Below are 143,622 nucleotides of genomic sequence, written 5' to 3'. Positions count from 1 at the left end.
TTGCCAGCGCAGCTTTGCCATTTCCTGCTTCAGTTACTCTAACTTGGTATTCCTTTGGGAACTAGCCCTCCTTCCCCACTTTCTTTCTTGGTTGGACTGCCCCTCAGGGTGCCCCATCCTCCCAGGCCAAGGGAGGGCCACGGGACCCAGGGAGGCTGCTCCGGTGCTCTCTTGGAACGTGATTCCTGAATCAAAAGACATGAAGACAGAAAACAGCACAGGCGCATCCCCCAAGCAGTACCTTCAAGAGATTGACCCTGGTTTCTACTATTTCAGAGAGCCAGTTATTTAGCCTTTTTCTTCAATTACACCTCATAGTGTGCTAATACTTTTATTTTCTGAACTTTCTAGAGTCTGTTTCTGTTGCCTGTATCCAAGAAAACCCTTACTTGCACAGGGTTCAGTAGTGAATGTGAGTGCTTTACTCTTAAAAGTTTTTAATCCTAAAAGTCAGAACTGTTTTTCCTGGCCCAACTCCCCACAACCCCAGAACCTAAATCCTTTCTCTTCCATTTCCTCCCAGAGTTTCCTGGGCCAGGGTGGAAAAGGGCTCTTGTCAATGTGCTAAGCTTTACCTTGAGGGATGAGTGAGGACACCCTTTAAATTACCTATAAAACCCTTTGATTCACTCAGCAGAGGTTGCCATGGGCAATTTGCTAAGCTTATTGATTATTTTCTGTTTAAATTAAAGTTTGATGTCCTGGAACAGGCTGTGCAGTGCATGGAGTTAATGGAAAAGTTGAGATCCAGGGGAGAGACACTCACTGGGGAAATGGAGGGTATTCAAGGGGAAAACAGGGAGTCTATGAAGAGGAGATTGTCAGCGCCAAGTTGTAGTAAATATGATGGCAATAAAAAAGATAGAGAATGGAATTCTTTTATAGAGAAGGGCAGCTTCCTGGACATTTAAAGCCTCAGGGAGACAGTAGGAGAAAATGTATTCATTCCACAAATTTTTGTCGCATGCCTGTTATATGCCAGGCATTGTGCTGGGCACTAGGGAGAAATAGTGTAGAAGGTATGATCCTTGCCTTTACTTTAAATCAGTGGTTCTCAAAGTGTGGCCCCTGCCACAGCAAAATCCCCATTGACTGGGAATGTGTTAGACATACAGCTTCTCAGGCCCCACCCTAGACCTACTGAGTCAGAAACTGGAAGTGGGGCTCAGTCCTTTCCAGTGGAATCAGACACATGCTACAGTTTCAGAACCACTGCTCTAGATCCTTAGGCTTCTGCCAACCCAGGAGCTCAGTTTATGTCTGTGTTATTATTGCCAACATCTATTGAGCATTTATCATTGCCAGGTATTGCACTAAGCATGACATGTGGGTTATTTCCTTTCATCCTCACATCAACCCTTTTCATAGGTGAAACAGAGGCACACTGGAAGAAAGTGGAGTAGGTTAGAATTCAAATGCAAGAGCTTAACCCCCTTGCTCTACTGTCTCAAAAACGCCAAGCTCCCGAAAGAAAATGACTCATTCTGCCCTGGTCAGTGTTGATCTTCAGATAGAGACAGAACCATGGTTTCCCCCAGATGAGCTATATTGTGCAGTTGGATTTTAGATGCTGGAGGAAGAAGTCAAATAAGGGCAGCAAGTGTGCAATGGACTTGGAAGGAGGAAGAAGAGATGTTGGGCTATAAGGGAAGCCAAGCCAACAACTCCACATGCATAGCTATCCTTATCTTAGGGGAGACTCGAATTCAAAATCACCATGCACTGATCAGGTATGAGAAAATATTGTCAATTCAGTAAATCACAGACAAAACACTTCACATCGTGATGCCTAAATTCAAGCCCTTTAACTCTTCCACTAATAGTGTGTATTAGTTTCCTATTGCTGCTGTAACAAAATCAGTATTAGTTTCATATTGTTGTTATGACAAATTACCATAAACTTAGTGGTTTAAAAAATATGAATTTATTCTCGTAAAGTTATGGAGGTCAGAAATCTAAAAATCAAGGTGTTGTCAGGCCTGTGTTCATTCTGGAGGCTTCAGGGTAGGCTCTGTTTCCAGTTTCTGGAGGCTGCTTGCAATCCTTGGCTTATAGCCCCTTCCTCCATCTTCTCTCCTGTCTGACCTCTGCTGCTATTCTTACATCTTCTAAGACTTTGAGCCTCCCTCTTGTAAGATCTCTTGTGGCTCTATTAGGCCCACTTAGATTATCCAGGATAATCTTCTCATCTCCATATCTTAACTTAATTACATCAGCAAAGTCATTTTGTCATCTAAGGCAACATATTCACCTATTCTTGGAATTAGGATATGAACATCTGGGGGGAGGGAGGTACTGCCTATCACACTTTGTAACCTTGAGAAAATTCGCTGTGGTTTTTTTTCCTGAAAGCTTCCAATTCTCCCCAAAATGGGAGGTATAATTATTCTTGGTTTACTATTATAGGGCTATAATAGAAATGAGTGTGTGTGTGTCATTTCAATCACAGATGCAAATATTATTTATTATTGCCTCAATTTTCTCACCTGACAAATAAGGATAAGAGTGATGTTTCTTCTTTATTCAGTTAAAAATATGTATTGCTTACTTACCCTGAGCCAAGTTGTATTTGTGTTGCCTTGGAAAGGACTTGACATAGTGTCTGCCCTGAAAAAGCAACACTCAGTAAAAGGTAGTTGCAGTAGTTGTATAAGTTAGTTCAGTTTTAGGGCCTTAAATATGTGTCAGCAATAGATAGAGATGAGGCCAATTCTCTTGAGTAGCCAACTATTTGATGACTCATATCATGGTGCAATGTTTAGAAAGGAGGCAATAAGCTCAAGTCCCAAGATGCCCTGGTGATCATGAACTTAAGAATCTGCCCCTGAGCTGAGGGTCACAGGAGCCTCCACAGTCCCCTTAGTAGGTGACAGGGTTAGGACTGCATGTGCCCACCAGAGGCTGTTATTGTCACTCCCCTGGGTCTGCATTTGTTGGTGATCAGAGGAACAAAAAGCAGCAGTGGGTCCATCAGAAGAGAGACATTAAAGTTGATTAAGTGAGTGGGCCAATTAGCGTCTGGCTTCATGCAGTGTGGAGTTAATTAGCCTCTACAAAACAACAACAGCTGCTTTAATGGTGGAGCAGGAGGCCCAGCAGAGAGGAGCCATGGGAAGAGAAGTGATAAGGCTGGTGCTTAATAACTTGGCTGCAGTGGGCCCTGCCCCACTAAAAATGTAGAACAAAGCCCTGGGCCAACTTCCCTGCATGGTTCCAGACAGTGCATGGGGCGGAGCACCAGACCCTTCCAGTGTCCTCCCCTTAGGGGGAAGCCAAACTCAGACCTCAGACTTGAGTTTCTTTTTGAGACTGTTTAGCACAACTTAGTCTGCATCCTTACAAAAATCACTACTCTACACATTTCATCTTGATCCTGAACTTCATAATCCACATTGTTTCCTAATGGTGATATTTTTTCCTTATTACAAAAGTAATACATATTTATTGGGGAACATTTGGAAAGTATAAAAAATATATAGAGGGGGGAAAATAGCCCCTTCACCTTGAAATAGATTCATTCATTAACCACTTATTGTTCACCTCCTAAATGCCAATGCTGTTCAAGGTGTTCAAAGAATGCATCAGTTTTGGATTTTCTCCATGCAAATAAATATGCTGTTTTATAAATTGGACATACTCTGCATGGTCTTTAATAACCTACTGTTTTTTAGCAATATGTCATGAGCATTTCCCCCATCTCATTAAATATATTTTTAAACTACTCAGCCTCTATGGTTCCACTAATTAAGCTATGTTTTAGTTGTCCATTTATTTATGCCTCCTGCTTCCTCTTCTAACAAAGTTCTTAGGGCAGAGACATTTATTTTTTTTACCACTGTATCCCCCATGCCCAGATTAGAGCCAGGCATGTGGGAGGCACTCATTAAAAATGTGATGAATGAATGAGTAAGCACGTGAGGGAACAGCTTCAACCAGTCCCTTCCATGGGCCACTGAGGTCGCTTTGACTTCTTTGGCATTGTAAAAAAGGCTACCACTTAAGATTGGGTTCAACTCTAAGTGTCAGAAAATGGCCCAAAGCTGTGGCTTAAATAAGATAGAAGTTCACTTCTGTTTTGCAAAACTTCAGAAAGTTACTCCAGGGCTGGTATGGCGTGTCGCTGTCCATGAACATGGACTCCATTTCCAAAGTCACCTCATTTTGCAGTAGGGCTGCTAAAGCTCCAACCCGATTCCAGCCAAAAGCAAGGAAAGGAAGGAAAGGGGGCGTGCACTCTTTCTTTAAGGGCCCTTTCTGGAAGTTCCTTAAATCACTTCTGCTTGGTTCTCCTTAGTCAGAATTTGGTCACGTGACCATATCTAACTATAAGGGAGCCTGGGAAATATGATCTTAATCATGCAGCTCATATTTGGGGCTACTGTTAATGAGAAAGAAAGGGAAGAAAATTGGGGGACTGTTAGTTGGTATGGCTCTTGGACTTCTGCATTGACCCCATCCTCTCAAGTTAGCTCTTCCCTAACCTGACCCTTAGTTTTCTAAATGGGGATCTGGATGTCTGTCAGGTGAGCCTAGTTTCGTGGCCTGAGGCCCAGGATCAGTGCACTGGGAGGGTTTCTGAGCCTTCACCTCCCTGCTGTCAACTTCATCTCACCAGTTGACATAGTCATCACCAAAGATTGACTCAATAAAGATGCCCATTTCCCGGAGGATGTTTTTTAAATTAGTGCAAAGAGGAAGTTGCAGCTGTGAGGACGGGAATCAGGAATTTCTGAAATGCAATGATTATTAGTAACAATCAATCAAACGGCTTTGTAGGACAAGGGAGAGAAAGGCAGCCCTCAAGGATGCTGTGTGAGACGGGGATGATGGGCTGCCCGTAACAGGAGGCAGTGAGGCTCAGCCCCGATGTGGCCAAGCCCCGGAGACAGTGAAGGACTTTGTAACAAGGTTTTACTGCTTGCAGTAAAAATCCTGCCAAAACGCATTCAGGAACGTGCGGGGAGACGTGTATTCATTATTATGCCCCTAGCAGCTATCACAGGAAACCATCTGGGCTCAGATGGCCTATAAATTTGCAACTTGCAGGTGGGTGGGCTACAGGGAATCGACAAAGCGGGAAGTCAAGGCGTGAAGTGGATCTGGCAGGTTCCACGCACAGGGCTAGCTTAGAGAGTCGCCATTCCTGGCAGTGACTTTTCTTTGTAATTTTTTTTTTTATTGTGAAATATATCACACAAGAAAAGTGCACAAAACATAAATGTGCACTTTAACAAATGATCATAAAGTGAATACATATGCAACCTACACCCAAGTCAAGAAATAGGACTTTGCCAGCTCCCAGAAGCCTCCCAGGTGCCCGTTCCTAAACACGAAGATCATGATCCTGACTCTATTGAGTATAATTTCCTTGTCTCACTTTACTGTTTTGTCATTTAAGTATTTACCCCCAAATGGTATAATTTACTTTGTAATTTTTTAAAAATATATCTTTATTGATTCCAGAGAGAGGAAGGGAGAGGGAGAGAGAGAGAGAGAAACATCAATGATGAAAGTCACCATTGATCGGCTGCCTCCTGCACGCCCCTGACCGGGGATCGAGCTCGCAACCTGGGCATGTGCCCTGACCAGGAATCGAACCGTGATCTCCTGGATCCTAGGTCGATGCTCAACCACTGAGCCATGCCTGGCCGGGCTACTTTGTCAATTTTTAAACTTTGTACTGTTGTACAGAATCAGACAGTCTACAGTCTTTCTTGTGTGGATTTGTTTTGTTGGCTCAACGTCATCTTTTTAATATTTATCCAGATTGTGTAAGATTCTAGTTTGTTCATTTTTGTTCCTGAATATTATCCCACTTACCTACTTTACTGCTTTTGGACATTTTATGCTTCCTGGGCATTTGGGTTGTTTTCAGGTTGAGGCTATTACAGATGATGCTGTTACGAACATTCTCATCCATAGATCCCAGTGCACATATATACGAGTTTCTCCACAGCTGTGATTCTCAAACTTCAATGTGTATGAAAATAGTCTAGAGCTTGTTAAAACGTGGATTCCTGGCTGTCCCCCTAAAGATTCTGATTCAGTAAGTCTTGGGTGGTGCCCACATACTTTCATTTCCAACAGATTATTAGGCGATAATGAGGCTGCTGATCCCTGAGACACCCCTTTGGTAGCACTGGAGAGCAGCGGTTGGCAAACTATGGCCCACACGCCAAACCTGGCCTACAATCTGCTTTTCCATGGTCCATAAGCTAACAATGTTTTTTAAATGGCTAAAAAATGCAAGAAAAAAAATTCATGACACATGAAAATTATATGAAATTCAAATGTCAGCATCTAGGCATAAAGTTTTATTGTCACACAGCCATGCTGATTTCCTTAAATATCATCTGTTAACACTTTAATGCTCAGGAAAGCTGAGTAGCTGTAACAGAGACCATTTTACTTTTTTGGTCTTTTACAGAATAAGTCTGTTCCTACCTGGTCTAGAATATATGCTGTTGTGTGGAATTATTGTGTTATAGAGAATGCACTGTAAGACCTTTACCAGAAAATGCCAATGTCTAAGGTGGCTGTACCACTTCACATTCCCATCAGCAGTGGATGGAAGTTCCTGTTGCTCCACATTCTTACCAACACTTTGTTTTGTCAGATTTTAAATTTTAACCAGTGCAGTGGTATCACATTGTGCAGTGGTATCACAGTGTGGTTTCAGTTTGGATTTCCTGATTATTAATAGACATTAAGCACATTTTCAAGTGTTTATTGGCTGTTTGGATTTCTATTTTAGGAAATACCCGTTCAAATTTTGGGCCCCTTTGGGGTTGTCTGTCCTCTGTCCTTTTCTTTACACGTTCTGGACACAATTGATGTGTGTTGTAAATATCTTCCCCTACTCTGGGGCTTGCCTTGTCATGATGAGGTTATTAAACAAACAGAAGTTTTTAATTTTAACATAGTCAAACTTATCAAACTTTTTTATGTGTTAAACCTTCCCCTACCTTGAGATCATGAAGATACTGTCTTGTATTATCTTTTTAAAACTTTATTATTTTACTTTTCACATTTAGGTCTTAATTTACCTGGAACTGACTTTTTGTGCATGGTCTGAGGTAGGGGTCTAATTCCATTTAAAGGATACTTAATTTTTCCAAATCACTTATTGAAATGCCACCATTTCCCCACTGTTCTTTGGGGTTGCTTTTGTCATCAAGCAAATATCCGTGTATATATGGGCCTGTTTCTGGGCTCTCTGTTCTATTTTACTGGCCTGTTTGTCTATCCTTGTGCTAATACCACACACACTTAATTACTATAGCTTTATATGTGTTGAAATCTGGTAGAAGGAGGTCTTTCAACTTTGTTCTTCTCTTCAACAGTGTTTCAGCTATTTTTGGCCTGGATGTTTTCCCCCCTTTAATTTATTCACAAAAAACATGAAGTTGATAGTAAAAATTCACTACTGACTGGTAGCAGGGCCAATGAAGACAACCTCTTTGAAAAGCAATTTGGTAAAGCTCTGATTATTAAACCCTTCTCTCCCTTCCTCCCTGCAAAAAAAGGATATACACTTTAACCCACTAATTTTATTCCCAGAAATCTATCTTAAAGAAATAAAAATTCAAAACAGGGGGAAAGTTTCGATTCAACAACCTTCAGGCTCAGTGTCAGATCTACAAGCTGGAGGTACAATAATGAGGGTGCCTACTCCTACCTTCCAGAAGCTTCAGGGAGACAGCCATATGAATGGGTCATTGCAATCCAGTGTGGCAAATGCTCAGACAGAGGTATGTACAAGCACTGTGTTGAAAACAAATGTCAGGCAACGGAGGAATGGGTAAGTAAATTATGGTACATCCAAATGATGGAATATTGTAGTTATTAAAATAAAGACTGTAGCCTGGCTGAGTGGCTCAGTTGGTTGGAGCATAGTCCTATACGCCAAAAGGTTAGGGGTTTGATTCCCAGTCAGGGCACATACCTAGGTTGCAGGCTTGATGCCCTGTCAGGGAGAGTACCAGAGGCAACTGATGGATATTTCTCTCTCCCTTCCTCTCTCTCTAAAATCAATAAAAAACATATCCTAGGGTATGTTAAATAAATAAAACAAAGACTGTAGCAACATGGATAAATGATTTTAATACAATGCTAAGTGAAAAAAATCATGCAATGTTGCAAAGGAAATATAATCATACCTGTGGGAAAGATAGATGCACTGGAAAAATAATGGGAGGAATATGTTATAAGGATAATAGTAGTTTATGACTGGGGTGATTTTTTTCCTTTTTTTAATTTTCTAAACCTTCAGCAATGTGGCTATATAAACTTAGAGTAAAAATATAAGTAAAAAAGCCACTTCCTATTATAAACTCACTTCTTTTTTTAGTACCTGGCCTGTGCGGGGCAGTATGCTAAATGCTTCACATGTGTGATCTCATGTAAACCTCCGAGCCTTACAGGATGGGTGGTTTTAGTTTATTACCTCCTCATGAATAAGAGGAGGAGGCAGGTGAAGGAACTTGCCCCAAGTCACACGGTGAGAGGCGGAGCTGCCAGTCTGTGGTCTTAGTCACGGGCCCAGTCTGCCTCCACTCGCTAAAGAACTGTGGCATCTTTCAGAGGGAAACGGGTTCAAGGCTGATTCAGGTGCGATTCTGCCTACAAGATAGTAGGTCATTAGCCTCTAGACCCCTCCGGCCCAATGGTTCTGATTTTCAACCCCATGTCACACTAACTAGCTAGGTGATCTTAGTGACCGAATCCTGCTGAGCCCCAGCTTGTTCTGTCAATGGCAATAAACGGAGCCCACCTCATAGGTTGTTGGGTTGATTAATGAGATAATATATATCCCAAGTCCTACAAAAGGGAGGCATTTGTTAATTTATTTCCCTCCACCCAAGGACACAGGAAACTTTAAAAAGCCCCAGCCTTTTCCTGTCACTTGGCCTCTGGTTATTGTCCTGGGTGTAATGGAGTGGAAAACTCTATACATGGCTCCCTCTGACAGTGAATTTCTAATCTCAGAAAACTTAATGGTTTTTGTCAACCTGATTGTCCAGTGAGAGCGGATTAGGGGAATGACTTCCTTGTCACTGGAAAGTTGACTTGCTTCACAGCGGTTTTCCTGCTGCTGGTGGGAGGCATGATCGATACAACACAGACCTAAATACTTACCTGTGGTTTTGGAGCTGAGGACAAAGGTTGGGAGTTCCATTTAAGTGCTTCAGCCGTTTCCAAGTAGACCCAGGCGTGATGTGCATTAAGCGGTTTAGGCTGGTGACCCAGAGCTCTGCAGTCTGAGGGGCAAAGAAATCAAGCAGTTGCTTTCTCCTGACCAGCGATGCGGAGGCCCCTCTGGCCCAAGCTGACTTTGTCCCCTCTGCTCCAGTTTTCCTGTCTGGGAAAGGAAGGCCCATTAGTTGCTGTCTGGACTGGGCAGGGAGGACGGCCTTGCTTTTTTCTGTATCAGGACTTCCCAGACAGAATGCACTGAGGCACAAATGGACAGTGACTACTAATGGAAACTTGGTTCCAAATCCCCCTCCTCACTGCCAGCCTGCCACCCAGGGCATCTTTTGCCCAGGCTACACCCTGTGGCAGATGGAACTGAGACAGACCTCAGCAGGGAGCATTCGCCAGAACTGTCACCTAGTGCACCTCCTGACCTGTCCAGGGAAGCCCTCTAATCCTAGAGGGCAAAGCAATGCTCTATTTTATCTGAGGCACTTAAAATATGTTACTTCCTCAGGATGTCATCTCTGACTTTTCGGACTAGGTAGGTCTCCTGTACTTTTCCTTCATGATACTCATTCTCATTAAAAAGAAATCAATAGCTATATCCATTAGAATGTAAGCTCCATGAAGGCAAGGACGTTTGCCTGCTGTGTTCATTGCTGGTCCCCATTTCGTGTTTACACACATTTTTGGCACATAGTAGGTACTCAGTAAATATTTGTTGAATGCATTAATGAATAAATCTGTATAACTCCTTTTTTCTGACCTGCCTCCTTCTTTGACTAGACACTCTGTGAGAGAAGGAACTGTGTCTGTCTTATTTACCCAATACCCTTAGTACCCAGAGCAGAACCTGGCACATAGTAGGTGCTCAATAAACATTGAAGGCATAATAAAGTACTTAAAATGTTTTACATTGAATTAATGATATTACTCTTTTTAAAAATGTATTGATTTTAAGAGAGAGAGAGATCGATTTGTTCCACTTATTTATGCATTCACTGGTGGCTTCTTGTATGTGCCCTGACTGGGGATCAAACCTCCAACCTTGGTGTATCGGGACAACGCTCCAACCAACTGAGCTACTTGGCCAAGGCCTAATGAAATTACCTTTAATCATTTAACTTAAAAACTGCAATACAGTTATTTTAGAAAAAGAGTAAAGGAAAAGACACATATTTTATTAATATCACCACGATTATACAGCTGCTTTAATTATTTTGATGCTCTTCTTTTCACAGTTTTTCACCTGTGTCTTTTACACACTATTTTAATCAGGCTATTTTAAGCACACACATCAACTGTCCAGGTGGCAGGGAGTTTTATGAATTTAAGAGCAGGAAGGGAGGCCTGAATGTGCAATGTGTTTCTTATTGTTATAGTTAATTGTTCGTCCTACAATGGGATTGATAGCATCATGGGAACTTCTAGTGAGAAACATTGCTCCCTGAAGGCCCGTTCCTGGGGTCAAGGCAAATCTGGAAAAAATTTGCAGGTTAGAAATAATCCACAGGAAAATGCTTTATTTTTATATTCTCAAATCAGGGAACTTTGCCATGGCTGCTGCTAAAGGTAAAGCGGTTGATTATGTACATTGCAGTGGGCTGTGTGGCTCAAGGTTCATCTCTCGCCTTTTTTAATTTGAATCATCATGTGGGAAATCAACCCAGTTTCTATCTTTCAGCCCCTGGCGATACAGTGCCAACAAGTGACTGCTACTGTAATTATAGAAGGGAGGAAACCACTGTATACTTTAAAAAACAAAAGAAATCAAAACCCTGCTCTGTTATATTCAAAATATGTTTCTAAACATTTTGAGGGAAAAGGTACTACTCCCTGTAAGAGGCCATCTGTAATAGCAGAAAATTCATAGTTTACAAGGAGGAAAAGTCATGCAAATTTCTCATTGATAAATAAGGCAGGCGGGAAATTGAGTGATCTAGTGCTGGGGGAACACTTCTGGCGTTGATACAGACTCTGTGTTGACTGGAGGAAAGAGACATGTATATCTTGACCATGATCTTTTGCTTTTTTCTGTTTCTGACCTGGAATAGACAGGAATCAGGGGTGGGGAGAGAGGATTATCTAAGATTAATAAAGCAGCACTCCTTCAGGAGATGGTTCAGTGGAAAGGCAGAGGAGCTGGGTGCTAGATCTACCCCTGCCCCCACCTTAGTGTGGGAATCGGGTCACCTGTCTGGAAGTTAGGAATGACGAGGGCCACAGGCCATCTGCATAGAACTGTCCGAGATCAAATAAAACATTGGCTGTGGATGCACTTTGAAAAGAGTATAGGCAAATGTTTTTAATTTTATTTTTCAATTGCAGTTTACATTCAATATTATTTTGTATCAGTTTTGGGTGTTAGATACAGTTGTTAGACAACCGTATAGGCAAATGCTTTAAAATGAGCAATAAGACTTAATGCTGCAGGAGAAAGCTGTGCTATTGAAAAGCCCTGGTGAGGAACTTCAATATCCAAGCTCCAGCAGCAGTTCTGAGCAAGCTGAGAACCCAGAACTTTTGCATATTAGAGGCACGAAGAGAGAAAGAGAGTGCATTTTCTTAAGCATACAAAGGATTGCCAAAGTTAAGAGGTACTTGATAATAGTTGAGCTTAATGGGAAAGAACATCTATGTCTGTTTCTATTTCTTTAAATTTTCCTTTCTGTGATATTGATGTATTTGTGAGACAAAGATGGCAAAAGAAGACATCTATTTATGCAAAAATCCTAAGAAAGTTAGATTTCTAAGGCTAAATCCATGAGTTTTATCTCATTTCTCCCCAGATGATTACAACTGAAACTGCTAGAGCTGACCAACAATATATTTCCTTTGACACACTCCATTTCTTTTTACCTTATTGAGTTCACTTAGCCATTCAACAAACAGGTATCCCCTTGAATGTACAAAGAGGAAATAATTAGCTTCTCTAAGGCAGGTCTTACAGTCCCAAATCTATTGGGCATTGCAAAGATCCGAAAGAAGAAACTAAAGAAAAATTGCAAGATCCTAGTGCCATTCAGAATTCAGAAAAGAAACACCACAAGCAGTAGCAGGGACTTATGGCTACATGTTTTCCTCCCCTTCCTGGGCACATAGACTACATTCCCCAGTGCCCCTTGCACTTCGCCATGGCCACATGACTGAATTCTAGTCAACGGACTGAGAAGTTCTATGTGTCAATCTTTCAAGCCTGGCCCATAAAAGAAACCCACACAGTGCTCCTCCCACACAATGCTTCTTTTCCCCCTCATCCAGCTGAGAGGAAAATATATATGGAATAATATATATGGGAAATAAACTGTAGCCACTATGTCTAAAATGGTGGCAACCTATTGAACTCCTTCAGTGACAGATAGAGACACGAAAGCAGGATATAAGAGAACGTTGGGCTCTTTAGTAGAATTCCTACCTGTGGATCTCACTTTTGGCTTCTCTTACTTTTCTGCTTTCTGATCTCTGTTACCATCCATGTCCTACACACGGTCTGCCTACTACTTGGTTATTATATGCCTAAATTGGGTTTTGTTTACACTTCCTTAGACTCAAGTTCTCAAGAGAGGAAGTTCCATCTGTTTGGTCTTACATGTTTCTGGTTCCTGCCTGCCCCTTCTCCAGCCTCAGTCCCACTGGCTCACACGACCAGCCCTGCTCTGCAGTTGAGTCATCTCTGAAATTTATCACCCTTATGGGCTCATAGGATGTGAGGACTGGGGATTCCACAGTCTAGAGAAAGACAATTAAGTGTCCCTGGGCTTCCTTGGGCCAGGGGAACAGTCTCTAGAATTGTGCTAGAGCTCTGACCTTGTGACCATTCTCTGGCCTTGTAATGTGGGAGATTTCAGATGGGAAGGCTGGTGCTGTTTGTAGATCTGAAAATGAAGTCACTTTTAATGCAGATTATCTGTAGCTAATTAGGGTACAGGCCTGAAAACAGCTCATAGACAGAAAACATTCTGAGTCCTGAGCCAGTGGGAAGAAACCAGTATAGTGGGTTCCCCAAAAGTCCATCATCAGAGCTATCCACATGGGCAGGGCCTCCAACATTGATCTCAGGGAAATTGGGGATCCTTTGTTGCTAGTTTCCTATAAAAAACATCCTAAAGAAACTTTCTGATCTCAGGAAAAAGGAAAAAATTGTTTTTTTATTTGGAAACTAATGAAAACACCTATAAAGATAATGATAATAGCTGATATGTATTGAGTCATTTCTATGTTCCAGGTATTGTTAGGAACCCTTTAAATATTTCACCATGTTGAATCTTTACAACACCTCCATGAGATGGAGGCATGGAAAGGTAAAATAATATGTCCATGGTTACACAACTAGTAAGTGTCAAGAACTAGAGTCCAAACACAGCTAGCCTGACACTAGGCGCTGTGATCTTAACCTCTGCCTCATAGTGCTTAGTTTTAGAAGAGGCTGGGTTGTATGCAGGGCTTACACAGAGCTGGTGGAAAGTCTCAGGTGGAAAATGCCACACCAAAGCAGAAGCATCACCAGGAGCAGGTACAGATTCTCGGGCTGGACCCAACGTAGAGATCAGGCTCATTCATATCACAAGTGGGCAGAAAGCCAGGCCAGGAACACGAATGCTCAGAATCAGGTTGCCATGTCAGAATAACAAGCACTGGAGGCCTGAAGCTGGGCGGGCCGGGCAGGCCGGGAGGAGAGAAAGGTGATCTGCCAGGAGGCAATCGACCTGGCTCCTCACAGGCGGTGTTTCCTTCGTCCTGTGTGTTTCTTGGCTCACAGTTCAACCCCTTTGTACTTGTAGAATCTGGACCTCAAAGCATTAAGCAGAGAAGTTAGAAAGGGGGGCAGAGGGAGGTCAACTGGAGCTAAGAGACCACATCAAAGTATTTTCTGGGCTGAGCACCCCCAATGGGCCCACATGGTGCCTGGGGGACTCACCAGGAGATCTAACACGTGTGCAGAAGTGAGAGAAAATGGGAAACAAGAAAATGAGCATTTGAAGGAGGGCAAGGACAGAAAAAGAGAAAACCGAGGTGATTGTGGTAAGAGTCAGAGATTTGAGCTTTGGCAATTACTGCCCTTGCCCCTCAGTGCTGGGCCCAAGAAACCTGTGTGTGGGGGGGTACACGGGAGAACAGGCTGTGCCAGACAACCTGGGCTTCCTTTCCCCCATTTGTCCACTCTTTTTAGTGAGTTTTGAGTACAAAATATCTCTCCCTAGGCAGGAAGAGCTTCAGTAATAAGATGCCCGGACACATAACATAAGATGGTTATGACACTCAAGCCTCTTGCAGAAAGAAAATATTTTTTATGTCATCATAAAACTGCCCAGCTCACCTAGGCCTGCTGTGAAAGTGCTGGCTCTAAAGACAGAAGGGAGATCAGAGCATCCGACCTGAAGCTTAGGCAGAAGGCAAAGTCTGGGATACGTGCCCCCTCCCAGCCAGAGTCAGACTGGCCTATCTGCCCTGCCCAAGCCAGCAGGAAGCAACACAACATTAGGGAGGAAAAGGAGAGGACAAGTTGGGGGTAGGCTGGGGGTGGCTCTGGCCTGTCCCAGCTCTGTCCGGAGGAATGAAGCCCAAGAAAGGCTCCCTGGGAGGTGGGAGAAGTGAGTGGGGGGAGGGCATGCATCATGTGTGGCTGCCCAGAAGCCTCTGCTTAATGGAACACCTTGTCCTAGCTCCTACCTAAGGTAAGCAAATGCATGTCTACCGGGCTGGGTCCAAAGAGCATGCCCTCAAATGAGAGGCACCCCCATGTCTGGGCTCTGGAGACAGGAAGACCTCTGTCCAAATGTCGCTCTGCCGTTTCTGGCTGAGTCACCTTGGATGACTGCCCATCTCTTAGGCTCTGTTCGCTCATCCGGAAGTTAGGAAAAATAGTGCCCATCTAGCAGTGCTCTGAGGCTCAGAGGAGGTGAATGCAAAGCACCACCTGCAAAGCTCAAAGCATTGTATCTAAAAATATTATTGCACGATTGTCCCACCCAGGGCCTTCATGATGGTGTTCAAGAAATGTATCCTTTGAGAGATGCAGATTTCTCACACAGGTCCTGGAGACACAGAGATAAATAAGGGCACACAGTGAGCAGGGGAGACAGGGCTCATAAACACCTGATGAGAAAGTGCCTCATAGCACGAATGTACAGCTTTTCGACTGTCAGAAGAAAAGTGTCCACCTAGGAGATCTGGGTAGTCAACATCTGATCTGGGCCTTGAAGCGTGACCAGGATTTTATTGGGTGGGCAGTTATTGGTAGAGGAAGGACACTTATTTTAGGAAGAGAGAATGGCATGAACAAAAAGTGTGGTTGTTGGATACAACCCCGAATATTGGTAACACTGTGCATGGTCTGAAGGTCCAGAGAGTATGGTCCGTGATGAGGAGTGGAAGAGGGGGGTGGACAGGTAAGTTGGCCAAGACCCAGAAGTGGCTAATGTAACTGAAAGTGACCTTATAAAGCAGTGCTATCCAAGACGACTCTGTAATGACGGAAATGTTCTACACTTGCACTGTCTACTACGGTAGCCACTGGCAGCGTGTGGCTAATTGAGCACCTAACATGAGGCTACTATGACTAAGGGACAAAATATTTTGTTTTATTTAATTTTGATTAATTTAAATGCAAATCTAAATAGCTACATGTAACAAGTGGCTACTATATTGGATAGCACAAACATCAAAATGATACTAATTTCAAGTGTGGAGAGAGAGCCCTTAAGGCCCTCACCTTGCAGTCCCATCCTCACTCATGAAATGGGAGCCCCCACGCAGGCCATTGTTGCTGTTGTGTAGTCAAGTGGGTGAGTTGGGCTGAACTACAACATATCTCCTGCCTGCAAGCTGTGCACCCTGACGTGGCTGTGTCTGCTTAGAGGAAAGAGCAGCTTTTTCTAATTCTTACTAAGGTGTCATATAGACTGGCAGCAGCTCTGCGACCTCTAAAGGTTTTGCCCTCAGTGGTGCCCGCAGGTCGTCAGGTTTCCTCTCTGCTCCTGCTTCCCAGAGCCGCAGGGCCACGTGAGCACACCTGGGGCATGGCCCAGGTAGAGAATGCGGGGTGCTGGCTGGTACTGAGCCCTGCTCCCACGAGGTGTGGAGGCCGGGTCCTCAGTTTGGCTGTCAGTGTAAGGTTCTGTTCTTCAGTCCTAGCTGTCCACAGCAGGTCTCCTGGCCTGAACTTGGGAGGAGGTCATAGGAGGTTCCCACTTTGGCCAAAGGTTGAAAGGACGGTCATTATTCAGCTTAACCAGCAATAAAGCATATTTTATAGTTTAATTCCCACTGGGTTTCCTGGTCTGTTTCTCAGTTATGTCTAATACAATACAAAAGAGAAGAGAAGGAAAGGTCAGCTATTACGTTCCTTCAGAAACCCCTTGCCTCCCAACGCAAAGGACATGGACACACTTTCTAGTCCTGAATGCAAAACAGTGACATATTGTTGAGCCAACAGACCCATACATGACATACATTCTAAAACAGGCACAGACTTTCAGTGTAGAAGAGAATATTGAATTCTAAAATCTCATTGTAAGATGAGGAAATTTGGGTCCCAGAGAAGTTTAATGACATGTTCAAAGCCACACAGACGTCAGCGGCAGACATCAGAGACTGGATCCCAATTCCTTGACCTAATCCAGTCGAAATCATAAAAATCAGAGGTTGCAAACTGGTGAACATTGGTTAAAGTCAGACTGCCGAATTTATTTTTTTAACATGCCCAGCGTTGGCCCATGCAGGGTTTAAAAGAGATTTTGGAATGATTTTTCTATACTTAAAAACCAGAAGAATTCACCTGGAAATCCTGATTAGCTATCATTTCTGGCAGGAAGGGCCAGAAGCAAAGCAGTGCCTGATCCTGTCTCAAAGAGCAGGAAAGAGGAAAAATGAGAGATGTGGACCATCTCTCATTTGTGATCACCCAAAACCATCAACCTGGATCCCAAAGTAATAACAGTTGCTTTTAAAACATCTGGTTTGCAACTCACGATTGCTTATTATAAGGCCTTAGAGCTTTAACTTGTAGAAGTTTAAACAAAATGTAGATCATAGAGATCATTTGGTTGAGCCAATTCATTTTATAGATGAGCCTCATTGGGTCCCCAGCCACACAAACCTGCAGATAAATTCAGGGCCACAGAGGTGGTAACCAGCCAGAATTTGATTGGCTCCCCTAGTTCCTGCTTTGTGGGGGCTGCAGACCCATCACGCTCCTCTGTAAAAATAGTTTTGGGAGCAAATCCTTAAGAATGTTTCTTGTGGACTTGCATGTATTGAGGGCCCTGATTTCTGCACCAAATGCATTGATGTACAACTCAGACATACAGGCATTCAATGAATGAATGAATGTGTGAGTGAGTCAGGGAATAACCTCAAAATTGGGTGCAGCTTCCTTCTACATGTTACTGTTTTCAGTATATAATCTTTTCAATTGATGGATCTTGAGAAAATATTAATATTTATGTCAGTTATAATCTATTTTATAAGTAGATGCAAGGTCACCCTGATTTGGAGAACTAAATCAGAGCAGTGGTGTACGATTTTTCTGGATGTTTGCTGTAGTCTCATAAAAATATTAATATTTTTATTGCCCCCAAGTAAAAACAAAACAAATCTTAACTTCACTAGGCAGAAACTCAGAAAAAAAGGGGGGGGGGGCTGCTGCCCAAAGCCAAGGCAACTGAAAATGGCCCTTTGAGCACCACCTTCTGAAGCCACCAGGGCCTTCTTTCTCACCGCCAAGCGGGGGACCCCAATGCCTGGTGTCTTGCCATCCACAGATACTTCAGTGAAAAGCCTTTGAGTCAATTTTCACTCCCTCTCTTATTATAGCTCTCTTGTTCTAGGACTCCACTGGGGGCCCCAGAGCTGTCCTCAGAGACACATCTGCTCTCCATCCACTGTTAGCCATTGTCCTTGAATGAGACAAATGTCCCTCAACTTTGCCTCTCCTTGGGACAAGTCATCTTCTGAGAGCAGCTTGGTCTTGCATTGGTCCTCCAGGCTGGAGGACCGATGTCCCAGCATGTCGAGACCCAGCTTAGGCCACCTTGTCTGTTACATAACGGTGGTAACATTGGAAAGAAAGAGTCAAGTGCTGTGCTCTTTGCTGCTGTCTAGTAGAGAAGTGGGGGGCCTTGTTTGGCATTTGCTGGGGTCCACTTGACAGGCGGACATCACTGGTCATGGTGACTGCTCTGAAATGGGGTCTATGATTTTGAGGGCCTTTGGCAATTGAAAGTGTGTTCTCCATAAACATCAACAGGCTGGGGCAGAAATCTCCACAATGAAACCCTTTTTTAATATTTAAAAAATAAGTCTCAGGATGATCTTTGGGACAAAAGGGCAATAAATTACAACTTACTATGTATATCTTTTTAAATCCTCACAACAGCATGGAGGTGGAGAGAGAAAGCAGCTTGCCTGAGTAAGAGAGCCAGAATTCAAAATCAGGTTTTTCTAACGACAAAGCTAGTGTCCTTCCCTTAGTGTTGCCCCTCTGGAGAAACTGGATTTTTTTTCTTTCTTTAAAGCACCCTAAGTCACACAGTTATCACTGGGATCTCATAAAACACCACATCCCCACCAGTCTGAGCCTCTGAACAGCACACATACAATTAACCCGGAAAAACTACTGTTTGAACCGCCCTGGCAGAGAGCAGAGCTTCAGAACCCCAAAGCAATAGTCATGGCAAATGCCATCTGATTGCCCAGCCCAAGCTTGGCCTAAAACCCTTCTGCAGGGTGTCACTCTAAAGATAACCCAAAAGGTCTCAGAGCTTCCTGGTTGTTAAAACAACTACAGTAGCAGGAATTGAGGCCTAAAGATCAGGGGGTAGAAATGAGGAAGGAAATGGCATGTTAAATAACTATTTTCCCCAACTTGCCCTGTTCTTTCTAGATATAGCTCCAACTTGCATAGTTACAGAGGGCTAATCTGGTTGATCAAACACTGAAAGTTTTCTATTGATTTCAAGGCTGTTCAAATCTCTATGTACTTTGAAGTCTGGGGTGCAGTAGAATTCCTGGGAGATTTTATGCTTCTACCTCTGTGAGGCTGGTTTGACACAGGTACCCCGTCAGGAGGCCTTTCCCAAGCCGCTGTGTGAACTGTCCGAGGCCTGCCGTAAAAGAAGTGTCAGTGTAGTTCGCTGCCCTTCCAAAGATCTGATCTTAATACCCTGCTTTCATTTTGCCCCTTTCTGGTTGCATCAAATCTGTTGCCTCTTTGGTTCTTTCTTCCTCTCCCCAGCCACACTATTCTACTTCAGATCAAAGGAGTTCCCCACATCCCCACGTCCCCACGTCTAAGTTTGCTCCCAGGAGGGCAAAGCAGGGATAACTTCCCTCCTCCTTTCCCAGGTACACAGGGCACTACTTAGCTGATGACAGTCTCCATCCCCAAGAGCCTTCGACTTCAAGCTCTCGAGTTGCAGTCGGAGAAAGGGTTTAGTTTGATGTGGTTGTGGCAGTCATCGCCGCATCTTCATACTCGGAGCCCCAAACCACGCTCCCGCCCATCACCCTCACTTTCCATTTCTCCGGGAATCTTTCATCTCTCTACCACGAACCTCACAGCCTTAGCCAAGGCTGAGACTGGGGCCGGAGGGCGGTACATTTCCTTTCCTGGTTGAAATACCGACGGCTGTGGCTAAGCCATTCCAGTTTGGGCTCATTACAGAGAACAAGAGAAAGAGAAAGCAAGAGTGAGTGGGGCTGGAAAGACTGTTGTTACATGGTTTCCCTTAAGCCCCAGAAATAGAAAGCCAGACTTCCGACTGGCACAGTCCCTATGCAAACCACTAGACCACACTGCCAGATAAGAAAAATGGTCGATTGTGTCATACTTCCTTCATCAGCTCCTGTTTCTGAAAATGACCCTGAATTTCAGAGAGCCTTGCCATGATCCTGAGATTTAGAGAAGATGAAAGAAGGAGAACGGGGGATCAGACATGTCTCTTTTCTGGTATAAATTTATTTTCAACCACAGAAATAAAGGAAAGAAAAGATTATGAAAGACTAATTATGAGCTAGCTTTATTATTTGCATATGCAAGAGAAAGAAATGAACTGGACATCTACGGGCATTGAGAAGGGGAATCCGCTAGCTAAAGAATGTGTCCTGGGCCTTTTCAAGTCACGTGTGTCCATTTATTGAGTACCTACTATGTGCATATTCAAAGAAGATACAACACCTACTTATCTGAACTAGATTCAGACTCACCTAGATTCCAACTTCGCTGCTCTGCGCCACCTCCACCAGGGAAATGATTTTGCTTCCCTCTCGCAGAGCAGCCTCGGCAGGCGCCTGTGATGTCAGCCGCTGCAGGAAGAGTGATGGCTGGGGTGTTGACAAGCTCCTAATTGGAAGGTAGGAGGTGCCGCCAGAGATCAGCTCTAAAAGATATCTTTGGACCAGGGTGGGCTGCTAATGCTTGGAAGAGACTCAGGGGTGAGGTCTGGTGAGCTGTCACCCTCGGATAAGGCCTGGCCCAGCAGACAAACAGCGCAGGCAGGGGGAGGCAGCTGACAGACAGGCCCACATGGGGACCCAGCCGTTTCAGGAGAGGGACGCAGTAGCATGCACACCAGGACTTCAGGAGTCAGTGAGCTCGCTATGATGTGGAATATAAGGAACGGAGAGCCCAGGATGGCCCCAAAGCCCAGGATCAAAGAGGCAGGGCCAGGGGAGCAGCTGATTAGAGCCTTGTGGTGAAGACAAGGGAAAGGAGAGACGGGAGTCGATTTTATTCAGTCAATAAAGAACAAACTGCTTATGAGTGACTTCTGTACACCTATAAGTGTTCCAGGCCCTGAGGGGTTCAAAAGAAGAACCAACTTAGAATTTAACATCTAATTAGGAGGTGATCAAATCCATACAGTGAAATTATTGCTGGGCAAGACAATATTGGCACTTGTGCAAGCTCTTTCCTTGAAGTATCTCATTTAATCCATTTCACAACCCTACACGGTGGGTGCCGTGGTTCCTGTTTTAGAAATGAGGGTGCTGAGGTTCTGAGAGCTGCGTACCTTTTCTAAGTGTGTCCAGCTAGTAAGAGGCCCCACCGGGATTCAAACCCAGGTCTATGTGGGCCTCTGAGCTTGCTGTACAGCCTGCAGCAGGGGGAAAGTTGTAAATACTCACTGGCTGATGGTGCAGGAGAGAAGTTAAAAGGGAGGAGCCGTGGGAGGGAGAGGGAGCTAGAGTGAACAGGGTCAAAGATGGCTCTTGGAATTGGAGGGTCCGCTGGGGCTCATTCAAGGCCGTGGGTCTGGAATCTTCTCCACTTTCTGAGCCAGAGCATGAGGATCTGAGTGAGGAGTTGAGCCACCTAGCCTTGCTGTCCGGCGCCACACAGAGGCCCTCCCCCATCCGCCTAGGGCATGTGTGGTAGGAGTGAGCGAAGGCCCCACTCCATCAGATAGACAACCAGGCCGCACCAGGCCCGGCCCCACCCGAACCATGGGTTTGCAACACCCTCAAAAACAGCAGCTGGCCTTGAGCAGAAGTGAGAAGGAAACACCTCCTCAGCCCTAGGTCGTGGAGTGGGCTTTGCTGTCCACAAGGACCTGTGGGTGCCCAGAGCAGAGACAGGAGGTGGCAGAGGCACTAGGAGCTGGGGTGCCGGGGCCTCCTGAGAAGCCACACGTGGGAAGCAGGGCAGTTAGCTGGGAAGGGGCAGAGGAGCGGCAGCCCCATCCGACTGGAGCAGCCACCGGTTACATCATCTGCTGGCGAGTAGGCTTGACCACCCCCCACGAATGGACAGTTGCGGGGGGAGCTCTTTCTTCTTCTTCAAGGAGCCAGAAAAAGTGGTAATTAGGTTTGTCTTGTAAAATAAAGCTATTCTGAAGCTTCCCCCATGGTGTTCTGGGCACTCTGAACAGTGAGGAGGGAAGAGTGGCTCTTCATAGGCCGTGGCTTGGAGAGGCCCCTTGGTGAGTCAGGAGCTCACTGTGTGAGCTGGGTGGTGGCTAATGTCTTGGGAACTTCTAATTTACCCATTAAATTTGTTCCTCTACGTCAGCCACAAAGGGAAACCATTCTGTTATTTTGATCCTCAAACAGACTAGTGTTTACCATGATCTCACCAACAAGTCCGTGTGTGTGTGTGTGTGTGTGTGTCTTGCACAATGACCTTATAAAGAGGTGGGACCCTTGCTAGCATTTTTACACACATCCCAATTCTGAATTGAGGGCAGGGACTGTAATGCAGTGCTTCTCCCTTGTCTCCTGCCGACAAGTCTTGCCCAGTCATTCAGGGTTCCCCCTGCCCTTGCCCATCCCTCTGCCCCACACCTCCTTTCCTCAACCCTTCACAGATGTTGAAATTCTCCCAATAGTAGTCCACCTCCTGCCTCGCCCACCCCCATCCAACCCAAATGCAACTCCAGTCGCATCTTTCCTTGCTTAAAAGTCTTCAAAGGACTAATGGGTCATTAACTCTATATTCTCTGAGGCTGACATTCAAAGCCTTCTCCAATACGATGCTGCATTTACTTCTGCCACCCACATCTACTGCCCTCCCAGGAATATCGGACACTTGTAGAGAAAGAGTTGGGTGCAATGTGTCACTCCCAGCAGAATGACGGACGAGCCTAACTGCACTCCCATGACTAACTGATTACAGCGGGCCCTTACCCCGGGTTCCCCGGCCACCCAGTATGCCCCAGCCATGGAGGAAGGCATACCTGTCGATTACTGGCTCCCCCCTCCCCCCAAGCTACCAGGGGCTCCATGGTAATGGGCCTGCTCTTAAGGCTACAAAATGGCATATGAGTTTCCTTTTACTGCTCTTATCTCTCTTGATGTCTGCCCCTATGGAACCCTCAGCCATAATAAAATGGCTTCATTTTACCTTTATTGGCTCTTACAGGAGATCCAGGCTCCAAGTCATGGACTCCCACAGCTGCCTGCCTGCCGCAGACTCCCCCAACCTCCCATCTCCCTAGCCTTTTTCAGTCTGAGCTCAATCCACAAAGGATTGGCGCCCAGACTGAGGACAGATGCTTAGCTGGGACCTGCCAACCATAGACGGAACAGCAAAATTCCTAATATTATGTTTCCACCAGCCTGGAGAACAGGTATCACCATCCCCTAAAATGTCCCTTATAACAACTTATGATGGATTTACAGCTGGCTAATTTTGGACCCTTTTACGGGGAAGTATTGGCACTTGGACTGACACCTACCACCATGTGGATCTTGGAGAAAGCAAAAGAGATCCTGGTCCCCAACACCAGTATTCTAAAATAGCATTCCTGAAGCTGTCTGTTCCCCACCACATGATGCTGAAGCATTATGGCTATGGGATACAGGTGCCCCGAGCATTATAAACGGGCAGCCCTGAATGCTATCACAGAGCCTAAAATCCTGAAAATGTTATTGCACAACCTTTAGGTTATCACTGGTTGGTTATGGCCTCAGTCTGGGACACAGTCTTCCTACTCAATGCGAGGACACCTGGCAATATGGCACCCACAGTGTCATCTCTGTGTACAGGCCAGGCATATCACACATCCTGAGCAGCCATCTGGAAAAACATGAAAGAATGTGGTCCTGCACTCTTAGTGAACCCCACAGGCTTCCTTTCCCATAGTTACAATGCCTAATTCACTGCCCAACGCATAGCTGATGTGCCCTCCAGCACTCCTTCTACCTTGTACACCTTGATGACAGCCTTCGCAATGTTGACTGATGCCTCCATGACCTGGATCTGGCTCAAGAGATACACTAGCCCAGGGAGCCAATCACCTTATTACAGGTAACCACAGCCCAGACAACCACCACATCTCAGAGGATGGCCACCCACATGGTTACTCACATCATTTACCAAGGTGCTCCCTGCCAGAGCATAGGGGGATCCCCCACTCAGCATGTACCACACACTCAAAACAAGTGAACACCAGACAGACCAAAGTTATAACTCCTCCCCATCCTCTCCTGTGGGCACAATAAGCCCTGTTCCCACTGTGGCTAAAACTTGCCCTCCTGGACCTCCCAAAGCAAGCCTACCACTTAAGGCTATCCCGGCTCATCTGTATGGTTACGTGGTCAAGGCCACATCCCAATGACTGGACCTCACACAATGTTGGATGTGCTCTGCCCCCATGAGCAAGCCACCCCCTTATTCACACAATGCTGGGTGACACCAAGCTCATGAAAAGGGCCCACAAAACCACTGGTCTAGACCCTTAGGTCTTGCCCTGTCTTATCCGGAACCAGATGGACAGGATATTGATTGATGTTCTCAAGGTGGTCCCTGGCCCATGAGTCCAGATCATGCATCTACCCAAATGTACATGCCTAGGTTTGTGTCATAACATGACATGACATATGGCCCTCCGCTGGCCCAGATATTAAAGGAACACGAGCAATCAGAAACCCCAGAGGAAACCTAGTCTACCTGTGCCACTCCCCTACATAACTCCCTCCTGACACCCCAACTCCCTAAACTCACCTGCACACTCTACTAACTCTGACAATCTCTGTAACATTTTTCCAACTGCCCCATGATCAGACTCTGCTGGGCACAGTCCCCAAGGACAGGTGATAGGGTTATTTTCCTACCCATTGCTCCAAGGACAGGTGATAGGGTTATTTTCCTACCCATTGCTCTCTATATAAGAATGTCACTAGGGGCTGGAGAAGTGAGACTAAGGGCTCACAATATTATTATACAAGGAAAAGAGCAGATGTAGCAGAGGAAATGTCCAAGGGCCTGTAGGAACCTTGTGACATAAACAGCGCTAGCACTTGAGGCTTCCACTGTGGGCAAAACTCCCCAACTAACTGTTGGCTGGGGTGGTGGTGGAGCAGATAACAGACCAGCTCCAGGTGATCTGCTAGCTGCCCAGGAGTACGAGCCCTCAAGGGAACTTCCTGCCGTACATGGGTAAAGAATACAGGCAAAGTAGTCCAAATAGTCCAACAGATCTGCCACCAAACCCAAACCAAATTTCACATGACGTGCTCTGTACTCCCTAGGAACTGGATATCCCTGGCAGCCCGGGTGACCTTGTTCCAGGGCCCTCTGCCAACAAGTGTACTTTATGTACTGAACTGACTATGTAAAATCGATACAGCTTACAGACAAGTATAATAACAAGAGTCTTGGCATGGTGAACCAACCTCAGGAGGTGAATTTTGGAGAAATTGAGTTGGGTGCAAAAATGAGCTCCCAGCAAAATGACTTTTGGCCAGACTGTTGATACCCACCAGGGCAGAAACCATCAGACACCCAACCCCATTACTTCTGGGGCTGGGGCTGACCCACTATGTATACCTAGCAGGTCACATGCAAGGTGACCCACCCTGCCCCTTTTTAAATTTCCGTTCCCACCTTGCCCCCACGGGAACAAAGCACCTGAAATTAACCTGCCTCCTCAGACACCTCCAGCATCTGTCAACAGGAAGGCTCCTGTTCTATATCTAGGTCTCCAGGACCAGGCTCTCTCTCCCTGCAGATGTGAGAGAGCCCTCTTGTCTGTGGGCTCCTTGCCCCAGGACCCCCCTCACTGTGCCAATGCCTGAATCAATAATAAACCTTTGAGTTACTTGTGATTGTGGCTCAGATATGATGCATTTAGCACACTGGATGCCAAGTTGGACCATAGCAATATTCTAGTGAAAGGAAATATGAATCTGTCATCCCATCACTATCCCAGAACTGCACCTCCAACTGCTGACCCCACACCCGATCCTCACTCAAGGCATTTCCTGCCAGTCATACCTACTCTGTTTACTGGGTTGGTTAGCAGAACCTGCTTTGAAATCACTGGCTTTTAATCCCTACTCAGTCCTTAGCAGCTCTGTGACTTGGAGCAAGTTCTTTAGCTTTTCTGTGACTCAGTTTCCTCATCACATTACTTACTTTATTGGGGTGTTATAAGGACAAACAAAGAGAAACCATTCTAGGTAAAGCTCATAGTACAAGCCTGACACAAAGGCAGTTCCCAGGTAGTCGCTCATCAAGGGCAACTCAACTCCTACTTCCTCCAGAAAGCCTTCCCCACCCAGTCCCACTCCAGTTCCTCCTAAGTCCAATCTGATTGCGTTTTTAGTTGGCACCTTGCTGTCGGTCATGTGTTTGGTCTCCATTGCACACGTGTTCACTTTGACTTCCCAAATAAGAGATAAAGGTCCTTGAAGGAAGGCACTTCATTGCACCCGGCTCTCCTACTGACTTGCTGTGTCACCTTGCACTTAATTTTCTTGGGATTGAGTTTCTTTCTCTGGTATGGCGAATACATGACAAGTGTGACCACATGTCCCCATTGCATAGCGTTGGGAGATGCTGGTATTCAATAATGATTCTGTTCTTCTTAGAACTTGGGCTCAGACTCAGAATCCTTCTTAACCCAGTGCTTTGGACAATGTCTACTAATTTATTCAATAAACATATATTAAGTACTTTAATAGGTACAGCCCTCATTTAGTATTCTAGGGATTAAACTTTGGGCATCTTGTCCCTGCACTTATGGAACTTGTCACTAAGGGGGAGCAATATGATGAGCAAATACATAAAAAAGAAAATATCAGGTGGTGATAAATACAATGATGAAAACAATCGTGGTGTGTTAGTGCCTAGAGAGGAGGCTACTTTAGATTGGGTGTCCAGGGAAAGACGTTTTGATGTGCTGGAAATTTTGATCTGGTAGATTTGGCATGGGCCTAAGAATATGTGTTGTTAACAAGCAAATGCAGGAAATTTGGGAAATATTGACGGATGTGGAGTCAGAAAACCTAGGCTCAAATCCCATTTCCTACACTGACAGAGTTGAGTGACCCTCGGCAAATTATTGAACTTCTCTAACAGCCAGTTTCCTTATCTGTAAAATTGGAATACTACTGCTACTGATCTCAGAAGGTTGTTATTAGGATTAAATAAGACAAAACATATAAAATGCCTGGCACATGGGATGTGCTTAATAAAAGGTGGCTATTATTTACAACAATCGGTTCACCCATTCCAAACTATAGTCTTTTGTCTGAATTACTCAGAAGACAAATCCAACAAATGAATTGATTTTTGCCTAATGAAACTGTTTCTTTTGAAAAATAAATTCACAAAAGACCTTCTTGTGAGCAAGAATGCCATAGTCCAATGAATGAGTGTCCTGTGGCTCTCGTTGAGGCAGGTTTAAGATTTGAAATAACTTTGGCTGAGTTTCCTCTCCTATCAAATGAAAGCCTGCCTCCTTGCCCTAACTTGGAGGGGATGTGTGAGGGAGGTGATTTCTGAGACCCGAAAGAATGTGAGATTTGCAAAGTGTGAGACACAAACAGAACACTCGCCTTCTCAGGCCAGCCAGAGCATCCAACTGAAGGGCCACAGCAGCAGCGATAAGGACTTTCCTGATACACCGGCCCTGAACATTTGGAGAAGTGGGCCAGTCCTTCACATTTATAAACTAAACTGGTACATAGCAGAGAGAAGAAAAAAAAAAGCTGGGCAGGAAGCAGCCTTTTCAACCAGTGAAGAAACCGTTAGAATCCATCCCTTTGCCCTGATGCCAAAGCTCCGCCTGCCCCACCCAGCCACACTATCAAGGACCCTCACGCTACCAGAGAGCCCTGGGGCTACTTGTCCCTAGTTTATCAAGGACCTGTGGAAACATTTCTCTAACTGAAGATAAAGAACTTTTTTTCTCTCTCTTTCTCTCTATTCTACTTCAGCTCCCACCAGAGAGTTCCTCTCATTTTCTTTCAGTAACAACAGCTCTGAAAAGAAGATATTTTTCATCCTGGACTTGAAGTAACTGGTGGAGAGGCAGGTAAGATGAGTTTATTCATTCATGTGTTCATTTGTTCATTCCTTTAACAAATATTGATTGACTACTTACTATGTGCTAGATACTGAGAGTGCAGGAGCTTGCAGTCTTTGGGGGAGCCAGATAGCACTTAACAATCACAAAATGTAGAATTACCCATTGTGATCCAACCTGGGAGTGAGATCTTATGATGGTGGGTCCTAGTCTAGTCACGGGAGTCAGGGGGACTTCCCTGAAGAAGTAGTATTGGAGCTGAGAGAGTGTGGTTAATACTTCACTGGATTTCGCGCTGCTAGTCCTGTTTCTAATACCAAGTCACGATCACTCGACCCTTGTGAAGGTTAGGCTGGGAATGACTTATTGGAGTGATAGAGGAGCAGGCATAAACCTGCCAGGACCTCCTTCAAGATTCAGTTCGCTTTGCAAAAGTTGCCAGATAAAAGATATTTCCAGATGGAGGGCCACGCAGGAAATACAAATGGAATATTTTTTTAATAGCTCTTCCTTTGCAAGATATGACCCCAGGCAGCCTTCTGCAATACGATGTGAAGCAGCCTTGCCTGAATGTGTGAGAGGAGCTGAGCTGGCCCCGGGGCCTTTGGAAAGGGGCTGTGGCCCGAAAGGGCATTAAAGATGCTCCGCTTACAAGAGACCCTCCTTCCTGCATCACGCCCCCAAACGGAACCTGTGCCTGCTACGCTCTAACTCCCAACTCTCAGAGGAGGGGGCAGATAGGTATCTATAAGAGCATGGAGTTCCTTTAAGGATGTGACTTTACATAATAACAAACTGCCCCCTTTTTCCCTGTCCTTGGAGCCAAGTGACCCCCCCAAAGAGGTCACCTGGAAGTTAGGGACCAGCCCTGCTCACAAAGGCCTAAGTGAGCAAGGATTGCCATTAGGGGACCTGAGAACGGAGCTTACAGGACTGGCTTCCCCATGAACTGGGGTTGTTAAAATGGGTGGAAAGATGAACCTGAGAAGGTTGTGAGCTCCCTGGAACGACAGGTAAAATTCTGCATGTTGGCACAGATGTGTACCTAAGGAAGGGTCTCCCACTTTCACCAGGTGTGTTTTTTTTTATTATGGTAAAATACATATAACATAAAACTTGCCATTGTCCCCAGTCCCAAGTCCAGTCGCGTTAAACACATTGACATTGTTCTGCAACCATCACCGCCATCCATCTCCAGAACTTAAAAAAAAAATCCCTCATTTACTTAATTTTTAAATTTTTCAGTTACTGTTGGCATTCAATATTATATTAGTTTCGGGTATAGTATAGTGATTAGACATTTAAATATCTCCAGGAAGTTTTTTATTCTCCCAAACTAAAACACTGTGCCCCTGTGCCCACTGAACAAGAACTCCCTCCCCCAACCCCCAGGCCCTGGCAGCCACCATTCTGCTCGCTGTCTCTAGGAAGCTGACTACTTTAGTGACCTCATATGAGTGGAATTATACAGTCTTTGTCTTCTTGTGACTGGTTTATTTCACTTTGTATAATGTTTTTAAGGTCCATCCATGTTGTAGCAGGCTTAGGAATTTCCTTCCTTTTTTAAGGTGAAATAATATTCTATTGTACGCATATACCACTTTTTAAAAAATCCATTCATCTGTTCATGGATGCTTGGGTGGCTTCCATCTTTTGGCGATTGTGAATAGTGCTGCTATGAACACGTGTGTGCAAATATCTGTTCGAGTCCCTGCTTTTAACTTTTGGGTATATTCCCCAAATTGAAATTGCTGGGTCATATTTTTAATTTTTGAGGAACCTACATACTATGTTCTGTGTAATCGCACCATGTTACATTTCCACCAGCATGCATAAGGGTTCCAGTTTCTCCACATCTCCTCCAGCACTTATTTCTGTTTTTGTTTTTTTTAATAATAGCCATCTTCTTATGGGTATGAAGTGATATCTCATTGTGATTTTGTTCTGCATTTTGCTAATGATTAGTGATGTTGAATTTCTTTCTATGTGCTTATTGGCCATTTGTAGATCTTCTTTGGAGAAATGTCTATTCAAGTTCTTTGTCATTGTTTAATTGAGTTGTTTGGTTTTTCTTTTGTTGAATTGTAGGAGATCTCTATATATTCTGGATATTAACCTCTTATCAGGTGTATGGTTTGCAAATACTTTCTCCCATTCCATGGGTTGCTTTTTCACTCTGTTGATAATGTCCTTTGATATAGAAACGTTTTTAACTTTGATGTAATCTGATTTACCTATTTTTCTGCCTGTACTTTTGGTGCCATGTTTACAAAACCATTGCTAAATCCAATGTCATGTAGATTTCACTCTATGTTTTCTACTGAGAGTTTGTATAACTTTAGTTACCAGGTTTTTAAGAGATCTGTGACTGACAATGCATGGGCCACCCTCAGTATTTGAAGCCTTTAATTCAAAAGGAATTACTGAGTATCTCCAGACTTATATCAGTACAGTAAATGATTGTCACTTACTGAGCACTTTCTATGTGCCAGGCACTGTGCTCTGCCTGCTGCATACATTATCTCAGTTACTCCTCCGAACCTTATATTTATCATTGTCTCTATTTTATCGTTGCAAGCACTGAAGCTCCGAGATCTGCCTAAGATTAATTACCCAGATAGTACATTGTGAAGCAGAGACTTGAAATCAGGTTTATTTATCTCTAAAGACTCTATTCTTAACCAGTCTACTATTTTAGCACCAAAGTTTTGAAACACAGACAACGCAGACATCCCAGATAGAGAGAACAGGATAAGACAATGCATCGACATGGGCACTAGCAGGGTGTTTGAGATCAAGGTGGGGCAAGTAGCCCAGCTGGATGGAAGGTTTCAGGCTCTAGGGGTGAGGGGTATAAAGCTGAATCGATGGAGTGGGCAGGATCACAGGGCGCCTTTAATGGAAGCACAGGAAGTTTGGTCTTAATCTGCCAGAAAGACAGGACCACATATGGAGCTGCAGCTCTAACCTTCCAGTCCCCCTGTCCCCTTTATAAATTTGAGAACATTGAGGTTAAGCAAATTGCCGATGGCCACAGGCAATAGGGAGCCATTGCAAGTTCTTGAGCGGAGTGGTGACAGTGAAGAAAATGATATCCCAGATAGGCTAGCTTGGCAATAAGATACATGAGGGGCAGCTTAAGAGAAGCAGAAAAAAGCACACAGCTCTTTCTCTGTTTTTTGCTGAAGGGTATTTCTAGGGAGCATCATAGACAAGATTCCTTCCCGCAGAGGTTTGAAGCTTAAGAAAGTAAGTGTCAGTAGGAGGGTCAGAATTGCCTTCCCCACAAGGCTCAGTCCACTCAGTTAGGATACAAGTGCCAGAAAAGAGCTTCCCCAGAAGCAGCCTACCCCTTCTTCCAATGGAAGGCCTGTCTGCTGTGCAGTGTCTTGGACCAGAGACCCCCAACTCTGAAGAGCCAGTGGCCAGGACAGGCTCCCAATGCCATCTCTCTTTGTCACCTTTCTGAGCATGAGGCTGGACCAAGTGTCTGTAAGCCTAACCCACCTTACCGTGGGAGTCACAGAGCAGGTAAGATCAGGCAAGAGTCCCCCAGGTAAGGCGGCTGAGCTCACTCTGCTTGGGCTGAGCCCTTGTTGCAGTAGAATTCCATTTTCTACCCATGTCCAGCCGAGAAAGGCCTGCCCTGGTTGACTGCCCTCCGCTGAGGTTCTCTGCTTAATTAATTCTAATAATAGCTGCCATCCACTGTGCACTGTGCTAAGCATTTGATATGCACGATCTCATTTTATTCCTACAACCCTGTGATGAAGATATAATTATCCCCATTTTACACGTGACAGAACTGAGGCTCAGAGTAGTCAAATAATTTGCCTAAAACCACGTAGCTAAAAGAGCCAGAACTAAAGCATAAGCCTGTCTATTTCCAAAGCCTGTGCCTTTACCCCTATGATTGACTATGTTCTACAAACTGGTTCACTGCAGCCATGTTTCCTTGTGGGCACAGGGGCCCTACGGTGGAGAGTCAAGCTTCAAAGAGTGGCCTCATTGTTTCTTGACACCCACTGCTCCTGAATGTTCCTAGGAGCCAAGAACCTGATGTTTTTTCCAAACAAAACTCTTGGGCCCAAATCTGAATGATATCTGAGCCCTTATCTTCTCTCAAAAGTGATGCTTAAGAAAGACAAGGGCTCTTCCAGGTACTTCATAACTTTTACTCAGAGAACGTAGTGGCTTTGGCCAAGGGGAGCAGGGCTGTCATGTGTTCATTCATTCATTCATTCATTCATTCATTCATTCAATGAGTTTTTCTCCAAAGCCTACTGCATGCTAGGCACATTCTAGGTGCTAAAGACACAACTGGAAACAAGTAATAAAGAAGTTCTAGCCTCATGGAGTTTATATTCTAGCCAAGAAGAAACACTAAACAAACACACAAAAAACAACAAATACATGTGTAGTAAAGTGGAGGTAATGATGATGCTAGGAAGAAAAATAAAGCAGGATAAAGGACTTTAAAAAGCTCTTATGAGGATAAAACATTTGAAAGGAGACCTGAATGAAGTATGTGGGAGCCATAGAATGATCTAGAGGAATAGCATCTCAAATAGAGGAATGAGCAAGTGTAAAAGGCCTCCGATAGGAGTTGTTCTTGATTTGTTTTCATAAATAGAAAACAAGGCCACTGTGGTTCAAGTGGAGAGAATGAGGGGGTTGTGGTGGAGGAAAGTAGTAGGGGCCAGAAAGGAGGAGGCCACAGTAAGGAGCTTGGGTTTCAAATGTGCTGTTCCAGGGTCCGAGGATCTGCGGCGTGTCACTCAGGTGGGGCTGTGTCTGGGGAGCTAAAGAGAGGAGACAGTTTGCAGGAGCAAAGAGCACAAGGGCAGCTCAGTGAGTCAGCTCAGCTCTGACTCCCCTTGAACACAGAGCATCAAACAAGTTCAGGGTCCGGTGCCCGAGAGAGATGGGGGAGGGTTTGCTGGTGGCAAAGATGGAAGAAGGAGCTGTTGACTCTGTTTCATTTGCCTTGCCCATCACAGGGTGTCTGAATTATCAATGAGTGTGCAAGTATTTTAAAACCGGACTCTCTCTGTACATGCAAAATCTCCCACAGAAGCTTACTGTGTGCCAGTCTCCTTTGAAACACCTTATTTGTTTCCTTTGACAGAAACTTAATAACAGCTCTATGGGATAGGTACTCTGACTGTGCCCACTTTACAGATGCAGAAGCTAAAGTTCAGAGAGGCTGAGCAACACGTCTAAGGTAAACAAGCACGGAGCTGCTGTGGTTGGAGTAGGGGCCGGTGAAGCCTGCATGGGAGGCCCTTCAGAGAACCAAGGAGCAAGCTGCGAAATCCCATTTCTGAGGCCCCTCCACTAGGACATGCTATGAACTTAACTCTGCCAAGACTTCGCTGTGAAATTGCGCCATTTGGGTCAGCTACTTCAGCGCTTGATTTTGCCTCTTAGTTGTAAAAGGTGATCTAGGAGTTACTAGAAGGAGGGAATTCAGATGAATAAAATCAGGGATGCGACGGAAGCAGGCAAGGTGGTTAGGGGGAAGCAACGAGCTGTCAGCAGCCTCGTGAGGACCGACGGGCACGATCAGCATTCCCGGGTGAAAACTGCGGGCTTGCCAGGCCAAGGCCGGCTGACATAGTCAGCGCCCTGCAGCTCTTTCCGAAGCACCTCTGTCTCAATGTGCTTTGGCATAAGATTGTTGCTTCCTTGTGCAGCGGAGATTCTTTCTAAAAGATGGGGTAATAACAACAGTATCATCTCTGAGCATCTGCTATGCGCCATCACTGCGCAAATCATTTTTACACACATTGTCCTACTGAATCCTCTCAAAATTCCTGTGAAGTGAGCCAGCATCCCAGTGGCCTCGCCCTGGTTTTGGTCCTGCTGAACATTATGATTGCTTTCATGAACAGATAGAGAAACTGAGATTCAGAGAGGTAAAGTCACTTCCCCCAAATCACACAGCCATAAACAGGTGAGCTGCATCTGTCTGACACCTATGCTCATTTTCCTAAACTCAGTTGATAGGGATTTTTTTTTTTTTAGGGTTTTTTTTGGGGGGGAGGGGAGCTCTTTCCTGCTGTATAGGAAACCTGATTTATGTATCAGTAAGGTTATTAATAGGTCAAACATTCTGTGAAAATGTTTCCATCAATCGGCCCCGAAATATTCTGAAATAAGTTTGGAGGCCACGTGCCTGTGACAATTGAGGAGTTTAAGAATTTTGCACGGGAACTGAAGCCATATCAAAACAAATCTTTATTTTTGTTCTTATGTGTGAGTGTCACAACCATCAGGCATGTGAGGCAACTTGGCTTCTAATGGTTGGAAAAAATAAAAGAAGTAAATTGTCATTCTTGGCATTTTCCCAATGACATTTGCATTTTTATTTCTATTAGAAGTCCATTTTCGCAGAGAAATGTAGCCTTAGTCACTTGAAACTGCTCTTCCCTAGAAATAATTGTAAATGTAATAAGCAAAAAGAGTAGAAAATGCCAACAGGAAAGAAGTGATCCACCTGGGGTCAGATTCATCATGCAGACTGATTTGGTTTCCTTCTGACATTCACATTCAAGAAGGAAAACTTGGAAATTTTCTAAATTTTAGGGTATTTAAAATTTGCAAGGAGTGAGGGAAGGGGGAGAAGGAATTGAACTGCAATCCCACTGGGTAGGCATCAAGCGCGGATTTCCCAAACTCTAAAGAACCATTTTACATGTTCAAATCGCTCATAGCTACTGAGCCCCTCTTCTGCGTAAGGTATAAGGTTGCTATGGAAAGATACAATAAGGTCATGATTGCTTTAAAATTATTCATAATAAAAACACATTTTGAGACTTGATTCTAAATGTTAAACTTAAATTTGAGCAATTCAATTGCCCGTTGAATAGAAATGAAATCCCACCGGTCGGCAGTTATTTCTTCCAACCACTGTGTGTGAAATTGAAATCTTAAGATACCATTTCAAATATTCGCTTTCTCTAAGGAAGTTCTCCCCAAAGAGTTGTGAAAGATAAGAAACTGACCCAAAGTCACAGGCAGTAATCACTTTTTTTACACACTCGGGTCAAAACAGAAGCATATTATTCAAAGGAAACTTTATGCTCCAAAGTTGGCCATTCAGAGGTCACCTCCTGGAACCCAAGGATATGTTTATTTTAACAACTAACCTGAGCCCCATGCAAAATAGTAGCAAGGAAGTCAGCAACTTATCAGATTTAATAAAAGTGAGCAGTTGTAAGCATATCATCTAGTCACCAAGCTAGTGAATATTAAAATGGAAAATGCTTATGTTTTGTTCAGCAGCAATAAGAGGTGGGGTAAAGGGATGCTGCTGTGTTTGCTTTTTAAAAATAGAAAATTATTTTTAATTTGGGTGGGAAATTCTTATTCAAATTTAATTTCAGACTTTATCTACTTATTTATTTTTGACATATAATTGACATAATTATATTAGTTTCAGGTGTACAACATGATTCAATGTTTGTGTGTATTGTGAAATGATCACCACAAAATTAATGTGTCATTATACATAGTTACAGATTTTTCTTCTTATGATGAGGATTTTTAAGATCTACTCTCTTAGCAATTTTCACATACCCAATACAGTATTATTAATTATAGTCATCACATTAATTATAGTATATCACATACCCAGGACTTATTTATTTTATAGCTGGAAGTTGGTACCTTTTGACCCCTCACCCACTTTGTTCAGACGCACCACCACCACCCACTGGCAACCACAAGTCTGTTCTCTATATCTATGAGTTAGGCTTTTTTGTTTTTGTTTTTAAGACTCCACATGTAAGTGAGATCATACAGTATTTGCTTTCCTCTGTCTGACTTATTTCACTTAGCATAATGCTCTCAAGTTCTATCCATGTTGTCACAAACGGCAGGATTTCCTTCTTTTTTTATAGCTGACTAATATTTTCTTTTCTTTTTTAAAATATGTCTTTATTCACTTCAGAGAGAGGAAGGGAGAGGGAGAGGGAGATAGAAACATCAATGATGAGAGAGTCATCGATTGGCTGCCTCCTGCATGCCCCCCTCTGGGGACCGAGCCCGCAACCCAGGGATGTGCCCTGACCAGGAATCGAACCGTGATCTCCTGCATCCTGGGTCGATGCTCAATAGGTGAGCCACCCCCGGCCAGGTTGACTAATATTTTCTTTATCCATTCATCTATTGATGGACATTTACGTTGTTTCCACATCTTGGCTATTGTAAATAAGGCTGCAATGAACATAGGGGTGTGTATATCTTTTTGACTTGCTGTTGTTTCCTTCGGACAAATATCCAGAAGTGGAATTGCTGGATTAAATTCTCCCAATGATGTCTTTGCTATAACATAGCAGCTGCCATTTATGAGCACTTAATATATACCAAGTGCTTCCACGCATTTAATCTCATATCTGTTATTCCTCCCAGCCCACTACAAGTCTATGTGCCACACTTTGCATGCATTCGCTCATTTAATCCTCACGACAACTCATGCAATAGCTCTGGCACCCCCGTTTCATAGATGAGGTGACTGGGAGTTGCAATTCCTGCATGAGCCCAGGATCATACAGGTGGGAAATGATGGGTTGGAATGCTGGCAGTCTGACTGCAGGGCCAGGGCCCAGTACTGCCACCTCAGATTAGGGAACTTTCCCAGGCCGTGCTAGCTGTTAAATAAGAGCCTAAATTAAACCCAGGCAATCCAACTCCAAAGTCTTGGCATTTTACCACCACACTGACTGGTTCTAAGGATGCAAACTGCCAAGCACAACCTATATGTTTATTTTCACTTCTGATTGTAGAGTGGTAGATTACATGTTTATCAGAGAATATGGGCTTGTCTAAAAATTCTAGGGGTTTTCTTTTTAAAGACAAGGGCCTAAAAAGAAGATTAAAAGATAAGAGTCTGATCAGGAGAATGTCTTTTTATGTACAAAGGCCCTGACTTGGACCCGAAGCTGCTCTTAAGGCTTCCTTTCACACACTCACACACAGGGGCAGATTTTAATTCTACCCATCGGGGGCCCAAGCTTTGGACAGGCACACAATAGGGAATTCTGGTTATACTTGTGAAAAGTCAGTGAGGATTTCACTCTCAGTAGGGAAATTGAAGCATCCAGAGAGATTCACTTCCGACTTCTATCGCATTTCAAGGCGAACTCATCCAGGCCCTTCAGTACCATCTTTATTATTATTATTATTATTTGTTAATCTTCACCTGAGGATATTTTTTCCATTGCTTTTCAGAGAGAATGGAAGGGAGGGAGGAGGAGAGAAAGAAACATTGACATGAGAGAGCCACATCCATTCATTGGTTCCCTCCCAAATGGGGCAGGGAGCTAACCAGCAACCAAGGTACATGCCCTTGACCCAGGAATGGAACCAGGGACCCTTGCAGTGCCCAGGCCGATGCTCTAACCACTGAGCCACACCGGCCAGGGCTTCAGTGTCATCTTTAAAATGGCAGTAAAAGGTCTATCCCCATGATCCAGACTGTTCACTAAAAAACCTACAGAGTCTGAAAGTACTTGGTAGTTTCCTCTTTACAAGGCTCGTGACTGGCATCACGCACAAATAGGCCTTTCATAATAATTTCTGAATGTGATCATTTTCAAGGAACTGTGATGAGGCCCAAGGGACCCAACGTTTTTCTGTCCAGAAGGGCAGACTGTTAGCCTCCTCCTTTCCCCTTTCTGAATTTCCTCCCTCTTCCTAGAATTTGCCCTTGGGGTTCGAGGGGAAACCTGGACTCCAAAATCAAGTCTGGCGTTTTCCGCTTTCCCTGACCCAGGGCAAAACAGTCTCCTGATCATCGCTCTCGATCTTTGGAAAGGCACTTGAGCTTTACTGGCACTTGACAGGGGGGCCAGTTTAACCGCAGGAGTCCGATTTTGAAAGATGCTGAGGGAGGGAATTCGGCCGCCAGCAGATGGAGAGGAGAGGAGACTAGACCAGCGCGGTCCCTCCCCGCCACCCTCCCCGAGGGGTTAGCTGCCCTCGCCGGCGCGGGCGCTCCCTGCCCGAGCGGTCCCCGCGCGCACAGCTCCAGTCGCCTCTCCCGAGCGCGGACGCCGTCGCGAGCTCGCAGCCCGCGGAGCCCCGCGACCCCGGCCCCCCCCGCGCGCCGCCCCCGCGGACCTGGGACCTCGAACCCCGCACGGGCGCGAAAGACACTCGGAACGCTGGCCTTCCTGTAGGTGCTTATTTCACATTCTGGTCTTTCCTTTCTTCCTGGAGCAGCCCGCTGGTTACTTTCAGCCTCAGTTAAGCAAAAGGGAGCGAGCGTCGGGGAAGCCCTGGGAACGATTAGAGGCCACCCAGCTGCCTCTCCAAGGAGAGCTGCTCGCCGAGCGCGCTCCCCGGCCCCGTCCCGGCGCCGGCCCCTTTAAGAAGCCAAGTCCGTCCTGCTGCCGCTGCTGCTGTTTGTATTGCAAATCCTCAGGAGCCCCATTTAAAAAAAAAGGGAAGAAAAAACCGGTGTGGGGGGGTACCGGGCAGCTGTCTCTTTAAATGTGATTTCCTTCTATTGTATTTGAATCGTGATCAGGAAAAGGAAATGAAACCAGAGACAGAGGGAAGCTGAGCGAAAATAGACCTTCCCGAGAGAGGAGGGAGCCCGGGGAGAGCGGCGCGGTCCCCTCCCCGCCCCCAGGCCGCCGCCCCCTCCCCGCGCTCGGCCGCGAGCCGCGCGCCGCGGCCCCGGGGGAAGGTGCGCGGGGCTCGGGCGGCGCGGAGCGGCCGAGGCGCGCGAGCTGAGCCGGACCGGGCGGCGGCGGCGGGACCGGGATGGAAGGTTAAGTCCTGAGCAGCAGCTGCTGCAGCCGCCCGGGGCCAGGCTGCGCGCCCCGGTCCCCGCCTCGGCCGCGGCGCGCCGGCAGCGCGGTGATTCGCTCTCTCTCTTTGGCGTTTGAAGGGAGCGCGGTGACTGTCCTTGAGCGCGGAGGGGCGAGCTCGCCGCCGGAGCGCCCGAGCAAGAAGCGGCGCAAGAGCGGCGGCGCCCGAACACCCGAGGGGGTCCGAGCCCCGGCAGCCGGCCAGCCCCGAGCCACAAAGGGAGCGCCCCCGCCGCCTGGCACGCCACCTCCCTCCCCAATGTCCTCGGCCATCGAGAGGAAGAGCCTGGACCCGTCCGAGTAAGTGCAGCGCCCCTGCCACCCACGGCGTCCGCGGCCTCGGGCCCCGGGGCGGCGGGGTGGCGCGGGCGGGCGGCCGGCGGGGGAGCTCCAGGTGCGCGCCCGCAGCGTGCCCTTGGCTCCCTCCGCCTCGCTCGCGGTGACCTGGGGGCACTGGGTGGCGCGCGGTAGGGAGAGGGGTCAGCCTGGCGCCCGTGCGGGCCCCGCGGCTCCCTGGGACGCTGCCCAAAGCCACCGCCGGCCAGAAAGTTTACGCGGAGCGGGCGCGGGGCAGCTCGGAGGCGCGCAGGTGCAGCCCCCGGAGCGTTTAGGGCTCGATTCTGCTCCCTCCTCCCTTCTCTCCTTCTCGGTCCCCTCTCTCTTTGTCCATTTGGCCCTGGAAAGGGGGACATCCTAGTGGAGGGTTCCCGAGCCCCCGACGGCCCCCGTCCCGCTCGCAGCCGCCAGCAGAGCCAGGGCCCGGCGGGTGAGGGGGCGCTCTGCCCTCAGGGACTTCAGGGCAGCAAAATCCGGAGTTAATCTGGATACAGGTACCACCACTCTCCCCTCGGGCTCCTCCGATGGGGGCCTGTGGAAGTTAATATACATTTTGTGTATAGGTGGATTTTTCTGGGGATCAGAGTCTCATAGGTTTTATTACTGTCTCAGGGGCTTGGGGTCAGGGGGCTGGAGCTGTAATGAGCATCTGCCACGTTTGTTCTCTGAGCCTCTTACTGGTTGGAAGTGTCTCCCTGTCCCCCAGCCGATGCACCTCCAGTCCATTCCTTAGTGTTAGCATGGGGAGAAGGGGTTGTTTAAAATACCATTTTCCCCCTCAGCGCAAATGCCCTTTTAAGATTCATTAGCTGTCTGGTTTTGAGAATTTTTATCCCTTTGAAGTCCCCCATCTAATCCTTTGAAGGGATTTGTTCCACAGACCAAAGGAGCTGGTTAATGACTTGTCCATTTGTGCTTTTAAGAGGTATTTGTTTTGTTTTGTTTTCTTTCCTTTCCCTGCTTTAAAAGAATTGTGCTTTCCTGATTGAAGTCTCCCCTTCCCCCCCGATTTCAGCCTTCTGCGGTGTTTATATACCTGGGTTTTACCCTCGGTTACCGATGTAAAAGCTCAGCATGTTCTCATAAAACACAGGAAGTTCCATGATCCAGTGAGAATGTAAACATCACTATTCAGTCTTTAAGGTTCAGGCACCAGTTCTGTACGGAGCCAGGTTTGTTCTAACAAAAACCCAGCTTCCTTACATTTTCAGGAGAAAAATAACGTGTGTGTGTGTGTGTGTGTGTGTGTGTGTGTGTGTATGCAGACACTGGTTTTAAAGGGTGGTTTGCTAACTATTTTTTTTGCAGACCTAGAATTATAATTTAGCTCTGAGTTTTCAGAGCCTGGACAAGACCAAAGAAATACAATAAGAGTGAATTGGATGAATTGGTGCCTAATGCCTTTTCGATCAGCTGAACTTAGTCACTAATCCTTTTATTAGAAGATAAATCTGGAGGTATCTGCTCCCTGAAGGAAGTTTGCTCTTTTCAAAGTTTGTGCTTTTTCACTGAGATTAGGAAATTGAAACATCCTAACCTCATAACGCAGCAGGCACCGACTGAAGGATGCTCACCTGCTCCATCCTGTGCCCACTAAAGATAGGCTCTGATGGAAGATGGACCAACTAGTTGGGGAGTTACTGCAGCACACTTATTTTAACCCCTCGCTGTCTCTTGAAAATTGTCATGCAGTTATCCCAGATGAAGTGTCTTCAGGTATAATATTCACATAGGTTTTAGGGGATTATAAAATATTGATTTGAAGGTGAATCGCACTCCGTTATTGGCTTGGAACATCCACCAAAGATAATGTGATATTGTCATTAATTATAGAAAGATAGATAAAGCCAGTATCTTACCCTGTCCTTTCCTTTCTCAGGCCATCACAGTAGCTGTTTTTTTTAATATCTGTACGTCGGACCACTCTCCTACCAGATGCTTCACTGGGTACTTACTCAAAGCCAAGTTGGGTCAGTGTGATCAGCATCTCCAAATTACAGATAAAAATTTGCTTAGGCATATGCCAATGAAACATTTAGACAGAAAGATGGCCAGAATTTGTGAACAGAGAGGTTTTCTCTACCATGCAGTTGGTGGCCTCAGCACCTCTCTGTGAGTAACAAGAGCAGTTCACTTTAATTCTAGGCAGTTTTGCACCAGCTAAGTGCAAATTCTCTTTCAGTTGGTTGGTAGCATCAGAGCATCCAGTGGTGTGGAGGTTGCCTCAGTGTGGAAAGAGAAGAGATGCAATTCTGAGTTGATGCACATGAAAAGACTGGGGATATTATTTTTTCAGAAGGGAGAATGGAAGTCCTTATGTCTAACCTGTGGAAACAAAAGCAAGTTAGGCTTCAGTGAACCCTTAAAACTATTTTAACATCTTGGGTTTTTAAAAGAAAACTGGCTTGGGTTTCACATTTCCTTGTTCTGAAAGGAGATAATCTCATGAAGGATCCTTAAATTCAACCTACAAAGGGTGGGCTTGGTTTTAGTTTTCCCACATAGTCACAGGGAGGTATGCACTTTACAGTCACCTGAAGCTGTCAGAGTATGTCACTAACACTGATTACCTGAGCCTCATTGTCCCTAAGTGTAATGGGTGCTAAGCTCTGGGGGCACAGGCCAATCAAGACACAAGGTCACCTGGTAAGTTAGTGCCAGCTAGAAATAGGAGGCACAGATCTATACCCTCAAGGTACCCAGGGAGGAAATTCCCTTTGGGAATTTCATAGTTGGAAGCAGGTTCTTTTTTTTTTTTGTTCTTTTTTTAACAGATAATAGATATTTTTAAAATAGATTTGTGCTTCAGTAAGGCTCAAAGAACACTTGTTAATTGTTGCAAATCAACAGGTATTGTCCCATTTGGTGCTAGAATCATTTCTTCTACTCTTAATTTTCTTTTGGCAAATAATTTATTTTAAAATGTAAAAACAAAAATATTCCGATTCATGTTAGGCAAAGTCAGAAGCTGTATGATGTTGTAATGAAAGAACACATACTGCAGGTTTGCTTTTAACAAGTGCCTCGATGGAGATGTCAGTCTAATTGCCTTCCATTCCCTTGAAAATAATTGTCGCCTCCCCCCATTTTCTTTCCTAAATCAACTTTATCCAAATCAGTTTTGCTGTTGTAAAAAATTTCACATGCAGGCAGGTCTCTTTGATGTCCTTTATAAGTTTAACAATGGCCTTTAACACCTGGGATTTTTCTCCAAGGATTCATTAGGTAAGAAAGATAGGATAAGGGATGTCTGTCAAAATAATAAAATAAAATAAAATAAAATAAAATAAAATAATAATATAAAATAAAATAAAATAAAGAAACTTCCTATTATATCCTGATGAAATTTTTATCTTGGAAAGAGGAAGCAAAATAATTTTGGTCACTTTCCTCTCTCTCCCGCGTTCTGCTTTTGTGCAGCTGGGAGGGGCTTGAGGTAGGATGGCAGGTGGTTTCCACAGGGAATTTGCAGGTCTTTAGCTCTCTAGATAGTCAGCTGTTCCGGCAGCAAGCAACTGTTTAGCCCAAATCCCTCCTCTGGGGCTCAGCGGGTGCTGGGTCCTGTATGGAAGGAGGGCAAGGAGAAGTGTGGAGCTAGAGGAGAGCAGGAGGGGAGAGAGGGAGGGAGAAGGGAGACCAGAGGTGTAGGAGGCGCTGGGCTGTCAGCGCTGTATCCCCCACAGTTGCCTCGGGTACCTCTTGGCGCCCTGCGTTTATTTCTTAAAGGATCTAGGATGTAAAGTCCAGCCCTCTCCAGTCCTAACCCAAGGCTGGCAGGGCCTCTTTACAGTCCAGCCTGGGGGTGCACTGTCCTGTCCTTTCTCTTTATGTCACCTACAGACACCTGAGTGAGGTTCTCTGTTTGTCGGCCCAGAGCGATTCCCGAGCGAGGTGCTTGTCTCACCCAAATGAGGTTGTCCCTAATGCATGGCCTTCTTTCCAGGGAGCCCGTGGATGAGGTGCTGCAGATCCCCCCGTCCCTGCTGACATGCGGAGGCTGCCAGCAGAACATCGGGGACCGCTACTTCCTGAAGGCTATCGACCAGTACTGGCACGAGGACTGCCTGAGCTGTGACCTCTGTGGGTGCCGCCTGGGCGAGGTGGGGCGGCGCCTCTACTACAAGCTGGGCCGGAAGCTCTGCCGGAGGGACTATCTCAGGTACCCCCTCGCCACCCTCTTGGGGCCCTCAGCAGGGAGGCCGGCGCCCAGAGACACCCGAGTCTGGGGCGATCTCCAGGCTCCTGCTACCTGCCAGAATGAGGTCAGGCTGCAGAGGCCGGCTCAGAGGCCCCACGCAGAGAAGCAGTTGGCATTTCTTCCTGTTTGAGAAGCATGTTTTCCTACATTCCTACGGGGTAAAAGACTAATAGTTTAAAGGCAAGAGAATGATAAACACAAAATTCAGAATACTTTGTAAGTTTGAGGGCAGCCTCTTAGGAGCTCATTTAATGCTTCAAAGCATACCTATAGGTTATAAATATTCTTTTGTATGACTCCAATGTGATGTGAGGGGAAACTTAAAAATAGAAAGCATGCTCCTGCCATGGCGCTCCAAGAATTTGACTGTCACTGTGGGGAGGCCCTGAAGTCAGTTATAGGTTGGAGCCCTGGCACCATTGCTTTCTAGCTCTGTGACCTGGGGCAAGCTACTTAACTTTTCTAAGCCTCGATTTCCGTATCTGTGAAATGGAGGTAATAGTAACACCAACTTCCAAGGAGGAGGTGAGGGTTAGATGGGGTAATACACACGTAAGGTGCCTGACTTGGTGCACGAATATCAAATAGATGTTAGCTGCTCTGTAATGGACCCTGCTGACACGATCACTAAGGCTGCTCCTGTCCAAAGGACAGAGGGATGGGAGAATGGAAGGACAAATAGGAACCGCACAGTACTCAGGCACTGAGGACCTCTCCAAGTGCTCCAGGTCATGCATACTATTGGCCATGTGAATCTTCCAGCACTCAATGAATGCCTTTGCCCGGAATGTTCTAGCATTTCCCATTTCATATTAGCTGCTGTGGAGGTAATTCTGTGCCCTCTACTGTCAGATCTGCTCAACTGTGTAGCTGTCAGTTTTTTGCCACCTTCCTGTGGCAGAGGTCCGTGGAGCATGCAGCCCTAATGCATGAGGGCCACCCAACCCTGCGAAGCTTGTTTAGACTCCAGTGCCCTTGGCTACCAGGCCAGCTCTTCCTCCCCAACCCAACTCCGAGCATTTTACATTAAAAAATAAATAAATTCAGGCAATTCCATAGTGAAGGAAGCTTATCTGCTTATTGACTGATAGAATAAGCTTTTGGCCCCCTAAATTCCCTGATAAAGTCCTTGCAAATTTGGTGGTTTGGAGAAAATAAGTGGGTTTTTAACTATCATGATTATCATTTTGGTCAATTTCTTGTAAGTTACAAAAGAAAATAGGACTGAGATAAATAGAGACCTGATTTTGCTCGCTACCCGTTTGCCAAGTCAATGCAGAAAGCAGACGGGCAAGTGATTCCCGTTGGGCCCCCTGACTACATCCCTGTCAAATCAATTGAATCTTATTAAGCGAAGTGCAGATAGAGTAAGGTCAGAGGAGCCTGGGCTTCTCCCTATCTCTGCGGTTTTATATAACATTCAAGGATAAACCCGGTGCTGCCTGAGCTTGTTAATCTTTTCCATTTTAAAAAAGGAGAGAAAGAAATAGTCTGGGAGAACCCAATGCTAATTAACTTGTGTCTTGGTGACATGAAATAATTCCTCTCCTGCTACATTCCTGGGCAACATGTTAATTAGCTCCGTTAGTACAGGCAGTTCCAGCCCTCCTTTAAAATTTATATTATTGTTAGTAAATGGGCAGGAGAAAGCTTAAGATGTGACACCTCTTGACAAAGGAGAAAAATCTTTTTTTTTTTTTTTGCTTCAGGGATGGTCCTTTAGTCATGGACTTGTTTGCATACATTTGTAAGGCATCTGTCAGTGTCTTAAGAAGGTCCCGTTGAGGACTGACTAAATGGGTCCTGTGATGGGGCTCAGTGCTTCTTCCACTGGAGTAACTTCTCCCGAGCATCTCCAATGGCTGAGTCGCCAGTTGCAGTCTTTTTCAGACATTTAGCCTCAAATATTCATGAGATGCCGTGCAGAGGCCAAACCCTAGTGTCGTGTGTTTGGGAACCTAACAGTACCTGTTAATGTGAGTGCTAGCCCAGATCTCCACAGCCCCTTTTTACCAATTTTTGTGTGCAAGGCACCTACCACCCCCAGTGGTTTCAGTTTCCACAGCCAGCACCTGCATCTGTTAGAGCCAGAAGCATGGCCACTCTCCCCAGACCCTCCCAGCACCTTAACCAATGACCCGCTCGGCAGGAGCACCAAAGCTCAGCACCCTTGCCAGGAGCCAGGGCGACCTGGAGACATAACTTACACCCCAGAGTCCCCTTGCCGGCAGGCCAAAGCCCCCTGCCCAGGGACTCTGCCCGAGATGCAGCTTTGCTTGCCTTCCTTGGCTCCTGCCCAGCATTCCTTGCCACTAACCCATTTCCCAGGAACATATCCTCAGTGACTCCTCATGTCAGGCTCTGCTCCTGGGATATCCAGCCTAAGGCACCAATTCTCAGTGCCAGTGGTGAATTCACATTAGATGTCAAGTCCTAATTTATTTTTACTATGAGCAGAATCTCAGAATGAGCTGGAAGGGACCGCAGAGGCCTTCTTTCCCTGTACCCTTGCTGACCACCTTAAGACATAGAAGCCAGGAGAGGAGTCATGCGCTCCGGGGCACCTGGGTTGTTAGAGGTCATGCTAACTAGACCTGAACTTGTCTCCCAAATATTACTCCTTCGTTCTTCTCTTCATTAGCTGCCTGATGTGTATTGTAATTTACCCCCGACTTCCCTTTAATAAACGCTCTCCTTCCTTAAGGGTCACACACCCCAGGCAGTTGGCTTCATTTCACGTACACTGTTTTGTGAGTCGTTTATCCTTGCTCAGGCCCAAACGCAACTTACTGAACAGTCAGGAAACCAGAACTGTCTTTCCACTCTGCGATCTCCAAGTTGGCGGTCTCCTACTGCTCCACCATCTGCTTCGTTGGGATAAAATGTTCTCCCCCACTAATGAGTTTGTTCCCAGGTGGTGCCTTGAAAACGCTCAGGGCTCTTCAAATAGAAAGCGGGATTCAGAGGGAAATGAGCTGGCCCTGACTCCAACAAGCAGCTCTCTACCCCTAGATCACGTCTTCTTGATCCCATTAATTTTGCCCAAATGTTTCAAAACTTGTCAACTGCCCTTATCTCCCCTACCACCTCTCAGAATTTACCAATGGATTCTCTGTTATGAAGTTAATAAGAACTTCCAGTAAGAACTAGCATTTACCTAAACTTGTCCTAAAGGTCTTATGGGAAAGGGACCTGCTAATGTGCCATGTTATCAGACACGTGTGAAAATGACTTCCTGTTGCAAGACTGGCGCAGTTGGGAGGACTCGAGATGTGTTAAGACACAGCCAGCGTTGGCTTAGCCCTTGGCTCTTGGTGCTTTGACGTACTCCCTCTGTTCCTTGTAACAGCAGAGTGATGCAGATGCTATGCTCACTGCTATTTCACAAGCTCACAGGAATCAGAGGTCTTCCCAGCGTCACTTAGGTACTCGGGCTAGTCCTGGACCGAACCTGGGTCTTCTCATTTCAGTACTTGTGATATGCCACTCTTGCAGGCTGATTCTCAAACTTCCAGAATCACCTGGAAGTGCTCCTTAACACACAGAATGCTGGGCTTCCCCCAAGAGTGTCTCAATCAGGGGAACCTGAGCATTTGCATTACTGACAAGTTCCCAGGTGACGCAAATGCTGGTGGTCCCAGGACCACACTTTGAGAACCACTGCACTAGGCTCCACTGCGTGGATCTCCCTCACTGACACTGAATATTGCTTAAAATATTCAGTGACTGATCTACTGAAATATTCATTGACTGATATACTGAGACTTAGGAGAATCTTGATTTCAGTGTTAGAAGAGAAATTTCTCCAAAGATTCATGGCAGTGGGGCAGTGAGGACCTTGAATTAAGCAGTGTTACTTGTCCTCCAGATCTCTGAGGCGTGATTAACTGCACCACGTGCTTCCTGTCCAACTCCCTCTGTCTCCTAGAAGCTGGAGGCCGAGTGTACAGTCATGTGGAGGTGGCCTTGGTAGCTTATGGAGGAATTCAAGACCCACCCTCCCCATGAGTGGAATCAGTGGCTATTGACTTGATAGAATTTGGGAGCCTCTGAAAGATGCCCATTTCATTACATTCTTGGTTAAACTCCCTCTCAGAGGACCCCCAGGGGTTAACTCCAACTTCTCTTCTAAATGGAAGTCCCCCTGGAAGGGGACACACTATACATGCCTAACCTCTTAACTTAGATCACTTCAACCGAGTCTTTTCCACAGAGGAGGGGCCAGGGGCAGCCTAGAGGCCCGGGGAGTGGTGCTGCAGGCAAGGAGAGAGCTCAGAAAAGGGACCACTTGTGCCAGATTACAGGTTCACCCCAGAGCACCCTCTTCCTTGCAGCAAAGACTAGACTAGTCGGCCATCTGTCTGAGCCCAACTCCTCCTTGCTTCCTGACGTCTTGGGAACTCAGCCTACTTTTCAAGCGCTTTTTTCCAGTGTGTCTGCCACTGTCGTCTTAGTTTTTCTTTCCTTCCCCTCCCCCACCCCCAGGCTTTTTGGCCAAGATGGTCTCTGCGCCTCCTGTGACAAGCGGATCCGTGCCTATGAGATGACGATGCGGGTGAAAGACAAAGTGTATCACCTGGAATGTTTCAAATGTGCCGCCTGTCAGAAGCATTTCTGTGTGGGCGACAGGTACCTCCTCATCAACTCCGACATAGTGTGCGAACAGGACATCTACGAGTGGACTAAGATCAATGGGATGATCTAAGTCTCTTTGGGGAGGTGTTTCACCGAAGTCGCTGTCTCCATGGGGTCTTCACTTTTAGGCACTTTGGGGATTTGAGGGTGGGATGAGGCATTTCTTAGGGGACCATAGACCCTAACTGGGCACAAGACACAGCATCCAAGTGACATAATACAAAGAATGATACCTAAATGACCAGCCTTTAGGGAGAACTTATGGACAGTGGCCACAGCCTACCCATAATAACTGACATGAGTAGTGAAGGAAAGGAGCATTTGGGGAGGGGACAGCATTTGTGCCATGATCATGATGGAACTTCATATCTACAGATGGGGAGTTGTGGAAAGACGTGTTAGGACTTTGACCCTTGAAAACTAGAGATGTGCAATTGATTTCTTTACTTCCTGGCTTTTATGACAACCCTGTTCCAATCACTGTCCCCCACACAAGGGAAGGACAGAGAGGAGAGTGGCCATCCTTTGTTTCTTGGCTACCTTCCCAAGGCCTTAAGCTTTGGACCCAAGGGACACTGCATGGAGACACATTTCAGTTGAGAATGGGAACTGCAACTTTTCACCAAACAATTATTTAAAGCAACACTGATGAGTCGCTGTTTTTAGATACGTTAGTTTTGAGGTGAGGAGTTCCACAGATTGTTTCTATACAAATGTAAATCTAAAAAAAAAAAAAAAAAAGGTTGTTCAACTATTTTATTATCTTAGATTATATCAAAGTATTTGTTGTGTGTAGTTTAAAAAAACCACCTCTGCAGACAATAAAAATGACAGACTAAAATGCAGTGTTGTTTATTTGATAATGACTTACAATTTGGGATGGCAGGGAAATGGCTTTTTATATATTGTAAAGGCAAAGTAAATAAGCAGTTTACTTTTAGGTCAAATAAAAACTTCCGTTTATTGCTGGGGTTTATACGAGGCAGGCACATTTCTATATTACTAGCAATTATATAACAGGTCGTCATGTAGCTCAGAGGAATGTAGAATAATTAAATTGTTATTGTAAAACACACGTTTCGCTTCAGCATTGTATAGAGTGAATGGAAGGCAAGATCATTGCCTTTGGGAAACCTGTAACCTAGAAAGGACACAAATACATAAAACAGATTCCCTTTGGGAGAGAACGTAATTACCTAGTTTGAAATGTGGCAAAGATGCTGAGCTTGACACTTCGATTTTCCAAGACGTGTGTCTCAAGGTATTTTATGACAAGTGGTTAAGAGGACCTTACTTTGAGGATTTAAAGCAGGCGGCTTCCGTGGCCTGTTTGCCTGTCACCCTTTCCAGGACGCGGTGAGCTGGCCCTGAGCGCCACCTGCTGGCCGTAACCTCTCTAGACTCTGCCAATGAAAGACTAACCTAGATGGATATACTTGTCAATTGTTGAATAAAAATTGGCAAGGCCCAAGAAGTCTTAATATGTTTCATTATTAAGACATCAGAAACATGCATCTATTTAAGGTTGGTTTGTTTCCTCCTTCTAGAGGAGAAATAGTTAAGTGATAACTTTCTTGGTTTGTGAAAGTGGTTGGGAAATCTGGCTGCTTAAAGTGGCCTATCTAAAACAAATTGAATTATATTGCATTTCAACTCAGGTGGCGGTAGGGTGCTGCCAGTGAGGGGATGGTCTAAATCAACAAAGGGGATATGGTTCTCGAATCCGTATCCCTGAACAGTATCATCATCACTTATTAAAAATGAAGACTTGTGGGCTCCACTCCAGTCAGATTGAATCAGAAACTTTGGGGATGGGGTCCAGCAATCTGTTTTAATGAGTCCTAAAGATGGTTCTAACTCATGCTCAAGTTTGAGAATGGCTGTTCTCACCCATTCCCCCCCCCACTCCCCCCCCCCCCCCAGGCAGATCATGCGCTCTAAGTTGTGAATAGTTAATATTGGACACAAATGTTAAGCACTGAGTAACTTTTCCACATGTAGACCAACACTGCCTACCCATGGTCCCTAATTTTTCACATAATTTTGTCACTCAGTTAAGAGTTGTCTTCTTCCAGATCAATTACAATTCAATCCACTATTTTAATCACGCTAACATGATAATGACAACAGTAATAGATTTTAGCTATATACTATATTTTGAGCAGTATTAACTGAAAATAGAAGTGATTCTTGTTTTGGAAATGTAAACTTCATTCTTAATCCCCATGGCCATACAACACACATAAGATTAAAGAACTGAGCCAATACCTTTGCCATCTCAATAAAGGAACAATTAACGTTGTCCATTTGTCAATGGCATCATCTTGCAGAATTGTAAATACACAGAGTAGCAAGTTATCCCAAATATCTAACCCACAACTGACTTGAGAGGAAGGACACATATAAATAGGCTTTCTGGAGGCGGGGGCTTCCTAGGGGACCAGATCCCTGAATCTACCCTGGTGATCCTTGCCTGAGCGTGTGACATATGTGCCCTAGACCTGGAGTCAGGAGAACCAGGCGCCTGCTCCCTTCCCTGTCCCATGGCTTAATTCAGCAGTTTGCTGGGACATTTTGCTCCCTCTCACGTCAGTAATGTCTTACATCCAGACCAGCTTCCTTTTATTGCTGTCTCTAATATGACCACTGCTTCTCAGGGAATCTTAAAATTCCACAAAGTTAAGATAGAGCAGTGGCTAGGAGCTTTATCATCTGAAGACTTGGAATTGAATTGCAGTGACATGACTGTTTTGCTTAACAAACATTTATATAACACCATGTGCCAGGCACTCTTCTAGGTGCTTTACAAATATTAACTCCTTTAATCCACATAACAGCCCTATGTGCAGTTTCTACTTATTGTAACCCATATTTTCCTGTTGGGGAAACTGAAGCACAGACAGGTTTAGTAACTTGCCTAAGGCTCGACAGCTAATAAATGACAGGGGTCGGCTGTAACTGGAGGCCCTCACTTTGTGCTCTGCAGCTCTCTTCGGATTCACCAACCCGAACCTCAGGTTTATCATCTGCAAAATAAAAATTAATACCTTTATCCCCAGGTTATTTGAAAATATTTGAGTTTAGTCTAACAAGAAACATAACCAAAGCACAATAATACAGGATTAACACCATAATAATGATGAGAAGAAAGTGCTATGGAAACACAGATAGGGGAATAATTTAATTGGCCCAAGGGCGGCTATCTGGAGTAAAGAGGAAATGACATTTGAAATGACCCGGGATCAGGAAGAAGGTGACACTGGCAAGGGCAAAAAATCAGAGACCTTGACCTTTCAGAGCAAGGTGTCAGGTGAGCACAGGGTTTTCATGGTGGTGGTAGTGCTGGTGCTGGTGCTGGTGCTGGCGCTGAGCTTTGGCTGCGAGGGGCTGGGCCCAATGAGCAAGTAAATGGGAAGATGAGTTTTCCACAAATCTCAATCAAAACCCAGGAATCTCTGAGGGGCAGAGGGAGGAAGCAATGGGGATCAAAGATGGGCCTGGAACATCTTTTTGTGCTAGAAAGTATAGAACTGTTCCAAAGAATAACATAGGCATGGCACAAGGTCAAAGAAGTCAGCTTGGAGGGGCTATCAATGGCCAAACCTGGAACAATTTGACTACCAAAATAATTAAGAACAATAACAGTTAAAAACCACTTGGCGGGGATAAGAATTTGTAAGTTAATACCAGTGACAAGTGAATGGAGAGAAGGGAGGGCTCTTGTTTACAGCAGAATCCTGAGTTCCAACTGGTAAATGTGAAGAGAGTGTGGGAGCTGGAAAATCATTTCGCAGCTATCATAGTAAGATGACAGAATCCAGCAAGAACCATCAATAGCTGCTAAACTTCAAGAGAGAAAGAGCCGGATATTGGATGTTCTTAAAGTGCCTTCTGGTGCCTTCCCATATGTTGCTTATTAGCTGCAAGGGGGGAAAGCAGTCATTACACAGTGGAGAACTGATAACACCTTGAGCAGGTGGTCAGTGGGGGCAGATGGACACTGTGTGCCTCCAGATGTGATACCCTGCCAAGGACACAGCATCACTGTCTCTCCTGTTTTGGCTGAGAATGCATAACCTGAATCTAACTATGAGATAAATTATCAGACCAACTCAAAATGGTGAACTTTGTACTTAAAATGGCTGGGAGTGGGCTCTGTTCTTCAAAAATATCAACATCGTAAAAGACAAAGACAGGCTGTGGGAATGTTCCAGATTAAAGAAGGCCAAGGAGACCCAACCACTAAGTCCAATACCTGGCTCTATGCTGGATCCAGGGCTGGAGGGGGGGAATTGCTCTGAAGGACATCACTGGGCCCATTGATAAAACTGGAATGTGAATGGATAGATTAGTTCGAAGTACTGCACAAATGGTCAACCTAGTGAGGCTGGTAACTAATACAGTGGTTCTGTGAGGCAGGATCCCCATCACTAGAAAATACACACTGACATATTTATGAGCAAAAGGTATACAAGTTATTCTCAAATGAGTGAGAAAAATTTTTGTGTGTGGGTGTGTTTGTGTATGTGTAGAGAGAGAGAATCAATGCTAAAGCAAATGCAGTAAAAATGTGTGTTTTTAAAAAATATGTCTTTATTGATTTCAGGGAGAGGAAGGAAGAGGGGGAGAGAGAGAGAAACAGAGTTGTCATTGATCAGCTGCCTCCTGCACGCCCCCGACTGGGGATTGAACCCGCAACCCAGGCACGTGCCCTGACCGGGAATGGAACCCCCATCTCCTGGATCCTAGGCCGATGCTCAGCCGCTGAGCGATGCCCGGCCAGGCTGCAGTAAAAATGTTAACAGGAGAATCTAGGTGAAGGGTATACAGATGTACTATTTTTATTATTGCAGCTTTTCTATACGTTTAAAACTATTTTCAAATAAAAAGTTTTTTAAAAATTCAGGAATTTGGACTTTTTCTTCTTTTTAAAAAAATTTTTTTAAATTGATGAGAGAGGAAGGGAGAGGGAAAGAGAGAAACATTGATGAGAGAAACATCGATTGGCTGCCTCTGGCATACTCCCTACTGGGGACAGAGCCCACAACCCCAGCATATGTCCCCACCAGAAATCCAACTGGTGACTTCTCAGTGTATGGGACAAATGCTCAACCGACTGAGCCACACTGTCCAGGGCTGCACTTTGTCTTGTTTTGAGTTTTCGGTTCAATTAGGAGAAGAGCAAGGAGATAGAGAGAAAATACAGTTTAGAATTCCGTAATCTACTACTCGTTTGTCATCATTTCAATGTACTTTGACCTTAGAAATGAAGGTCATGTGTCTCAAGCAAGCAATTCCCCCAAATACACAGGCACATAATCTGAATAATGTGTTTAGGAGGATTCGTTAAGTGCCAACTTCTGAAGCAGGTTATTTCTCAACCTTATCAAATGAGCTTCCTGCAAATTCTGCATTTCCTTTGTAATTAGGATCAAGATATAATCATCTGGCTCTGAAATTCGGGTATCATAGAGCCAGGAATCTAAGCTATAAGGTTTTATGTTTTATACCTAGATCTAAGAGTTGAATTAAAAGATGTTTCAAAGTGCTAAAGTCATTTCCGTTCTCTACCAGTGGCTGTGTATAAATTCTCCCAGAAAAATCATCATTTCTCTGAGTTAATAGAATCTTTGAAGCTAAATCAAGTCAATTTCCATTGTCACATTGTGAAGCTTTTGAACTGAGCTCACTGAATTATCCTATTTGATGGCCACCTCGAGGATGGCTTTGTGGTGATCCTAAGAAAGCCCCCTGCAGCAGCTTCTGTGTCCCAGCCTTTCCACCCCCCTACCCCATTCATTCTCATTACTTAATGAGCAGCTCAAGGCAAATGGGCCCCTTAGATATATAATAGGAAAAACAGATAGGAAGGCAATGTAATGTGATAGAAAGAACACTAAAATGGAAATGGAAATCCGATTTGGCCACTAATTAGGGGTGTCTTTAAGCACACCTGAGTTTCCTTATTTGCACAGAATTCAAATCCTAATATAACTGATGAAAATAAAATGTCCAAAGCATTTGCCAACCTGGAATTCTTTCATTGCACTTAATGTTACTTGAGAAAATGAGAGGGATGTAATGTAGAAGAGTAGTGTTTAGAGACAAATGGGCTTGGGTCCAGTTCTAGTCAGTCTTTTCATCTATAAAATGGGAATAATAATACTTACATTAGCACAGACTCACACATATATGGTCAACTGTTTTTTGATAAGATGCCAAGGTGATTCAATCAGTAACTCAAATGTTTCTGAAATAGTTGGAAATCTATATGCAAAAAGGAGATAAATCTCAACTCTTGACACCATACAGAAAAATTAACTCAAAATGAATCGTAGACCTAAATGTAACACATGTAAAAAAAGATGTAAATGGAATCACTTTTAAATGGAGATGGAGCTGCCATCCCAGAGGAACTGCCTTGCACGTCTTAATGGCTCAAACTTTGGAATGTTAAAACAGGGCAAAATAGCCTGGGGACTGGGCCTAAAGCAACGTTGTGTCCCCAAGAGCAGTTTGCAAGCGTAACAATAAAGCAAGTATTATGACTATAGGACTGATGAGTACTGGATTCACTGCGTCAGCTTATCTGACTAATAAAAATGCCTTTCTTCCGTTGACGTAATTATTCCCTTTCCTGCTCTCATAAATACACCTTGCCTTTGTCTCCTAATCGGAACAGTATTTGGGTTTTTGCCTGAATGAAGAGGTGCTTCTGAATAACTATTTTTTTAAAGCTCAAATTAATTCTCATTGCTTTTCACTTTGGCCTTTTATTTTTAGGTTAACACACACACAACTATAAAACTTCTATAAGGAAACACAAGAGAAAATCTTGCAATCTTGTGATAGGTAATGATTTCTTAGATGAAATCAGCACAATATAAACAGCACAAATTACAATTTTTTAAAAAAAAATTGATCAAGTGAACTTTATCAAAATTTAAAAATTTTGTCTTCCAAAGAAACCAGTAAGAAAATGAAAAGGCAAAGTACAGACTAGAAGAAAATATTTGCAAAACATGTATCTGATAAAGGACTTGTATCCTGAACATATAAATAACTCCTACAATTCAGTAATAGAAGACAACTCAACTAAAATGCATAAAAGACTTGAATAGACACTTTGCACTAAAGAAGATATGCACATGAAAGACTCCTCAGCAATAAAAGAAAAAATACACCTACTGATATGCAGCATGAATGGATCTCAAAAGCATTGCATATATTGTATGATTCCATTCATACAAAGTTCTAAAAAAGGGAAATTATAGTGACAAAATCAAAACAGATTAGTGGTTTCCAGGAGCTGGGGATGGGGTGGGTGGGCAGGGAGTATAGATTCACCACGGAAGGCACGAGGGAGCCTTTGGTGATGATGTGAATGTTCTATATCATGGCCGCGCCAGTGGTTACATGAGTGCACATTGTTAACTTGTTGAACACTTAAAATAGGTGAACTTAATCATATGTAAATTATACCTCAATAAAGCCTAGTCTTAAAAACTGAACATGGTCTCTCATTGAACAAAGCTAGAAATATCTGAATAGTTTTCTGTGCCCTTTGACTATACACAATAGCTGTGTAACACTGGCCAGTTTAATGAACATCTCTGGATCTTGGTTTCTTTAGGTACAATGTAGAGGAAATAATGGAATATTATAGGTTGTTATGAGGACCAAATTAAATAATGTATGTAAAGTAGTTTAAACAGTGCCTGACGTGGAATTCAATCACCAGCTCAGAAACACTTTCTAAGCCCCCTGTCTTTGTTCTGACTCACTCAACAGCCCTCTGTCATGGCTTGGCTTCCTGGGTGGTTTTCCTACAGGGAGAGTGGGCCCTAAGAATGTCCAGTGCCCTAGGTAATTTTATTTTTAAATGTCAAAATTGCATTCTGGATTTTAGTTTAGTCTTATATGAGTTTGGTTAGTATGAGTTGCCCCCACCCCATATCCCATCACCTCTAGGACCCTGATAGGATCATATGTCTGACTTGCAAGGCCAAGGACCCTATTTCCTAGTGTGAACGAAGGAGCCCACTCAGTAAGTGGATGTCCCCGGCACCACTTTGGGACCATAATGCTCCAGTGGTAACTCAAGATGATGGCAATAAATGCCAAAGGGGAGATGACTTATACTATAATATCCAGTCTTTAAAAATAATTTTGGATACAAGAAGTATAGTTTACCTTGTTTGGGGGTGAGACAGGGTGATGGAGGGAGGGAGTGAAGGAGAGAGGGAGACACTAACGAAATATGATTTCATTTTCTTGGAATAGGCATAACTCTGGATTATCCTATGTGGCTATTCTGGTTTATAAATGATATTCTCTTTTTTTGTTGTTCCATGAGGAATTCCAGACCTTGACCTAAAATAGACATTTTGGTTGAACTCATTCCCAGTAAGAGCATGTAGAAAAGAAACAATAAATTATCTTCTAGTGCTTCCTAATTATTTCTGTATCCTAGCACGTGCAGAATAGAAAGAGGCAGTAATGTGGCCCAACAGCCTTTCCAGGGTGTTGAGAATATAGACCTAACTCCGACCCTTCCTAAGCACACCCTGGTTCCCGGCACATCAATGGCTCTGCCCCAGGAGCCGTAGCTGCAAGTGGAGCAGTTGCTAAAGAGGAAGGAGTAGCGGTCTAAATGCTGGCCAGTGCAATTCTAACTCTGCAGCAAGAGACCTCAGTAAGTCAATCGGAACTACTCAGTACGGACCCATGCACACACTCCTGGACAATTTTCTTGAAAATGAACCAATACCACTGCTGGATTTATCTTTGCTCCTTGGGTATTGGCTTAATGTCTTTGTTTTACCCTAAATTCATAAATCCAGGAGAAAGGCTGGCTTTGCAGATGTATTGCTGATGAATTTTTATTTATTCATTACCCCTTTTTGACTGTCCAATGTATTTCTGTAGCAGAAACAAAATATATTTAAAATAATTTCTTAAAATTGTAAAATTGGAATAATTTCTACCTACCTACTTCAGGGAGTTATCGTGAAAAAAAATAATTCAAATAATACAGGTCACACAGTAAATGTTATGTAAATGGTGGCAATTATTATTTACATGTTCGCATTCTGAGAATAATTCCTAGATTAATAAAGAGCCAAAATGTTAAATTTGCCAAATTCACCTTAAAGGAGTGTGATTTTTGTAGGAAATGTAGAGTCAAGATACTTGGGAACTTAGTCAATGCTGCTAGAAGTATATATTATCGAAGGAGGTAACAGAATCAGAGAATTGGCCACCTGGAGGGAAAGACCAACACTTTCTTTTTCTCGCTGGAGAAAAGGAGATGCAGAGAAAGAAAGACAATAGCAAACCTGTAATCATGACCGGTAGCTCGCAGTCCCTGTCCAGGGTTCTCCAGATCACTATGCTGTGGATAAAGGACTTATTTTTTATAAAGTGCTTCCGAAAAGCTAAACACTCTACAAACAGGAGATAGCGTGAGCACTATATTTGAGTAAATAAAGTCTGAATCTACTTATCTGTTCTCCTAATGGAAATGACAACAAGCAAAATGCCTTGTGATTTGGAAGATAAGAGGACCCAGCTCACCCGATCTCCTGTGATTGCTGATGGAATCCTCCCGGCTATTATACCTGGGGAAAACGGTAACGTGCTCAGCCAACAAAGACAAATTTAAAAGCAGCAGCAGCAAGTGAAGCTCTACCTCGCAATGGCCCGCGATATTCAAATGTGCTCCCCTGAGCTGTGTCTAACGTCAGCATCATTTTTTTAAAGAGACATATCCGTTTCAGTCAAGGTTTTTATTTCACTTTCCCCATTCCTTACTGCCTGGACTAGGGCATAAAAAAATAAAAAGAATTACCAGCTACATTACTTTTTAATTGAATGCCCTTGAGTCAGGACCACAGCAACGAGGCGAGGCAGAGATTTCAGGGAGGGGGGCAATAGAGAAGGGTGGTGAGTGCAACGCCTCGTGCCCCTGCCGGTTGCAGCAGCCCCTCTGCCAGCGCTCTCTCAAGGCAGTGCCCTGCTTCCCATTGTTATTGTATCTCGGCGTCAAATTATTTGAATTCCAGACACATCGACAGCACACTGAAGGGCCCCTGCCAATTTCTGCAGCTCGCTTGGAGAAGAGCATCGGGAAGCATTACTCATTTATATGGCTCCCAGGCTCCTGCTGTAAATTCCGCGTGCAGGGCTGCCTCCAGGTGCGGCCCTGCAGCCTCGCTCTCTGATCCCGTAACCCTTTACCGCCAACTCCTTCCCATGAACACGCGCAACAAATCCGCGGCTGGTGTCCCGCCTCTTTGAGCTTCTGTGCGTGCAGATGGAGGCCGGGCTGCCAGAGCCAACCTGGAGACGGAGCCAGCGATTTTGCTGCGGTCAGGCCTGGGGCTGAGAGCCCCGAAGCGCAGCACGCAGCCCCCCCAACATTCTCGTGCAGGTGAAGCCTGGTGGCAATGCGCATCTGTCCCACAACATAATGGCCCACCTCCTGGTGATAATGGCCCACCTCCTGGTGGGTGTGAGGGAGCCATGAGCAAGGGAGTTTTTGAAGATTTTTTTTTTAATGACCTAGGAAAAAAATCTCACAACATACATGGAAAAAAAAAAGTTGTCTAATCTCAAATCTTATATATGTTTTATCTATGCACGTGGGCTTATATACACATACATATTTAACTAGAAGTAAATACGTTAAAGTGAACAGTGATTATTTTATCTTTTTCTATACTTTGTAAAAACTAACAGGTGTCACTTTTATACTCAGGAAAATAAATGCTGTTTATTAAGAAAATTTTCATCAAGGGTGTTCTTTAAAGAAAAAGACTACTTTCAAAAGGTTCAGTACACAGCCAGCCCATAAAGCCCCCATTCTGAAAGTAAGGGGTTCCTGCCCCCTGCCTCCTGCTTAGAGAGGCTGCCACAGGGGGTTCTCCAAGCACAAGTCCGGGGTCCAGTGAGGAGTTTTGTCCGGCAGGACCAACAGTGACCACACCCGTCCAGAAAGGGAGAGCGAGCTCGCAACATCGATTTGTCGGTCCACTTACTGACACCTTCCTCGGTTGATTCTTGCACGTAGCCTGAGGGGATCACGCCCACAGCCTTGGCGGACCCGGGTGGTGCTCTAACCAGCTGAGGACTCGGCCAGGGCGATGCTCCCCTTTGAGTTGATCCACACAGAGAAAGTAGCAAGGGCAGAAAAGGAAAGGAGGGACAGAAAGAGTCGCTTTAAGGGCTCCATGTGGACTGCTGAGGAAGGAATACAGACTTGATAGCTGGAGCTGCCTTAGGCCCTGGACAAGCTTTTGATTCCAGAACTCTATGCCATACAGATCCATAATTTCTATTTTTCCTATGAGGTCTTGGTGGTTGTCTTCCTGGGTACCTGGGAGACAGACCCACGGCCAAGAATTCTGTTTTCCTTAGTACCCCGGGTATCCTCATAACAATCTATTTGGGGCCAGATAACACTTTAATCCTTCTAGTCACACGAGGTAGGAATTTCAGGCTATCAAAACCCTGAAAACAGGCCAATAGGCTCCACAGGTCATTTTATTCCTTATTAAGTACACTACCCAAACCAAGGCTACCACCAGCCCATGTGGCATTTTATACAAAGTTGAAAAAGCTACCCTTTCCTCAAGTTACCAAAAAAGTTATATTACTTATTTCTCAATAATAACAATTACTAAAAAAAAATCAGCAATTCTATATAAATTATATAAGTAAATGATTCATAATAAAATAATGGAAAATTCAAATGTTTAATTATATCAGGAACTCAAGTCACTAATACTTTGCTGTAAGATCTTGCCTTGAAAGAAATAATTCTTTTGATAGTTGTAAGGCTCCTTTTTTACTAGCTCATATGTTGTAGGAAGGATCACCAGACTAGTCATCTTTCCTGTGGCACTGTGGACTTTGCATTGGTTCTAACATATTTAATTTTGAGAGGCTACATTTTTCACTGATAATGATACTGGCAAAATTAATTGTACCTTGAAAGTTTCTAAATTATTTGAAAATGGATCTGGTCAATTATTGTCATAAAAACATTGCAAAATTTTGGTGGGAGAATACTAGATTTTAAAAAGACAACTTTAGGTTTTTAGTTCTTCATACATTGATGAATGAGGCATAGAATTCTTTAATAGGCTCAATCCATCCATTTCAATTATACATTTGTACCCAGCTTTGGTACTTCATATTGATAGTAATGCTTCAGATCCCATGAGCTAGCTGGACCTTGCTACTCCACGCACCCAGCAAGAGCTTGCCAGGAATACAGAACCTCAAATCTCACCTCACAATTACAGAGTCAGAATCTGCATTTTTGTAAGATCCCTAGGAGCTTATACTCACACATGGAAATTTGAGAAATACTGATCTAGGGTGCTGGAAAGGCCATGATATCTGTCAGCAAAATAAACCTTTCCTTTAAAGATAATGCAGAAGAAATAGAAATAGATTTTAGATAGTAAGTGGATTGATTGTGGAAATAACATTTGAAACGAATCTTCCTCCCCCTTCTGGTATTTTCACATTGGAGAAGTTGGGGTCGATGTCAAGAAGTTGTGATGTGTTTATCAGCAATAAAATCTTTTTGTAATTATCATAAATTCATCTTTCTTGAAAGGTTTTCTTAGCCCATTCTATGCTTTCAAGGGAATAATATTCACTGACTTTTGGTTCCCATCTAATTTTGCTTATCCCATTAACTTTACCTTCACTCCAAATTAGTCCTGAACAATGCATTTTAAAGATAGTATTTCAAAAGGACGTATACTCTCGACTTGTGTTTTCGAACCTATGTTTGTGTTCATATCATCAGCATGCACTGCATACTCCCTCTAATTAAGTTTTAGTAGCAAGACGGCATCTACTCAATTTTCCCATCTCAGATTCAACAATGATTTAAAATTTTATGTTCCATAAATGCATTTTCAATATACCCCACCACTTGGTTAAAGCAAAAAAAGTAGTTATATAATTTCTTAGATGCTATAAAAATTCAGTGCTGTCACAATAGATGTTTGCTGCATTGCTCATTACCGAATGTAAAGAAGATGCAAAAGAAAAATATAAAAGGCCCTAGAATTGTTTTTGAGGATCCTATGTAGCAATCCCTTATGTTCTCCACACATGCTTGTGGTATTGCTGTATCCAATTTTTCTTTAGATTCAATTTTTGTAGTAGTCTCTGAAAATACATATACACTTTCTTTTGTCTTGTCTTCTGGCCATCCCAAATATTCACATCTGAAATGTTTACTTTTTTTGGAAATCCACAAATCTAATAACATCATCTGCTCCAAATGGCTTATACCAGGGGTTGAATCTAAAATAATCAAATAATATTTGCATTTCCTATCTTTTTCAAAAGTTGTTCATTCATTGCATCTGCTATAACTTTAATTATATGATTTTACATTGCATGCCTTAAAATGTGTAACATTATCTGTTAATGGGTGTGCCATTATGTTATCCAATTTTGTATAATTTCTGCCAAAGGAAGACAATATTCATCATTATACTCATAGTTCTTTGGATAAACCTTTCCCTTAGATGTTGCCTGGCCAAAAGCTAGGCGTGTATAATACATGCTCCAATGTTGTTTCTCATTTCATAGCATCTTTGTTGCCAGCATCTCTCACAATGCATATTCTCAAATCATATTTCAACTTTGACTTTTTAACACTATTGTCAAAATGCATTTCACCTTCTTTTTATTAGTAATATGTGACACACACTGCCAATTTTTGCTCACATTTTCAGTTGATATTTTTTTCCTCCCTGAAGAATTTACAATATAGATAAAACACAGAAATTATTAAGGTACATTAATGTGGGAGTTTCAATCATTAGTAAGAATTTATGAACAAATAATTTCTGAAAACTTCCTGCCTGTACGGATGGTAGTTGAATTTGATGAAATATGATGAAAATAAATGTAATGAAAAATTGAATTTGTTATGTAAAATAGACAAACTTCAACTAGAGTGTTATTAATATTCAAATTCTAATAAATTCAAATTATATAACCAGGTACCTGAATATATCCAGTTTAATGTGGGTTGTTTTTTTTCCCTTCCACTTTTTCTTAATATTTACCAGTCATGCTTGGCATAAATATTGGTGGTAAATTCCCATCCTAGTCCAACAGTCTTTGCACCCCCTCCCCACTCCATCTTCTCAAAAAAAAAGTGTTTAGTGATCTAAATTATTCTTTTTCATTTTCTTCTCTGTTTTTTTATTCTGAAATTAATTTTAAAAACATTTTCATATTATCTAAGCAAAACCCCAACAATTAGTATTTTATTTTAGAACTTACATGTATTAGCATACAAAGTACATAATTAACTAGCTTCTAAATATTGTGTTAATATTCTTACTAACAGAATATCTGTAACAACAAGCAATTGCTATTATGTAATTACCAGATCATTAAAAGGTACTCTCTAATTTATGTGCATATAATGTATTTCGTGGGTTATTTGTGCATATGCAGCTTGATGGTGATTTGTACAAACATGAAAGTTGTAGGTTTGCAGGGAAAGTCGGCAGCCCCTTTTGAGGACAGCCAATAAACAGCAGGTGACGTGATGCAACATGAAACGTTAAATTAGCCGGGGCACTAACAACAGTGGGGATTTAAAAAAAAATTTAAATCCTCACCTATCATCATATCAATTAGAAAAGCAGTTTCTTGTTTAGAAGCAGAAATCTCTTTAGATGACGTTGCATCTGTCATTGGCTTTGATGAATAACCGCCTTCGTGATAAACAATAACAATAAACATGCAAACGTTTTGGGGATAATCCCGGTGCCTTAGATGAGGGGGTGGGTGCAGTGCCCAAGGGAAGTCATCAGCTCCAGCGATTCCTCTGTAACCCCCGGGAGTCAGCTGGTGACCCGCAGCTATCTGCAGGGCACGTGTGTGCCTCTTAAAAACCATGGTCAGGTTTTAGGTTATTAGAGGCCGCATTTAAAACTAAGGGGAAGGGCAGGGAGGCCATGTCCCGGTCAGGCACCGAGGGCTGGCCGGTGGGCAGAGGGCAGCTGGAATGAGGCCGCTGTGGAGTCTGAGGACGGGGCTGTGAGTAAGTTTGGCCGAGATCAGCTCTGCGCCTACCCTCACCCCCAGGAGCATGACCGGAGGTGGCTGGAGAAAGCCTCCCCACCTGATGCCCCAGTTCATGACCTTGAACCTCAAGGAGGCCACAGGGCGCTTGGGTGCCGTGTGGCCCACGAACTCTCCCCCTTGCAGATGTCTCTGACCTCACACCTCCCGAGAGCATCCAGAGCCCCCTGTGCTCCCTGGTCTGTGTGGGAAAGGCCCGTCTCTGCCCAGGGGAGCGAGGTCTGCACACCAGCCCTGAGGCAGGCGGAGCTGTGCCTCGGGCCTCGGCTCCTCCACCCCGAGGGAACCGAGGGCTGGGCCCGGTACCTGCGCTGACCACTCTGCTGCCCAGCCCCCAGGGGTCAACTAAACAAGCAGATTCTCCGTGGTTTGGCGGTAGCTCCTCTGACACTAATCCCTTACTTAACATGCTCTTGGGAGGGAAGGTATTTCGAATACAGGTTCCATTGACACTGCATTTTTCTCTGAATGTAGAAGGTTATGGAAACCATGACAACCACCCTTCATGAGGACCCCGGTGATGCTGTGCCCTCCCGTCTCTCAGTCTGAATCGGACAAGGCTCAGAAGTGCAGATGGCTCTGAAGGCCCCCTGGCTGCCTCTCACCTGGGAGGGGTGAGGTGACCTGGGAGGACCCGTGGGACACTCACAGTGATGCTACTTGTCCTGGAACATGTTTGTCCCCCCCTGGCCTCAAGCACCACCTCTGCTTAGCACCAAAAAGCATCATGATGTCATTGAACAGGACAACTCCTCTGAGCCTCGGTGCCAGGCCTGGTACTGTCCGGGGCACAGAGCACAGAGGTCTAACCCGGCTTCAGTCTCTCCCTACCCCAGGGCCATGGTCCTTTGCTTCACAAGCCTGTTCTTGAACCAATAATTATATAGGGAGCTTGAAAAAATTAGAAAAAACTTCGGAAGCCTTCTTTTCTACTAGCATGGTAGCTCTGTAACTATCTGAACAGCTCCAGGAAGCAGGTAGGCGTCTTCTCCTTAGACGACAGGAGAGGTGGCCTTCTTTGGTGGTGAATATTTGTTTTTTAAAACCACAAATCTCAGCGTTGACTCTGGCAGGTTGAGTGTCCACAAGAACAAAAAGGCCTTTAGATGACATGAGAGTCCCTTCAAGTTGAAGAATGAAGTGTGTCCACTGAGTCCCCCAGGGGAGGTGACGGGCGGGGACGAGGCTGGAGTTGGCTTCCTCTGACGGGGAGGCCAACCGGGTACCTTCTTTGCTGGGAGTGGGCCGTCAGATTCCCCTGCTACCTGGGTGCTTGGCAGCCCTGGGAAACCCCGAGTCCCTGGCCCCGAGCCACAGCTGGGCCTGGGTGGGGAGGGCTCGAGAAGCAACAACGTGCAGGACTGTGGCCTGAATTGGTTCCTGAGAGACAGGAAACAGTGCGGGGTGAACAGAGTCACCTCAACAGTCACTTCTGAAGGTGCTGGGAGGAAAGGGCTGGAAGGGGTGAGGGAGACCCGAGATTTTTCTGGGTGAGGTCTCTGGCCCTGTCGGCTTGGCCTTGTCCTGGGCCTTCCCGGCCAATTCCCTCCTTTTAGGGACTGTCACCAGGGGCCCTTGCGCTGCTTACCCAAAGCTCCCAGAGCCCTAGGAAACGAGGTAGGTGGCTTCCCAGGATACTGTGAGCACTGAGGGGGAGACCGGAGCCCACTCTGCAAACCCCTGGCCTGCCCCTCACTCAGGCCACGTGGCCTGGAGTTTCCACGAGGATGGTAACCAGCCTTCGATTCTAATCCGAAACTGCTGCCTCCTCAAGCTGCTCAAGTAAGACGATGATGGGGCCGAGGAATTCAGGGTGAACGTGGGGGTGCAGGTGGGAGCGGGAAGGGGTGAGCGGCAGGTCCATGTTCCCCTCCCACGCTCTGAAAGGACTTCCACGCCTTTTCGTCGCTCCTCGCACCTCCAACGGCCCTGTCCCTCCCTCTCAGCTGCTGCAGGGCTTCCCGCTTAACCGAGAAGACAGAGAAACTACCCCTGACTTGATTCCTTTTAAGCACGGGGCCCTCCCCACTTTCTGGTCAAGGGCGTCCCTCCCGCAGCTGACCGCTGTCCACCTGCGGCATTTCCTTTTCCCTCTCCGTGAGATCACTTTTCAACAAAAGAAGTCCCCTGAGAGTGAACTGTTAAAAGTTGACTCTACTGAGGTACAGCTTGGATATAAAATGCACCCCTTGTGAGCGTAAAGTGAGACGAGTGTGGACAAGTGTTTACACCCTGGGTCACCAAGCGCCGCTCGTGTTCCCGCGTGGGCACAGCCCCGCCGCTCACGCATTCGCCTGCTGAGGTTTCGACGGGGCTGTTTCTGCCTGTTGGCTATTATGAGTAAAAAGCTCAGTGAACATTCAAGTAGAAGTCTCTTTGTGGACGTATGTGATCATTATTTCTCTCGGGTAAATATCTACAGGTGAAATAGCTGGGCCATAGGATAATCTATGTTTTAGTTTTACGAGAAACTTCCAAACTGTTTTCCAAAGTGGTTGTACCAGTTTACATTTCCCTAGTGGTCTGTGAAAGTGCCAGACCCTGCAGTTAGTATGGTCAGGATTTTTTCCCCCCTAACTGTGGCCATTTTGTGTGTGTGTGTGTGTGTGTGTGTGTGTGTGTGTACAGAGGTGTGTTCATTTTAGTTGTAACTTGCTTTTCTCTGATGACGATGTTGAGCATCTTGTCGTGTACTTGTTGGCTACTCATACATTTTCTTTTGTGAAGGATATGTCATCATTTTCTTATTGTATTTGTTTTCTACATATCACCAGAGATTTGTCCGATTAAATAAAGTACATTTACTGTCTCAGTTTCTGGAACCTTCTGCTGAGAGTCTCAGAGGCTGTGTGCAATCAAGGCGTGGGCCAGGGCTGCAGTCTCACCTGGGCCAGGTCGTCCACGCACACGCGATTGCTGGCAGAAGTCATTTCCCTGCAGCTGTAGATCTCCCGGCGGTTTGCTTCAAGGCCGACCAGAGAGCTTCGGTGCTGCTTTTGGAGCCTCTTTTAGAAGGCTCACCTGATTATGTTAGACCCACTCAGGAAAATATCCCTTTTGATTGACTCAAAGTTAACTAATCAGGAATCTTAATTACATCTACCAATCCCTTCCTATAATGTAACGTAACCTAATCACAGAGTGACATCCATAATATTCACAGGTCCCAGCCACACTCAAGGGGAGGTAATTATACAAGGGCATGGGTCATCTTAGAATTCTCACTCTACACATTTTTAATTAGTTAGTTTGTCTCCTTCATATTATATATTTTATAAACTCCCAATACAAGTCCTATGCCAGATGTGTGTTGCAAATGTTTTCTCCCGTCTTCTTTTGGAAGTTTTATAGTTTTACACTTAGTTCTGTGATTCGTTTTAAGCCAACCTCTGTGTATGATGTGAGCTATAAGTTGAAATTCACTTATTTTCTTTTTTCCAAATGGATATGCTATTTGACCAGCACTATCTCCTGAAAACACCATCCTTTCCCCAGTTCTCATGGGACTTTAATTGAAAACCAATAGCTCATATACATATACATAATATGCATATATTATTCCACTGATGCCTATTAAATCCACACATACTTAAAGCTACTTCATTATGGCATATCTATATTGTCTTAAAATCAGGCAGATTACATTCTTCAGCTTTGTTCTTTCTGAAAAAAATTTTTGGCTATTTTATGACCTTTGAATTTCCATATAAATTTTAGCATCAGCTTGTCAACTTCAAAAACAAAAATAAACCTGCTGGGCTCTGTGAGTGCACCTGCTGGTTATTACGGCGGCGGCCCAGAGCGCACAAAGGATGTTGGTGTCAGCAAAGACTTAAACCTGCCTAACTCTTACCAAAACCGATCCTTTACTGGAGTGGCTCCCTCGTGCTTGACAGTTCTGGTGTTCCCATCTCCTACTGCTGTCCATGGTCCAGCGTGAGAAAACAGCTTACCCTCTGGGCACTTCTTTAGGTAAAAGGGTTAGTGATTCCTAAAAGCCTTTACAGTTTTCAGGATTTAATAATGTTTCCCATTAGTGGTTCTCAACTCTGTACCCGAGAAACTTAAAAGACTAGCAACGCCTGTGCCTCATTCCCAGGGATATAAGATGCAATTGAGGTGGAGACTGCAAGCCAATTTTATAAAATCAGGCACCTGTGATTTTATAAAAGTCCATCAGATGATTCTAATGTGCAGACAGGATTGGGAACCGGAGATCGTTGTTTGGGAGGGGAGCCCACTCATTTACAAGGACCTGGTCCTGCTCAGCCAGCCAAAGCTGCGGTCTCGTGCTGCCCTCTGGTGGTCAGGTTGCTCACTACAGGCAGGTTCACATCTAAGTGTTTCAACCTGGGGCTGGAACATTTAATTAAGGAAGAGCTATGAGGAAGGATAGAAGGGGAGGGAGGAGAAAGGGAAGACCTGGCCTCCCCATGACCCAGGGGTACAGGCTCACAGGCATTTCCCTCCCCACCTTCCCCTGCAACAAATGAAATGACTTGGGGCAGTCACATATCTGCATTAAGTGTGAAAAATCTCCCCTTAAGTCCACAGGCTAAACCCTGTAAGGGGAATTCAGGAAGAAAAGGGCTTAGGGGGGCTCCTGAGACAGCAAAGCCAAGCGGGAGACTTGAGGTGATGAGATCATCCATATAAAGGGCCGGGGAATGAGTCTCAGTGTTAGTTTTGTTTACAGGTCACTGTGAACTTTGCGCAAGATCCTTTCTCTGAGCCCTGGAGATCACCTCCCACCTCCCAGCACTATTCCGACACCAGGGTGTTTGTGGGAAGAATATTCTGTCAAGGTCCTGGGACTGGAACAGGCTGCAGACTGTCCAAACTCCAGGCCCATCAGATAGGGGCCAGGGCTTCTCAAACCTGGTTGCGAGTGTGAAAAAACGAGGGAATTTTCAAATACAAAATTTTTAAAGTATCACTTTATCATCACCATGCATAATATATTATTTACAAGAAAAATGTAAAAATTAAGGTTACCTATTTTTCAGAAGATACTAAAACGTTAAATGACTTGTCTGAGATCACACTTTTTCCTGTTACAGCAAAAACTAACATTTGGATCTTCTGATGCCGAGTCAGGTGTTATGTTCATTCATCCCCTGTCTGAGTGTGAAACATAATGACTCTGCTTAGGGAACAAGAACAAAGACACGTCAGAAAACAAAGCGCATAAGGGCAGGGACCGTGTCTGTTTGTTGGAGACCATAAAATCATGTATTTACTAGCACTCAGTAAATAGTTGTTGAATGATTTGCAACAGGTTACAATTCAATAAATACCTGCTGAGTGGCCTACCATTAATTAGGCAGTATATGGGGCACATTTACATCATTACCTTCATTTTATACTATTCTACTATCATCATCATTTTCATTATGATCAGAGTTGTACACAGTTAACACATAAGGTAAAGATAGAAGTCTTTACCCTGGCCAGGGAGCTCAGTTGGTTAGAGCATCATCGCGATAAGCCAAGGTTGCCAGTTCAATCCCCGGTCAGGGCACATACACGAATCAACCAATGAATCCATAAACAAGTGGAACAACAAATCGATGTTTTTGTCTTTCTCTCTTCCTGTCTCCAAAATCAATTTTTAAAAAGATAGAGTTCATAATTTTCTCTCATTTGGGACTGAGGAAAAGGAAGGGTGGTAGAAATGGGTGGGCAGTATTTCTTGGGACCTATACAAAGAAAGGTTCGAGGGAGACATAACTTGAAAATTGGCCATTTTGGGGATTACAAACAATTGTCTTTTTGGTGAAATGTATTTTCAGAGGATAAATACTGATCCCTGAATTTTCCCCAGCTGATGCAATTCCCAGAGGAATGCCATTACTGCAGGAGAGAAGTAAAGGAACTCTGTGGTCCATGGTATTTCCACGGCTAGCTTTTAAGTCTCCCCCAGGAGTCGGTGCTGATCAATCAGTTCCCTTTTTCTCTCTCCCTTTTTGCACTGAACAATCTAGAGATATGTGAGCCTCGGAATAAGTGATTTGGAAGACATGAAAAAGAATGGCAGTTATGTCTGAGGAGCGATACTGAAGCTACCTGATCAGCATCCTTTAGAGGTAGCCTTTTAAATGAAAATGGTCCTTCACTGTAGCTCAGGCCTGTCCTAGGAATGAAATATAGACAAAACTCCTGCCATGTAAGTCTCTTGATTTAGAGTTAAATTTGATTTTTACTGTTGAAGCCCTCTATCTGCTAAAACCTTAAGTGAAAGAGAATGTAATAGGGATCAAGACAGCACTGGGTTGCAGTTCTGGCCCCACCCTTTACTGCTTCTTGGAGCAGACCCTGGCTCAGGGTGAATGCTAGGTAAATGCTAGCAATTATCATCACCACTGTTCTCTCCACATCACCGCTGTGGTGGTGGTTCCAAGCCTCCTGCTTGGTCTTTGGCGATTTTCCCTGTATCCCTGTGGATCTGCAAAGATCTCAACTGCTTCTCCCTAGGTGGAAAAGAAGTCATTTCTGAACTTCTGCACCTCAGCATTGAACTTCTAATACAGATTCTAAAGTACCTGCTTGGTCTCTTCCAGTCTAGTCAGATTACCAAGAATGATTTTCAGGTTTATCTTCTAAGACAAATGTAAAATGTTTTTCCCCCCCAAAAAAGTAAGTCAACAGCATGGGAGACTTAAGACTAATACTAATACAATACTAATAAATACTATTACTAAAAATACAATACTCATAAATCAACATGTGCGTTGGAGTTAAGGGTAAGAGACAGGCAGAGGGAGAAAGATGAATATATCTGAATGTTGGACACCAACAAAGGCTGAGCTGATACTGGCTGCAGTGGGGACTCCAGCAAAGACCACCTTTCCTGAGGAATATCCCTCAGGTACTGAGTCTAAGCCTATTGACCATTTTGGGGACGTCTTTGAAAGTTATCAACCCTCTCCACAAAGAAACGTTCACATACACACTAAATTTTGAATCAATACTAGTGGTTGATCCTTGAGGGCAATAATTGGACCTTATTTGATTCCCTGAACCCCATTTTAAGAAAGCCTTGTCTAAGACTAGCCCTTACCTTTGGAAATAAGAAGACAAAAGTAGGCATTCGGTCTCCTTGGAGAGAAGAGGAAAGCAAGGAGACCCCTGGCCTACCAAGAGATAAGACCAAACCCTGTGGAGGTGAGGACAGGTGTAATAGAAAGGTCGGGGAAGCCAGATGTCCCCTGGGGAAGGAGGAAGTTATAATGCCACAAGGGGAAACTGGAGCTGTCAAGAGCTGCAGAACCTCCTGAATGTGGGATTACTGCATAATCAAGGGTTTCCTCACCCTTTTCTTGGTAAGAGGAACAAAATTACTTCAATGACTCAATTTAGTCAAGTTTTAGGAGTCCAGGTCATTCTCGGGCCTGCTCCTGGCCCATTGTTTATAGAAGTCACCAACAGGGGTCGCTATGAGTGTATTCAACGCGGATGTTCCAGGACCCAAGATCAAGATCAGGCATAGCAATTACACAGATTGACACAAGAACAGACTATGCACTGCGCTAATAGCCATGTAAGCTCTGGTCTCCTGCACATTCATGAAACCTGGAGCCTCCTCTTGCGGGAGGGCGGGGAGGGATCAGGGGCTAAATCTCAGACCTAGTCCTGCTTCCTGCTGGTTCAGTCTCTAATCCTCCTAGAGCCTGTCCAGGACAATAAGCCTGTGTCAGGGTTTTTGCAAAATCCACATCAGGTTTTTCTATCGACCCACGAGACTAGCTTGACTGCTAGTCTGACGGCTGCTGTAACACATCTCTTCTACCACCGCTGCATGTCCACCCTCTTTGGCTTCAGTCGCCTCTCTTCCTTTTGCTGGCCATGAGCAGCCTCGCTAGCACGTTTTTCCTTCTGTAGCGAATCCACATCTTTTTCAAATGGCCCACTGACTTTGGGGTGTCAGAGTCCCTGCAGCCCCTCCACTTCCCTCCTGGATCCCAGAGCAGACCCCCAACTCCGAGGCCACCTCGCTAAGCCCTTCCTGAGACCTGACACAACCCCTAAGAAATGTTCCCACCCCTTAGGTGGCCCAGCTTAAAATGACCACTTCTAAAAATGAGACGCAAAGTGGACATGTGCTTTTGAGGTTGGAACCGTCCTGCAGCAGAGCAAGGACACACGCCCTACTAGGGCCACCGCACACAGAGTTCACCGGGACACCTGGGAGCAGGGGAGGCAGGACCGTCTCCCCAGCCCCCACCTCAGGACACAGCGGGTGTGGACAGGCGAGGCAGACACACACACACAAAGTCCCTCATTTGCAGATTATCTCTTGCAAATATTTTCTCCCATTATATGGGTTGCTTTTTCACTGTTTTGATAAGGCCCATTAAAACATAAAAGTTTTTAATTTCGATGAAGTCCAGTTTACCTACCTTTTCTTTTGTTGCTCATGGTTTTAATGACACACCTAAGAATCCATTGTGAAGGTCATGAAGATTTACCTGTATGTTTTCTTCCAACAGTCCAATGGTTTTAGCTCTAAAATTTAGACATTTTGAGTTAACCCTGTACACAGTGCGACATTAGCAGCCAACTTCATTCCTTTGCATGTGACTAGCCAGTTGTTCCCAGCACGATTTCTTGGAAATATTATTCTCTCCTCATCCTTGTTGAAAATCTATTGACCTAAGTGAATGGGTTGGTTTCTAGACTCCCGATCTTATTTCATTGATCCGTATAATTCTCCTTACGCTGCCTACCTCGCTTTTGTATCAAAGTCACACTTCCTCTGGCGTCTCCCAGCCCATGACCTCCTCAGGAGGGTATTAGTGTACGCCAGTCCTGTGGGTGTCTGGACTTCTCCAACGGACAGCTTTGGCTCAAGTCGTAACTGTCGCCTTCTCTTTTCCCAGCATCAGAACTGCATCAGGGTCTGAAGGCTCTCTTTGTCTACTCTCTCTCCTTCCCTTTTATGCCTCACAAGCCCCATTCCCACCACCAGGATGTCTCTCGCCAATCTAATCCTCTCTTGGCATTTGTTTCTTGGATGATCCTAACTGACACATTGTGTAAAGGTCTGTTGCCATCAATCTCAGAGCTCTATGTCCTGCAGCCAAGAATAACACCTGAAGTTTAGCCAGTTGTTTAGCATGTCTAGTGCTGTGGCATTCCATGGGATTTGGCCATCACAGAAGCGAGCTATTTCCTAGTGGACTCAGGTTTAACAGTAGGTGGGTCTGTTCCTGAAGTTGGCTAAGGTATCAGGAGCCAGGCGTGGGCCCTGGCTGCAGGTACCATTTCTATTCTGCTACAAAACTTTCTGCGTGTTTCAGTTCAGACAGATCAGGACCCAATGCAAGGCAGGAATGGCAGGTGACATTCTCTTTTCCCAGAATGGGCTTGTTTCAGGCTTGGCCACAGAAGGAAGTCCTTAAAGGTTTGGCTGAGTAGAGCCTCACTTCCAAAGTCTCCAATCTGCTGTGAGACTGAACACTGCCATCGGTAACTCCACGGGCCTGAAGTAGACGGGAGGCTCCAGGACGAGGTTTGTCTTACTGATGGCTGGACTGCTTCCAAGCCCTCTGCCCACAGATGCCCTCTCCTTGAATGTGGGCACTTGTCTGGTGTACAGAGCTTGTGGTAAAATACCTATGTCTGAAGAGTGTTGTTTCCAAAATAGGGCAATCAAAGTTTAGGTCTCCATTCCTACCTCTAGCTGGTAGCTGCGCAGGAAGCCCCCAAGAAGGTCCCGTGAGTGGCTGAATAATTTCTTCTCTCTTTTACAGCTTTATTGAGGCACAATAGATTTACAAAAATAGCCCATATTTAATGTATACATTTTGATGAGTTTAAACATACATAAACTCTCATGATACCATCACCATAATCAAGGTAGGAACATATCCATCACCTCTCAAAGTCTCCAAGCCCATGGTCCATCTTTGGCCAACTTTTCCAAGATGGGACACAATGGAACGCATGCAGTACGCTCGGAGCTGTGTCATCAACGCAGAGGAATGTCTGTCCCCAAACAGCGGTTCTCACTGTGTTAGCATTAGTTCAGTCACAGATCATGTACTGCTGGGGAATGCGCCACAGCCCCGCTTGCCTGGGTGAAGGCAAACGACATCAGCCAGGGTCCTCTAAGCACGCAGACAAAACTTTCAAAGTGACATAACTAAGCAGAATTCGATGAGGACATTACTTACACAGGTATGAGCAGGGTGAGGGAACCAATGAGAATGGTGAGATGCCCAGGGATTATCCACCCCACCCCCACCCCACCCCCACTCCCTCAAAATAGCATTAGCCCGTCCATACCTGCACACCAACTGTCACTAGTTCAGCATGCTCATGTCTGTCACATACTACAGGAACAACAGTGGACAAACTGACCTGTTTAATCCTCCAAAGGACACAAACACGGTGGCTTCCCCAGCCCTACACGCTGCTGAATTGGGGGATGGCGCCTGGCCTGTATCACATCTGCCGAGACACTTTCTCTGCACTGGCAGAGACATTGTTTCACTGATGCAATTTTGGCATCTTTCCATTCACTTGAGAAGTCACCAAAGGGGACACTTTAAATGTATCCAATTGATGGGGCTAGTAGAAGGTTCATATCAATTTCACAGGCTGCAAGAAAACAAAAAGCATGTTTCAAACAAAACGACAGATATTTGTTTAGCAAACTGAGGAGTATTTAAAGTCTCGTCTAAGGGACGAGCAGGGGACTAACTCTAGGAACTGTATGAATGACTAGGAGCTGTACCTTTAAGTCCCCTGTCCTTTGCAGGCTTCTCATTAGCCGTGGGTTTGTCGGTGTGTTTGCTGCACAGGAGCAGCTGAATCCGTCCCAGAGTTTTGCACCCGCCCATCCGGCTGACTGCCATTCTGAGCTGCAGTGGCAGCCCCTAATCTTCACACACCCCTGTAATTTTATCTTTCTCCCTGCTTTGGGCCACAAAGCACAAGCTTCCCCCTGGATTTTCCTCGGCTCCACAGAGGCAGGCCTCCTTTCGACCAATCACCAGGCAGCCTTTTGGCCCAGGGTTTTTCTTTTGGGTGACGCTCTTGTTTGGGGGAGTTCTGCCCTGGTCGTCCAGCCCCCTCATCTCCTGGGCTCCCAGATGCCCAGGCTGCCTCAGCACGACCAGGAGATCTGACACCAGGGCTTGCATTGTCCAGTCCCGGCGACCCTGCGACACAACAGGATCCCCCTGAGAATCTCCCAAGAATGCCTCCTGCTCTTGGGAGGCCCAATTGGATCATTTCCGAAAACAGTATGAGACAAAGTGGAGTGTGACTTTCATGCAGCTACCAGCACCACCAATGCCATTAGGTATAAATACAAAATGTGAGAAGTGTGCCTGGGCTGGGCAGAGAACTGGCTACATCCCAGAGAGAGCTCAATAGAGAGGGCCCCTAAATGATGGCCTTTACTTACGGGTGGGGCACAGCTAAGTAACCATTTAGCAGGAGCCTCTAGAGCTCAGTATCTGGCGACAGCCTGTCCTGCCTCCCAGCAAACTCAGGTCTGCTAGGGCAGCTAGTTGCTAAATCATGAAAATGAGGGAGAAAATGAGACATATGGATTTGTCTCTCCCCCAACCCGTTACCCATATATCTCTCACCTCTAAAACAGTAATTGTATCAAAGCAGAAACTGTACTGTGTTCCTCTTGATCTCTTACAACCCCTGGCCCAGGCCCTTGTGTGGGATCAGACATGAATAAATGTCTGAGGGATTTACCGCAGCAGCTGATAGCAACCTTGAAGCCCATGAAGCTATGATATGATGACCTAGAGGTAGAGCACTGTGCACTAAGCGCTCTTAGCCATATTCCAAGGTGACACAGGGGTTCTAAAGAGAACATGTGAGTATATTTATTTCTTAGGCATTATCCATCTCTATTTTTGAGAGAAACCTTTTTTTTTTTTTAAAAAAAAGCCACATAAGAACTCGTCTTTCAGAAACTTGTGCTTTTCTCGTCTACTGTAGGAATATTAATAGCAAGCAAATACTATTTTAATGAAATCCTTCTATGCCCTTTGGAGACTAGCTTCCATAAGAATTAGCAGACTCAGAGGGACTATTTCTCCCACCCAGGCACAGACACTCTGGAGCCCTCGCCCTCAACCTTGGCCCAGAAGACCCAAATAGTTAAGTCCTGGCTCCCTCTTCCTACCACTTTTCCAGCCATTATTGGCGATATGGAGGTGGGGTAGTGGTCATAGGAAACCACAGCCCAGAAAAGGGCTTTCCTAGGTCCTGCTCAACTGTATTACTCCTTCAGCCTCCCCTACTTGTTTCATACCTTGTTGGGGAGGAAAATGGAGCCTGGGTTGAGATCACCTCCCCAGGGAGGCATGGGCTGTTGCAGAAGGGGCTGGCAACAGATGGCACTTGCCAAGGTGGGAAGAGGCAGAGACTGGCAGCCTAGGAAAGAGGGGCCAGGGAGGATGGCAGGAGCTCTGAGTCCAGCCACATGGGAGAAGCAAATCTTTCACCTGAGTGTCCCTTCTGGCCTTTGGGGGTGGGTGGGGGTTAACCATTTAAAAAGATAAAAACGTGTTTAGGTGCACATTTTTTCTTTTGGCCTTAGGCTCCAATATGGTTTGCATAGAACTGTGGGATCCTGGGTTATTTATTTTATTTTATTTTATTTTATTTATTTTATTAGGATTCTGGTACTTTGTTCATTATGGCTTTTTAATCATTAGTTTTGATTTTTAAAAATACTGCATTAAAATATTATTTATCTTGATTATTGTGGGGGGTTGGCAACTTTTCTCCGTCCCCCCTTAAATTTTGTGTCCCAGTTAAGTGCCTCTCTCGCTCATCTTAATCCTGACCTGACAGTATCATACTTTCAGTTTTCTCATTAGGTCATAACTGAACAAGTCCAAAGGAAAGGAAATTGCAATAGGATAGCAGAAGCAAATGCAGTGTACTTGAAACTCCTACCAGCTTTTGGGTTTAAAACAGAGTAGCCCATGTGAGGGAGAAGTGGAGACAAACGTGAATTAGGAGCACATGCCTTTAAAATATATATGTGTGTGTGTGTTTCCCCTGTAAACAGAAATGACTGCCTTCATCCATTCAACCTGAATTTAAACTTCCTACTGGTTGAATGCCATGCTAGGTCGTGGGGTTACAATGATGCGAAAGACTGAGAGTTAAGTCTGGTGAGAGAGACAAGCAGGGAACTGACCGAAATCCAATTCCACAAATATTTTAAATATGTGAATAAGTAGTTTGAAAGTACAAAGATGTAAGCAGAGGGGTTTGTGTTTGGTTTTCACTGGGAGTGTCTTATTTGTTATTCGTGGGGTTTTAATTTATGGAGATGACTGAGTGCTGACATGGCAAAGCCCCAGCGACTGAAAGACTTGTACCACTTACATTCCCCCCGAGAGGGGGCACAACATGCCACCAGGGCCAGGCGGGGCCACAGCAGAAGCATCAGGTCTGGTCAGGAGGCAGCGCAGGAGCAAGGGGAGAGTTCAGGCCAGAGCCTGCGCTGGGGTCTCCACTGGGAAGGCAGGGCAGAGCAGTCAGCTCAGCACGGGCCTGTTTGAACAATAAACGGTGGGGTTGGGGTGTAGGGGTGCTCTCTAGTTGCCCAGTGCCTGGCCTGGGACGATTGCAAACAGGGGAAATGTTAGCTTGGTGTGTGAGCCTTAGGTAAAGGGGTGGTTGCTTGTGCATGAGAGGAGCACTCCCAGTAAGCCGCTCACCACCTTTAGGAATTCGCTAGCCCTGGGAGGGCAGGCTGTTCCCAGGCAGCACCACTTTTAGGATGCCAGAATCATAAGACACAGAAAATAAACACGGTTAATACTGGCGGGGCACGGAGGGGCTATTAGTGTCGCACAGACATAAAGCATTACTGGTGTGGGGACGGGGAAACGGAGTGGGGAGGGTGGGGGGTCATTTCACTTTTCCAAATATTGGGAGGAAACTTTCTCCAGGATATGGACAACTTTGGAAAACTCAGTGACGCATGTACGTAGAGGCTTGAAAAATTAAAAATTTAAAAAAGTCAAAATTATTGACTATCTCGCTTCATTAGCACCCACGAGCCACCCTGGGGAGCGGCCGCCGGCGGAGTGGGGCCCCAGGGAAGCAGGGGCCTCACGGGGGTCCCCAGGGCACCCGGCTGCCTCGGGAACAGCCAAGAAAAAGAACTCGGGTGAGACGCGCGCCGCGCTCTCCGGCTCACAGGCCGCGACCTCGCCCCGCGCCGCATCCCCCCCGCCCTCGCGGCGCCGAGAGCAGACCTGGGCAAAAAGCAACACAAGCCCATTTGCTACAGACTGTGCTTTGCCCTAATCGGTGGAAAAAGAGCCGTGGCGACTAAGCGACCGCGGCTGACCTCAGATTCAGATTCAGATCCTGGGCGCCTTTTTACTTGGGGCTGAAATGGCGCCTTCGCCCGTCGCGCGCCCCGTGTGGGAGGGGGCCCCGCCGGCGCCTCCGGCTGCTCCCCAACTCTGCTCCTGCTCAGCGGACGTGGCTCGGAGCCGCCTAGCTCTGTGCAAGGGACCCGCGGGGAGAGGGAGGTGGAGGCGGGAGCACGAAGGGTTTCTAGGTCAGAAAACGAAGAGAGGCAATGGGTTTGGAGGCCAAGGGCGGAGAAGATGGAGCGTGAGATTTGGGGGGAGGCTTCGAGGATACCGGGTGTAAAATGTCTCATGAGGGACTGGAGGCTGAAGATTTTGTAACAAAGACTGAAAGAGGCCCGGGCGGGGCAAGTTTAGGGACCGGAACGGGAGGCGCTCCGGCGATCTTGGGGGTCGCACGTGGACACCCAGCGGAGATCACGCGTCGCGACGGAGCTGAGGAGTCGAGACGCAGAGCGCTCCTGCTGCGCAGGCGCAAGGGCGGCGGGCGGAGCCTTTCCGGGAGCCGCCCCTCGGCCCGCCCTGTGGGCGGGGTTGGTCCGGCGGTTACATAATAACCTGTGCAAGTCGCTATGGAGCGGCTCCGGTGCCGGCGGAGGGGGCGGGGCTTAGCCGGGCCCTGGGCGGGGCCACGGCCTGCACCGGGCCAGGCAAGATGGCGGCCGTGGAGCCCGAGTCTGCGCCTCTGACCCTAGAATCGCTGCCCACCGACCCCCTGCTCCTGATCTTGTCCTTCTTGGACTACCGGGACCTAATCAAGTAATGGGACGACGCGTATGGCAGGGGTGGGGTCACGGGAGCGGGAGGAGGCGGTGAGGCAGGAGGGACCGAGGCCCGGCTCGCCGACTGGCCCCGGACCCCCGCGAGAACCAGAAGGTGATGCCGGGGCCGCCCTCCTGCAGAGCCACCCGGGGGCCGGGGCGAGACGGGGGCGGTAAGGGCCCTGCCTTGAGGTTTTCGGTCCAGGACCCAGGCCCGGGAGCAACGGCAGCCCTCTCCCCCAGGCCTCGGTGAGGCTCGTTTCCGGGGGGGAGGAGGTACTGCTTCCCTGGGCCGCCCCGACGACCCCCGCACCCCACACCCACCGGTCCCCACCCGAGGGGGCCCGGCCCCGGCCGCCTTGGAAAGCCCCTTTCTGGCCCGAGCGCTCTTCTCTGCCTGGGCTCCGGGCCTGCGGAGCCGAGCACCGGAGTAGGCAGGTAGGGCGCCGCCGGAGAGCAGCCGGGCGACCCCCTGACCCCCGGGTGCGACTTCCGCGGCACCGTGATATCTGGCAGCGCCGCGCTAGGACTCACATGCTGGAAAATTGTTTTGCTTTCAGCCTTCCTCCTCACGGTTGCATGTTGCATTTTGTGTTTTGGTACTGACTTCCGTTGGTGCGATACAGGTGACCGCTTTCTCTCCTGTATGCTTTGGGTTGCCCAGATTACCAGCATCTGTTCCAAAAATAAACACCGGTTGCTGGTCAGGGTGGTTAAATGTCCAGTTCCTTCAGCGCTTGAGACTGGGATGGAAGAAATGGCGCTGTTTACACCCTTGACAGCTGGTGGCATGGCTCTTTCTTGTGCCACCACATATATTGAAGAGGAGGTGAAGTCGCCCTCTTAAGGATGGGTAGGCAAGATTCGTTTTGTTTTGTTTTGTTTTGTTTTGTTTGGATTAACTATTGGATTCTAGCTATCTGGTGATTGTGCGCTGTGTTATCAGGGATCCTTTTAGAAATGCAGCCTTTTTGGAGTTACTGGTAGCTGTTGGTTGGTCTAGCAGAGTGGTGACAGAGGGGTAACTCCAGTTTCTGGTTGCTCCCTATATTAGTACCTGCAACACTTAATTTTTCCTGAAAGTAAATTTTTGGCTACTCAGGCTTGTACCAAAGCAGAGAGAGAGAAAGTTTATCTTTTCTTTGAGAAAGGCTGTTCCAGCTGCAGACTGTTTTCATCTGAAATATTCTGTTGCTATAGCCTTTTAAAAATCTAACACAAACACACACCCTTATGATCTATGGACTACATTGCTGCCAGGGTGATCTTTCTAAGACAGATCTTGCTGTCATTCTCCTTAAAAACTTATGATGCTTTTCGTTTGCAGACTATAACCTAAATTTCTGGAAGCATGTAAGGCTCTTATCGTTTGGCACAATGCGCTCTAGCCAAATCAGATTTTTGCCAACATACTACATGTTTGTGGGTGTTTTTTTTTAATTCTGTGGCTTAAGCTCTTGACCTTGCCTGAAATGCTTTGTCCCCCTCTTCTCATCCTGGCAAGATGAAATTTCTTTAAGACCCCCTCACTTGATTCCTCCCTCTAACTTATTCTCTGCTTATTTGCCATGCCAGATGGATTGTGCACTTCTTAAACGTAAAGACTCCCCTGTTTATCTTTGTAGTCATAATTTATTCACAGATTTTTTTTTGACTGCCTGCTGTGTGCCAGTCTGTTAAATGTCTTGGATACAATACTGAACAAGACAGATAAGGCCCCTCTCATGAACTTTACTGTCTAGTGGGAAAGATGGAAAACAAGTCCATAATACAAGAGATAGTATGTGCTATGAAGGAAATAAGTCAATTGCTCTGTTAAGGAATGAGGGAGAGGCAGTTCAAATTGGAAGGAGCTGCCATATATGAAGGACGCCACAGAGCAGTCCTAGCAGAGGGAACAGTGTAGTGTGTTCAGAAGCTGAGTAGACAATAACATGACCTGTTGGAGGAGCTGGAAGACTGGTTTTGCAGGAGATAGGGAGTGACTCAGGCAGAGTGGCTTGAGAAGAGATGGCTGAGATCATGCAGGACCTTGTGAACCAAGGTGAGAAGATCAGATTTTATTTTAAATGCTTTAGATAGTAATCAAAGTTTTAAACAGATGTGACATGATCCCTCCATAAATGTTTATGAACGTAAACTGAGTTGAATACTGTATTAGGGTTCTTGAGAGAAAAAGAATGTCTGTGTATGTGTGCGTATAATTTATCATAAGGTATTGGCTCATGCATTATGGAGGCAGAGAAGTCCTACTATCTACCATCTGCAAGCCAGAGACTCAAGAAAGCTGGCGGTATAATTCTAAGGCCAGAGAGCTGGAGAGCTGATGGTGTAGATTCCAGTCTGGGTCTGAAAGCCTGGGTCTGAAAGCCTGAGAACCAGGAATGCCAAGGATGAAGAAGATCCCTGGCTCAACTCAGGTAGTCAGGCAGAGAGCAGCTCTAACCTTACTCTGCCTTTTTGTTCTAGTCAAACCCACAATGGATTGGCTGATGTCCACGCACATTGGGGAAGGCCATCTGGCTTACTTAGTCTATCAATTCAAATGCTAATCTTCTCCAGGAATATCCCCACAGACACATCCAGAAATAATGTTTAACCGGCTATCTGGGCATCCCTTGGCCCAGGCAAGCTGACACATAAAATTAACCATTACAAATACCATTGAATTTTATCTACTGAAAAGTTTCCAGTTACTGCAGCTTCTTTGCTGCACTATACAGTCCAACTTTGCCAAGCGTCCTGCTCATTGCTGAGCTCTGAAGTTTTTGGAACATACTTGCTGAACTGGAGTGGGTTGGACTGGACTCGTCCATTAGGGTCATTGTGTAATATCAGCTGCATAGTTTGAATCTCTCTCTCCGTTCCAGGGTGATTTATTGTGTACCTATCTTTCTTAACCCTCACTGTGCATCAGAATTACATGTGGCACTTTTTAAACATACACATGCCTTAGTTAAAGATCTTGCCCCAAGCCAGCTGAGTCAGAATCTCTAGAATAGTAGCTCTCATCCTTGCTGTGCATCGAGATCACCTTTGGTGCTTAGTTCAGAGATTCTTTTATGCTGTTTAACTCTCGGGATGGAGGAGGGAGAAGGACCGAGAAAAGGACTCTGAGTTACAAAACTGGAGGGAACAACGCATTTGCAGATGTTAGTTTGGGCATCTTGCGAACTTGGCAGAAAAGAGTGAGGATGAATTTTGTGTAAAATCTGAAAATTGAACAAAAGTTTTTAGCATGCCCCACTCATGGCCTTGACAAACCCCATGTGATTTAAGATTCCCTTTATTGATTAGCCATTGCCCAAGTGAGCTCTTTGAATACTACTTTCTATATTAATCTGTGATTCTTCTGAAAAGATAGAAATACATTTTCCTAATCTTAGGTTCATTCTTTTTGCAAATTAAATATGTAGTGTAGGATTTGCAGGATAGAAACACTATCGCATTAGAATACAATATAGCCCTGGCCTGTGTGCCTCAGTTGGTTGAACATTGTCCTGTGCACCAAAAAGTCGCCAGTTCGATTCCCAGTCAGGGCACATGCAGGTTTGATCCCCTGTTGGGGTGTGTATGAGAGGCAACCGATCGATGTTTCTCTCTCATATCAATGTTTCTCTCTCTCTCGCTCTTCCTCTACCTTCCTCTCTCTTTAAAATCAATACAAACTTTTTTTTTTTTAAAAGAATACAATATAGAATAAGAAAATTATTTGTTTCTAAACATTTTATGTTTTCGAGCAGCTGATACTAACTTGAATAGCTGTGGATATTGAAATAGAATTGTTATGACTGACACTTTTTATAGATGGACTCTCCAGTAGTTGGTATAATTAAAAAGTGGTTTTGGCTGCAATATTTATTTCTTTTAAGAAAAGTTAGAACAAAACAAACAAAAGCCCTGTGTATTTAAAATAAAATGTCTAACAGATCTTAAAGAGAATACACTATGTACACCTGAATAGTATTTCTCCTTGTATGCAGAAATGATTATTGTCACAATGATAAGTGTAGGAAGGCTCTTTGATTTGAAATTAACTCCAATGATGTATATGTTTCATAGATTTTCATATGAAAATTATAATTGTAGAGGTTTGGGGGTTTGTGAACTCAAATAGTTAAGATTTCAGTACTTAAAAGATAATTGTACTAGATAACACATTAAAGAGATTTTGAAAATATTGTTTTGCAATTATAAGGGTAGAAAATGGAAAATAAGAAAAACAAAAGGAATAGAACAAAACTTAACATTGAATATTTTCATCTTGATTTTTAAATTGTTTTCTTATTTTTTTTTACTAACCGTGAATCCGGTTACTGTCAGTTGTTGCTACGTCAGTCGAAGACTTAGCCAGCTATCAAGTCATGATCCTCTGTGGAGAAGACATTGCAAAAAATATTGGCTCATATCTGAGTGAGTATTTGGGAAATATGTAGTCTTGAAATTTGGCTCTGGGCTTTCATAACACTGGTCTGTCCTGATTTTTCACTCTAACCCTTACCTCTTTGTCTCCTTTGGTGGCTCTTCTTGCCAGTAAATGTTGGTGTTCTCCCAGCCTTGATCCTTGGCCCCCTGCTCTTTTCCCTCAGTGACAGTTTATAGTGACTGTGACAGTTTATAGTGACTACTGTGTGCTGCTAACTCCCAACCCTGAATGTTCATCCCTGACATTCCCACTGAGCTTTAGACTTGTTTGGATAACTGCCTGCTGGACCTTTCCTTTGGATGACCCACAAGAGTTCACTGAGTTCAGTAAATGTTAATAAGTTTGACAGAATAAAAGTGTAATAACAGAAGGAAGGAGTTGGGAAAAGTGAAAGACAGGATAGGATTGCTAATATCTTTTTCTGAGATTGACGGGAGTCAGGTAGTGACTGAAACTGTAAAGCAAGAAGTAGAGGTTTAAGTGTATTATTGAAAGTTCCAAGCTCCTCAATAGAACTAAAACTTCATAACAGCATCAAACATTGGGAGGAGGAAGAATGCGGAAGAGAGAATTTTAAATCCAGCTATATCCCAATCTTTTACTTTAGGGTATCAGTAGATGAATGTGAAATTGATAAATCAAGAACCAGAGGCATAAACATTTAGAATTACAGAGATGACTAAAGTTCCTTTGAGAGGTTGGGCTTATAAGTTCTTTGGTACTTTTTTGGTTTTGATAAATAGGTATATATATAATTTACATTAATAAAAAGGTACTTTTTTCTTCCACCCACCCCAAAAAAATAAACACCCTGAATTGTTCTTTTCTCCATCTTTGAACCTGATAATCCTACATTCCTAGTCTTCATGGTGGTACTGTCCCATCCACCTAGGCCTCTAAGCCAAAAGCAGGAATCATCCCACAGCTCTCCTTTCTCTGCTTCTCCTTCCCTCCTCCCTCCCTCCATTTATTCAGTTACTAAGCCTTTCTGATTTTAGCCTCTCTATTTCTTGAATCTTTCTACTCATTTCATCTAGCTATCAGTTTTAGTTCATTTCATCACCTCTTACCAGGACTACTGCAAAACCCTCCTAACTCATCTCTAAGCCTCTAGTTTACACCCCTCCCACACCATAGCCACAATTCTGCTCTTTGAACTACCCAGTTAAAACCCTTCAGTGCCCTTCATTTCCATGTTAGTATGTTACCTTACGACCCTTTGTGTGTGCCTTATCTTGTATCACTTCTGACTTATATCATTCTTTCTCCCTCATAAGCCTATGCATTTTTGAGGGCAAAAAGTGGGCCCTCTTTTTAATGTCCTCAAGTGGCAAAGAGGACATTCAGTACTAGTATTTGTGGAATTGTACCAAATCTAAATGTTGAATTGTGATTACTGTGATGCTGTATGATTCTCTGGCTAATCAAATGTAGATAAATTAAATTAATATCATATCATTGGACTCTAAATGTTTTCTAAAATAGAACAACTACAGTTGACCCTTGAACAATGGGTTTGAACTACACGGGTCCACTTATACAGCGATTTTTTTCAATAACTCTTGTAAATTAATTTTCTCTTCCTTATGATTTTCTTTTTCCTAGCTTACTTTATTGTAAGAATACAGTATATAATACATATAACATATAAAATATATGCTAATCAACTATTTATGTTACCAGTAAGGCTTCCAGTCAGCGGTAGCTATTAGTAAACTTTGGGGGAGTCAGCAGTTATACTCATATTTTCTTTTAGCATTTGTACTGATTTTAAAGAGAAAAGAAGAGAGAGGGAGAAACATCAATCAGCTGCCTCCTATACACCCCCTACTGGGGATAGAGCATGAAATACGAGCATGTGCCCTGACCAGGAATCAAGCCAACAACCTTTTGGTGCACCGGCATGATGCCCAACCAACTGAGCCACTCGAGCCAGGGCTCTACTTGGATTTTTGTCTGGAGTGGAGGTCGGAGAAGTCCCCACCCCTAACCCCTGCATTGTTCAAGGGTCACCTGTACATACGTATTTTAAATTTTGTAATTGGTATGATTTTAGAAGCAAGTTGAGATTCACACCCCATGTACCCTTCACATGTTTTATTAAGATTAGAAAATTTAGGAAAAAAGTAAGTAGAAAATAAGTGATTCATAATCCCACCATGCCAGCAATAACGCCTGTTGTTAATTTTTTTGGTGTCACTATTTGCTACCTAGTTTTCATTTGTAGCTAAAATAAATGAAAAGGAAGGAAAAAGTAATCACAAATTTCTAATAAAGTATGTTTGTAAGTGTCTAAAATGCATGCTAATTTCAAAGAATTTTAATCTCATTTTTGTTATCTGTTTAGGGAAGAGAAAGCACAGAAGAATCAGTGCTGGAAATCTCTCTTCATTGATACTTACTCTGACGTAGGAAGATACATCGACCATTATGCTGCTATTAAAAAGGCCTGGGATGACCTCAAGAAATATTTGGAACCCAGATGTCCTCGGATGGTTTTGTCTCTGAAAGGTATTGGGAGTGCAAAGGTCCCGCTTCCCCATTTTAGTTACTATAGTATAAATAGGTTAAATAACTTCAGGTCTCTCTCATCTATGCTAGTCTGTTCTAACCCAACATTGTCTGTAATTCACCATTCACTTTTGGCCAAGGAAATAGAAAGTCTATATTGCTTAAAGAACCCTTGCTCTAGTGCCTGCCCTACTTTTGCCTACCTCAGGAGCCACATGATTACTTATTAGAAGGGAAAGCTGAGCTCTGTTTATTCTTGTATTTGTTTTATATAAACAAACTAGTAATACAAAGAGCTTGAGGATAACTGTTGTGATTGCTTTTAAAATATTTTTTAATTGAAAAACTGCCTGCTGTATCAACCCTTTCCTATTTTCAGTAAAGTATGACAGTCTAGTGTTTGAAAAGACAAAACAATAAAGACCTTGGTCTTTAAGAGTATAAGAGCAGCATAATAAAGAAAACTTTCATCCCTATTTTGAGATTTACAGAATAGTGAAAACTAAGATTTGAACTGAGGCCTGTTTGACCTGCAGCTAGAGTTTGCTGATTCCTGATTTATACCAGTCCCCTCATTTTACAGGTGAAGGGGCAGGCTCCGAGAGTTTAGGTGACTTATGCAAGTTCACGTAACTAGTGAGTGAGAGAGAACTCTAACCTAGGTTTCTTGGCTCCTAGTAACCTTTTCACTGTCTCCTCATACAAGCAGGCTCGGGGGCAAGGGAAGTAAATGAATGTTTATTGCCAGTAAAACATTTTATTAAGCACAAGAAGCTTATTTAATCCTCACTGTAATCCTCTCACATGGGTGGCATTATATCCCATTCCACAGTCGAGGAAACAGAATTAAAGAGATGAGGTAACTTGCAGAGTCGGTCAGTAAGTGGGAGAGCTGAGGACTCACCTGGCCTGACTCCCACATTCTGTTGCAGTAGGAAGCCTCTCTAAACCTTGATTTCACTGTTTTGTAAGCATATATTTCTTTATATTTCTCTTTTGCCATATTTGTTTGTTTGTTTTTTGGCTTTTGGCTTTTTTTCTTTTTTTTTCTCTCTTGCTGCCTCTTCTTTAAGAAATTCTGTTTCTTAATGTTGTATGTTAAATACTCGATGTGTAGCTCTATTAGTTTCTTTCCTCATCTAACTTCTGTTTCAGGCAGTTATTCAGCTTTTTTTGTACTAAACTTTTTAAAATAAAGTTTTTATTTTGGAGTAATTTTAAATTACAGGGAAGCTGCAACATTTTACCCAGTTTCACTTTCCCATAATGTATTGCTTTGTGGGACATTTGTCAAAACTAAAGTCTTCATAGGCACATTATTATTAACTAAACTCCAGACTTTATTCAGATTTCACCAGCTCTTCCATTAATGCCCTTTCAATTTCTGTATCCAGTCCAGAATACCACACGCATTTAGCTGTTATGTCTCCTTCGTGTCCTCCGGTCTCTGGCAGTTTCTCAGTCTTTCCTCGACTTTCATGACCTTAACACTTTAAAGGAGTACTGGTGTGGTATTTTGTAGAATGCCCCTTGAACTGGCTGTGTTTGAAGTATTGCTCATTACAAACTGGAGAAGTGGGTTTTCAGAAAGATTACCACAGAGATATGGTGCACCTCTCATCCCTTATCTGTGGGTATGTGACATCCACATGCTGTCACTAGTGATGTCAACTAACCTACCAAAATGTGCGCAGGTCATAATTGTACAACTCAGTGAATTATCGTAGTGTGAACACAGCCATTGTAGCAGCTCCAACTCCAGAAGTAGGATAATAATCTGTACCTAGGACCCTCCCTCTTTCTCAGGGGTAACCACTCTCCTGGTGGCTAATACCACTGAGTAGTTTTCTCTCTTTTTGAATTTTATATAACTTGTATGATACATATATTTTGTGTGACTTATTTCCTTTTTTGTGCAAGATTCAACTGTGTCATCTCTAATAGTAGTTTGTTAATTTTTGTTGGGTGTAGTACTCCATTATATGAGTAGACCACAATTTATATGTTTATTCTACTGTTGATGGATATTTGGGTTATTTTCAGTTTTTGGCTATTACAAATAATGTAGTGTAAAAGAATTGTAATTAATACAAATGTAAATCATTATTGATGTACGTATGAGCATATTTCTATCAGGTAAATACCTAGGATTGAGTTTGCTGGGTTGTAGTGTGTACTTATATTGAACTTCAAAAGATACTATTAATTTTTCAAAGTGGTTCTACCACTTTACATTCCTTTAATGTTGTTAATGTTGTCATTCTTTGTATTTTAGCCTTTCTAATGGGTGTATAGTGGTGGTTTTAATTTACATTTCCTTGAGCATGTACACTAAAAACAGTTTTATTTGTAGCTTTCCAATTCTTACATGTCATTTATTTCTTTTCTTGCCTTATTGTACTGGCTAGGACCTTATTAAACTGGCTAGGGCCTTCATACAGTGTTGGAGCAATGCGATGATAGTAAGCATCCTTATCATTCTGCAGTTTCAACATTTCTCCTTTAAAGATGATGTTCACTGTAGGTTTTTGTATATGTTCTTTATTAGATTGAAGAAAGTTCCTTCTGATAGTAGTTTATGAAGAGGATTTTTTTGTTTTCGTGTTTTGGATAATAGAAATTTTTTTTTTTTTAAATACATCTTTATTGATTTCAGAGAGAGGAAGGGAGAGGGAGAGAGAGGGATAGAAACATCAATGATGAGAGAGTCATTGATCGACTGCGAGCCCGCAACCCGGGCATGTGCCCTGACTGGGAATCGAACCCTGATCGCCTGGATCCTAGGTTGACACTCAACTGCTGAGCCATGCCCGGCCGGGCAAAATTTTTTTTTTAATCCTCACCTGAGGATATTTTTTCCATTGCTTTTCAGAGAGAGTGGAAGGGGGAGAGAGAGAGAAACATAGATGTGAGAGAGACATATCAATTGGTTGCCTCCTGCACGCTCCCCAACAGGGGCCGGGGATCAAGCCTGCAATCGAGGTACATGCCCTTGGCCAGTTGAACCCGGCACCCTTCGGTGCATAGGCTGACACTCTTAACCACTGAGCCAAACCGGCTAGGGCTAGATAATTGAATTTTTATCAAATGTCCTCCAGCCTTTGTGATTATCATATGATTTCTCTACTTCATCCTGTTAATGTGCCAAATTACATTGATCAATTTTCTGGATATTAAACCATACAATTCCTCAAATAAATTTACTTTGGTTGTAATGTATTATCCTTTTTATATGTTGTTAGATTTGATTGGCTAGTATTTGATTGGGTTTTTACATCTATGTTCTTGGGAGAGTTTGGCCTGTAATTTTCCTTTCTTACAATGTTCTTGTCAGGTTTTGGTATCAAGATGATACTGGCTTTCTCAAACTAGTTGGGAAGTGTTACCTCTCTTTCTGTTCCCTGAAAGAGTTTATGTAAGCTTGATTTTATTTCTTGATTAAATGATTAGTAGAATGAACCAATGAAGCCATTCAATCCTGGAGCATTCATTGTGGGGAGGCTTTAAACTAAGGAATCAATTTCTGCATAGGACTATTCAGATTTTCTACTTATTTTCAAAACAGTTTTGATAAGTTGTGTTTTTCTAGGATTGTCCACTGTATTTACATTTCCTAGTTTATTGTCATAAAGTTTTTCTTAATGTCCTCTTTGTAATGCTTGTTGGATTTGTAGTGATTTCACCTTCCCATTTTTGGAACTATTTGTGCTTTCTCTCCGTTACTCTTGATCAGTTTTGCTAGGTAGGGGCTAATCAATTTTAATAGTCTTTTCAAAGAACTGGCATTTGCCTTTGCCAGTCCTCTCTATATTCACTTCTTATTTCTTATTTTATTAATTTTTCTGATTTCTTCGAGTTTATTGTCACTTTTTTCCTGGTTTGAAAGGATTGCTTAGATCATAAGTATTCAGTTTTTCTTACTTTTTTAAAATGCCTTTAGGACTCTAAATTTTCCTGGAAACATAGCTTTAGCTTCATCCCATAAGTTTTAATATGTTATATTTTCATTAACATACAGTTCAAAATATTTTCTAATTTCTTCTTTGACCTATGGGTTAAATAGAAATAGATGGCTCGATTTCCAAACAATTGGGGCTTTTTTAGTAATCTTTTTTATATAATTTATATTTTAATTCCACTGTGATTAGAGAATGTACTCTATGAGTTTAGTCATTTGAAATTTGCTGTGATTTTTTTTCTCCAGTCCAGCATATAATCTATCTTGGTAAATGTTCTATGTACACTTGAAAAGAATGTACATTCTGCCATTGTTGGATTCAATATGATACATATGTGTACTACCACATATATAATTAGGCAAAAATAGTTAATCTTATATTCTTGCTAATTTGGGGGGCTACTAGTTATTAGTTATGAAAAGTATGTTAAAATTTCTGTCTGTGGTAGGCATAAATCTGAGATAGTTCCCAAGATTCCCATACTCCTGTACATACCTGGTAAATAATAGTCTCCCCTTGAGTGTGAGTGGACTGTGGATATAATTGATTTCAGTCCTGTGGATAGGTCATGTTATATGACAAAGATGAAGGGGGTTTGCAGATGTAATTGAAGTCCCAAATTAGTTGATTTGAGGAAATTATCCTCAATGGTCCTCACCTAATCAGATAAGTCCTAACAGGAACTGGGCCCTTCCAGAAGTCAAAGAGATTTTTTTTAATATATGTTTTTATTGATTTCAGAGAGAGGAAGGGAGAGGGACAGAGAGTTAGAAACATCAATTGTGAGAATCATTGATCGGCTGCCTCCTGCACGCCCTGTACTGGGAATCGAGGCGGCAACCCAGTCGTGTACCATGACCAAGAATCTAACTGTGACCTCCTGGTTCATGGGTCAAAGTTCAACCACTGAGCCACATTGGGCGGGGGAGATTTGAAGCATGGGTATCTCTCCTGTTCTTGAGTAAGCAAACTAGTATGTTGTGGGGAGGCCAGGCGATAGGGAATGGCAAGTGGCTTCTAGGAGCTGAGGGCCTCAGCTGCAGCAGCAAGGAACTGAATTCTGCCAACAACCGGTGAGCTTTGACGAGGACCCCAAGCATAAGATGCATAAGATGAGCAGCAGCCCAGGTTGACACCATGATTTCAGCCTTGTGGGACTTGAGCTGAGGATCCAATTCACTCATGCCCAGATTTAACCTATAAAAACTGTGAAATAATAAAGGAGTGTTTTAAGCTGCTAATATTGTGGCAATAGAAAACTAATACACCCACTATGATTATAGATGTATCTTTTTCCATTTTAGTCTTTTATTTTAAAAATTACGTTTTGAAGCTGTGTTATTAGGTACACAAAATTAGAATTATACTATCTGTGTAGTGAATTTAACCTTTTTGAAAAAAGTCCTCCATTATCTCTAAAATGCTATTTGCCTTAAATTCTGTTTTGTGTGATTTTAGTGGAGCTCTTTTAGCTTTCTTTTCTCTATCTGCATCTTTAAGATATGCCTCTTATAAATGATTGTTTTGTTTTTATCTGGTCTGTCAGGCTGTCTTTTAATTAGATTATTTACTCTATTTATATTTAATGTGATTACTAATATATTTGAAATTAAAAATACTGTTTCTATTTGTTTTTATAATTTGTGTCACTTGAGTAGGTGTTCCGATTTTGCATTCTTCTTTCTTTTATTCTGTACCCTCTTTTTTATTTAACTAAAGTCTGTTTTAAATGAGTATGTTTACCACTTTCTGGACAATGTAAGAATCTTAGAATATTTTAACTCCACTTGCCTTGCTTCTGCCTTTTGTATTATAGTTTTTGTGATTTTAATTTTTAAATGTTTTTTATATCCCTGGAAATGTTATTATTTTATATATTCAACATTATCTTAGATTTATCTTTTCTGTTGCTCTTCATTGTTTCCTGCACCTTCCTGCTTCCATGTGGGATCATTTTTCTTCTGCCTAAAGAATTCCTTTGTTGTTCGTTTTTTAATGAGGGATTTTTTCAGATTTTCTTTGTCTAAAAATGTATGTATTTCATTTTCACTTTCGATGTATATATTCACTGGATATAAAACTCTTGTCAGTAGTTACTTTTTTCAGCGCTTTGAAGATACCATTCTTCTGGCTTCTGTTGTTTCTGCTGAGAATTTTGCTGTCAGTCTTATTGTTCCTTTGAAGTGGTGATGTGGCTTTTCTGCTTTTTTGGCTGCTTTGAAAATTTCTCTGTCTTTTGACTTTTCACAGTTTTCCAATAACGTGTCTAAATATGATTTTCTTTGTAATTATTCTCCATGGAGTTTATCATGCTTCTTGAATCTATGGTTTGGTGTTTTCATCAGTTTTGGAAAATTCTCTCAGTCCTGTGATACTGTTGAAAGCATTGCTCAACTTCTCTGCCACACAGGTCCACATGTTTGCTTTCAGAATTGAGAGTTGCCTCAAAGACAAGGTGGCTCCTTTGGAGGCATGGCTAACCTCTCAATTTCTCTCTTCTGGACCCCTCACCCCACCATGTCTGTCTGTCTCTGAGGTTCTCCAAAAGCTTTGAAATCAATTTTGTGTTGTTCAGTTTTTCTAGTTCTCAGCAAGAGGTTTGATCCAACAACCTGGTGGACCATTGCTGGAAGTATACCTCTTTTCTTGGTGTTTGTAATTCCTACTTTTTAGAGCTAGAATACATGGCACGCTTACAAACATGCAAAACTGAGTTTAAGTTAATGGCCTCTTCACAGCATGAACCTACTATAGCAAAGCCCTATATTTCCTAGTAAGAGAGTACCGTAAGACTCTTGAACATCAGTTTAAAGAACTTCTGGAGATTTTTTTATTAATAGAGAAGTGTGGGTATATTAGATTAAGAAAAGTGAGATATGCCCTAATGTTTGCATTGTAATGTGAACAGTGATTGTGAATGCCAGTGGTGCATACCTTTCCACGTTTTACTTAGTGCCAGTGTTTTCCCTATTGAGGGGAGACTGAGGAATTTGCTTGCTCAGTGCTTCAAATGTCAGCCAATCTAAAGTGATGTTTCTCTGAAACTATAGTTTGTTTCCCTATATTTCAGCAATGCATTTTGGACAGAATTCACTTGTTCTAAGACTATTTCATTGGCTAGCAGGAGGACTGTATTTCATCTTAGATTTAAGGCTTATTGTTTTTTCACAGTTTGCTTTTTTTGTGAATTTGCAGAGGGTGCTCGAGAGGAAGACCTAGATGCTGTGGAAGCTCAGATCGGTTGCAAACTTCCTGATGATTATCGATGTTCATATCGTATCCACAATGGGCAGAAGTTAGTGGTTCCTGGGTAAGATGTTTGCTGTTTTGGTTATTTTTAATGATACAGGTTATTTTCTAGAAAGAAAATAAACAAATTGTATTTGTAGTTACTCTTAATTGATTAAAGGAGTATAGGAATTCCCTCTTCTTCCTTGCAGCAATCCATAAGACAAAATCTATAGCTTGAATTTGATTTTACCAAAATAAATGTGTCTCATAAGAACATTATCTTTCAACACATCCTTATTATGAAAGTGGACTCTGGTTGGGTGTGGGGGCAATTCAACATAAGGGAGATTCATGTGGGGGGGTATATTTTAAGTAAAACTGTTCAGAGCCCTTGAAGTGTTTATCTTGTTTACAGGTCACATAATTTGTTTTGGAGAGCCTGATGCAAATTCTGTGTATCATACATGTAAAAATAATAAATAATAATTTGTTCAGAGCTACATACACTAAACTAAAAAATATATAGTTTTGTCCTATTCAAGCATGACCTATAATTAGATGGCCTATTTTAAACTTCAAAAAGATGAAGTATTCATTGTGAAACCTTTTGGGAAAAGCAGACCATGTAGTAGCTGTTAAATTCACTCACAGTTTTTAAAACTACATGCTTTGAATGGGTCTACTCCTTTTGTTCTTTTATGAAATTAAGCTATTTCAGAGCCATTGCATTTGTGCAATGCTAATAAGAATTTAGGGAGAATTTTGCATTGTTCTTATTGGAACATGGAACATTCTTTGTGAAGAATCATATGAGGCTCTGTTACCATTTCAGATCAGGGTTGAGTGAGTACAGGGAATCTAGGAGGTGATCATACTAAGATTGCAAGGTAGTATTCAGAAATGAAACATTGGGCAGTTAGGACTAGATAAGCCCAAGTTACTGGCTTTTTTCCCCCTAGTCTGTTTTCTCGTCAAACTGGAATTTTACAAAATTGAAAAATTGTCACATTTCAGGAGCCAACAGTAGAGAACTTTATTAAAAGAGTTGCCCAGAATTGACATGACAAAAAGGTCATGAATTTCAACACAGGGATTTTTATCTATCCACAGCCCAGTGGTGAGACTTAGGATAGGAATCTCATTAAGGACCCACACCTGTGTTATTGTCATACACACGCAGTGCGATGCGCTTTAGATCCCATGCATCCCAAGTTTATGAAATTTTGGTCAAGCTTTAGGCTGATTAACATTTATAATGTCTGGTAGGATAGAATAAGCTAACAGTTGTAACAGCATAAAGGTATCGGAGAGAATTTACCCCTTTAAACATTAAATTAGTCATACACACATACATAGCAAAACATCGGCAAATCAGTTTATCATGGCAAAATAGATTCTTGAAAGCAGTAAAATATTTATTTTATTATAAAGCTGACATTTACACATTTTAGGCACCTAGGCTTTTAGTTTACATCAATGTTTCCACTCAAGAGTTTGAATTTAATATGTAGATTGTAGTGTTTGGGCATTCCTAGTTTAGAATAGACATGTTAACTAGTTCTCATAAAGTTGTCCGTGTGAAGTTACTCATTAAGAAGGTGAAGCACCATTGTTTGTTTGGCACTGCAATTGATTACATTTTTGAGTCTGTTTTCAGGTTGTTGGGAAGTATGGCGCTGTCTAATCACTATCGTTCTGAGGATTTGTTAGACGTCGATACGGCTGCTGGAGGCTTCCAGCAGAGACAGGGACTGAAATACTGTCTCCCTTTAACTTTCTGCATACATACTGGTTTGAGTCAGTACATAGCAGTGGAAGCTGCAGAGGGCCGAAACAAAAATGAAGTTTTCTACCAATGTCCAGTAAGTAGGAAGTGTGTTTCAGTGTGGCTCTAAGATGTGTTCTGATGAGTGTATAAATGTGTGCATTAGGAATTTTCAGGGTTGTTGAATGGGTATAGAGCATTATGCAATTTAATTATAGACCTATCTAACTGGACGTAATGGCATGGAATGCCAAAAGAAAATTTTACCAGTGGACAAACAATGCAAACTGTAGTACATACAGAGGGAAAGGAATGATTGGTGTTAAGGCATTTTAAGTTTAAGGAAAACTAATGAGCTTTTTGTTGAAGTAATTGTAATATATATATTTCTAACTTTGAAAAATTAGCTTTTGAACATCATTTGATCCAAATGCAGTAGGAACTTTTTTAACTCTTCAGTAGATATTTGAGTTGTTGAAAAGTGAAGGTGCTTTTTAGAAGGCTTTTGTTATGACTTTAATATAATCAGAAAATGTGGTATTTGGTTTTCGCCTTATTCTGTTTTCAGGAATTCCTTAGTTGTACAACTTCTGCTTTCATTTTCACCTAGCTGTGAACTTTTAACTCAAAAGAGGAATTTAAAATAAATACTTTTCATAGTTAACTGAGACATGCGACTCCATATAACATTTTAAATATTTTAAGAACTTTCAGAGCTCTTAATTTTGTTCTAGGCATTTTCACATCTTCTATCTCATTTTTTTATTTGAAACCTCTATAAGGTTATAGGATGATGGCTTGGTCTCTTTATTTATAGAGAAAACGTAGAATTCTTCAGATCTCTTGATTGAATGCAAAGCCCTTTCTTCTAGATTAATTGGCCATATTTCTTCTTACCTTAACTTCCTAATTCTTTTCCTGAAGGACAGTGTTTTAGTTCACTTGTAACAGTATTAGCAGTATATAAGCATTTAACTGTTATTAAGAAATACCAGGCACTTCTCTTCTAAGGACTTTATAGAGAGAACCTAAATAGAGAAATCATGAAGCAGGGACTGAAAAGTGTGAGGAATGTCCAAGTATTGGTTAGAGCACTTAAGTTATTTTATATCCCTTTTGCCTTTTCTCCAAGGAAGAATACAGATAATGAACAATGAGAAATTAAGTAAAAGGTATTTTTCTTAATTAAAATACTCTTTTTCTCACTTAGGACCAAATGGCTCGGAATCCAGCTGCTATTGACATGTTTATCATAGGTAGGAGAAAAAAAAGTATTTTTCCCTTTTCCCTCCTGGTCAAAAAAACTATGTTGGTAGAAACTTTTTATTTACTTAATCAGCTGGCAATTTTATACTTGTATTTCTTAAGGCTTACTGGTTTATAAAGTACTGTATCTAGGCACTTATAAGAATAGCCCTTGTACTTTATTTTAATTTGATTTCTATTTGGAAAAAAGCTATGCCCTATACAGTCTGTGTTCTTAGGACTTTACTATGGAACAGTGAAATGTATTGAATTAATATGATTAAGTATATAGTTCCCTTACATGCACATGTATTTCCCTTCAATCATATTACTACATAATTAGAGATATAGGTATATAAAACCACTTTGTTTTGTTTTTTTTAATGTTGCCTTTTTTTTTTTTTTTTAAAGATTTTTTTAGAGAAAGAGGGGGAGAGAGAGAGAGAAACACTGATGTGAGAGTGAAACATCAATCTGCTGCCTCCTGCACTTCCCCTACCAGAGATTGAGCCTGACACCTGGGCATGTGTCGTGACTGGGAATTGAACTGGTAACCTTTTGGTGCACGGGACAACACCCAACCAACTGAGCAACACCAGTCAGGGGGGTACTTTTTCTCTTTTGGTGCCAGTGCTATAGTAAAATACTGATAAGTAACAGAAGAGACCTCAAAACAGCAATCTTTGAAAACCAGTATAAGCTGGGCTCCATAAACTCCTTGGCACAACTAGTTTTTCTTGGCCTTAAAAGGGTACTTCTCGAACAATTTGAGAACAATTCAGTTTGTATGCAAGTGCTACTCACCCCTCTGCTATTCATTCAGTCTTGTTTTGCTTAGATTTTGCTCACTTAGGAGAAGCTTGCTGACTATCCATTCAGCTTTTTTTTTAAAAAAAATATGTCTTTATTGATTTCAGTGAGATGAAGGGAGATGGAGAGAGAGATAGAAACATCAATGATGAGAGGGTCATTGATTGGCTGCCTCTTTCACGCCCCTGACTGGGGATTGAGCCGGCAACCCACCTGGGCATGTGCCCTGACCGGGAATCGAATCGCAATCTCCTGGATCCTAGGTCGATGTTCAGCCACTTAGTCATACCCAGCCAGGCCATTCAGCTTTTAAAAGACATTCCTGGCACATATTAAACATCCCCATATATTGATAGTAAAGGGGCCTTGCAGGCTAAGGTGTCTGCATTTAATTATTTCTCCTAACTGGAAGCTTAAATGGAGTATATGTTCTATACTGTGGCACATCTAGGTTTTGTGGCACAGTTTACACTACCAGGAAGCTGTCATTCCTACTTAGTAAGTTATAAAAAGCTTTGACACTTGGCCCTTGGCGGTCAGCTCGCCCTGACTCATGTGGTCTGTGGTTTCTAACTTAAGGACCCGCTGCAGTTTTGCTTCTGCTCCTTGCCCTCTTTGGTATCTTCACATAGTACACACTTTCAGAGAGGATCATCATGGCTCTAGTGCGACGGTGCTGCACAGTTTATAAGCTAAAGGCTGTGTGAACTCTGAAGTAAGCTACCTGCTAGGCTCTTTGAGTTTCTTACTCTTGGTTCAGTGCTGGTTTGACATGGTCTGGAAGACCCCACCACTACAGCAGAATACTAAGGTCTGATAATGCTATTCTGGTAGTTGGAATTTCACCTAGAGTGAGAGAGCAAAGCAAAAGATTTGAAATGAGATAGGAAGTTAGTGCTGGGAGGAAGGACGCGAGAACGGTTTCCTTTAAGCTACCCTGATAAAACCCCAATACTATCAAAGAAACTCCAAGATACAGGCTTACTTTAAAAGATAAACTACCCTTGACATCGCTAATCATCAGAGAGATGCAAATTAAAACCACAATGAGGTATCACTTCACACCTGTCAGAATGGCACCATCAACAAATCAACAAACGACTACTGCTGGTTAGAGTGTGGAGAAAGGGGACCCTAGTACACTGCTGGTGGAAATGCAGACTGGTGCAGCCACTATGGAAAACAGTGTGGAGGTTCCTCAAAAAAACTAAAAATGGAGCTGCCTTTTGACCCAGTGATCCTGCTTCTAGGAATGTATCCTAAGAACCCTGAAACACTAATCAGAAAGAATATATGCACCCCTATATTCATAGCAGCGCAGTTTACAATAGCCAAGATTCGGAAACAGCCCAAGTGCCCATCAGTAGCTGAGTGGATAAAAAAGCTGTGGGACATTTACACCAGGGAATACTACACAGCTGTAAAGAAGAAGGATCTCGTACCCTTTGGGACAGTATGGGTGGACCTGGAGAAAATTATGCTAAGTGAAATAAGCCAGGCAGAGAAAGACAAACATCACATGATCTCACTTACATGTGGAATCTAAAGAACTTAATAAACTGATGAACAGAATAGATTCAGTGACATGGAAGCATAGATGAGACTGACTAATGTCAGAGGGATGGAGGAGGGCGGGTGGGGGGGAGAGAGTAACCAAAGAATTTATATGCGTGTATGCAATATCCAAGGAGATGGACAATGGTGGGGAGAGGGACTGAGGAGGAAGGTGGGATGGGGTGGAACAGGTCATTGGGGAAAAAAAGGGACATCTGTAATAAAAAAAAAAAAAAAAGATGTGCATGTGCTAAGGGAAATAAAAAGGTCACGCTAAAAATAAAAGATAAACTACCTTAGAACATATAAATTACATCTTGATTCAACTAAGTTTGACTTTCTTGGAATTTTTGGTAAAACATAAGATGGAATCTCCTGGTATTCAGTGCATTCTTAATAGATATTTAAGAAAACTGGGTCTATGTTCAGGTAAGTTTAGTAGTGAGGGCTACATAGAAAACTCGTCCTCATTTTAAAGAACACACTGGTATGTATGTGTTATAATAAATTTAGGTGCATTGAAATACACTATACCAATTTCTTTTTTATGTAAACCATAAGAAATTTATTTTTCTTATATTTTATTCTGTGAAATATAAAAAATGATTTTTAAAACTACAAGAAAGTTACTAGTTCTCAAAATATAAAATTGTACTTTCTATGAATTTTAATGACATTATTAATGTCATTAAAGATAGGCTTCTTAATGTCTTGCTCCAAGTAGACAGATGATCAGTGCTCAATTTGAATACAATAGCATTTAACAAAAGGGGTCAGAATGTACCATTAATAGACATTAAGAACCAACTATTGTAGTATACTTTCTCTCAATTAATGCCTTTAAATTTTTAAAGCTGTATACTGTTAGGCCCAAGCCTAAATTGTATCTTCTATCATTCTCAAAATAGAATATTAAGTAAGTATTGTAAATTTTGCATCTGACATTTAACATGGCAGAGTATAGGAACTGGATTAAAAACAAGATTACAAAGAAATTCATTGGGCGTCATTGATTAAGGGACTAATGTATGCTAGACACTGAGATGTATTAACAGTAAGGGGGTCTGAGAAAGTTATGTTGTATTATCTAGAAGGAGCAAATACAATTTGTGTAAATGCTTGCTACTGACCCATTCACAATATCACAGGTGTTTGGTCTGGACTGAACGGTTCCAGTCATTCTTTTCTGCTTCGAGCTGGTCACTGAGAATATGGAGGACCACTGTGCATTTGGATCTGTAGTAGTGCAACTAGATTACTTTGGATTGGTGTGATGCCCAGTCTACATAGTGCCATACTACCATTAGATGTCCAGACTGAGCGTAAGTCAGGAGTACCTGGACCAGGGATATACCCTGATTGTTTGAGGATAGGTGCTGATATTTTCCTGTAGTTTCTTCCCAGATGTAGCCATATCTCCTTTGTTCAAGAAATTACGGACAGAAGGCTTTTCATTCCTGTACCAGAAGAAATTAAATTTAGGAATCTATTATTTAAGTATAAGCGTAAAAAGTAGTTTGAAGTTACTTGATTCCCTAGCAAGGTAGTTGGGAATAAGGTGGATAGAACTGGAATTAGAAGTTGACCTAATAAAGAACTAGTGGAATTATATCTATAAATGTTTCTAGTTTTGATACGACATCTTATGCAAAGAGAAATTACAATTGTTTCCTTGTTTCCTTGTTTCCCATGTAGATTTTACAAAAACTATTTGTTTTTTCCCCTCCCTTTCTGGTTTACAGGTGCTACTTTTACTGACTGGTTTACTTCTTATGTCAACAGTGTTGTATCAGGTGGCTTCCCTATCATCAGAGACCAAATTTTCAGGTATGTCACTTGGGGCTTTTTGTAATGGAACGATTGTAATCAGCAAAAATCATTGTGATTGGTTATAGATCATAAAATGAAGTTTCTGAGGAAGGTTAATAACAGAACCTTTCATAATCGTAATTCTATTTTATTCTCACTTTAAAGCCAAAGCATCCAACACTTGAACAGCTAGTATTTTTCTTATCTTGAAGAATCAAGAGAAAAAAACTGATTTTGATTTAGAAGTTATGGCTTTATAGCAGTTGTGTACAAAGCTGTTTGCCAGTTAGTATGTTTAGTATGAATAGCAAGTCAGTAATTATTAACTCCTAGCAAATATTTATTATCTCTAACTGGAACATCCAAGTATTATAGATAGTATTAGAGGTCATATTGGTTCACAGTAGCCTGGTTGACAGAAATGATAGCTTAAGTATACATTAGAGGCCTCTGGAGTAACATACACATTTTTTTGTCAGAGCCACTGTTTATAGGGTATAGCTGGGTTTTCAGATGTCCCCTAAGTTTCCTTAGCTCTGAAAACAGGGATAGGCTCATTTTAGTTTCCAAGTTAATTACTGATCTATTATTTGAACCACTGATCATTGAACTTTTACTGCTACCATTACTGATCCAGAGTCTTCAAAGCTTTCTGGTTTGCTTGTAATTTCTAGTTTTCTTCTAAGCTTAATAGGACTATACCTTTAAGGTCTCAAATGTGATTTAAATTTTCAATCCCGAAATGAAGTATAAGCTATTTTGCATTATATCTTTAACCTTTTATCTTACAGAATTGAGGTTAATTGACTAAAACATGTTTAATTTTTTTAATCACCTAGATATGTTCATGATCCCGAGTGTGTAGCAACAACTGGGGATATTACAGTTTCAGTTTCCACATCATTTTTGCCAGAACTTAGCTCTGTACATCCGCCCCACTATTTCTTCACATACCGAATCAGGTGAGAATTTTAAATGCGGTCGCCTATCAGTTAGTAATGGGATATATCCTGTGGATGTGTTGTTACTGCCCTATTTGACGCGATGAAACACGTTTTGAAAGGCAGCTTCTTGCTGAGTGTGGAGGAAGGTGGGTAACACAGTTTTCTACAGTATGGTCAGGGAGGGTTTTTTCTGCTTTTTTATTTTTATTTTTTTAAATATATCTTTATTGATTTCAGAGAGAGGAAAGGAGATGGAGAAAGAGATATAGAAACATAAATGATGAGAGAGTCATTGATTGGCTGCAGCCCGCAACCCGGGCATGTGCCCTGACTGGGAATCGAACCCCAATCGCCTGGATCCTAGGTCGATGCTCAACCGCTGAGCCATGTCCAGCCCGGCTGCTTTTACTTTTATTTGCATTTATTGATGTTAAATTTACTCTGGGTCCCTAAGTTTTTGTTTCTTCAGTGTCTTCTGGGATATCTTACTGGTTTAAGAACGGTCTCTCTTTATCAGTAGGACCATCTCAGTGTGGCTGGGCGAGCTCCTGTGTGGGTTAATCCGCCCTTGAACCCTGTAAGTTCTGCACCGCATCTTGGGAGCTTTGTTCACCTGGATGTGCTCCATGACCAGAGAATCTACATCTGAACCCTGACGTTCAGCATTGCTCTCTGCATTTTTAAGCATGTGTAGCAAAATTCAGCACTCTTTTTGGCTACTGATCCTTTGTCCAGCCCCACTGTTAGGCTTGGACGCACCTGCCAAATCCGTCGTCGTAATAACGGAATGTCACACATTGCTTTAGTAAAATGACACCCTTCAGATACTTGGTGGCTTTTTGGATGTGCATACCCTTGATGACCTGGGCAGTTTCATGAGTGTTCTTGAAGTGAACATGAGGATTTGAACCTCCTGATTTGCATGATTTTGTGGGGTTTTCTGGGTCAAATGAATAGTGAACCATTTTCAGAGGCCACCTCAGGCCGCTTATGGGAAGAGTAAGTACAATATAGTTTATAAAGTATCTTGAGTTTATATTAACTTCTAAGTTATTTCTTGTAAATACACGTATTGTGCCAAGTATTTTGCAAGGTGGACCACTAAGTTGTAATCATAGTGAAAGGTCAGAATTAGAGTTGTCATGTTTTCTAGAAGCTATCACATTGCCCAAGGTAACATCATGCTTTTTAAAAATTTCACCTGGCCTGTGTATATTCAATTAAAAGTCTAATAAATATTTATTGAGTGCTGTCTGGATGTCAAACAGGGTGTTAAGCACTGGATTTGGTTAAATGAAAAACAAATATTAAATTCACTTTAATTAGAAGTACTCTGTGCTTCATGTTGAAGATAAGTCATTTGCTCTAAGGGATTAAGGGTACTCTGCTTTTAGATATATTTTTATATACTTTATGATGTTATATATAATATTTTAAAAATAAATATACATGCACATGTACATACTAGAAGTATTTTAGTAATGTATACTTACCAGGATTTTGGTATTGTATGTAGCCTTTGATTTGTCTAGTTACACATGCACAGGTGTTTGTTGTTTAATTTAGATTTTGCCTAGGACTGAGACGTGCTTAAATTAATAATACCTACATATGCTAATAGGGTACTCAAAATAAGAGATAGCAGATTCCCAGAGGAATGGGGGGAAATAATATTATTGGGAAGCAGAGTCAAAGTAATCCCAGTAACTGAATAGTGACATTTCTCTTTGAGCTTTCTAGAAGCTAATGGAGAAAAGGGAAAAGTGTTGCATAGCCTTATAGTGAATAAAAGACAGTCAGTTTTTTAGAATAGAAGTTTTTCATGGCACTAGATTCTAGAAATTTTCCCATACTGATCTTTATTTGAACTCAAAAAAGGTCTGATTTGTGTCTCTACCACCCCATTTCCTTCTCCAGGATTGAAATGTCAAAGGATGCACTTCCAGAGAAGGCCTGTCAGTTGGACAGTCGATATTGGAGAATAACAAATGCTAAAGGTGATGTAGAAGAAGTTCAAGGACCTGGAGTAGTTGGTATGTAACGCAAGATTTGGGTCTATACAGCAGTTGCATCTAAGACAGTATGGAGAGCATATATGTGACGCAGCTTGGAAACACATGATGTAGTTAGTGGATAAGACTACATCTTTTTAGTACTGTGTTTACAATGTGAAAGGTATCATAGATTCTGGGCTTCTCCTAACTACAATATTTTGCTTCATAAATATAATGTGTAAATGTCATTATTCTATCAGTTTAGTACCTTAAACATTGACTTTTCTAAAATTATAGCGAACTCAGGGATTGAGTTTTCATTCTGTGGATCCCCTGGGTTCCTTGCTTTCCTTCTTAAGTTCTGCCGCCGCCGCCGCCCCCCCCCCCCCCCCCCCCGCTGAATAATTATTCATTATCATATTCTGTAGGCATAGGGCAGAAAGAGAAAGTAAATTTTATATATGTCATTTTTTTGAAAGTTGGGGATAAATGTTAAAATTAATAACAGATTTTTGTTGTTTGTGGATTTCAATCATCTCTAGCTTGATTTCCATTGACATTCAGCTTTTTAAAAAAATTATAATTGTCTTAAATTTCTGAACCCTCAGATTCATCAGATTTTGTGTTTGTGCTTCAGAAAAATAACATTTAAGCTATGCACTTCTGTTATCAGTCCTAAGCATATACAGAAATTCAGCTTAAAGTTGCTCTAATTTATTGTCACAGATAAAGTCATATTCTACATGTTTACTTAAGGAATTTCTCCTGAATTTATTTGGGGATCTTGTGCTAAACAATTTTATTAAAGCTGTAATTCCTTTTCAGTCATTTGGTCCATTGGAGTAAGAACTCTCCCTTGTGATAACTGCCATTTTGTCTGGGCTAAATGCTTAAGCTGCATCCTCAGAATTTTATGTTTTAGTATCTTGCTTCTTTTAAACATTTAGATTACCCTTATCACTGTTTAAACTAGTGTCTATTGCACTTATTACCCATGTCTTAAAGGTGGTGTCTAAAATGCCTCAAAGCATTTTGAAAAAGAAAATATTACTTTTTTATTTTGTTTTATTCTACTAGATATCCCACCCCACTCCCACACAAACTATAGAGAATTAGAGTGATTATTTAAAAAGTTAAAATACTCATTCATAATCCCATCACTATTAACATTTTGTTATATTTCCTTTTAGATTTTGTTTCTGATTGTGCATTTACTTTGACATAGTTAATATAATCCCATAGAGGACATATCTAATTTGCTGTGATGGAGAACTGAATTTTGTACTTTAATTTACTGTTACTATTTTCTCTGCAGGTGAATTTCCAATCATCAGCCCTGGTCGGGTATATGAATACACAAGTTGTACCACATTCTCGACAACATCGGGATATATGGAAGGCTATTATACCTTCCACTTTCTTTACTTTAAAGACAAGATCTTTAATGTCGCCATTCCCCGATTCCATATGGCATGTCCGACATTCAGGGTGTCTATAGCTCGATTGGTAGGTTAAATTTTCCTCTGGTGCTGATTTACATAACTTTTTAGAATTGACTCCACAGAGGGTCTTTGTTGATTAGCCAGACAAATAGTTTAAGAATCGTGTTCCAGAGAACCCTTGAAATTTTGAGGGAAGTCCCTTGGGGTGGTACGGGACGTGTGCTATGTTGGGGGAGGTGGGCGATAAGTTAGGTGGGCTCCATGCTCTAATCAGAGTAACTGCTGTTATCTGTTTTGTTTTTCTTGTTTGTTAGTTTGTTTTTAATAGCTTTATTTTTTAGAGCAGTTTTAGATTCACAGAAAAGTTGAGCAGAAAGTACAGAAATTTCCCATATACCCCTGCCCCCACACAGTATCTCCCACCGGAGTGGTCCCATTGCTACAACCATGGAGCCTACACGGACACATCGTCACCCGAAGTCCATAAGTTACATTAGGGTTCACTCTTGGTGTTGTATATTCTGTGGGTTTGGACAGATATATAATGATGACGTGTCTACCATTAGTATTATATAGAGTACTCACTCACTTTAAAGGTTCAGCCTCTTTTCCACTGTTTCCACAAATACGTCTGTCGCCTAATGAGAAACCACACTAGATCAGTTAGTATCTGCTTTATTTTATTCCATTAAGACTGGGAAAACAATTTCTTACAGTGTTTTTGCTAAAGCGTCCAGTTTTGTGAAATAATACAAATATCCTATAGAAATTATTACAAAGAGGATTTAATGGGTAGACTTGTACTTTTAGTAGTCTCTCTCTCTGGGATCATTTCCTAATCAGGTATATTTTTTAAATCTCATTTTTAGGGTTACCTTATGGCTGGTATAGCAGTAACCCCTATCTTATGAGCTATAAAATGATTATAGAAAATTATGAAGTTCTAGTTATACAATAGGAATAATATGTGAATTGTATACCCAGAATATAATTGAGTTGTAGACATCAAATGTTCACAGAAAACCCTCTGGCTCCTGGGATGACCCTAAGGGGTGGCTCTAAAGTCTGGGAAGATGAATCTGATACGAATCTGACCCAGAGTTGACACATTCACAGCTCCCGATTTGTAGAGGGAAAGATGGTGATGGGACGTTAGGCCACTGTCTGGTGAAGACAGTCTACAGACTGGGTTTGGAAGTGAAGTTTAGCTTTCCTCCCAGTGGAGGAATGCTTTCTCCTGTTAATTTCCAGTATTGGCAATTTGCTGCTTCCTATTGGCAGTCTTCCATTTTTGACTAGCCCAAATTCTGTATGAGATTGGCAGTACCTTATCCTTAAATGTTTCATACGATTTATCAGTGAAGTCATCTGGGGCTGGAATTTTCTTTTTGGAAAAGTTTTGAAATATGAATTTCTTTAATACTCATATTTTATGTTTCTTCTTTCACTTTTGCTAACTTGTGTCATTTAAGGAATTTGTCCATTTTGTCTAAATGTTGAATTTATTGCCATAAAGTTATTCATAATATTCCTTTGATAATCCTTTTAATGGCTGCAAGAGCTATAGTCATATGTTCTCTTTTGTTCTTCCTATTGGTAATTTATATCTTCTCTTTAGTTCATCAGTTTAGCCTAGGGGGTTATCACTTTTATTGATCATTTAAAGCAGGAATGGGTAATGTTCGACCCATGGGCCATGCAAAATCATTTGGTCTGGCCCTGCCAAAGCAACCATAGGCGGGACTTGAAATTCAATAAATCTAGGAGCTTTTTTCGTAGCTAATTTTTAAGTTGATAATTTTGTATGGCCCTCGAAAGATGTTATAAATATCCAGATGGCCCTTGGCAGAAAAAAGGTTCCCCACTCCAGATTTTAAGGCTTTATGTCTCTATTGTTTGCTCATTTCTATTTCATTGATTTTTGCAATTATCTTTATTTCTCTCCTCCTACTTTGGGTTTAATTTACTTTTTTTTCTAGCTTCTTAAGGTAGAAGTTTAGATTATTGATTTTAGACTTTCTCTGTAAGCACTGTTTTAGCTACATTTCATAAATTCTGATGTGTTATGTTTTCATTAACATTTGGGTTAAAATATTCTCAGATTTTTTCTTGTAATTTAATTTTGACCTATGACCTTTTTAGAAATGTGTTAATTTCCAAACATTTGGAGATTTTCCAGTTATCTTGGTTATTGATTTCTAATTTTGTTAGTTTTAGAGAACTCACTGTATATAATTTCAGTCCTTTTAAATGTTTTATGGCCCAGAATTATGGTCTATCTTGGTAAATACTTGTGTATTCGAAAAGAATGTATATTCTGTTATTTTGGGGAATATTATTCTATAAATGACAGGTCAAACTGGTTGATTGTTTTTCAAGTCTTTTATATATTTACTGATTTTTTTTGTCTTTGTTCTATGAGAGATGGTTGTTGTAATCTCCAGTTATAATTACAGTTTTGTCTGTTTCTCTTTAATTTTATCAGATTTGCTTCATGTATTTTGAAGCTCTATAATTATGTGCAAATATACTTAGGATTGTTCTGTCTTTTTAATGAAGTGCTTATTTTATTGTTATGAAATCTCTCTATCTCTGACAATATTCCTTGTCCTAAAGTTCCTACTATTCCTGACATAAAGTGTAGAGTGTTGAGATTTATTGGGGCAGGCAGTTAGTATTGGGTCTGCTTGATCCTGTTGAGACTTGTTTCTAATGTTTGTTAGGGTGGGTATAAAGTAGCCTTTACTTAAGGACTGTCACTTCAAACTTTTCAGTCTCATGACCCTCTTAAGCTCTGAAAAGTTATTGAGATTCCTCAAAAAATTAAAAATAGAACTGTACCATATGACCCAGCAATTTCACCTTTGGGTATTTATCAAAAGAAATAAAAAACACTTATTCAAAAAAATATATGCACCCCTCTGCTCATTGCAGCATTAATTTACACTAGCCAAGCTATACCATTATATATAAAATGGACTATTACTCGGCAATAAAAAAAAAAAAAAAAGAATGAAATCTTGCCATTTGCAACAACGGGAATAGACCTAGAGGGTATTATGCTAAGTGAAATAAGTTGGACAGAGAAAGACAAATGCCATTTCATTTCACTTACATGTGGAATCTAAAAACAAAACAAAACAAAAACTTATAGGTACAGAGAACAAACTGATGGTGGCCAGAGAGGTGGGAGAATGAGCAAAAAGGGGGAAGGGATTAGTAAGTACCAGCTGCCAGTTACGGAGTCAGTCACAGGGAGGTAACATACAGCCTAGGGAACAGAGTCGGTGATATTGTAATAACTATGTATGGTGACAAATGGTTACTAGACTTATTGTGGTGATCATTTTGGAATGTATATATATATGTTTAATCACATTGTTGTACACCTGAAGCTAATATAATATTGTATGTCAACCATAATTAAAAGAAAGTTATGAGGACTCCAAAGAACTCTTGCTTATGTGGGTTATATTGATATTTATCATGTTAGAAATTAAAACCGAGAAGTTTTATATTTACTTATTCCTTTTTTAAAGTTTAAAAATTTTAAATTTATAATTTAAAATTACAATAATAAACTCATTACATGTTCAACCCTCTCTTAACTATGTTCTTACTTATTTAGAGTTTTAGTGTCTTCCCAACCACAAATAATAGTATAAAATCTTTACCTGCCTTATGGAAAATGTTTTTTCTCTATCAGGGATGAGAAATCAATAAAAATAAATGAGAATTCTGGACTTATTTCTAATCAACATGAAGAGGCAGTGGGGATTGTATTTGTACTGTGTTGTACTTGTGTTTACCTTTCCTGTTTAAATATTAGTTTGGGGTTTTTTAAAAATATTTTTTATTTTTCAGAGAGAAAGGAAGGGAGGGGGGAGGAGAGAGAAACATCAATCTGCTGCCTCCTGCAGGCCCCCTAATGGGGATTGGGCCCGAAACTCGGGCATGTACCCTGACCAGTAATCGAATTGGCGACCTTTTGGGGCACAGGATGACATCCAACCAACTGAGCCACACCAGCCACGGCAAATATTAGTTTTCTTGATATGGAAATTGAATTGTTCTTCTTTTGTGTCCTCTAACAGTTGATTAGTTAGGAGGCTTAATTCTTTCTTTCGCTTTATACTCTGAATGCTACTTTAAAATATACTTTTGGTTGGTCTTAAGCCTTTTCTTGGTCTAGTTGGTTTGTTGTTTCTAAACACTTTAGAGGCACCCACTGCTGATTTATTTTCATTCTTGTCTGTGTGCCTCTTTCCATCTGCTGTTTGTGTATGAACATTTTATCATCAGCAAACTCCATCTTCAGCAACATTGATTTCTTTAACAGTGTTTCTGTTCTTCATTAAGATAATTAATAATCATACTATCTGGATTTAATGTTTTAGAATTTTCTAATCATTCCCCCCACCCGCTTTTGGACCTGCTATTGAATTTCAAAGTGTTCATTCCCTAGATTTAAAAAGATATCCGGAGATAAAAATAATGAAATATTTTGTATCATATTTACATATATTTTCTCTGATTATTGTTTTTTCTGTTATAATAAATCCCAGTGACAGTTCCTTTGACAGATCCTAAAGGACAATACCTTTCTCCCACATCAATGAATGTACTTGCTCAACAAATATTTATTGAGTACCTACTAGGTGCTGGGGAAAATGCAGTGAACAATATAATTAAAATCTCTACCTTGGAATGTACATTGTAGTTAGTACTTAGATCAAGTAGTAAATATATGCTCTGGAGAAGACTCAGAGTAAAGGGGATAACGGATGTCCTGTTGAGTTGTATAATATAAATATGTGTCAAGAAGGGCCTCCGTGACATCTGAGTTGAGGCTTGAAAGAAGTAGAAGGGGCCCTTGGATGTATGGGAGAAGTGTGTTCCAAGCTAAAAAACAGCAAGTGCAGAAGCCCTGACTTACTGATGTGCCTGTATGTTTGAAGAACTGCAAGGAAGCCAGTGTACTGGAGGGCAGGGAACGGGGAGAATGGTTGGAAATGAGATCAGAAGGGTAGTGAAGGTGCAGGGTCATGAAATGTCATAAAAGCCTTGGTGGAAGGACTTTTGCTGACACCACATCCCAAGCTTCCCAGCATTTCTCCTTGCTGTTCAGAATTCTGTCCAATATAGTGGCTCCTCTCATTGGGTTTTCAAAAGTGCGAGAGAGAGAATGCTAGCAGCAGAGTAAGTCAAGGCTTGATTAGAGGCACTGCTTAAGGGGAAGTTTCCAAGTGGTGTTCAGATATTGCACAGTCAGTGTCACCACTGCCCTATTTTGCAAGCCTTCAAGAAGTTAATTTAAAATTAGAGACTACCAGTGGTGGTTGAATTGAAATGATGTGACTTTATAGTAGAAACTCAATAGAAATAGACCTCTTATTGGCAGTACATAAAAATTACCAGTAGAGGTCATACCTTGTTAATATTTTCACATCCTCTTTGCCAGAAGCATATAGATTAATAAGGAATTGTTCCACTAACAATGTAAATTCAGTAAAATTTTATCTTGAGCTATTAGGAGTTGTCTGTTTGCTACATTGTATATGAACGACAATGCCATGTAAAACGTAAGTACTCCCAGGAACCTGTCCCTGCTGCTCCTCTCCTGACCCCCGAGAAAAATAACTTAAAAAATAGGTACTCTATGAATGAAATCTATTGACCATGGTAACCACATTGGACGCTTTTAAACATGTAATGGGATATACATTCTGCAGGCTCATGGGCACTGCCTTATGAAGAGGCGCCGTGCGAGCCTGGAAAGAGGCGCGTGTGGCACAGGCCTAGCTCAGGTTCTAGATAAACGAGACTTTGCGTTGAGCGAGCCTGAGAAACTGATGGGAGTTCTTATCAAAAGACTGTTTTCTCTTTCAAGGAGTTGGGTCCCGATGAGTACGAGGAGATGGAGGACACGGAAGAGGAGGACGACGACTCCGCGGACATGGACGCGTCCGACGAGGAGGCGGCCAGGCCCCGGCGGCTGTTCGACGTGCCGGTCCGCCGGCGCCGCTACTCGCGCCTGTTCTAGCGCCGGCGGAGGGCCGCGGGCCCGGCTCGGCCGCGCCGCTCACTGCTGGGCGCGGCGGGAAAGCAGCGGCGCACTGTCCCAGCCCGGGTCCCTGCGACTTCCTTAGGGATCGGATTGTTGGGGTTCCTTTGTGTTTTGGAAGTAGAGGAGAAAACGGTAATCTTTCTTTTTCTCTTCTAGAAGGCAGCGGGGGAACAGTTCTCTAGCTAAGGAATGGACATCTCTTTGTTTAAAAGTATTTTATACTTATACAGATATGGAAGTGGGAAGGAATTGTTTTGAAGATTTAAAGTATAGCAGAAATACCTGCCCAAGGATAGAAACCGACTGAAAAATTCTAGGAAACGACTTCTTGCAGTTGTGAGTTATTTAGAAATGAACGTAATTTGTAATTAGGCTAATCCACCTAGTGATTCCTATATATTTTGTACTCACAGGGAACTAATCGATTAAATAGCTTGAATGCTAGTAGTTTTGTCCTTTCTTAGACTATCCTTGAATTTAAAATTTTTATTACTATAACCTTGAATTTAAAGTCTTTATCACTATACCCTGACTTTGAATTTAGTCTTCAACTCTCAGCTTTGAATTTAATTTAAAATCTTCAATACCACAATTTTGAATTTAATTTAAAGTCAGCATTATAACTTTTATCATATTGTTCACAGATGCATCATTTTTGAAATGTAGAGTGTAAAAGTATCTATTGTGATGTTTATTATCAAAAAATACTTCACAGTGTCTCCTGTAGTCTAAATTTGTAAATACTGCTTCTGTTTTGTTTCTCCTTTGTACACTGACTGTCTTAGTTTGTGATAAGTGACATGAATTTATTGTTAAGATTAAGTATGTTTTCCTGAAACATGGATTTTTTTTTTTAAATTATATAATTGAGAGTTTGGAATGAAGTCCTCCAAGTGTCAAAAACTCACATTTAAAAACAAATTTTGTTTCCAATGCTGTATTTTGTATAATTGCCTATTTTCCATAAACTAATATTAATAAGCTTTTGCTCTTAAGGTGGAAGAGGAGATGGAAACTATAGGCCTATTGCTAGAGGCCCATAGAGAGTCATTTCCTGGCTTTGACTATGCCCTGTCAAGTGCCCCACTTTTTATTTCTCCCAAGAACAGTTCTTTTGTAGCGAAAACTGAAGGAAGAGCGGCAGGTGTATACAGGGCGTGAAGCAGCTGCCATCAGAGACCATGAAGTTGAACTTACCTTTTCTTATTGGCACATGTCAAAATGTTCTGAAATGGACATGTTTTTCCTGCTTATTAAATCCTACTATGCCTATCTCTTCTTTTCTTTTTAATCAACCTACTGATTTTTTTATATTGTTGACACTATTAGAAATGTCCCCATTCCCCCCCTTTGCCCACCTCTCCCAGCCCCCACCACCCATTCCCTCTGGCGTCAACACACTTTTGTCTGTGTCTGTGGGTTATGCATATATGTTCTTTGACTAATCCCTTCCCCTTCTTTCATCCAGTCCCCTCACTGCCACCTCTCTGACAGCTGTCTGGTCCATGTATCCATGCTATTTTGTTTCTCAGTTCATTTTGTTCATTAGATTTCACATATAAGTGAGATCATATGGTATTTTAAACTTTCCCAATAAAGCAATAATTTAAATCTAGTTAATGTTGGAAGTTAAAGCTGGCCCCCGGATCCCTTGCCATTCTTTGCATGTTTCTCTTTTCTGGATGACCTCTCCTTTCTCTCAGTTCCCAGAGTATTCATGATGCCCCAAATATCCCCTGCAACTCCACCAATCCTTGCTTCTCAGAATGCTTTAGGCTTGCTTATCTCATCAAAATTCACATTCTCTTATTATGTTGAATTTATGACCTCTAGTTCATACTTAGGTATTGATAACAAGCTCAGATTTTTTATTTCATTGGCAAAAATGTGTCTTCACACAAAAGGGATCTAACAGTTGGTCTGACTTTTGATGAAGGCCATTGCTGGCTCTGAGTTCCCTTAAGAACGCCTACCCATTTGTCTAACACTTGAAATATCAGTTAGGATGAAACAGGTGCCTAAATAGCTTAAACAGCTTAGTGGTTTTTTCCTCTTGTGCCGCGAATCAGCCGCGGCGAGCAGGACTGTGCTCCGGAGGTGAAGAAGAAAAGAAAGAGACGAGACAATGGGGCTGGGAGGGCTCTCTCCCTCAGGGATGCTGAGTGACAGTCAAGCAAGCTTTATTCAGAGCCACAGCATTTTATACAGCGTTTCAGGGCATCCGGCCAACCTTCTGACCTTCTACGACATTCCTAGATACAACACTTTAGAGGAGGCTGCAGCCACACTGGCATCTCAGAGGACTGTTTCCCAGATAGGGTAGGGGAGTATCTGGTCTAATTGGATCTGGGAACCATGCGGGGCTGAGCACACGGGGCAGCAGACATGTAGGCGCTCCCTGATTTACAGGGGGCCTCGGCACTGACGCGCCTGGCTGATCTCTTTCAAGAACACCAGTGCGCCGCGGTCCGCTGCCCCGGGGCCCAGGACCCCACACTCTTGTGACTGATATGGAGGCCCAATGGTGTCAACATCCCAGATTCCTTCCATTTTTCTGTTCTGCCATCCTTAGCACGAGACTAATCTTGAAGGTCACCTCGTGGTTGCTTAAAGAAGCTGCAGTCATATTGTGTTCCAGGAAGTATGATGAGAAAAAAAACACACGAGTAAAAAATAAAACGTAAGACTGGAGAGGTAAAGCAGCCAGGTCTCCAGCAGGATAGGTAGAGAAGGGGGGCTGGGGGGTGCAGGAATTAACATAGGCAACATGGAGACCTAGTATGAAGGAATTGTAATGTCCCAAGTAAGACATGCTGCAGACCTGAACTAGGGCAGTCGCAGGAGACGTGAAGAGGCTCTGAAATTGAGATAACTAAATGACGAGGGAGGCAGGAGTTGGTTGGGTGTGAGGGGGAGAATTCAAAGTTGATTCCCAGGCTTCTGGCTTCATTTATGGGAGGTGGAGGGGGAAACAGTGGAACATTGGAAATGAGTTCAGATTTGGACACATTTTGAGTTCAAGATGTCTGTGGGACATGTGGGTGGAGATGCCCAGCAATCAGGTGGATATGGATATGGAGAATGAATATTTGCAAATCATCTGTAAACATATCTCCAAGGTAAGACAAAGTGGATCCACTATAGTCTCCCAGGGAACACATATAGCAACGATTCTCAGTCCCACCCTGGAAATACAGATTATGAGTGGGTAGTGGGAAAGAATCCCAGATTGAAAGGGCAAGGAACTTGAAGCAAGACCAGGAGAGATTAGCATCTCAGAATCCGAGAGCTTCAAAGAGGAAACAGCTAATAGGATGCATATAGGGTAATGCATCTGAAAGAGCTTTGTAAACAAGCTATCATTGGAAATACGTGTTTAGCTGATTTAAGCAGACAGCAAATGAAACTCATTTCCTGGCATCCCTAAGCTATCAGAGGATCATGGTAGAAGGAAGATGTCACCATCAATTATGATTTGCCCTGCTTGAATTTTATCTTGGACCTTCTTCCGTTTCCCATTCAGCATAAGCAGCCATGAGCAGCAATATTTTCTTACCCTGATTCTCAGGGAGCGTCTGGTCCCCAACAGAGGCCCATCTCTTGGGAGAAAGACTTGTTCTATTTTCCTTTTGTTCTCCACCCTTCCTTCCCGTGGCGCTCCGAAAGCCAGTTCTGCAGTGGGTGGGACGCTTCCCAAATGATAAATGGAACTTCAAGTCGCATTTTCACATAAAAAATAATGTTCTAAATGGTAGTTCTGGTCCCAGATGGGCCAATGTAAGCTTTTAAACCCGTAACAGTTTTATCGTCATCTAGCTCTGGCCGTGGGTCTCTTCTGAATTTGGGCCGGGAGCCTGAGTCCCCCGGCGCGAGGTGGCTGGACATCGCCCAGCCCAGGGTGCTGCGGTCGCCTAGGGACCGCCGGGGGCTGGAGGCGGCCCTGGCGCGCGCGGGCGGGCCCGAGCCGGGGCGGGGCCGGCGGGAGGCCGAGTCCTCCGCCCCGCGGCTATAAAGGCCGCGGGTGGGTGCGGGCTGCATGGCACTGGGAGCAGGTCTCTGGCTGTGCGCGCAGGTAAGGCCGGCGGTGGGCGAACCGCGCCGCGAGCCGCGGCGGCTCCGACCCCGGCGGGTGCGTGCGCTCGCGGGCAGCTGGCCCGGGCGCCCCCGCCCCGCCCCGGCCGCTGGGCCGCCTCCCCTCCAGCCCACCTCCCTCGCGCCCGCCCGCGCCCTGGGCCGGCCCCAGCTCTCCCTCGAGCCCTGGGGCGCGGGTGTCCTCCCGGGGCCCTGCCCGTCCCCGCACCGGAGGCCCCGGTCGCAGGCTTTCCGCTCCCCGGAGAGCCGGGCACAACCCGGCCTCCCTTGTTTACAACAAAGAGAAGGGGGAGAGCGGGCACTCCCCAGCCCCCGCCGACCGTGACCTCCATTCCCTCCGACCCTGACCACGGAAGGGAAGCCCTTGCAATTTAGGGAAAAGAAATTGCGCCTTGAAAGGAGGTTAAGGCCACCTCTAAATGGTCAGGGACATTCTGCTCCCAACGTAGGGGTCTAAATTTTGAACTTTAATAAACAGGACGGGGCTGAAACAAACATTTAAGTCCAAGTTTGGTGTGCGATTTAGTGTGTGTGTGTGGTGTGTGTTTAACTTTATTTTTATTGTTGAGGTGGTTGTAGATGGAGGTTTGGTTTTCCTGGGCCGGCTTGGGCTGTGCTCTTCATAGTCTGACAGCGGACTTCTAAAGAAACGTTAAATCCTGATTTGACCGGTTGGTTGAGAAGCAGGCTCTTCAAGGATCCTGGTAATGGGCCAGCTCACATGTTCCACTTCTCCCCTGAGTCGTAGGAACCGTGTCAAGGGAGAAATGACTCCTTGGCTGGCCCCATCCAGGCGCGGTCTCCCCAGGCCTGTGAGTCCAGGTCTGGTCTGAAATCCAAGTGCAGGCTCCAGGCCCTGTTGGGGACAGGGCTCATCGGCTGGCAGTAACCCGGTTAGGGAGCTGGGCAGCCACTGCTCGCCAGGGGACTTGGGCTCCTGGCCCAGGTTCAGAAAAGACCAATGGCCAGGGCAAGGGCTGGATTAAGACCTTTAAAAAAATCTTTGATTCTTGAGAGAATGTGGTCGATTTGTTGTTCCACTTATTTATGCATTCATTGGTTGACTCTTGTATGTGTGTTCTGACGGGGGTTTAAACCCACAACTTTGGTGTACTGTATCTGGACGAAGCTTTAACCAACCGAGCTACCAGGCCAGGGCTAGGTCCAGACTTTTAAAACATAAGAAATGGGAAGTTTATGGTGTCCTTCTATTGGTTGGGAGGGGGACACAATATGAAGCTCCAAGACTTATGATTTCTCCTTGTTTGTTTTTTTAAAATAGGTTTTTGGTTTTTGTTTTTAATTTCAGAGAGAGGATTGGAGAGGGAGAGGGAGAAACATCACTGATGAGAATCATTGATCCAGTGCCTCCTACACGCCCCCTGCTGGGGATCCAGCCGGTAACCCAGGCATGTGCCCTGACCAGGAATCCATCGTGACCTGGTTCATAGGTCCACACTCAGGTACTGAGCCAAGCTGGCTGGGCTGTTTTTTGTTTTTTTTAAATTATATTAAAATGTATTTCAAAACTCTTTTGTGCCCATGCCAAGCTCACATTGGGTCCTGGTGTCAGGTTTGTCCAGCCGTTCTGTTTACTGGTTTGATAATCCGAAGTGAACTACTTACTGTTATTTTCTTATCAGTAAAATCATAGAGCTTTACTTCATTAGATGTTATAAGGACCAAGTGAGATAATTCATGGGAAGGGCTCAGTTTGGCACCTGACATGTGGGACCAAAGGGTGGCTGTTAATATTTTGGGTACCCTTGTGAACCACTGCCTTCCTCTTCCCCACTGGGGACAGTTTACTCCCAGTTCTCCAAGGCAGGCACACAGGGCTCAGAATGTTAACTGAGGGAGGTGGCAAGGTCCCCCAAAATGTTGGGAAATTTATGACCCCAAAGCAAATACAAAGTTGTCTTACTGTGGACCAAATATGCTTGAGATTTGTGGCTTCTGTATTTTCAAAGTAGAAACAGGAGACTGCTGAACTCTCCTGTAAGAAAATATTCCATTAGGCTGAGTGGCTTGGAAGATAAAAGCCCAAATAAAATGGATTTTAGGGTGAGGAGAGCGGGTATCTAATGGAATTTATCTTTTACAGCTCCAAGTACAAGCTCTTAAAAAGGATCACATTAAAATTTCTGGGCCAGCCCTAGCAGGTTTGACTCAGTGGTTAGAGTGTCAGCCCGCAGACTGAAGAGTCCTCAGTTCAGTTCCAGCCAAGGGCATGTACCTTGGTTGCAGGCTTGATCCCGGGCCCCTGTCCAGGCATGTATGGGAGCCAACCAATCAATGTGTCTCTCTCCCTCTTTCCCCTCTCCCTTTTACTCTCTCTGAAAAGCAATGGAAAAAAGTCCTCAGATGAAGATTAAAAAAATGATGATAAAATTAAATTTCTGGGCCAGCTCTTGAAGAACCTCAACCAGACTGCCACATACAAACCCAAGCCTGGAAGTGCTTGAAGTTTTCCAAAGAAGAAGACATTTTTTGCCTATGCCCCATATCTTTGTGAAGTACCTTCATTAAATGATTTGCTCTGTGAAATATCTTAATTAAATGGTTGGCTCTGCAGTTATAATCTCCAAGAGCAGGGCCATGAGTAGACTCTCTGCAATGAGAGGCCCTCTGGAAAGCTAGGGACTTGACATCCTGGGACACATTTCAGAGAAGGCCCTTATAAGGGAAGCTGCAGGTTTGTGTAGTTTAGAGAGGTCTGAAGTGGTTGACTCCAGCAGTGGAAACTCAAAGTGGGAGGGGCTGTTCATTATGATGTGGTTTTCTGTTGATCTCTCCCTAGTGATAAGGCAAACCTCTAAAGCCCTTGATACTACTACTAGTCACCAGATAATGAATGTTAAGCTACTTGGCAGTTACCAGCTCCTGGTGAATAGACATTTTATCCATGCACTGTGGATTTACAACTAACTTGTTGCCTTGGGACAGGTAACTTTATCCCCTGGGGCTTCCATTAATTTCCTGTAAAGCAAGAACTTTGAGTTTTATCTTTGAGGACTCTGCTAGCTTTAATGTTCATCAGACTTTGAGGCCCCAGGCTCCCAGGAACAGTACTAGAGAGCTTAACTATGGTGAAGAACTCACACCTGGATTTAAATGTTGCTCTACCACATACCAGTTCTGAGGTTGGTGTATTAGTTTTTGATTGGTGCTGAAACAAGTCACCACAAATTTAGCATTTTAACACAAAAGTATTACTTTTCCGTGACCTCACCAGGTTCAAATCAACGTGTCAGCAGGGCAGGGTTCCTTTCTGGAGGCTCTGTGGGAGAATCTGCTTCCTTTCTCTTTTGGGTTATTAGCACAGTTACAGTCCTTATGGTTGGAGGACTGAAGTCCCATTTCCTGGCAGAGTATCAGTTGGGGACAATTCTTTTTATAGACCACCTATTTGCCTCAGCTGTGGCCCCTTCCTCTTCCTTAAAAATCAGCATTAGTAGGTGAAGTCCATCTCACTCTGAATCTCTTGTCTCTTCTGTTTTCATATATCTCTGCGACTGCTGCCTTCCTCTTAAATGTAGTCACCCAGGTAGTTACATTGGGCCCCACTGGATAATCCAGAATAATCTCTCTAACCTTAATGTCATTTACTAAGTTACTTGCCATAAGGTTGCCTGTATTCACAGGTACCTGGACATCTTTAGAGAAAAAAGACATTATTTATTCTACCTTCCACAGTTGTGTAAATTAATTCCCCTCCTTAACCCTTAGTTCCCTTTTCTTATAAATGGAGGCAGAGATTAAATTTGCAACACTGTATGAGGATTAAATGCAGGTAACATGTCAGAAGCATCTAGCAAAGCAACTGGCCGTAGTATGTGCTAACAAAATGGAAGTTGATGCAGGAAGGTGGGCTAGCCTACCTTGGTGGCATTTGGTGACAGTGGGCCCAGTGTAATCACATGGGCCCTTAAAAGGAGAAGAGGCCCCTAATTATTTAATCAGACCCTGCCCTTTCTGCTTCTCAACCTTTCCCTGGCCTTCATCAGCCAGTTCCTGAGCAGCAGATGACCTCTGAAGATGTAAGAGATGACATTTCTAACCTAGAAGAAGATGGGGCCTTATCCACCAAGAGCCCCGCCTGTCTGCCAGGCAGAAGTCCTGGCCTGCGGGACTCAGGAGAAGAGAATATGAAGCCCCCCTGGTACAGAGGAACTGTCACCTCCTTCTTTCAGGATGGGCTCAGGGAAGTAGGGTGGGGTTGGGAGATTTCCTAGATCTACTACTCATTGTTTAGACATTGATATAAACAACCAGGTGTCTAGAGAATTTTTATGAGTTTATTTGAGCCAAATTGATGACAATTGCCAGGAAGCAAAATCTCAATGGGTTGAGAAAATACTCCAGAGAATGGCAGTTTTACAGCTTATTTTATACATTAGAAACAAAGGAGGAGATGTAAGAGAGATTACACGAATGCGGTTCATTGGTGGTAGATTAGGGAGGCAGGAGAAAGTAAAACGGGGAAATCTCTGGGATTGGATTAAAAAGTAAAATGGAGAGAGACTTCTTTTACATTGGTGGGTACAGGGTAGTTAATAATTCACATTTATATTACATAGAAATGATATTCAGGGAACAAGATAATGGGGAATGGTTCTGTGGTCTCATGTTCTGATGTGGTGGGTGTACCCTGAGGGGTCTGGAAAAGGAGATTACTCTGCAATTCCAAAGGTATGTTATCTTAGATGCAAAAAAAACCCAAGACAGGCTCCCTTAAGGTAAAGATTGAACTTTGTCAAGGAAGCTACAGGCCCAGGACATGACTACCTGCCATGACCTGCTTTCAATTAGGAATTTTTATGTTCAGGTCATCTTATCTGGTTACTTTCTTTCTTTTAATTTTATTTTTGTTTAAAATATTACAGATGTCCCTTTTTCTCCCCAGTGATATCTGGTTACTTTCTGAGTTTGTAGGGCCTGCCATGTGGGCCTCCCTTGAGCTGGTCAGGTTTAATACAAGGCCCCTTTTCATCCATAGACAATTAAAAACCTCCCTGTGTCTTGATTTCCTTAGCAGACAAAGGGAGGGTTTGAGGCATTTCGGCCCTCCCCTCTTCTCCCCTGATGCCCACAGCTATATATCCAGGCATGAATGTAATGTGGACTCATCATTAAAGTTACCTGGAACTCCTTTTACTACCCCAGAGTGAACCAGGAGATGTCCCCATCATACTTGCTAAGGTGGGGAGCCAGAGCTTCCAGCACGCTAAGCCGTTGCCTCCTGTTCTGCTGCTGAACGCATGTTGGTGCTGTCCAGAGTCCCTCTTTTGATTGGCTGCCCTTAGTGGCGTGGCTTGGAGAAGTAACCTTTACTAGGCTCTGGTCAGCCAACAGCATTGGGTGGAATTGCAGCAGAGCAGGAATTGCAGTTGCTGTATTAAATACTTACCTCATATTCTCAATTGACCAAGCAGACTTTATGGGGAAAGCAGTGCTATTCCCACTGCATGGAGAAAGGGTCCACAGCTATTATAGGTTAGAGGTAGGGTGGGGCCCAGGTCATCCTGACTCTGGGCCCTGAGTGCCTTGAATCACTATAGCTGCCCCTCTCACTAGGATCGACAGCATTTCTTCAGTAAGCTGAGATCTAGGCAGGAGTGGGGACCAAGTGCTGCCCCACCTGAGAGCACCCCTTGGTTTATGGCGTGCCAGCCTGGTAGATTTCCTCTGCTTTCTTGGCCTGCTAGCTCCTTCCCCATGTCTCCTGAAGCTCCCTAAGCCTTCTAATTCTTGATTTCCGAGATAACTGGTCAGTAGTCTGTCATTTGTTGGTTCATGACAATTCTTTGTGTGTCTTCCTTCCAGATTCTGTAGATAATGGGAAGCAAAGGAAGATTCATCCTCGGGCTCTTGCTTATCCTGTCTGTCCTCTGTGATTCAGGTAAGTGGTCTGGAGGGACATGGATCTGGACTCTCTAGGCCCCTTTGGCCATACGCTTACTTTTCCTTAAGCCTAAGGAAGACTGAGCTGATGCCACTGGCCTCAGTCTGGCTTTGGTTCTTTTGCCTTCCAGTGTTACAGGCCCAGGGTTGTGTGACAACTCCTTCCTATGTTACAGCCTTGCCCACAGAGGAGCACCTTCCCAAATTACAGTTATTCTGGGTTACAGAGCTGCTTTTGGTGGGGAGGGGCAGAGGGGGTATGTACCACTCAGCAGCTTAAGTTTCACCTCTCTCACTACAAGCTGCTGGGGACACCGGTGGACACCATCTTTAGATTGCTGAGCTTAGTCCTGCTAAGGCTTCTCCTGGGCCATGATAAGGATGGTGATCATATTAACAGCAGTAGCAGCTAATGCTTATAGCATTTATGTGCCAATCACTATTCCAAACATTTCAGAGGTATTTACTTATTTAATCTTCATGTCTACCCCATGGAGTAGGTACTATTTTTATTGCCATTTTACAAGCGACAGGACTGGGGTCCAAAGAGATTAAATAGCTTGTAAACTATCCCACAGGAGTGGCATAGCCAGAATTTGAACCAAAACAGCCTGGCTTCTGAGCAACTGCTCTTAACTCCTTCACCACTGGGCTGCCCCTCCCTGGCTCCTGGAGGTGTTTGTGTATTTCTAAGTCTTAACCTCTGTAACTCTAGGAACACCTTGTGTGACTTGCTTTGCTTTCATCATAAGGATCAAGTGTCATTTTCTGCCTGTGTCATGTGGGTACTACCAGTTTTGGGGTGGGGGAACAGAGAAGGAAGTAGCAGTGCAGTGAGCAAAAGAAAAAAGGTATCTACCATGTTAGAGCATTTTTAACATATTAGTAGTTTTAGTAGCTGCCATATATTGAATGCCTATTACGTAGTAGGGACTGTGCCAAACCCTGTCTCATTTAATCCTTCCAGCCATCCCAAGAGGGGTTAGTGTTATTATACCCATTTTATAGTTGAGGAAACTGAAGCCCAAGGACACAGTTGAATATGCTCTCCCTTTCAGAGAAAAAAGAGAATTCGTGACTCCACTCCCTCCCTCCCTCCCTCCCTCCCCACCTCTGCTGATTCTAACCAGGGTAGGTTGTAATGTGGTTCACTTATGTTACGACACTACATTACTGTCTGAATTCTTCTACCCAGTGTATTTTCTGCAGTTAGAATAACCTGGTCATGCCCAATTTCCAGAAGTGTGTTTATGGAGTAGGCTTGTGTTGGGGGCCATCGGCTGTTCTATGACAGTCCCCTCCTCTGAGAGTCATCATCTGGAAGCAGGTTTTTCTACCCTGGATTAGTAGCAAAAATATTGAACAGTCGACTGCTGATTTATTGCTGGTCCCTGACCTGGGGTTTTCCCCCACAATCTGTGCTGTTTCCTCCTCTTTCCCACTTAAGATGATTAGAACAACATGGTTAAACCAAGCTTGGGTTTCAGAACTGGCGGCCTGGATTTGAGTCCCAGCTCTCCCACTTGGTAGCTGTGCGACTCCTGACACCTGAGTCTTAGTTTTCTCTTAAAAGATGATGACGGAGATCCCTGAGCCTGCCTCTTACAACAATTCTGTGAAGACTGAGAGCTTTGCACAGAGGTGCCCAAATATGTGAACACTGAATGAATGTGTTAGCTCTGAACAATTCTGCCCCACTAAAGTTCCCAGTGTTAGCTTTGGTTCCTCTGCTAAAGATTTGTCAAGAAGCCAAGTGAACTCTAGCTCTAGCCAGGAGAAAATCCACTGCTATGGGCAGCCTTTTCAAATGGCCCTCACAAAGAGCCAGGCAATACCTCCCTCTTCCATTCTTTTTTCTTCTGCATGTACACACAACTGGAGCAGAGAAGAGAATAGAAAAATTGCATCTTGTCCCTTCTCAGTGTGGGTCCCCTCTCATGCAGGTGTGACAAACACTTATTGCGGAGAAGAGGCAGAGGGGTATAACGGAGCCCTGCCCCAGGCATGACAGATTCTTATTACATGACAGAAGGCATGCAGCAGGAAGAGGGTCATCTCTAATTAGAAAAGGATGTGTCCACATGAGTCAGGAACATTGTCTTGCAGCTCTTACTTCTCTGCCTCTCCCCATAACAGATGTGAAATATGACCTATCTTTTTGTCACCATTGATAAAAACAGAGAAGTAAAATAATCCAGCAAAACCTGAAGTCTAACTAGCAAAAATGAACCCTAAGAACTTGAATGAGAGCAGAATCGATTTTTACATCAGAGAACCAGAGGCAGTTGGTGTCTGATGTACCCCGACTCTTGTGTTCGGTGTTACTGCCTGGCTGCCCCACCAGGATTTAAGGTGTACAGCTGATATATTTCCTTCAATTATGTATGCTTCTGGCAATGGGAGTAGCTTCAGTGATGACACCTTACCCCAGAAGTCATCAGACTTGTTCTGTAGAGGCCAGAGAGCCAATATTTGAGGCTTTGCAGGCCAAGAGACAAAATCAAGGATGTTTTTGTAGGCTTTTATATAAATAAGAGAAAATAAATTTCTACAGATTTTTAATTGACAAAATTTTGAAATGTTATAATTGAGTACAATTATTTGTAATACAGATCTACTGGGGGAAGAATGGAATTCTTTCTGGGAGAATAACATTTTACTTATTTGGGATTCAAAAATTAGCGTTCCTCCTCATCCAGTTGGTTGCAAGTGTTCATCTGTTAATGCTCTCTGTAGTGAGATTTTATGTACTTTATCTTTGAAAATGTCTTTTCTCACAGATAACTACTGCGAAATACTGATTATTAATCCATGAAAATGTGATTTCATAGAGCATATTTGTTGCTTGGAAGGCATTTATAGAATTCTGTTAGCTTATTCTCTTGATAGTGTTTCCTTTTAATATATCATTACATTGCAGATTAATCACTTCCAGTTGAAGTGATTAATTGAAGAGTTATATGGATTTTTAAATATGGAAATTTCCTTTGCACTTGTATCAGGGTCCAGAAAAAAAAACAGTGCTGCTGGAACTGTAGTTTGGGTTTGGAAAAATCTATGTGCTACAAGTGTGCGTGGGAATGGGAGCATGCTGACCTCTGCCCCACAGTCATGTAGCCAGAAGGGCAAGTCAGTGCAGGTCTACCAGATTCTGATGGGTTTTCTTCCTGATTCTAGGTCATAGCCTGAAGTGCTACAGCTGTCTCAATCCAGGTGGTGAGTGTACTGTCATCACCACCTGTTCGCCTAATTTGGATGCTTGCCTCTATGTCAAATCTGGTAAGTACTTTCCCCTTCCCTCTCTCCTAAGTGTAATGGGATGATGAAAGCCTGGGAAAAAAATTGTGCCACTTTACTCCTCATTAGACATCAGCAAGTAATAACCACCATTTAATAGCATCAGCTACATGTAGCACTAAGCATTTTTCATACATATTTAATTTAATGCTTCTCGCCTACCACTCAGGGTAATATCTTAGTCTCACTTGATAAATGAGGAAACTGAGGCCCATATTAAGCAACAGACTAAGGTCAAGTAAGCAACCCGGGATTTGAACATGGGAATCCATCTGTTCCGATACTTATTCTCTTAACAGCAGTGCTGCTGCCTCTCAGTCTTTTAAGAGCCTGTGTTCGAGTCTGAGCTCAGGGCTAGGAATGCAAAGATGAAGAAAGGAGACAGAATTATGACAGAGGCCTGTTTGTTAGCTGTCAGAAATGTAAAAGGGGAAGAGTGTTCCTGAGTGTGACAAAAGCAGCTACCAAGGTTTGGTGGCCTCAGAGAGCAGGGCACTCAGGGACACGGGGTGGGGGACTGCTAACATTGACAAGTCCTGTAAAACTGCATTTCCCACATTGGTCAGACTCTAGAATATCTACCCCCATAAATTTTACTAAAATAGGATTTAGGAAACAGTGGACAGAGGAAAGAAACCAGCAAAGGCATGCCCTCTGTTCTTGCTGGATGTGGTTCTGGATTGAATCTATGTGTGGAAATGATAACTGGTGAGAAATGGCCATTTCTGGGTCTTCTTAGTTAGGTAATGTGCAAGGACTCTCCCCCCGCCCACCGCCCCAGACTTACATCCCTGAGAGAGAAAAATAAAAACTCCTTTTGAGGTTATTTCACTCATATCCTCTACCACAAACTCTTCATGGTGGGAACATCAAGGAATGTTGAACAGATCAGGTAAATTCATGAAAGACTTGGGAAACCCACAGGTTCAGAAAAACCTGATAGTAAGGAAGAGAAGATCAATTTTCTGAGAAAGGAGATATCTTTCAGTAAGTAAGAACAAATTAGAATTATCCTGCCTGAAAAACAGGAATATCTGCTAATTTTGATATAAACTCCTGGATTGCAATTCAAGTTTCAAGCCCTCTATGCAAGGAACTTAATTCTTTAGGGGGATAGTTCCTTGGCCTCTGGAGTACCCTATTAATTCATCGTTAATGTAGGAAGCAGAGTAAGGCCCCCAAAGAGAACATAATCACTCACTTCATAAATATTTTAGCACCAGTTACATATGAGCACAGAGACCTGGTTCTTAACCTTGATCACCTGTGTCTCTTGGACCCCCCCATTACAAAAATGTAATTTGCAAATGAGAGAATAAAGGCAATATTTCGTGTAGAATAAGTACAAGATTACCAGTTTGGAGCTCTGAGCTCTGAGCTCTGAGCTCTGTCTTGCCACTGTAAGTTCTTTTTGCCTCTTTTTCATTTATGAAATGTATGTTAGATGGTAGAGATGGGGAGGAGAGGAAAGGAGGGAAATAGACTAGAGCCAAAATCTTTTTCCGACTCTCAAGTCCCATTGTTTCTTATCTTAATTATTAAGCTTTTATTTTAAATTTTTCCCAACTTTATTGAAGTAAAAATTGGGTATATTTAAGGTGTACCAGATGATGATTTGATATACATATACATTATGAAGTGATTACCACAATCTAATTAACACATGTCATCTCAGCTACCTTTTTTTCTGTGATAAAAACACTTAAGATCTATTCTCTTAGCAAACTTCAAGTATACAGTACAGTATTATTCACTGTAGTCACCATGCTGTACACTAGATCCCCAGAACTTATTCATCTTATAATGAATTGTTAAGCTTTTAAAAATGCTTAATGTAAACAATGAGGCACACTTATTAGAATGGCCAAAGTCCAGAACACTGACTTCACCAGTGTTGGCAAGGATGTGGAACAATAGGAACACTCATCTGTTGCTGGTGAAAATGGGAAATGGTACAGTGTGGCGTTTTTTTCAAAATAACTAAACATACTCTCACCATATGAGTCAGCAGTTGCATTTTTTGACATTTACCCAAATAAGCTGAAAACATATATGCCCACAGCGACCTGCACACAGATGTTTATAAATTTTATTTATAATTGTCAAAACTTGGAAGCAACCAGGATGTCCTTCAGTAGGTGAATGGATAAATAAACTGTGGGACATCCAGACAATAGACTAAAAGCAAATGAGTTATCAAGCCATAAAAAGGCATGAAGTACACTGAAATATATTTTAGTAAGTGAAAGAATCTAACCTGAAAAGGCTGCCTATCACATCATTCCAGCAATAGGACATTTTGGAAAAAGTAAGACTAAGGACACAATAAAAAGTCAGCGGTCGCCAGGGGTGAGCTGAAAAGGGGAGGGGTCATGTGGTGGAGCGCAGAGGATTTTTAGGGCAGTGAAACTGCTCTGTATGATACTCTAATGGTGGATACATGTCACACATTCATCAAACCCCTTAGAAGGGACAAGACCCAGAGTGAACCCAAGTGTAAATTATGGACTTTGGGTGGTAATGATGAGTCCATGTAGGTTCATCAGTTGGAACAAATGTACCATTCTGGTTTGGGATATTTATAGTGTGGGAAATTGTTTGGAGTGGGGTTGCCAGGGAGCTCTATGGGAACTGTACTTTCTGCTCAATTATGCTGTGAATCTAAAACTCCTCTCAAGAATAAACTCTACTTTTTAAAAGGTGATATGAATCTTAATTTTTTTCTTCTCATGAACATAAGTCCCCAAACTTAAGCTAGACATCTTGAAATAGAGATATTCTGATTTTACAGTAAGGCAAACATTAATAGAGCATCTAAGTCCCCCTCCAGCTGTGGAGACATCAGCCTGGGAGAGGCAGGGCACACTGTCATAAACACAAGTCAGACGCCAGGCATTGCATTAGAGAAGTCATTTAACTACTCTAGCCGCGCCCCCCGTCCTTACCCCCCAGCTGTAAAATGGGAATGCTTCTCTCCTGGGGTCAGTGAAGCACTAAGAGAAGAAAAGGGGTATAAGTGCTGTGCAGATTAAGTCTAGAAGAGAGAGAGGTGTTGGGTGTTAATTGAACCACTATTTGCTGGCATCCTGGCTAGGTCCTGGAAGTGTAAACCATGTACCTGGAGTCTGGCAGGAGCGTCTGATAACAGTACCAAGTGATCATTGCTGTAATGGCCTGCTGAACACAGGGCACACTAGGACGATTGTGCATTGTTGTTTGGTGAAGATAGACTCAAGCCAAATCTTCAAAGAGAGTGGGGAGGATGTGCCAAGCAGAGAGAGAAAACCTAATATTCCAGTGGTGGTGATTTAATCCACTTTTGTTTGGGTGATTCTGATAGTGTCTTTGGTGCGAAACTATCTTAAGGTTGTTATGCAAGTAAAATAATTCAAGTAAAGTGCTTGGCTCACTGCAGGACACATAGTAAGTGATTAATTGGTAGCAACTATTAATAAATTATACTCCCCAAACTGTTAGGCTTCCCTAATTAAAATTCTGCTAGCTTTAATGCTTTCTCAATTCCAATGCCTAATTACTGTTACATAAAGCAGTCACTTGAGCTATTCAACAGCATCATCTAATACAGTATTAGGAGCATACATTTAAATATTATGATCCAAGCCTGTAGAGCATTGGAACACTGTCAGGCCTCTGCCACTTAATCAAACCTCACTAAAATCCAGACTCATTTTGTTGTATAACATGTGGTCTCTCCTGGAAAATGTTCCATGTGCACTTGAAGATAATGTATATTCTGTTACTTTGGTGTGCAGTGCTCTAAAAATATCAATTAAATATATCAATTAAAATATCAATTAAAAATATCAATTAAATATATCTGGTCCAATGTAAGGCCACTGTTTCTTGTTGATCTTCTATCTGAATGATCTATCCATTAATGTCAATGGGTGTTAAAGTCCCCTACAATTACTGTAGTGCTGTAGATCTCTCCCTTTATTTCCATCAATATTTGCTTTATATATTTAGGTGCTCCTGTGTTGAGTGCATACAAGGGTAACATCCTATTGTTGGGCTGATCCCTTTATCATTATGTCCTTTATCTCCTATTATAGCCTCTGTTTGGACATCTGTTTTATCTGATATAAGCATTGCTACCCCAGCTTTTTTTTTTTCCATTTCCATTTGCATTAACTATTTTTTTTCATCTCTTTACTTTCAGTCTGTGTGTGTATTTTGATCTGAAGTGGGTCTCTTGTAGACAGTGTATGTATGGGTCTTATTTTCTTACCTGTTCATCCATCCTGCGCCTTTTGATTGGAGCACTTACTCTGTTTGCATTTAAAGTGATTATTGATAGGTACATAGTCATTACTATTTTATTCATACTTATGATCTTTTCTTTCTTCCTCCTCCTTATAGAGGCCCCTTTAAGATTTATAGTAGTAGTTTGACAGTGATGTTAGATTTTTCTTTTCTGGGAAGTTCTTTTTTTTCTTTCTCTTGGGCACCAGGACCAACAATCACCAGCTGCCTAAATACCAAAAAATTATGCCTCTGAAATCTCTTGATGTCGATTCTGCACATAGAGCAATCAAGCCGCCTTATGTGTGCCACCCATGACAGAAGCCATCTTTTCTGGGAAGTTCTTATTTCTCCTTTGATTCTAAATGATAGCCTTGGTGGGTAAAGTAGTCTTGGTTGTAGGTCCTTACTTTTCATCACTTTGAATATTTTGTGCCAGTCCATTTTGGCCTAAAATGTTTCTGTTGCGCAGTCTTATGGGAGCTCCCCTTGTAGGTAGCTGTTTTTCTCTTGCTGCCTTTTTAAAAAATATATCTTTATTGATTTCAGAGAGAGGAAAGGAGAGAGAGAGAGAAGCATCAATGATGAGTTATTGATCCTCTGCCTCCTGGATCGAGCCCGCAACCCGGGCATGTGCCCTGATCGAGAATCAAACCCCGATCACCTGGATTCTAGGTCAGTGCTCAACTGCTGAGCCATGCCCAGCCAGGCTCTCTTGCTGCTTTTAAGATTCTCTAGTTGTCTTTAACCTTTGACATTTTAGTTATGATGTGTCTTGGTGTGGGCCTCTTTGGGTTCATCTTGTTTGTGACTTTCTGCATTTCCTGGACTTGTATGTCTATTTCCTTTGCCAGGTTAGGGAAATTTTCAGTCGTTATTTCTTCAAATAGGTTTTCAATCCCTTGTTCGTTCTCTCTCTCTCTCTCTCTCTCTCTCTCCCTCCCCTCCTCCTCCTCCTCCTGATATCTCTATGATGCAAATGTTGGTATGCTTGATGCTATCCCAGAGGTCCCTTAAACTATCCTCATTCTTTTAAATTCTCTTTTCTTTTTGCTGTTACTATTCAGTGCTTTCGGCTACCTTGTCTCCCAAATCGCCGATTTGATCCTCTGCTTCATCTAATCTGCTGTTGATTCCCTGTAATGTAGTCCTTGTTTCAGTTAGCATATTCCTCATTTCTGACTGGTTCTTTTTTATGGTTTCTATGTCATTTTTTATGGTTACTATCTCTTTGTTGAAATTGTCACTGAGTTTATCTATTTTTCCGTAAGTTCATTGAGCATCCTTATAACCAGTGTTTTGAACTCTCTATCTAGTAGATTGTTTGCTTCCACTTAATTTAGTGCTTTTTCTGGAGTTTTTTCTTGTTATTTCATTTGGGACATGTTTATTTTTCTCATTTTGGCTGCTTTGTGTTTGTTTCTATGTATTAGGTAGATCTGCTACATCTCTCAGTCTTGGCAGGGTGGCCTTATGTAGTTGGTATTCCAGGAGGGCCCCTTGTGTGGGTTGTATGTCCCCTCCTGTTATAGTTGAGTCTTGGTTGCTGTTGGCACATCAGTGGGTGAGGTTAACCTCCAGGCTTCCTGGTTGTGAGGGTTGGCCACAACCACAGTGGACAAGCTGCTGTGAAGAGGCTGACCGCATGGAGCAGGATTCACTTTAGTAGGGTTTGGTAGCTGCCGAGACTACCTTTTGGGTATGCTATTTGTGGAGCTAAATGGGTGTTACTCTGTTGTAGTCTGAAGCCATCCACCAGGTGTATTGGTTCTAGGGCCTCTTGGGAGGGCTCCAGTGGGCTGTTTAAGAGAATGCCTGGGTTTCCAGCAGCCCTACTTCTTACCAGATGGAATCCCCGTGGATTTTCACAGCCAGATGTTATGGAGGCTCCTCTTCCCAGCACTGGTACTCCAGGCTGGGGGTCCTGGTGTGGGGCTGGGACCCCTCACTCCTCCTGGGGGACCTCTGCAGCTGAGATATCCCTCCCATTTCTCAACTGCCACATGTGGGTATGAGACCAGCCTGTTTCTCATCTCTGTCCCTCCTACCAGTCTCAACGTGGCTCCTTCTTTATATCTTTAGTTATAGGAACTCCATTCATCTAGTCTTCAGATAGTTCTCCAGGGTGTTTGTTCTGTAATTGAGTTGTAATTTTGATGTGGTTATGGGAAGAGGCAAGCACAGCATTTATATCCTCCACTATCTTGACCAGAATTTCTCCTTGTGGTTTTGATTTGTATTTTCCTAATGACTAATGATATTGAGCATCTTTTCATGCACTTATTGGCCATTTGTATCTCTTCTTTGGAGAAATATCCACATCCATTGCCCATTTTTAAATTGGGTGATTTGTCTTTTTATTGTTGGGTTGTAAGTATTTTATATATTCTGACTGGACTCTTAGGTCAGATATATGATTTGCATACATTTTCTCCCCTTTTGTGTATTTTTTATAGTGTTCTTTGAAGCACAAATGTTTTTAATTTTGATGAAGTTCAGTTCATTTTTCTGCATTTTTTAAAAAACTCGGGCTCTTTCACATCAACACCTGCAGGCCTATGTCATTACTATTTGTACAGAATATCATTGTATGGAACTCTACCATAATTTCTTCAAACACTTTTAAACTTAATGGGCTAGTTTTATAGTTTATTGCTGTTACAAATAGTACTGCAATGACTGTTTTGGGGAATATATCTTAACTTTTTTTTTACAAGTAATGTCATAGAGTAAAATCTAGAAGTGGACTTGCTGGATTAGTGTGGGCATGTGTTTAAAAATCTTGGTAAATCTCTTAAAACATCAGTATGATTGCCTTTTGCCTCCCCTCCACACACAATCTTACTGGCTCTGATGAGACTTTGGTTTTATGGAAAAGTTCCATCGTTTACTTAACTATGCCTCTTTACAACCCAACTGGGATGCACATTCTTGCCCAAATGTCTCTACTTCCGCCAGGTAAGTTCCAAGAAGTAGACTTGAGGGTTCAAAGGCAGGTACAGAACTTTACGCCCTTGTTTTCTTACTCTTGTGTGTGTTTCTCCCACAGAGACACAAACACTTTACCAGTGTTGGAAGTATGACAACTGCAATTTCACCTACATCTCACAGGCCTTATCAGAGTCGTCTCTACACTATGAATGCTGTCAGAAGGACAAGTGTAACAAAAGTGATGGGACGCGTATAACAGGGACCACACTTTTGCTGGTTACTCCGCTGCTTGCAGCATTCTGGACACTTCTTATCTAGATAAATACTAGAAGAGAGTCTAAACTCCCTGTCCCTCTCTATTCCTTATTTCCTTTGCTGCCACAAAAGCTTTATATATTCTAACTGGATCATGTTGGGAAAGACTAAAATTAGCTTGAGCAACTTGGATGAGGAGGAGACTCAGGAACTTGAAGACCAGTCCTATTTGCAGAGAAGGACCATCTGAAGGAAGAAATTTAAGAGTGAAGCACGTGTGATGTGAGTTAGGTTACATGCTTCTTCTCTGCTCTTTGACAGCTTGACTAGTTTCTTTGTAGTTGTCAGTTATTTCCCCTCATTCCTTGGATGTAGTTAAATAATATGATCAGTACTTTTGGAGGGCATGGGGCAGAAGGCTTCTTTTCAGCAATCTGTCTCACAGGGAATGCTTTCATCCTCTCGCTTTATGGCCCCTGGTTGCCCTGTAGGCATGGTGAATGTTCCAGATGTGGGCTGTCAGGGGCAAGGAGATTTGAAATGCAGAGTGATTGGAATAACTGTTATATTCTCAACTAGAAGGTGCCTGGCAGAGTAGGAGGTAAGCTTTCCAAGTGGCAGGGCATAGAAACACCAGGTTTGTCTTTAGAGAGGTACTAGTGGCTGAAATCTGAATTTTCTTCTGTCCCTAAATTTTGTATGGGCTTTGCTATCTTTCTCTAAAAAAACTTGACCACATAAATTAGTGGTGTGTTAAAACTATTCCCCTCCCTTTTTCATTGGAATGATGGCATATTTTTGCTTTGTTACATACAGTTCAAGACTAAATATTTGAACATTCTGTGCAATATGCGATTTATAGTATTGTTTGCTTATTTTAAGTATTATTAGTGGGAATCCACTTATATGTATTCCTGTTGTATGAATGCAATGGGAAGAGCCTCTGGGGTTGCAGTTGAGACCTTCTCATGTCATCATGAACAGCAACAGATCCGTAGGGATATGTTTCACCTGCTGACATCAAGCCTGTTGACTCGTAGCTGACGTAGCACAGATTGTGTGAAATTCATTTGTAAAGGCTATTAGCATACTCACAAATGTCGAGGCTTTCAGAAGCTCTACCCGTTTCCTAAAAAGTAACACCCCTTTTCAGGAGAGCAAAGTTTTGCATTTTTCTTGTGAGTGCTGGTGAATAAGTCTCAAGATCCAGTAGACTTAATGACCTTTATAGTCTTATAATCTCGGCTGCATCTAACAGAGCCTGACTTTTGCAGATGAGAGTGGGATTTCTTGATTAACGTTTTTTTTAAATGCCTTGACTATGTAATCTGTTAGATAAAGTGGAATCAATGTTGCCTTTTTGAAAATAAAATATAATCAAATGCATGAGTGTGGTCATTGGCCCAGAAGGACAGTGGCATGTGCAACATGCCCAGTGAAAGAACAGATCGTGGTCATGTTTCTTCTGTTGATGCCGTAGGCAAATGAAGACTTCTCATCCAAACCTAGCATTGCCTTGGTGCCGTGTTTCCTATTGGCTCAGTGTTTTTCCTTACATCATCTTTAATTCTGTTCCAAGACCAAATAGTAGGCGTGACTCCTTCCTTAACAGGGCTTTTTCTCCCCAAGGAAGTACTGACCATGCCCACAGCTGCTAGTTTATAGGATTATTCACCATGAAACTTTTGTCTAAACTGAAGTTCCTGTTTAGACACTGATGATATTTTGGAGTAAAATAAATGACCACAGTACTTCTAGGTGGGTGTCGACGTGGGTCCATTATAGGTAAGGATGTTCTTTTCCTCAGCAGCTATATGGGTCCAGAGCCTCGGCCGGGGGGGGGGGGGGGGCAGCATGCACCCTGCAGAGGGTAAGAGCACTGAACTGGGAATCAAGATTTTGGGATTGTGGAGCGGGGAGCTTCCCTAGGGGTGCTGCCATTCCCATCCTTGCTGTTATTGGCTACATGCAAGTTAGCCAACCCCAGTATGTTGGTCCTGTATATTCAACTAGTGCTCATGCTGGCTCAACTCACCTCACTCAGTCTGCCCGTTCGTTGGTTTTACAAATAAATCAATGTCAGTCAACCTAAAATATTGTGGTGGCCCTTACTGAAGTGTGTTGGTGTGATACGGTGCTATGGCCGGAAGTGGAACTTAGCATTATAATTCATAAATTCTACCAGTGTAGCTAAAATGGGACCTGGCACTAAATTTTTCAACAGGGAAAGTAGTGGTCACAACTTGAGGGCTTACTGTGTGCCAGGCACTATTTGAAGCACTATATGAATTCACTTAATTTTTCTCCATAACTACCAATAGTATTGCCTGTACCCAAACCCATCAGAGTGTTTACAGATGACCATTCCCTCTCCATTTTACTGACTGGGACTGTGTGCCTGGGCAACTGCCCATGAAGTCAGTAAGGTCTCTCCCTACCATAACCCCCTCAGACCTTCTGTGTTGCTTGAACTAGTTTGAGAAAGTTTCTGTTCTTTGTAACTAAACATCCCTGACCAAGACAACTCTAGTGAGAAGAGTTAACTGACAATTGTTAACTAAGCCACTCTTTTCCCTGAGCTATAAGAAGAAGTTAAAAACACATGAATGATTGGAATGGAAATAACGTGTATATGATGTGAATAAAGGAGCTTTGAGATTTTTTAAAAATTTAGGTTTAAAATAAGATCTCTCTGCAACAGACCTTTACTTAAATGCAGTACATTTGCAGCACAGTTGTAAAGGGTCCTTTTCCATGCCTCTGTCACTGACTAGCTCTGAGGCCTTGCACATACTACTTTACCACTCCGACTCTCTCTGTCATCATCAGTTGTAACAACGGCACCATCATGGACATTTGATTTTTAGCCACTTGGCATCTGTTCCCCCGCCCTCTGATAACAACAAAACCTTAATTATCTGCTGGGGTGTTACTTCCACCCTGTAAGTGCAGTCTTGGTAGGACTGTTAATGAAGGTGGCCTACCCTCCTCCAGCCAAAAGATGGGCAAGGTTTGTCCTGGAATTTAGGTCTGGAGTGGAGTTGTACAAGGACTGAAAACTATTTTTTGGTTGAAGCTGTCTCTCAGGAAGGCTACAAGTAACAGACAACTCAGAGTCGGATTCTCTTGTATAAACAGTCTGAAGATAGGTAGCTGCTGCATTGGCTCAGCTGCTCAGCGTCTTGGTGGCTGTTTTTGTGATATCCTTGGTCTTTCCCTCATGATCACAAAGTGACTGCAGAAGTTCCCGTACTGCACATGTTTAAGGCAGGAAGAGGAGGTGAAGGGAAAGTTCCTGTTATTTCTATCCCTCTTATTAGAAAAGTGAAATCTTTCCCGGAAAGCTTCCAGCTATTTTCTGGTCATATCTTCTGGCTGGAAGTGTCTCATGGCCACCCCTAGCTGAAAGGGAGACTCGCAAAACTATTTCATTTTTCCAGCCTCTATAGGCAAAGGCTGCAAGGAAAAGGGTTAAAAATAGTCTTTGAGAACGGCCAACCAACTGAAGAGGCTGTTGATTCCTTCCTGCTGCCTAGATTCTGAAAGTTACCCTGGTTTCTGTACCCTCAAAACCTAATTCTTAAGCTTTCAGTTCCACAAACTATCTCTAGCCTTTTGTATAAAATCTCACTATCAACTTCTGTTTCTTGTGAGCAGAAAAATTCTGGCAGACCTACACTCTAAGTATTACTGCCAGGATAACTTGAGAACATGTTATAGTAAGGGGGCAAGTAAGTGTTAGCTACAATTATTTTACCCAAGGTTGCAGAGCTAGTTGAAGCTGAATGAGACAAACTCAGCTCTCTCATCTTCCAAGCCCCTGCACCCTCCATTCCACTAAACTGCCTCTCAGGCTTCAGTTTATTAAAAAAAGTGCTCACTCTGCAAGTGATGGGAAAACATCTGTGAAGGGAAACAAGAATAAGGGCTGCACTGCACATTTTTAGAAACATTCTTGAAATGGTGTTAGGAAGTGGAAATGGGTGGGTCGTCAGCTCCAGACCACAGTGGTTAATTCAGATGAGCAATAAAAAACTGTCTTATGCTCGCCTAAATAGCCAAACCTTTGAATTGTGACACAAACAACTTCCAATTAGAGCCAGCCCTCTGCCGGTAAAAGAAAGCCAGCAAACATGAAGGTGACCTCTCCCTGAGAGCCTGGGGAACTGTGGGGAGGCTGGAGGAGAAAGTGGCCAAGAGGCTAAGGGCTGGGACCAGCCAGTCTGGAATTTTAGTTCTCATGCTAACCAGTTAGAGGGCCTCAAGCAAGTTACTTAACCAGATGTGCCTCCAAACAGGGCATAACACCTACTGCTTAGCATTGTTTGAATGATCAAACAAGTTAAGACAAGTGCCTGGCTTGGCTCACAGTAGCCTCTCTGTGTTTAATATCATGGTCTTCAGCGGGACATTAGTCAGCTTCAGGGAGGGACATCCCTGCCCCTGCTCCACTTTCCTCATCAATTGGCCAGGGCTTAATGGTGAATTAAGGAATCCATGTATGACTGTTTAATAATCATAGTCACACTTAATGGAGTGCCTACTATGCAAGTTTTGCTTATACATATTTTCATCAAATACATAAACCCTGTAAGGTAGATATTGTCTTCATTTTATAGCTCAGAAAACTGATGTTCAGAGAGCTGACGCTACTTCCCCAGAGCCACAAAGAGTCCTGGATTCAAACATGGATTTTGTCTTAGTATGTTCAGGCTGCTATAACAAAAATACCATAGACTGGGTGGCTTAAACAACAAACATTTATTTCTAACAGTTCTGGAGGCTGGGAGTCCAAGATCAAGGCTCCAGCATATTTGATGTCTGGTGAAAACCCACTTGCTGGTTCATGGAAGGCCATCTTCTCACTGTGTCCTCACGTGGTGGGAGGGGCAAGGGAGCTCTGGAGTCTCTTTACAAAGGGCACTAATCCCACTCTTGAGGTCTCTGTCCTCCTGATTTAATCACTTCCCAAAGGCCTCCACCTCCTAATACCATCACATTGGGGCTTGAGTTTTCAACATATGAATTGGGGAGAGGAGTGACACAAACATTCATTCCATAACAACTCTGTTGTATCCAAGCCACAAGTTCTACATGCTCCTAAAAGCTGTCCAGGGTCAAGGCAGGCATAGCTAATTGTGAGATGCCCCTAAAGAGGCAGAGAATCTCGTTAAGGTGTGATCGCTGCCATTCTGTCTAGATGCAGAGCTAAAGTGAGAGAGGGAAAGTGGATTTCCAGGGGAGCACGTGCAGTCAAACCCAAGTTCACATGCCCAATATACACTAAGACCAATCACTAAAGCAGCAAGTATGCAACAAGGAAAGTTTATTTTTGAGGGGCAGCCAACCAAGGAGACAGGGAGAAAGCCCAAATCTCACTTCCCGAGAGGAAAAAGACACAGGGGTTTTAGGGGGTTTTGAAAGGAAAGTTTAGATTCAAAGGGAGAGGATCTAAGTGATTCTAAATCTGATAAACAATGGAGTACTCTTCAGCTATAAGAAAAGGTGAAATACTGCCATTTGCGACATGTATGGATTCTGAGACTATCGTGCCAAGGGAAACATGACATGGAAAAAGTCAAGACTCCTATGATTTCACTCATATGTGGGATATAAAACAGAAAGCAACAAATGAACAAACTGGGTGGCAGACAAAGGAGAAGATGGTTGATTGAGAATGGCTGTTAGAGCCAACCCGTGTTCCCGCCAAATTTCCCGCTTTTGTGGAAGATTCTGGGAAAAGAGACCCTGGTAATAGATCTGAAGGAGCCGTCTTCAATGAGATGCAGATTAGCTCTCTTTCAAACATATTCATTATCAGAAGCTAACAGGCACCAAACTAACCACTGAAAGGAAATCCTGCTGAACCTGCCCCAAACAGCCCACACCCTTTCCTTACGAGTGATCTGGCCCTGCTTTCCAAGGGAGAAGCCCAGTTCTTTTACAGGAGTAACCAGTATTAGACTGGAGAGGTAATTTTCCTTGAAAGCCTCTGACTAATGATCAGGAACAAAGATGGGGATCAGTTTAGCCTGCCAGCCAGTGAAGATCTGCGTCAGTATCAGCTCCACTAGCAGATGCTTTGTGTATGTGTCTTTGGACAAGTTGTCTGACTCTAAAGTCAGTTTTCTGTAAACTAAAAATAAGAGAAACAGGCTGCCTTGTACAGTTGTTTGTATTGACCAGACAGAAGACAGGACAGTGTGTGAAGCACTTGTAAACTTAGAAACTGTCCAAATCTAAGGGGCACCTAATCCACTGAGGGGCTTGTCTGACACCGAGAAACTTTTTCTTCCCAGACTTAGCTGGATCCGGCCCAAAGACTCTATAATGCTGAGCATATAATAAAACTCCACAAATATTTGGGAACTTTTAAAAACAGTGTTATGTGTGGTGGGAACTGAAAGGGATCAGAATATACCAGCCCCAAATACACCACTTTGGCATAAGGATTATTTTAAGTTGAAGGAAAATGAGAAACAGAAGACTCAGGAGGAACTCTCTGTCCTCTCCCTTTCTGCCCAAAAGCAGGGCATATTTTTATTTTTTCTTTCTTCGTTTAAAAGGATAGGAAAACTGAAGAAAGCTTTCTCTTGCAGTTCCGGCCAGCTCCCGGCGTCGTGCTCTTGTACGAGGATCGTGTGTGGCTGTGACAGCTCGGCAGCACGGCTTGTGGGATTTAGGGGCGGTGGGGGAAGTCGAGGGGCTGGACCCAGCTTGGGTGCTGTGTCCGAAAGGGTGAGAAGACCGCCGAGCCAGGAGGAAACCAAGGGCAGGGCGGGGAAACACAGCGCGCAGCAGGACTTCAGGCCCGCTCATTCCCACGGCTTTCTCGGCCCAGGGGCGCGGCCGGCCGCCAATGGGCGGGGCCACATTCTGGGGCGTGGCCAACCGAACCTTAGAACCCCGCTTGTTCGGGGCGGGGCTAAGGCGAGGGGCGGGGCCTCGCTCTCCGGGGGCGTGGCCTGTGGAATCGCAGAACCTGGGCTACTCGAGGCAGGCAGGCGGGCAGGCGCGCGTCCCCGGGCGCGGGTTCCTCCCACGCAGCCTCCCATTCAAAAGATGCCGAAGGGGCGGCGAGGCCGCCAGAGCCCCACGATGAGCCAGCGGCCAGCCCCGCCCCTCTATTTCCCTTCACTCTACGACCGCGGGATCTCCACGTCCCCGCTGAGCGACTTCAACATCTGGAAGAAGCTCTTCGTGCCCCTAAAGGCGGGCGGGGCAGCGGGGAGCCGGTCCCTGCCCCAGGCACCACCGGCCCCGATGCCCCCGCCGCCGCCACCGGGCCTGGGTCCCCCCAGCGAGCGCCCCTGTCCCCCGCCCTGGCCCTCTGGCCTGGCCCCCATCCCCTATGAGCCTCTTCGCTTCTTTTACTCGCCACCGCCGGGGCCCGAGGTGGCTGCCTTGCCCCTGGCGCCTGGCCCCCCGACCCCCCGGCTCGCCTCTGCCTCCCACCCCGAGGAGCTGTGCGAACTGGAGATCCGGATCAAGGAGCTGGAGCTGCTCACCATCACTGGGGACGGCTTCGACTCCCAGCGCTGTGCGTGACCTCCCGGGCTCCGCGATGGGCCGCAGGCTCAGGCTCCAGCACACATGTGATCCCAGGTCCCCAGTCAGCCCCCAGAACCCAGGCTTCCCCATCCTGCGTTTCAACCGACTCCTTTCCCCAAGCTCCCACCTCCTTCCATCCTGCGCCCTTTTCAGTAGCCTGGACTCTGAGCCCCAAACCTGGAACTCCACCCCCCACCCCCCTCCTGAACTTTAAGCCTCCCGCGCAGTAACACTACCACCCCTGGAGCTCCACCCACCACAGACAACCCCTTTCCCTAGAGACCTGGGATTTAGTATTTATCTTGAACTAGGGTCCCCGATGGGAGGTGGGGAAGTAGGCGAGGGTCAGTTAGAGTGTCTGTAGGGGGCAGATGGGAACTGTGAAGGACTCAGGAGGCCCAAGGTCATTCACTGAGGGGCTTTGGGACCTTCCGCTTCTCAGTGCTGGAAAGCAGCCTCCCTGTGACACGTTCGCCCCTCCCTCACCTTGTAGCCCTCTCACCAAGGTCCTGGACTCTGATGCCATTTGATCTTAGGTTTGAAGTCTTAGGGACTTAACCAGGGCAGACCAGGTGTGCTGATGTGGGTGGGATTCCTCTAGCACACAAGCCGACTGAGGCCTCCCTGCTGGAGAGTAAAATTAAACCCAGTTCTACTCCCAGTGGACCTATTGCCCTATAGAACAGTCAGTAGCCATAGGCTGTTCTGCAGACTGTCTTTCCCCTCACCTATTCTGACTGAGGCTAGCACTTGATCACTGGAGGAGGGCAGATGGTTCCAGAAAGACCACCCCCATTATTCTATAAAGCAGGTAAAATTTACCCTCTCCCACACAGGGAAGGGAGTATGAAATAACCCAAATGTTTAGGTCCATGTGGCTGTGGGTTCCTAATTCATTAGGCGCCTTGTATGTGCCCTTCCCCATAGCCATGGGAAGAAAACAATTCCTAGAAAACTTGGACATTTCTAAGTCCTGGGTTTCTCAACAACAGATTCTCCACTTATACATGTTTTGGCTATTAGGGAATTTTTTCCCACCCATCTTGGATTGTAATGGGTTTGGGGCTCATGTAGGGAGCACACAGTTGCTTTAGCAGTGTTAGAAAAAGCCCTCGTCTGTACCCCAGCTAAGTTTGTTTTGCTTTCCTGCAGATAAGTTCTTGAAGGCGCTGAAAGATGAAAAGTTACAAGGACTGAAGACCAGGCAGCCTGGAAAGAAGTCAGCCTCTCTCTCCTGAGGAGCTGCCCACCAGAGCCTGGGTAGCCACCTCCTTAGGTGTTAGTGCTTAGATAATGTGTCCTGTTTGTTGTCATTTCAAAAATCGTTATTTTCTGTTCTGTATTTACTGCTGTTCTTATTGCTCCCAGCACATACTCCACATACAGTGCCCACTTACGTGGGAAATCTCATGGTCTCTCTCCTCTCTGTGCTGTTGCTGGGGGAACTTCCTCATGGGGTTTGGAAGCAGCTGCCCTGTGGGCATCCAGGGGTTCCCAAGACCAGGGGAGGGACTCACAACACTGCCAAGTCAGGAGGGAATTGGGGAAGACCAACGGCAATTTATATTTGGTTCTGTTGCTGTGTCCCTGCTCAGAAAGGCTCTTGAAGGACAGTAATAGTGGGTTTGTTTTCCAACAGCTTTAGTCCTTGGAAGTGTTTGATTTTTAGTGGTTTTTGGACCACAAAGCTATTTGATAATCTGATCAAAGCCGTGGTCCTTCCTAGAAATTAATATATTGAAGACATAGTTATTGAGAGCTTTTTCTGTGCCAGGCACCCTTCTAGGCCTTGCAATTGGGGGTGGGGGAGACACAGATAATTTTATAAATAGGTAAATCATAATATGGTATCACAGATGATAACATACTAAGGGGGGAAAAGAGAGTAGGGTAAGGATGGTCAGCAGGGTCAGAGGAAAGCAGGGTGGAATTTCAAATATAGTTACCTGAAGAGTTAATATTTAAACAAGGTTTGAAGGTGGTTGAGGGTGATAGCCATGTGGCATCCTGGGAATGTTCCAGCAGAAGGACCTGTGCAAGGGCTGAAGGTGGGAGCATGCTGGGATGTTTGAGGGTCTGCAAAAAGCCCAGATGGCAGGAGCAGGAGGGAATGAAAGGAGAGTGGTAGGGGTGCTTGCAGAGAGGGTCCATTCACGTGGGACTTATAGCCAAGGACTCTGGGTTCTATTCCAAGTGGGATGGGGCGTGGTTAGAGGATTTTCAGCCAGTGAGTGACAGAATCTGACTGTGCTGCTAGGTTAACAGACTAAGGAAGGAAGCAGGAAAAGCAGGAAGCTGAGTGGGAAGTGACAGTGCAGCCCCATCTGCCCTTTCCCCCTTGCTTGGTGAGAGGTGTCTATGGGACACCTGCTGCCACCACCAACCCAGCCCCACTGCCAGGTGCTGTCTCTATGGTGAGGAGGAGGAGGGGTGAGATCTCAGAGGCACAAACACACAGATAAAGAAAAAAGTATTTTATGAAACACATCTTCAATCAAGTATAACATTTTGATGCTTGGCATCTAGACACCCTTGTGCCTTCACTATGCCAGGCCAGCAGCAACTGTAGATCGTAGTGAAAGAATTTGTGAAGTTTGGGCTTCTTGCAACAGAGAATGAGAAGAAGTGGCCAGTGAGTCAGGTGTTCTAGACGCCAAGTGAAGAAGGTGTTTACGGGGGAGTGGGGGGTCCCCTCTGACAGATAGTGCTGCTAGGCCAAGCAAGATGAGCCTGCAAATTCACTCTCGGATTTAGCAACATGGCTTTGGTATTGGTGATGTTGTGAAGAATAGTTTTGGTTAATGCCGGACTGAAGGAGTTTTAAGAGAGAATGGGAAGAGATGAGTTACAAAGATGGGTATAGATGACTCTTTAGAGTTCAGCTGTCTAGGGGAGCGGTAGCTGGCAGGGCAAGCTGGGTGGAGAGGTTTTATTAAGATGGGAGAAAACACTAAGGGGGAATGACCCAGTAGAGGCAGAAAAACTGATGATGCTGGAATGTCCTTGGGTGGACCAGAGAGATGGGATCTAGTTTACCTTAGATGGATGGGCTATAGATGGAAGTGCAAATGGTTCATCTATAACAACAGGAGGTCACATCTGTGCAATGACTGTGCAGATGCTGGTAGAAGGGTAAATGTGGTGGTGGGAGCCCTGGAAGTTGCATACATGTGCCCCAAAGTCTGCAGCATTCTCCAGCTTGAGGACACACGTGAGCACGCCTACAAGGTCTGGCTGAAAAACCTGGGAGTGTGGAACCAGGTGGAGCCTGGCAAGCTGCAGAGTGCATGTGTGACTCTGGGAGCAGCTGATAACAAGCTCTAGCTGCTTGTTGCCCAGCCAGGAATGTGGGCACAGTGTCAAGTGAAAGCTCCTGCTTTCTATGTCTTACCAATGAATTCAAATGTTTCCAAACACAACGCAGGCCAAATAAAACAGGCCAGACAGTTCCCCAGAGTTTGAAACCTCTAGGACCTGCTCTACCCCTAGGAGTCCTAGCACCGTGAGCAGGGATTCCAGTATCCCCTCGGCAGGAAGAAGCCAGATTCTTGTTGGCCCCAGGCTGGTTGTTATTAGAGAAGCACCCTTGTTCCCCCAGAAAACTTCAGACTGGCCAGGCCAGTGAGGGGGCTGGAGAATCTTAGTGAGAATAAACTGGGCATCAGGAAAACCCAGGGCCTATATCCTGTGGGGGCCTGTTTCCCATTCCCTCCCCAGAGTCCCAGTAGCTTCCATTCCACCCCCCACCGTACTCATAAGATTGGCCACCGATTAAAGTGCACACCCTGTGCTGACCACATAGGGAGGCGGTTGACATGAACAATCTTACTTAATTCTCACCAGCACCTTGTAAAATAGGTGCTACTCTTGCCATGTTTTACAAATGATGCAACAGAGGCTCCAAAAGATGAAGTGACTTGCCCACAGACACAGAACTAGGGAAAGGCAGAGCCAGGACTGGAACTCGGGCATGTCACAGCTCTCCCAGGCTCTCTTGGTGGGTGAGGCACAGATTCAGGGGAAGCCCCAGGAGAGGCATCAGAAAGAAGCATCTGGCTCAATGCTGGTAGAACATAGTTTTGGGGTTGGCTGGGTTGTTTCCCACAACTTTCCAAGTGAGGATGAGATTGACAGTATTATGGTATTACAGCCAACGTCCCAGGAATGCCCATACCCAACCCTGTCACCTGTCCCCTCATCCCATGGCTTTGGTCGAAGGTCCTGTTACCAGGCCAGTGGGGAGGAAGGTCATGTGAAGGTCATGTGATTGCCCCTCAGAACAAAATGAAATAGAAGAGGTTGTTCCCCAAAGAAAAGGATGCTTGACCGATGCAGGCAATAAGGGTTCCAGTTGAGAGAAGACAGTATGCAAGAAATAATAGATAAATGCAGGGGCCTGCTGCAACCAGCTTGAACAGGCCCCGAGAGCCAGCTATTAAATTTTCAGGAATGTTATAAGCTGGTTGTTAAATACTGCCATTATTAAAAATTAAACTGTATCAACTTACAATTATGCTCTAATTAAAACTAAGGTAACAGCCTAGCCGGTGTGGCTCATTGGCTAGAGTGTTGGTGGTGCACTGAAGGCTCGAGGTTCAATTCCTGGTCAAGGGCATGTACCTGGGCCCCGTGTGAGGCAACCAATCGATGTGTGTCTGTCACATCAATGTTTCTGTCTCTCTGTCTCTCTCTCTCCTCCTCTCTCCTTCCCTCTCTCCCTTCAACTCTCTTTAAAAAAACTCAATGGAAAAAATATCCTCAGGTGAGGATTAACAAAAAATAAAATAAAAAATAAAATAAAATGAATAAAAACTAAGGTAATAGATACTGAGAATCCATCACTTCCTAATTATTTTGCTACAGTTTACAATTTACCTATGTTCTTGGGTTATTTTCATTGTATCTGTATGGTAGAAATCCCATATGATAGTGTGCAAATGTGCACTACTTCCTAATAATGTCATGCTGGTATCTAGAAATTGGCCGCAATGGGAATATTCACAGCCTAGAAATTGGCAAATGTACAAGTCAGAGTTGTTCCATTCCCCTCCCTCCCCAGCCAGCGTGGTTGTTAAACATTTACTAGTACACCACCAGGTAAACAGGAAACAAAAGTACCACTTTATTTATAACTGAGCCGAAGGCAAAGGTGCTTTGGAGCTTTGCAAGTTGAACGAACTGAAGGTTTAAATGAAGCTCCCTGCTTCCTCTGGCTCATTTGCCGACTCAGTTACACAGCTGGAAGGGGGGGAGAACCTGGTCACTCGGCTCACGAAGGCCGGCTTTACCTCGTACTGGGTTTGCAGCGAGCACATGTGCTGACTTTAAGGATGGCTTAAGCCTGCCCCATGGTGAAGCAGGGCCCAAGGAA

The 143,622-nt window shown here is 43.4% G+C and overlaps 4 protein-coding genes and 1 non-coding gene across 6 annotated transcripts; 4 read left to right on the top strand and 1 right to left on the bottom strand.

Moving 5' to 3' along the window:
• The first annotated feature begins 38,972 nt into the window (after nt 1-38,972).
• Nucleotides 38,973-48,777, top strand: LMO2 (LIM domain only 2). Its single transcript, XM_087821809.1, has 3 exons — nt 38,973-39,067; nt 43,047-43,262; nt 47,787-48,777. Exons 1-3 carry the CDS (start codon nt 39,027-39,029, stop codon nt 48,004-48,006), a joined length of 477 nt encoding a protein of 158 aa, XP_087677935.1. The 5' UTR covers nt 38,973-39,026; the 3' UTR covers nt 48,007-48,777.
• A 29,305-nt stretch (nt 48,778-78,082) lies between these two features.
• On the top strand, nt 78,083-110,891 carry FBXO3 (F-box protein 3). The gene is made up of 11 exons (XM_087821808.1): nt 78,083-78,199; nt 82,525-82,614; nt 84,975-85,138; nt 92,293-92,407; nt 93,986-94,190; nt 95,304-95,349; nt 99,445-99,529; nt 100,351-100,473; nt 102,373-102,488; nt 103,765-103,955; nt 109,782-110,891. The coding sequence occupies exons 1-11, from the start codon at nt 78,096-78,098 to the stop codon at nt 109,932-109,934; spliced, it is 1,392 nt and encodes a 463-aa protein (XP_087677934.1). The 5' UTR covers nt 78,083-78,095; the 3' UTR covers nt 109,935-110,891.
• Nucleotides 110,892-113,940: 3,049 nt separating this feature from the next.
• Nucleotides 113,941-132,086, top strand: CD59 (CD59 molecule (CD59 blood group)). 2 transcript variants are annotated; one of them, XM_087821806.1, is made up of 4 exons: nt 113,941-114,030; nt 119,877-119,952; nt 123,132-123,233; nt 130,564-132,086. In XM_087821806.1, the coding sequence occupies exons 2-4, from the start codon at nt 119,889-119,891 to the stop codon at nt 130,761-130,763; spliced, it is 366 nt and encodes a 121-aa protein (XP_087677932.1). In that variant the 5' UTR covers nt 113,941-114,030; nt 119,877-119,888; the 3' UTR covers nt 130,764-132,086. The 2 variants fall into 2 exon arrangements, with proteins under 2 accessions (XP_087677932.1, XP_087677933.1); XM_087821807.1 differs by lacking the exon at nt 113,941-114,030 and adding an exon at nt 115,492-115,513.
• Nucleotides 127,713-127,846, bottom strand: LOC148092040 (U11 spliceosomal RNA). Its single transcript, XR_015715342.1, has one exon. It is a non-coding gene; the product is annotated as a U11 spliceosomal RNA (small nuclear RNA).
• Nucleotides 132,087-137,762: 5,676 nt separating the features above from the next.
• Nucleotides 137,763-139,595, top strand: C11H11orf91 (chromosome 11 C11orf91 homolog). The gene is made up of 2 exons (XM_016206127.2): nt 137,763-138,240; nt 139,404-139,595. The coding sequence occupies exons 1-2, from the start codon at nt 137,763-137,765 to the stop codon at nt 139,487-139,489; spliced, it is 564 nt and encodes a 187-aa protein (XP_016061613.2). The 3' UTR covers nt 139,490-139,595.
• The last annotated feature ends 4,027 nt before the right edge of the window (nt 139,596-143,622 follow it).

The sequence above is a fragment of the Miniopterus natalensis genome, chromosome 11 (assembly GCF_054644295.1).
Source record: "Miniopterus natalensis isolate mMinNat1 chromosome 11, mMinNat1.hap1, whole genome shotgun sequence".
Taxonomy (NCBI): Eukaryota; Metazoa; Chordata; class Mammalia; order Chiroptera; family Miniopteridae; genus Miniopterus; species Miniopterus natalensis.
The sequence above is the reverse complement of the archived record's forward strand: the minus strand, read 5'-3'. Positions and strand labels throughout refer to the sequence as shown.

Excerpts from the sequence above, each read along its gene's own strand:
- LMO2 (XM_087821809.1), top strand. The coding sequence starts at position 39,027 with ATGTCCTCGGCCATCGAGAGGAAGAGCCTGGACCCGTCCGA. Across the intron at positions 39,068-43,046 it reads AAGAGCCTGGACCCGTCCGA|GGAGCCCGTGGATGAGGTGC; the intron begins GTAAGTGCAGCG and ends CCTTCTTTCCAG. Across the intron at positions 43,263-47,786 it reads TGCCGGAGGGACTATCTCAG|GCTTTTTGGCCAAGATGGTC; the intron begins GTACCCCCTCGC and ends CCCCACCCCCAG.
- FBXO3 (XM_087821808.1), top strand. The coding sequence starts at position 78,096 with ATGGCGGCCGTGGAGCCCGAGTCTGCGCCTCTGACCCTAGAATCGCTG. Across the intron at positions 78,200-82,524 it reads GACTACCGGGACCTAATCAA|TTGTTGCTACGTCAGTCGAA; the intron begins GTAATGGGACGA and ends GGTTACTGTCAG. Across the intron at positions 100,474-102,372 it reads TTCTTCACATACCGAATCAG|GATTGAAATGTCAAAGGATG; the intron begins GTGAGAATTTTA and ends TTCCTTCTCCAG.
- CD59 (XM_087821806.1), top strand. The coding sequence starts at position 119,889 with ATGGGAAGCAAAGGAAGATTCATCCTCGGGCTCTTGCTTATCCTGTCT. Across the intron at positions 119,953-123,131 it reads GTCTGTCCTCTGTGATTCAG|GTCATAGCCTGAAGTGCTAC; the intron begins GTAAGTGGTCTG and ends TCCTGATTCTAG. Across the intron at positions 123,234-130,563 it reads TTGCCTCTATGTCAAATCTG|AGACACAAACACTTTACCAG; the intron begins GTAAGTACTTTC and ends TTTCTCCCACAG.
- C11H11orf91 (XM_016206127.2), top strand. The coding sequence starts at position 137,763 with ATGCCGAAGGGGCGGCGAGGCCGCCAGAGCCCCACGATGAGCCAGCGG. Across the intron at positions 138,241-139,403 it reads CGGCTTCGACTCCCAGCGCT|ATAAGTTCTTGAAGGCGCTG; the intron begins GTGCGTGACCTC and ends GCTTTCCTGCAG.